The following is a 137171-nucleotide window of genomic DNA, read 5'->3' on the forward strand; positions in this document are numbered from 1 at the left end:
CCTGGGAAAGCCAGAGGGTCCTGCCCCCCAACTCCACAGTCAGACGTGACTCTCAGCCAGCCAGTAAAACAGAGGTTTATTAGATGACAGGAACATGGTCTAAAACAGAGCTTGCAGGTGCAGAGAACAGGACCCCTCAGCTGGGTCCATTTTGGGGGGCAGTGAGCCAGACAACCACGTCTGTCCTTCACTCCATGTCCCAGCCAGCCCCCAACTGACACTCCCTCCAGCCCCTCCTCCTCTGGGCTTTGTCCCTTTCCCGGGCCAGGAGGTCACAGGATTCCTTTGTTCTCCAACCCTTTAGCTCTCACCTTGCAGGGGGGAAGGGCCCAGGCCATCAGTTGCCAGGAAACAGGGTGTCGGCCATTCTCTGTGTCCAGACCCCTGCACACACCTGCCCTCTAGGGCTCTGCAATCATCATACACCCTTATCCCACCCCCTAGATACTTAAGAACTGCCTAGGGGAAACTGAGGCACCCCCACACTATTCAGAGGAAACATTAAGAACAGTCCCACTTCGTCACAATGCTCAAATAAATTGGTTAGTCTCTAAGGTGCCACAAGTCCTCCTGTTCTCTTTGCGAATACAGACTAACACGGCTGCTCCTCTGAAACCTTTCTTACCTTGGTTATGCTGAGTGCCAGAGTGCTCTATTGATGAATTCTTCTATCATGTCCTTGAAGTCCAGTGTCTTGCAAATGTCACTATCTATGGACACTGCAGCCCATCCTCCCAAAAGTTCTGAGACTTGGTAGACCTCAAATAAGTTTTTATTAACTTAAGCTTTGAAAAGCTTCTTTCTGCAGGTGCCCCAGGGATTGGAGCTGTGAGAAACACGCCTACAGCAATACACGTGTTTGGGTTCACCGTGGACAAACCACTTCTGAAAACCCAGTCCCAAGTGCATCCACAGGCGTCAGCAAAACACAAGACAGACTCTGGGTTCAAAAGCTAACTAGATCAGTTCATGGAGGACAAGTCCATCAATGGCTACTAGCCAAGATGGTCAGGGATCCAACCCCAACCTCTTATCTTGCCTTCTCTCTCTCACACTCATACCCCCCTTGTTTACTCCGTCTCATCATAATACAATAACAAGAGGACATCCAACTCAGCTGAAAGGCAATGCATATATTGAATTGAAAGGCAACTTTCAGGCTCCCCCTGGGGCAAGGCCCTCCCTGCTGTAGTGATCTCGACTGGAGCTTTGGAGCCTGGCAGTCCCTCCCGTAAATAATACCAATCCTTACGGAGTCGGTTAGGCTTTCCAATCAAAGAGCATCATACCAACTGTGCACCTAATTGTAAACAGGTACCTGCAACCATAAAGCAGAAAGGCGAGAGCTCACCCAGCAGGGAATACACCATCTCTAAGGAACAGAGTAGGGGCGAGGGCCAATCGGTCTTGGCTAGGGAATGTACCATCTCTGTAGGGAACACAGTGTATGTGTCTAAGGACGTCAACCATGAGGCATCCTCTCTTATTCTGTTTACTTTACATCTGTAGAATCACTTTGAGCATGCAAAGGGCCATATAAATGCCAAGTATCCCATAACCTCACCATAGTTAGTCTGCTCTGCATCAGTCAAAATAGCCTTGAAAATAGAGACTGGATCTGATGTCCCCCTGCAGGGTTCACAGTTTGGGTTGCTACAGCACTGAGGCATGGGATAAGGGGGAAGGCCCTCTCATGGATCAGTGGCTGGTTAAAAGATGGGGAACAAAGGGTAGGAATCAATGGTCAGTTTTCACAGTGGAGAGAGGTAAATAGTGGGGTCCTCCAAGGATCTGTACTAGGGCCAGTGCTGTTCAACATATTCAGAAATGATCTGGGAAAAGGGGTAAACAGTGAAGTGGCAAAGTGTGCAGATGATACAAAATTACTCAAGATAGTTAAGTCCAAAGCAGACTGCGAAGAGCTACAAAGGGATCTCACAAAACGGGGTGACAGGGCAACAAAATGGCAGATGAAATTCAATGTTGATAAATGCAAAGTAATGCACATTGGAAAACATCATCCCAACATTACATATAAAATGATGGGGTCTAAATTAGCTGTTACCACTCAAGAGAGAGATCCTGGAGTTATTGTGGAGAGTTCTCTGACAACACCTGCTCAATGTGCAGCGGCCATCAAGAAGCGAACAGAATGTTAGGAACCGTTAGGAAGGGACAGATAAGAAGACAGAAAATATCATAATCCCACTGTATAAACCCATGGTATGTCCACACCTTGAATATTACATGCAGTTCTTGTCCCTCCGTCTCAAAAAAGATATATTAGAATTGGGAAAACAGAAGGGCAACAAAAACGATGAGGGCTCTGGAACAGCTTCCACTCATGGAGGGATTAAAAACACTGGGATTGTTCAATTCAGAAAAGAGACAACTAAGGGGGGATATGATCGAGGTCTATCAATCCATGACTGGTGTGGGGAAAGCGAAGAGGGAAGTGTTATTTACCCCTTGACATGACACAAGAACCAAGGGTCATCCAATGACATTAATAGGTACCAGGTTTAAAACAAACATAAGGAAGTATTTCTCCACACAACGCACAATCAGCCTGTGGAACTCATTGCCAGGGCAAGTTGTGAAGGTCCTTTATCTAAGGTCCCCATTGGCCCAGTCAGTCCTTCCACATGAGCTGGGCTGGAATTGGTTCCTGCAAATCCCAAGCGTTCCCCAGGGACTCCTAGAACATTCTAGTTCTAGATTTGAGCTCAGCTCAGACTTGTGTCCCTGTGCATGGCAGTCACTAGAGGTGAGGTCAGGGAAGGAAGATGGAGAAAACAAGGGCTGCTATTTTCCTTTGTGTTTTTCTTTCAAGTTTTGGTATTTTTAGTCTTTCACCAACCATCTATGCAGTTACAGATAGGTGGCAATGCTGACGAGACAACTTGAAATGCCTTTGATCCAAGCAGGCAAATTCTCTTGTCTCATACAAAGACATCTTACTCAGTCAGGACTCTGCCTGTTTCCCACAGATTGATAAAAAGTAACCAGCATTCTGTCCTTTCTTTCACTTAATGGACATGTCCCATCTGACACTTATTATCCTTACCCTCAAACAGAGACAGCCCTCCTATCGGAAAACCCTTTGGGCGCTTTACAGAAAACGTTCGCCACTCCTGACAAACTGCCTCTGGGGCAGGCACCTGTTCTCTTGACTATAAAGTCACTTCTGTTATCACCGTCTGTTTGTACCATGGTACCGCCTAGAGCCTCCCTCAGCCAAGATCTCTGACTAGGTATTATACAAACACACAGTAGGAGACAGTCCATCCTCCAAAGAGCTTAAAGCATACCTACACCCAGAGATGAAAGTAAGCCGGGACTGGCTTTCCCAGACGGCAATTTAAAGCCCATGGGTAGTGGCGGTGAGGCTCTGGCGGGGATTTAAAGGGCCCCAGGGCTCCAGCCACCGCTATTGCCCTGGCCCTTTAAATCCTGCCGGAGCCCTGCTGCCTGAGCCCTGGGGTAGTGATGGCGGGGCTCTGGAGGGGATTTAAAGGGCTCAAGGCGGTAGCTGCGGCTGGAGCCTCCCAGCCACCACTGCAGCTGGTAGCTCGGGGGTGATTTAAAGGCCCCTGGCTCCCAGCCACCACTACGGCAGCTGGAGCCCTGGGCCCTTTAAATCCAGATTTAAAGGCCCCAGGGATTTAAGGCCCTTCCTCTTCCAGTTAAGGCCACACCTCTTCCGGTTGGAGGCCACGCCCCCTGCTCAGGACTCGGGCATACCGATAAGTCCTCTAACTTACTTTCACCCCTGCCTACACGAGACAGACAGCGTGTGGAAGAAAGGAGGATTCTGCTCATTTTGCAGGTGTAGATCTGAACCCAGAGAGATTAAGTGGTTTACGCAGGGTATCACAGGACACCTGGCAAAGCCAGGAACTGCCTCTGAATCTCCTGAGCACACAAACCGGCCTCGAGCCTCACTCTGTCCTTTTATTATTGAATGTGTTATTTTGCGTCTATTGCTTTGTCTGCAGGCCCATTATGTACACTTCAAAAAAAGCACCACATCCCACATCTTTGCAAAGCCGAAGTCAGCTTTGACATTAGAAAATTGGAAGCCTGTTGCAGTCAAGCTACATGAACGTTGTGTCCAAGTCCTGTTGGAAAGTACCTTCAGGTACGTCTACGCAGCGAGCAGCAGCCATGGCAAAGAGTCTCAGGACCCAGGCTGACAGTCTCGGGCTTGGGGGGCTGGTACTACAGTGCTAAAAATAGCTGTGTAGACATGGCTCAGGCTGGAACTTGGGTGCTGAAGCCTGGTGGGCTGTGTGATGTACCCCTCACAGCGCATCAGCCCTGGGAATGCAGTGTCCAAGCGAGAGAGCAGGAAAGTGCAGAACACAACATGCTAAGGAACTGCTACAAACTGAGCTGGGTTGAGTGAGGTAGAGAGAGTTTTGTAACTTGTAAAACCATACTATAAATATGGCTAGTTTAAATGCTTATTTCCAAAATAGACCTTCTTTGTAAGGTGAATATGCTGTGAGATAAGCGTTGCTTCTCAGAGGGTGTGCATGCTCCTTTCATAGGCTCCTGCTTTTTCTTTAGTTAATACATTTGGCTAAGATCAATTATTTGGTCTCTTGAACATTTTTAAGAATGAGCCATGACTATAGTCAAACAATCGGCTGTACCTTTTAATCAATAATTGGCAAGCCAGGGGCATTAGCCAAGCATTAGTCAAACCAACTTGGCATGAGGTCTGTTGCCCAATTCAGCAGTTATTGATTATTAATCATTTCTAGTTAATTCAGATTCAAAGAGCTGGGGGATTGCAGGGCTCTGGTCCCAGAATCAGACACGGCAGAATCCAAGGTAGCGAGTTCAAGGTCTGGCTGGGAGCCCTGCTGCGCACAACAATGACACACTGAGGGAAAGCAAAGCTTTAGCCACTTGCATTAGCAGGATTAACAGCAGCTCCAAATCCCAGGGGTACAGCAGTCAGACAAAGCTCCTGTGCCCTCCTGTGCCAGTCAGTGCATATACCCCCACCCTTCTTTGGTGGTAGAGACAAAGCACCTACTCTGTCCCTGGCATGCCAGGCAAGTCGGATGGTCTAGATCCTCCCTTTGCATGGTGTTCTGGCCTATCATAGGGCCTAGGGGTTGTCATTCAAATGCCCAGGCCTCCCTTGATCATGTCTAACTTCCTCACCCTTTACTGTTGGGGTGTCCTTATCCTGCAGGTTAGTACTTTAATGCTCTTACCTTATCATATGCATCAATTTGCTGCCAAGGCAAGTTCGTGGTTAAGCATCTGCCAACGGTTCTGCCCTATAATATCCAAGCCTCGTATCAGTTCAGTGTGCCTGTGGTTACTACTTGGCATCATTGTGTCCCAGGTCCCCAAAACTCAAGGTAACTGTGAGGCCATTGGTCTGTGCCAAAACTCATGGGCCTCGAAGCCTTACACAGCTGCTCAGGCTTAAGCCTTGCAGGAGACAGGCCTGTAGGTCCCTGCTCAGTAAAATGAAACGTTAAAGCTAGTGCGTTGGGCTACAGGTCGTGACCTGCTCGTTTGGATTCATTCGGGAGAGTAATCTCATGGAGGTTGGACACTGGGGGTCATGGGTCCAAAGTACCCTGGCAGCAGGCTAGCCTAGGGGGTTGGGCTGGAGGGGCACCCTGAAAATTGAAGGGCCCAGGAACAGTTAACTGCAGCCACAGGATGACCTCAGCAGATCACTCAGCATCTAGGACGGGGAGAGGAGTTGAAAGAAGAGGGTCAGGTTTTTCAGGGACAGGCAGCAGAACCCGGATAAAGCCCAGAAGGCCTGGTGCCCAGCCCCCACTGGTCCAACCCACTGAAACCCACTCCCCTCCCAGAGCCAGTAACAGAACCTTTGTTCTCCAATGTTCTTCAACCCTCCCCTTTCCGGTCTCGCTGGGTTTGCTGAACAAAGTGCTTCCGGCCTCCCCGCCCGTGAAATGCCTCACAGAGCGTCAGGTCATCTCCCCGGGCTCCTGCCTCCCTCTCCCACCCTGCTTCCTCCTTGCTTCTGGCCTCCCCGCCCGTGAAATGCCTCACAGAGCGTCAGGTCATCTCCCCGGGCTCCTGCCTCCCTCTCCCACCCTGCTTCCTCCTTGCTTCTGGCCTCCCCGCCCGTGAAATGCCTCACAGAGCGTCAGGTCATCTCCCCGGGCTCCTGCCTCCCTCTCCCACCCTGCTTCCTCCTTGCTTCTGGCCTCCCCGCCCGTGAAATGTTCATCCTGCGTGTGGTTATTGCAAAACCCGCCGCAGAAAGAGACAGAGCAAGTGGGGAAAAAAGAGACCAGCCGGGGGCCCAGGGTAAGAACTGCCCTTTACAGATGGGTGATGTTACCCCTGCAGCACTGCAAGAGCTGGAGACACTCCCCACTTTCCTGAAGACGTGGTTGCCAAGCAACAAAAATGCTAAGTCTGCTTCTGACCCTAGCCACTAACTAAGGTGAAACACGGGTTTTTCCTGCCCTAAGCTAAAGGCCACACAGAGCCATGGACGCGGCCTTGGGTTAATTTAATTAACACAACCAAGGGGGCAAATACCTTAATAGGGATTTTAATCAATTCGTGCTAAATAAAAAAGGTTAAAAAAACCTGCCTAATTAAATGTTTAATGATTTTGTTTAGCTTTTTTTGTTTTCTAAAATGCAGTGCCTTACTGCCTTTACGATCTTACTGCCTTATCTTGCATAGGTGGGAAATACAATTTTGGCACCATTCATCTTTAATGGCAAGTGTGTCCTGTACGCCACGTTGCCTGTGTCACAGGACTATTGTAATTTTACTTTTTTTGTTGTGATAAATATCAATTTTGCCCTCACAGTTATTAAAAGTGTTATTAACATGAGTGGCAGCAGCATGATTTTAAGATGATGATGGGGCCATAGGCAGCATAACACCAATTTAATTATTTCTGAAAAGCTCTAAAAGTCTTGGTTATAAACATATGTAGATGTATTTCTGCCTCAGTGAAGAATTCAGTTGCAAACACAGAAGTTTTATTTGTAATGAAAAGCTTTTTGTTCAAAGGAAACAAAAAAACTGTAGGGGAAACCTGAACATCAGTGGAAAAGTAATTAACAAAACCATAATTTAGTTTAGATTTTTATAAAACCTTGTTTATACCTTTATTAAATATAAAAATATAGTTGTAAGTATGTTATGGACAAAGTGTTTAAACATTGAACCATCTGGTTATGCTGCCGAACGTTGAAGCCAATCAAACAAATTTCACTAGCACAAGGAAATGTCATAGAAGTTTATTACTCTCAAAGGATTGACATGAACCTGCATTTAAACTTCACTTTGCTTTACCTCTTGTACTATCTTTTTGTGCTATGCTACAAAATGTATTGGTCGTTCAGGTTCATGCTTTAGACTACGTAACTGTGTAAGTGTTACCACTGACAAACAAACTCGAAAAGACTTGGGTAAAACTTCTGTTGCTGATGCTACAGCTGTGGGGAGCAATGCCTTTGCTCAGCATGGAGGGGGGTAACCAGTGGTGTCCCCCAGGCATCTGTATTGTGACCAATCCTTTTCAACTTACTCATAAATGATCTGGAGAAAGAGGGAAACAGTGAGGTGGCAAAGTTGCCAGATGATCCTGAACTGCTCAAGATAGTCAAGACCAGAGCAGACTGTGAAGAACTTCAAAAAGATCTCACAAAACTAAGTGATTGGGCAACAGAATGGCAAATGAAATGTAATGTGGATAAATGTAAAGTAATGCACATTGGAAAAAATAACCCCAACTATACATACAATATGGTGGGGGCTAATTTAGCTACAACTAATCAGGAGAAAGATCTCGGCCTCATCGTGGACAGTTCTCTGAAGACGTCCATGCAATGTGCAGTGGCAGTCAAAAAAGCAAACGGGATGTTAGGAATCATTAAAAAAGGGATCGAGAATAAGACAGAGAATATCTTATTGCCCTTATATAAATCCATGGTACGCCCACATCTTGAATACTGCGTACAGATGTGGTCCCCTCATCTCAAAAAAGATATACTGGCATTAGAAAAGGTTCAGAGAAGGGCAACTAAAATGATGAGGGGTTTGGAACGGGTCCCATTGAGGAGCGATTAGAGAGGCTAGGACTTTTCACCTTGGAAAAGAGGAGACTAAGGGGGGAGATGACAGAGGTCTATAAACTCATGAGTGGTGTGAAGAAAGTGAATAAGGAAAAGTTATTTACTTGTTCCCATAATATAAGAACTAGGGGCCACCAAATGAAATTAATGGGGAGCAGGTTTCAAATAAATAAAAGGAAGTTCTTCACTCAGCGCACAGTCAACCTGTGGAACTCCTTGCCTGAGGAGGTTGTGACGGCTAGGACTATAACAGGGTTTAAAAGAGAACTGGATAAATTCATGGAGGTTAAGGCCATTAATGGCTATTAGCCAGGATGGGTAAGGAATGGTGTCCCTAGCCTCTGTTTGTCAGAGGGAAGAGATGGATGGCAGGAGAGAGATCACTGATCATTACCTGTTAGGTTCACTCCCTCTGGGGCACCTGGTACTGGCCAATGTTGGCAGGCAGGACACTGGGCTGGATGGATCTTTGGTCTGAGCCAGTCGGGCCGTTCTTATGGTCTTATGTTCTCACAGAAGATTGTGAGCACCTGTAGTCAAGCACCAGAACAGCTATTATGGAAAATAAGTAATGAACATGTTAAGGAAGTAAAAATGAATGTCTTAATGCATAAACTGCAAAAGCCTCTTGAACAGGCACGTTGGTGCTAAAGAACTGAGAAATTTGAAACAAAAAGCAAAAATGTATTTTAAAAAGGAACACAAGAAAAATAATTAAAGATGAAAAGACTTGGTTGTGCTTCTGTCAGATGCTGTACTGCAGTATAACGTGTCTCACAGATGGCTTGGTCCCCATCACGCTGTGAACAAACTGAGCTCATCTGTGTATAAATTCAGGTTACTGGAAACAAAAAACACGTGGAGAAGTCCATTGTGTTAACCACCTGAAGCTGTTTAAGGCTGCGTCCCCAGGCTGGAGGCACCAGAATAGATCCGTGCACAGCAAAGAAACACGTGGGTGTTGGAAAAAGAAAAGATAAAACTCTTTATAAACACCAGACTGGTCAACTACACTTCAACCTCCTGTATATGGCCAACTGAGCAGATATTACAATTGGCAATACAGACCACTAGCCAGGCCAGCTCTAACTGTTATTTAAACTGTATATTATTGAGCACAGTGAGTTTATGCATATACCTGTGGTTTTAAATCTCTCTTTGGAATATGGCTAAATTTGTTTTTGTGTGAAAGCAAAGGTATTGTAGTGTGTGTCTTTGTTAATATAGCAACACTGTATCAGGGAGGTACATGAGACTCAGTGGCTGGGCTAGAGACTATCCACTGTCTGGTGTCTTTTGAACCAGGAGACTCCAACATTTAGATGGAATTAGCGGTCACGTGTCAGGATTATTTGGCTCGGGAATCATAGAATCATAGAATAACAGAGTTGGAAGGGACCTCTGGAGGCCATCTAGTCCAACCCCCTGCTCAAAGCAGGACCAATCCCAACTAAACCATCCCAGCCAGGGCTTTATCAAGCCTGACCTTAAAAACTTCTAAGGAAGGGGATTCCACCACCTCCCTAGGTAACGCATTCCAGTGTTTCACCACCCTCCTAGTGAAAAAGTTTTTCCTAATATCCAACCTAAACCTTCCCCCCTGCAACTTGAGACCATTACTCCTTGTCCTGTCATCTGCTATCACTGAGAATAGTCTAGATCCATCCTCTTTGGATCCACCTTTCAGGTAGTTAAAAGCAGCTATCAAATCCCCCCTCATTCTTCTCTTCCGTAGACTAAACATCCCCAGTTCCCCCAGCCTCTCCTCATACCTCATGTCTTCCAGTCCCCCAATCATTTTTGTTGCCCTTCGCTGGACTGTCTCCAATTTTTTCACATCCTTCTTGTAGTGTGGGGCCCAAAACTGGACACAGTACTCCAGATGAGGCCTCACCAATGTCAAATAGAGGGGGACGATCACGTCCCTCGATCTGCTGGCAATGCCCCTACATATACGCCCCAAAATGCCATTGGCCTTCTTGGCAACAAGGGCACACTGTTGACTCATATCCAGCTACTCGTCCACTGTCACCCCTAGGTCCTTTTCTGCAGAACTGCTGCCGAGCCATTCGGTCCCTAGTCTGTAGCGGTGCATGGGATTCTTCCGTCCTAAGTGCAGGACCCTGCACTTATCCTTATTGAACCTCATCAGATTTCTTTTGGCCCAATCCTCCAATTTGTCTAGGTCCCTCTGTATCCTATCCCTACCCTCCACCGTATCTACCTCTCCTCCCAGTTTAGTGTCATCCGCAAACTTGCTGAGGGTGCAATCCACACTAGATCATTAATGAAGATATTGAACAAAACCGGCCCCAGAACCGATCCTTGGGGCACTCTGCTAGATACTGGCTGCCAACTAGACATGGAGCCATTGATCACTACCTGTTGAGCCCGACAATCTAGCCAGCTTTCTACCCACCTTGTGGTGCATCCATCCAGCCCATACTTCTTTAACTTGCTGACAAGAATACTGTGGGAGACCGTGTCAAAAGCTTTGCTAAAGTCAAGGAACAACACGTCCACTGCTTTCTCTCATCCACAGAACCAGTTATCTCATCATAGAAGGCGATTAGATTAGTCAGGCATGACTTGCCCTTGGTGAATCCATGCTGACTGTTCCTGATCACTTTCCTCTCGTGTAAGTGTTTCAGAATTGATTCCTTGAGGACCTGCTCCATGATTTTTCCGGGCACTGGGGTGAGGCTGACTGGCCTGTAGTTCCCAGGATCCTCCTTCTTCCCTTTTTTAAAGATGGGCACTACATTAGCCTTTTTCCAATCTTCTGGGACTTCCCCCGATCGCCATGAGTTTTCAAAGATAATGTCTATTTGCGATAGGGCTGGTATGGAAAATCTAAAAAGACACTATTTTTATTTGAGCATAAACTTTCGTGAGCTACAGCTCACTTCATCGGATGTATGCATGCATCCAATGAAGTGAGCTGTAGCTCACGAAAGCTTATGCTCAAATAAATTGGTTGGTCTCTAAGGTGCCACAAGTACTCCTTTTCTTTTTGCGGATACAGACTAACACGGCTGCTCCTCTGAAAACTCACTATTTTGAGCATCAGGCAGCAGAAACCATCTCTATAATTCATGACATTGAAGGCCTAGCTACTGGAGAATGGTGCACAGTGTATGATATCCATAACGTTGTTACACTATTTAACTAAAACACAAGGAAAACTTAATGAATTAATCACAGAAAATAATAAGAAAGGAAAGAAAATTGTGCAGGTAGAGAAATTACTTGCTCTGCTTGTGAGCGTTATGTTAACTACAACAATTAGCTCATTATGGAATAGCAGAAAAAGGAAGCTGCCTGCTCTTATTAATGATAAGCAATTAGCTAAATGGCCTAGTCCACAGCGTATAACAAAGGTGGTTGTAAACTGGCAATGCATTAACTCATGTAAACCAATTCCACTTCGCACAACGTTATCATTTGGGGCCAGTGGCCCTGCATCCTAATTGAGATACATGTTATTCAAAACAATCCTGCTTGGTGTTAGACACAATGTATGTTCCCTTTATGGTCTCTTTACCCACACTAAAAGAACAGGAGGACTTGTGGCACCTTAGAGACTAACAAATTTATTTGAGCATGAGCTTTCGTGGGCTACAGCTCACTTCATCCTGACACTGCACCAGCTGATAAGTTGGCTACCGTCCATTCGGTAGGTCACCTGGAAGACAGCATCGATAAGGAACGTATCACTCAGCAACACAAACCTGAAGGGCACCACGCTTGGCTTGTTGTTCAGGATGCCAATATGTACGTAAACGCGATGGGTTTGGCGTCGAGCCCCCAGTGTATGGCCATGTGGGCCTGGACCAATATAATGAGAAAGGAAAGTTAAGGGCTCCTGCCCTGTGAAATTTACCAACCAGCAACAACCATTAGTCTGGGTGACCTGCCGTGTCACAGGTTCACTCACCAGCATGGCGCCCCCGGCTGGTTATCTCGGGGGATTAGCTCGGCTAGCCGGCGTGCCCTCTCCTGGTGGTACCTTGCCCATCGTCGTCACCACCTGCAGATCCGCCTCTGTCCAAGTACTGCAGCATCCTCTTCCTGACTCGGCCCGCCAGCCGTGTCACTGTCGTGGTTTTCCCCCTTTCGGGGAGGGGGGGAGTATTTCCCAGTCCAGTCACTTCCCCAGTGGCGAGTGGGAGGGACCCAGGCCTGCCCACTACTCCGGGTCCCAGCCCAGAGACTCTGTAGCTAGCATCCTCCTGCTGCACCTCAAATTCCTCTTACTGCTGCTATGTATCCCTGGCCACGTCCCCATGGCCCCAGCAGCCGGCCAGGTGCTCCTCCCGCTCCCCACCATCAGTTACTCAGTCCAAGGCGCGCAGGTCTCTCCCCCTGCTAGAGACACAGTCCTCACTCCTTGAGCTCCTGGCAGCAAAATGAACCGGCAGCTCTTTTTATAGAGGCCCCGACTGGCTGCTCCTCACAGCCTCTCTCGGGTCGGTTGCTCCCTTCACAGCCTCCCTAGGCTGCTTCCTTGCCAGTGTGGGGTCCCCCATCACACGTAACAATTAATTATAAGAAATGTATGCATGGAGACCTCACTTGTGGTGTCACTACTCCAAAGCTCTGTTTTACCCCTCACGGTCATAACCTGGTGGGTCCCGTTATACTAATGCCTGTCCCAGTGTAAGGAGTAATCGTTTTACCTGTATTCATTCTCTATTGCTGATAAAGCAGTTTGCTAAAACAGCCCACGTCTATGACACTCATGGGATTAATACACTCTCTGTGCGGGTGCGTGCTCTCCCCAGTTCTGTCCGCCCAGGTCAGTATCCCACAACCGTCTGCAAAGCAGAAGTCAGCGTTGGCACTGGGAAACTGGAAGACTCTCAGTGCCCAGTACATGAATGTGGTGTCCACGTACGGGGAGGGAGGACTTCCACGACTCATCAATCCTGGGAACATAGTATTCAAAAGAGAGAGAAGAAAAGTACAGAACAAAACAACAAGTGAAGGGTCTGTTACAAAGTGGTGGGTTGGATTTTAGTGACGGAGAGACAGTTTTATAACTTATAAAACCTTATTATAAATATAACTAGTTTAAATGCATATTTCCGAAGCACACCCGTGTGAGGTGACTATGCTACGAGGTACGAACTGCTCCTGGAAGTGGGGGTATGTAGGTCTCCTTTTCGTATTGTACAGTTTTGTCTTTGGCTAAGTTCCGTTATTTGCTCTCTTGAACATTTTTAAGAATGAATCATGAGTGTAGTCAAACAATTGGCTATGCCTTTAGTCAACAGTAGTATCTCTTTGAGAATTACACAAAGGACAAACGCTGAACCCCTCGGTCAGATTTCCCAGCAGGTTCTTTGTATGGAAGGCCTTTGAGGAGCACAGCTAAACAGATGAGGTGCCTTCTTCACCTGCTGCATACCTCAGGACAGTGCTTAATTTGTGCCAGGGCTTGCCAGGGCTGAGCCTTGGCACCTCTGGGCCTGGCGGGTCAGAGCCCCGGCACCTCTGGGCTTGCCGCGTCAGTCATGTATGTAAACTAATTGTTCGAGCCCTGGCCCCTCTTTCATTACACGCTAAGCACTGCATCAGGAACTTGTTCACACCACTCGCTGCGGCTGGAACAGCCTCCCACCTAGGTGCTGGAGCTAGGGGGGCTGGGGGTGCTTGAAGCAGTAACACCAACCCAAATACATGTCTTCCGCCTTCAGCACCCCCACTATCAAATTCTTCTGGCACCACTCGCCTCCCAGTTAACGTCCGCCAAGCTCCTTTTCTCCTTTCCTTCCTTCCCTGGGGCGCGCCAGCCTGAACTCCCCTGACCGGTACAAGGCCTGAGACTGTACACACAGGCCTGGCTTCACTACCCCCAAGGCAAAGGAAGGGCCCATCGCCTTCTTGAGCCTCGTTCAATTCCCATTTGGGCCTGAGCGGATACGCACTTTGGGATCTGGCCCAGGGGCACTGTTGGCACTTTCGCACTAAACTGATGAAGAGCAGCAAAGAATTAAAGCATCAAAGCGAAGCCGATCTGTGCCTTGCGAACACACCAGTGCCCAGGGATCTCAGGAACGTCGCGTGGCAGGGAGGGCTGCTGGGAGGTACCGAAGGCTGTGACCAGCTACGCCCCCAGCATCAGATTTCACACACCAGGGAAAGCTGATCAGCTGGGGCAAAATTTTCAGTAACTCCTGACTTAAGAGCCTGAGTCCATGGACTTTCAATCTGACTGCAGCTCCCACATGCCTAAGGCTTTTGGGGGCTGGAACCTGCTACCTGCACGGATTTTCAGAGCGCTACTCAGAGGGTGCGCCAGTGTGGGGAGGCCTGGCTTGCTTTGCCAGGGCAGGGATGGGAAGAGAAGTTCACAGCTTGGCCCGCAAGTTATTTTATAACCTATCTGGTTCCCCTAGAGACGGAAATACTCCAGCTAAGTTCAGCACAAAGGGTCGTGGTACAAGTGTGAGTTTGCTGTAATTTCCATAGAGATGAAGGCTTGGCACTTTGGGTGGTTCTGAAATTCAGAAAAAACCAGGCAGCCTCTCTCACCACTGGCTTTGTTGCATCGCCTTGTCTAGCCTGTGCGGTAGGACTGGTCACAAGACGCTTCCGACCACAGGGTACCACACTGGCAGGAGGAGGGAGGGATTCGTACTTAGGAAGACGACGAACTCAAAATGTTGCTGGGCCTAGCACAGTGCGTGTCGAAAGTGGGACAGCTTCCGCTACTGCCTCTCCTGAGCCCTCCTTCCTGGCCTGCAGCCCCTCGCGCTGTTCCAGGCCTGTCCCGCAACGCACCTTGACCGCTCGACCCACCCGATTGTGCCAGGCTGTGTGTTGGTTTAGACATATGGAAAAACAGCCACTAAGAGTAAACTGAAACCTCCAGACTCATTCCACTTGGACTGAAACAAAAATGGACCCAGCTCGCCAAACTCCCTCACCTACTCCCCCCCCGGCAGAAGCTGCCTTTGTTTGCCGAGAATAGGAGCACTGGTGTAAAGCCCTTCTTCCAAGTCAGAGGCATACTGTGACCCTCTGGCCTTGGCAAGCTGCCAGTACATTTTGCGGGCTGCTGGAGTATTGCTTAATGACTAATTAGGAGCTTCCCCGTTGATGCCTCATTCTAGCACATCAATGGTTTCTATGGCAACTTCAGAAGCAGCTGCAGGAGTGACTTACCCAGGTATCACAAAGAGCCTGTTCCCCACCTCCTGGGGGATTCCTCCAGAGAGTGAAGGAGAGGGACCAGGCGCCATGTCAGGCAAGGACCTTTCCCTGGGATTTCAATCACTAGCATTGAGGCGGACACAGGACAGGCGAGAGGTGATGAGACAACAGTGAGAGCCCTTCACTCTCTCCAACCCTTTTCATCTGGGGATCTGAAAGCACTTTGCAAACTCTTCATCCATTCTGAGGCTAGAGGGAACCACTGTGACCAGCTGGTCTGAGCTCATCATTTCTGGCCGAGCTACAGCAGATCCAGTAGAAAGATATTTGTGTGGGGGGGTGGAGGGTGAGAAAACCTGGATTTGTGCTGGAAATGGCCCACCTGTTGATCACTTTAGATAAGCTATTATCAGCAGGACAGTGGGGTGGGAGGAGGTATTGTTTCATATTCTCTGTGTGTATATAAAATCTGCTGCAGTTTCCACGGTATACATCTGATGAAGTGAGCTGTAGCTCACGAAAGCTCATGCTCAAATAAATTGGTTAGTCTCTAAGGTGCCACAAGTACTCCTTTTCTTTTTGCGAATACAAACTAACACGGCTGTTCCTCTGAAACCAGTAGAAAGACAGCGTCTCCATGGAAAGACCCCCAAGGATGGAGAATCCACCCCCTCCCAAGGAAAGCTGTTCCAATGCTTAATTACCAGCACTTCCATTGTGCCTTATTTCTAGACTGAATTTGTCTAGCTACAGCTTCCAACTACTGGACCTTCTTATGCCTTTCTCTCCTAGATTGACCAGCTGCTTACTGTCATCTCTCTCTTCTGGCTTTGTCTGCCTGTTCTCCAGCTCTGCAGGGGACATAGAGCACCCCCCAGCACACTGGAAAGTCAGCACCTGAGCATGGGGTGGGAGACCAAGGCGATGGTGCTTGGACGCCGAAGAGCTGACAGGTGCACACGAGACGGCCTGGAGGGTCAGAAGTGCAGTTAGCCCAGGGACGAACGTTTAAGCACATTCATACCACTATGGCTGCGTCCACACTAGGGGCAACTGTCCCGGTATCAGCCCTACGGGCCAGGTCAAAGCGACACCCCTTTGAGCATAGCCACGTCCTCAGGCTGCCTCAGAGAAAGCAGAGCAGCCTGGCCATCGACCCTGCACGAGACCGAGGGCTGCTGAGTGCTGTGTAGCTGGTCAACCAGCCCGTCGGCCGGGGAAGTGCGTCCTGCCTCGCACAGGAACACCAGGAGCTGCAGGGGTGATATTTGCTCTGGTGACACCCCCAGGTGTTGTGCTCTCGACTCTCCTGGGCCCCTCGTCTTTTGTCTCTACAGATGTGATCAAACTCCGTTCAGGTCACCACGGTCCATGTGCGTCTGGCTCAGTGCAGGCCCTGGGGACAGCTCAGAGCGTCTGGCAAGGCTCAGCGCAGGATAGCCAGGGGCGAGCGGAGGCGGACGTGCTTCGGCCAAGCTAGCTGAGTACCGGACTCAGCAAATGGGGGTCAGTCTGGACTGAGGGGGGGTCAGCAGAGCTGTGTCTGGGCTGGGGCCCCAGGGTGGCATAGCCAGGGTGGGCTGCACAGCTGAAGTGCACAGTGTGATCTGGAGTGCAGGCCATGGCCGTGCAAGTCCTAGCCAGGGCCGTGAGTCTGTCTGTCCTAAGACTCAAACCCAGCCCTTCCATGTCTCAGAAAAGGGCACAAGAGGCGGTGCGGGGGCAGAGGGGTCAGTGTCTAATGCAGGGGGGTCCACGTCTAATGACACAGCGTTGCACTATTGTTCTGGGAGAAGCTGTGCTCACTGGCACTGCAGGAATCAGCTCAAATAGCTAGAAACAAATTGCTAATATTCGCTCAGGTGCAGGAAGGTTAAATTCCCGCCCATGCGACAAACCTTCCTCTGCAAGCAGGAAAGCAGCTGGGCGAAGGCAGGATTTTTTCCATTCTCTCCTGGGATGGGAGGAGAGCAGATTGCAGAAGAGGAAGAGAGCGGGGTTTACTGCAAACCCTTAGAAAACAGCACCCAGACCAGGAGCAGCTGGGCAGGGACAGAACTGCAACTGCCCACACTACCTGCAGGGGGCACTCACACCTCCCCAGGCTCTTCCCTCTCGAGTGCCGGGACATTGGTTTGGGAGCAGCCCGTGGCCCTATGCCTGGGGGAGCATGGAATGGGCTCGAGCCGATGTCCTCACTGTGTGGGGGAAAGTCAGCCAGATAAAGTGCCTCGTGGCAGAGGGAGACACGCAGCCGTGCAGGGGAGAGGGCAGCTGCCCCACTGGGACCAGCCCGTGGTGGGGTGAGGCTGAAGAAATTAGTGGCTCTGGGGTTCCCCTCACTCACCTGGGGATTTCCACACCAGTTTCACATTAGCTGCAAGCAGAAGCATGCTGTGATGTTACACCCCATATTCTTTATGGAAATATGGTTACGATACGGTCTGGCTAAGATCTACTCTCTGCAAGATGGCTCCTGTGCGGCGTCATTGGAAAGGGGATGATTTACAGAACGTGTTCTCCAATGTGCATGCCTGTATCACTGCTGTACCTGAAGCTGGGAACATGGACCACATCTCCGTATTTCAAATGGGCTACGCTGGATGAGGCCGAACAATGTTAGTGCCTTATGGAGGAAAGGCACACAAGCAAAAGGATCACCCCAGGAACTGTGTGTAAAATAGAAACTTCTCAGAGATAGCTCGACACAAGGGGAACTGCTTGACCCAGATCACAGAAAAAAGCTTTCCAGCACATGGGGGAAGGATATAAAAGAGGGACCATGACAACATGAGGGGGCTTCACTCTCCTTACAACAACACACCTGAAAACACCCGAGGAACAAAGACTGAACTGTGGGAAGTGCTGGTCCCAGGCAAAGAGCTTGAGCCTGTATATGAAAACCTGGGAAAGCCAAGGCAGCCTGGGCCATAAGACTCCGCCAGCCTGTTTATCGCTCAGGGTGGGAATTTGTTAATTTGTACCCTGCCTGTCGAGTGCGTTAAGGTCAGTCTGCAGCTTTTGTTTCATTTGCTCCGTGATCAGCTTTGTTCTGTTTGCTTACCCCCCGTTACTGCTTAACAGCTGCCTTTTACAGTTAATATATTTCTTTTGTTTATTATTAAACCTAGTTTCTGTCATTTCTAACAGGGGAGTAAGAAGTGTGCACACCTCTCCCCACATTGAGGGAGGGGGCGAATTTCATAATAGATCTGTGGGTCTGCCCTCCAAGGGAGGTGGACATCTGATGCTGGAGCAAGTCCCGGAAGCTGAGTCTTCCCAGAGCTGATCTGCGGCTGGGTGGGGCCCTGCCTGTGTGCTGGAGGAGGTTTTAATCACCGGGCTCAGCAAGACAGGCTAAAGAGGGCCCAGGCCGGCAGAACAGGTAGACTCAGTGGTATCTCAGCACATCAGGGGGCTTCCCAAGGGGTCCAACCCGTCATACACGTCACCAGCAGCTTTCCAGGAACATGCAGCCCCGCAGGAGTCAGGTGGCTGCCTACTAGCCTGTGCTGTTTAGCCTCAAAAACAAAGGCCCTGCCTTACCATCCAAACACCAGCACTGCAACTCTTGGTATGAAAACCTCGTGCTGCAGGCCACCCACTTGCTGGGCACCATGGCCAGGACCAGGGGGCTGGCCTGGTGCCCCAGCTCCAGCAGTGGACAGGGGTGCCACTCCTTTCCGGGGGCGGCCCGATGTCCCGGGGGAGGCTTCGCAGCAGGCACGCTCAGACGGTGCCTGTATCATTTTTGTATCTGAAGTTATAATTATTGGCTCTATACCTGGATTTCAAATGTTGGCCCGTGGGGTACCGCCCACAAGGTAGCACCCAGCACGTCTCGGAGGGACTGTTCAAATTAAGTAGCTCATCAAGAAACACTTGGCTGACAACGGACCAGGGGAGACGCCCATCTGCACTGCGTGGACTGTCACGTAAACTGCTGTCTGGAGTGCAGTTAATGGCTTCCTGCAGTGATTGAGCAAAATGGGGCATAAACATGTGACTTGCCCATGTGACCCCAAACACCATCTTGGTGCTGTAATTTTCCACAGTAGGAACAATGGGTTTCCCTCCACATGGCAAAAGCTATAAAAGGCCCTGGAAACCCCTCCACTTTGTCTTCAGTCCTGCTTCTTACCTCTGGAGGAACTTTGCTACAAACTGAAGCTCTGAACCAAGGACTGAAAGACCCATTCCGGCTGGGGATGTTCTCCAGAGACTTGATTTGAACCTGCCGTTTATTCCATCACTGCAACAAGCCTGAACCAAGAACTTTGCCATTGTATGTAATTGATTCCTTTAACCAATTTTAACTCTCACCTTCCTTCCTATAAATAAACCTTGAGATACTAAAGGATTGGCATCAGCGTGATTTTTGGGTAAGATGTAAGTTATATATTGACCTGGGTATGTGGCAGATCCTTTGGGATCAGGAGAAGCTTTTATTTGATGAGACTGGTTGTAAAGAATCACTCATCTTAAAATCCAGTTTTTAGTGGTAATACAAGGACTGGGATGCCTAAGGAAACTGCTTTTATAACTTCTTGTTAGCCAGTGTGGTGAAACAGAAGTTTACTTTTGTGGTTGGTTTGGTATATCCTATGGGAGATTAGCCACCAGTCCAGGGTGTCTCTGCCCCATTACTCAGCAGTTCATCCTGAATTTGGCACCCTCCGTTGTGACTCACTGAGGTCCGGTCAGAGGTGGCGTTTGGCGTTTGTTGTAATTCACCATCAGGAATGTGCCAGCTGAGATTCACAGCACCCATAAGGGCTGAGTGACACTGACGTACTTGGTACTGCTTAGGCCAGATGGCGTTTCTGAACTGCCTGTTCCTTGTGGTGGAATCTCAGGGCCTGGTCCCCTCTCAGTAACGGTCTCAAACCTCCTTGGAGCAGGGGAGAACGGACGCCCCTTCACTCTCACTGAGGGCTTGACCCTGAGTGGCTTCCAGGGGCGCCTCCAGGAACAAGCAGAGGCACTTTGCCCTGCGAACTCCGGCACTGTCAGATCAAGCAGCAGGAGAGACCTTGATGGACACGGCTTTACCAAGAGTCACATTCCACTTGTTTCATTTATTTGAGGGGCTACAGCACCTCCTAGGCACTGAGCTACAGGGCACCATATGTGCTACATGGGACACAGACCAGGGCTACAACAATACAGCACTCCCTGCTCTCCTCTGGCCTCCCGCGAGTCACCGGTGCTCCTCACTGCGCAGCCATAAGACACATCTGCACAAAGACAGCACAGACATTCACACTGGACAACAGGCAGCTCAAACCAGCTCCCCCACCCAGGGGCTGGCTCTCCTCCCAAGAGACTGCTGAGGGGCAGACAGATGAACCCTGGAGCTCCATGAACAAGGCGGTGGCTGTCCTGCAGGCTGCCCCCACCCCTGAAGTGCAGTGTTCGCAACAGGACCTGACACCGGAGAGCCAGCTTTGGATTCCCCAGGATCGCGAAGTCCCTTCAGCTACTCTGGGGCGCCACCCCATCCCCTGGCATTGACACTCCTTCCAGACTCCTCTGCGGCTTGCCCTGCCCTGGTTCTCTCCTGTCCCCCAAGCACAGACTGACTGCTCCCATCTCTGAGCTACACTAGAAAACTAATTTCAGCTTCTGAAAGCCTAACGAGCAAAAGACGACGTCACTGCTTTGGTGCCCCGAGTCAGTAACTACGAGCTACACACCAGCTCCAAAGAGTTTGCTCTGCATGGCGCCCGTCGCCAGCTTCAGGCACTTTGCCCTCAGCTCTGTTGGTGGGATCCTTCTGCCGGGGGCTCCCTTCAGGCCCCTTCCCGCAGGCAGAGAGCCTCGACTGCGCCGCTGGGGCCCTGCGCCACCCCTCCGATCACAAACAGCAGGCTTGGGGCCTGGTAGCTGGAGCAGGAGCAACGACCAGTGGGCATGGGGGGCAGCAGCTCCCACTTCTTCCTTGGTATGCTAAATCCTTCCACTGAGCCCAGGGGGAATGACTGGTTCCCTGCAAGAGATGAGACATTAAACCATCAATGGGCAGCAACAGAGGAGAGAGCCCTGGGTGTGGGTCAGTCACAGGTTAAGAGACACCAGTGGGACATGACTGTGAAAAAGGCAAGCCTCAGCTGTGAAGACAGAGAAGTCTGAGTGCCGTTGGGCAAGGCACAGGCTAGCCCTCCGCTGGGATGCTGTGTGCAGCTCTGGGCACCTGCGGTCAGGAAAGAGGAACTTAAACTGGATCCGGTGCAGAAGAATGGGGAGCATCTCATGAGAGGAGACAGGGACAGCTTAGCTTTTTGGCCCAGCAGTGAGAAGACCGAGAGGGGAGCTCAGAGCTAGAGACCCACCAGGGAGGACATAGAGCTATTAAAGCTCAAGGACAAAGTTGGCCCAAGAACCAAGGGGACAAACTGGCCAGGAATATGTCAGGGTGGTCACTGGAAGGCTATATCCATTAGAGGGGGCGGCTTTGGGACAGCCACCCAGTTGGAGTGGTAGATACGCTGGAGGGTAGGGATAGGATACAGAGGGACCTAGACAAATCGGAGGATTGGGCCAAAAGAAATCTGATGAGGTTCAACAAGGAGAAGTGCAGGGTCCTGCACTTAGGACGGAAGAATCCCATGCACTGCTACAGACTAGGGACCAAGTGGCTCAGCAGCAGTTCGGCAGAAAAGGACCTAGGGGTTACAGTGGACGAGAAGCTGGGTATGAGTCAACAGTGTGCCCTTGTTGCCAAGAAGGCCAATGACATTTTGGGATGTATACGTAGGAGCACTGCCAGCAGATCGAGGGACGTGATCGTTCCCCTCTATTTGACACTGGTGAGGCCTCATCTGGAGTACTGTGTCCAGTTTTGGGCCCCACACTACAAGAAGGATGTGGAAAAACTGGAAAGAGTCCAGCGGAGGGCAACAAAAACGATTCGGGGACTGGAACACATGACTTATGAAGAGAGGCTGAGGGAACTGGGATTGTTTAGTCTGCGGAAGAGAAGAATGAGGGGGGATTTGATAGCTGCTTTCAACTACCTGAAAGGGGGTTCCAGAGAGGATGGTTCTAGACTGTTCTCAATGGTATCAGATGACAGAACGGGGAGTAATGGTCTCAAGTTGCAGTGGGGGAGGTATAGGTTGGATATTAGGAAAAACTTTTTCACTAGGAGGGTGGTGAAACACTGGAATGCGTTACCTAGGGAGGTGGTGGAATCTCCTTCCTTAGATATTTTTAAGGTCAGGCTTGACAAAGCCCTGGCTGGGATGAGTTAATTGGGGACTGGTCCTGCTTTGAGCAGGGGGTTGGACTAGATACCTCCTGAGGTCCCTTCCAACCCTGATATTCTATGAAACAACGTAACTAGTTTTAAGAGATAACTGGACACATTTGCGTGAGATTGTCTGACAGGGCGGCTTGGGATGTGAGGGCAGGGATCAGAGCCCTGCGGGTCCCTACCAGTTCATGTTCCATGTTCTTAAAATTGAATGCCACAGCTGGTCCCTGCCCGCGCCATCCCCTCAGCCATCGCCACAGGGCCGAGGGATCGCTCTGTACCGCGGGCCCCCCGCACCATCCCCTCAGCCATCCCCACAGGGCCGAGGGATCGCGCTGTGCCGCGGGCCCCCCGCACCATCCCCTCAGCCATCGCCACAGGGCCGAGGGATCGCGCTGTACCGCGGGCCCCCCGCACCATCCCCTCAGCCATCGCCACAGGGCCGAGGGATCGCGCTGTACCGCGGGCCCCCCGCACCATCCCTTCAGCCATCCCCACAGAGCCGAGGGATCGCGCTGTACCGCGGGCCCCCCGCACCATCCCCTCAGCCATCGCCACAGGGCCGAGGGATCGCGCTGTACCGCGGGCCCCCCGCACCATCCCCTCAGCCATCGCCACAGGGCCGAGGGATCGCGCTGTACCGCGGGCCCCCCGCACCATCCCTTCAGCCATCCCCACAGAGCCGAGGGATCGCGCTGTACCGCGGGCCCCCCGCACCATCCCCTCAGCCATCGCCACAGGGCCGAGGGATCGCGCTGTACCGCGGGCCCCCCGCACCATCCCCTCAGCCATCGCCACAGGGCCGAGGGATCGCGCTGTACCGCGGGCCCCCCGCACCATCCCCTCAGCCATCGCCACAGGGCCGAGGGATCGCGCTGTACCGCGGGCCCCCCGCACCATCCCCACAGCCATCCCCACAGGGCCGAGGGATCGCGCTGTACCGCGGGCCCCCCGCACCATCCCTTCAGCCATCGCCACAGGGCCGAGGGATCGCACTGTACCGCGGGCCCCCCGCACCATCCCCTCAGCCATCACCACAGGGCCGAGGGATCGCGCTGAAACCGCGGGCCCCCCGCACCATCCCCTCAGCCATCCCCACAGGGCCGAGGGATCGCGCTGTACCGCGGGCCCCCCGCACCATCCCCTCAGCCATCGCCACAGGGCCGAGGGATCGCGCTGTACCGCGGGCCCCCCGCACCATCCCCTCAGCCATCGCCACAGGGCCGAGGGATCGCGCTGTAGCGCGGGCCCCCCGCACCATCCCCACAGCCATCCCCACAGGGCCGAGGGATCGCGCTGTACCGCGGGCCCCCCGCACCATCCCCTCAGCCATCGCCACAGGGCCGAGGGATCGCGCTGAAACCGCGGGCCCCCCGCACCATCCCCTCAGCCATCCCCACAGGGCCGAGGGATCGCGCTGTACCGCGGGCCCCCCGCACCATCCCCTCAGCCATCGCCACAGGGCCGAGGGATCGCGCTGTACCGCGGGCCCCCCGCACCATCCCCTCAGCCATCGCCACGGGGCCGAGGGATCGCGCTGTACCGCGGGCCCCCCGCACCATCCCCTCAGCCATCGCCACAGGGCCGAGGGATCGCGCTGTACCGCGGGCCCCCCGCACCATCCCCACAGCCATCCCCACAGGGCCGAGGGATCGCGCTGTACCGCGGGCCCCCCGCACCATCCCCACAGCCATCCCCACAGGGCCGAGGGATCGCGCTGTACCGCGGGCCCCCCGCACCATCCCCACAGGGCCGAGGGATCGCGCTGTACCGCGGGCCCCCCGCACCATCCCCACAGCCATCCCCACAGGGCCGAGGGATCGCGCTGTACCGCGGGCCCCCCGCACCATCCCCTCAGCCATCCCCACAGAGCCGAGGGATCGCGCTGTACCGCGGGCCCCCCGCACCATCCCTTCAGCCATCGCCACAGGGCCGAGGGATCGCGCTGTACCGCGGGCCCCCCGCACCATCCCCTCAGCCATCGCCACAGGGCCGAGGGATCGCGCTGAAACCGCGGGCCCCCCGCACCATCCCCTCAGCCATCCCCACAGGGCCGAGGGATCGCGCTGTACCGCGGGCCCCCCGCACCATCCCCTCAGCCATCGCCACAGGGCCGAGGGATCGCGCTGTACCGCGGGCCCCCCGCACCATCCACTCCATGAACACCTTAGGACTCTGAGGATGTGCGCTATCACAGGGCCTTGCCCCCAACTCCCCGTCCGCCAGCATTGTGGGACTGAGATCGCGGGAGGACAGAGGTCTGGCAGGGAGCTCTGCAGATGAGCACAGAGGGCAGAGTTAAGGTGGTGTATTTCCTGAGGTGAATTCTGTCCCTTACACAGCGTTCACACTAGTGCTTTGCACAGCTGCGAGAGGGGCACAAGAGGAGACTGCGACGAAGTACTGCTCCCCACCGTGCCCGTCACTCTCACACGCTGTGCGGGGTGCTGAGCTGTGAACAAGTGGGAGATGAAAAGCTTTCACAAGCTGCCTGTAGATCCGAGTCCCGCCGCGCTGCTGCCCGTCTCCCAGCCCCCACACTGCGCGGGTAACTAACCCGGCACAAAAGAGCCAGGAATGGAACCAAATCGATTTTTCTGTCCATTTGCAGAGCTCATTGTTCCCACTGAATAGGAATGGCTCTGGCTGTGCCACACATCACAGAGCAGGAGAATCAGAGAATCCGAGACTATCAGGGCTGGAAGGAACCTCAGGAGGTATCTAGTCCAACCCTCTGCTCAAAGCAGGACCAATCCCCAATTAATCATCCCAGCCAGGGCTTTGTCAAGCCTGACCTTAAAAACCTCAAAAGGAAGGAGATTCCACCCCCTCCCTAGGTAACGCATTCCAGTGTTTCACCACCCTCCTAATGAAAAAGTTTTTCCTAATATCCAACCTAAACCTCCCCCACTGCAACTTGAGACCATTACTCCTTGTCCTGTCATCTGCTACCACTGAGAATAGTCTAGATCCATCCTCTTTGGAACCCCCTTTCAGGTAGTTGAAAGCAGCTATCAAATCCCCCCTCATTCTTCTCTTCCGCAAACTAAATAATCCCAGTTCCCTCAGTCTCTCTTCATAAATCATGTGTTGCTGGACTCTCTCCAATTTATCCACATCCTTCCTGTAGTGTGGGGCCCAAAACTGGATACAGTACTCCAGATGAGGCCTCACCAATGTCGAATAGAGGGGAACGATCACGTCCCTCGATCTGCTGGCAATGCCCCTACTTATACACCCCAAAATGCCATTCTTGGCAACAAGGGCACACTGTTGACTCTGTGACGATGTGACTCAGCAGGGAGGGGGGAGTGTTGACCTGGGAATGTGCCCTGGGGATGGGAGACCTGAGAGCCTGTCACCTGAGCCAGGAGGGGGAGGGGGAGGTAACACCTCTGCCCAGGAATGTGAACAGAGGCTGCAGCAGGGAACATGCTGGGTGAGTTGAGTGGGCAGTTTGGGGCTGGGGAGAGGAACGCAGGGAACCCCAGGGCTGGGGTCTAAGCTCCCTGCTCCCCCAGAAGGACGTGATTGAGGGGTCCTGGTTGTACCCACAAGCTCTGTTGTGGACTGTGGTCCTGTTGTCCAATAAACCTTCTGTTTTACTGGCTGGCTGAGAGTCTCAGTGGATCCCAGGAAGAGGGGTGCAGGGCCTGGACTCCCCCACACTCCGTGACAACTGGTGGCAGCGGTGGGATCTACTGCACCCCGTGAACAGTGCTTCCTGCAGTAAGTGACTGGGGAACAGTAAAACGAAGGGGAATTGACGGGGACCAGGCGTGCTGAAGATTCAGAGAGAGACGGTTTCGGGGGGCGGTTAACCCCTGGGAATGTGTGACCAGAGAGAAAGACTTTTGCAGTAACAGGGTCCCCCGGGGGATTGCAGCGAGCGGTCCCAGGGGCGGAGGAGTCTGCAGCTCGACCCTGGCAAAGAGGTGGTGACCTCAAGAAGGACTGGCACACTAAGGGCTTTTCCTGGAAACCGTGGAAAGCTGCCCGGCCTGCGAGTGGCCAGCAGGGAGATGTACGCTAAACGCCTTAAGAGCGACCTGGTGGAGCTGTGCAGGCAGAGGGGGCTGCGCATCGGGAGGTCCACCAAGGAACAGCTGATTGCCCAGTTGGAGGAGAGGGATTGCTTGGATGACCCGATCCCTGTCCCTGAGGGGAGCCGCCCGGCAGACGCAGCGTGGGCCCCGGGGCCTGACCGGGCTGGGAGGGGTCAGACTGCTGCCGAGGACATCCCGAGACCCTTCCTACCTATGTCTGGGGGAGGGGTTGGGGGAAGCCCAGCGAATACCGAGGGCACCCTGACCCCAGCACCCAGCAGGGGATCCTCCCGGCGGAGCTCCCCATCCCTGGAGCGGAGGCGGCTGGAATGGGAGAGGGAGATGAAAATGAGGGAGCTGGAGGATCATGAAAAACAACGTCAACATGAGGAGAAACAACGTCAACATGAGCAGGAGGAGAAGGAGAAACAACGTCAACATGAGCAGGAGGAGAAGGAGAGGGAGCTTAGACCCCAGCCCTGGGGTTCCCTGTGTTCCTCTCCCCAGCCCCAAACTGCCCACTCAACTCACCCAGCATGTTCCCTGCTGCAGCCTCTGTTCACATTCCTGGGCAGAGGTGTTACCTCCCCCTCCCCCTCCTGGCTCAGGCGACAGGCTCTCAGGTCTCCCATCCCCAGGGCACATTCCCAGGTCAACACTCCCCCCTCCCTGCTGAGTCACATCATCACATCCTCATATCCAGCTTCTCGTCCACTGTCACCCCTAGGTCCTTTTCTGCAGAACTGCTGCCTAGCCATTCGGTCTCTAGTCTGTAGCAGTGCATTGGATTCTTCCGTCCTAAGTGCAGGACTCTGCACTTGTCCTTGTTGAACCTCATCAGATTTCTTTTGGCCCAATCCTCCAATTTGTCTAGGGCCCTCTGTAGCCTATCCCTACCCTCCAGCGTATCTACCTCTCCTCCTAGTTTAGTATCATCCGCAAATTTGCTGAGAGTGCAATCCACACCATCCTCCAGATCATTTATGAAGATATTGAACAAAACCGGCCCCAGGACCGACTCTTGGGGCACTCCGTTTGATACCGGCTGCCAACTAGCCATGGAGCCATTGATCACTACCCGTTGAGCCAGACGATCTAGCCAGCTTTCTATACACCTTATAGTCATCGCAGGACACTACAAGGCACCTGGGCTGCCCACAAAGAGCAGCTCTGCCCTGTGTCTGCTGCAGCACGTTGTAGAAATTCAGCTGTTTGCTTTCCCCAAGTTAACAGACCCTTGCTGGGAGAGCCAGGGAGCACCCATCTGCCCCACACCAGCGCGCTCCTCCCCTGCCCTGTTCCAGTTCTCCGAGCCGAGAGGGGCAGGGACCAGGAACAACTAGGTGTTCCTCCTAGACACAGGCCTGCAGAGAGTAGCTGAACAGTGCCCCTATCCAACTATGCTGCTGTATCCCCCCTACACCAGGCACTCCCTGGAGAGCGGGAACAGCGCCCTCCCACGAACAGCAGCCCACGATAGCTGCAGCCAGCATCTGCCAGTGATTTCACTTTGCTGGAAAGGCAAAGCCTGCCTTCCTCAGCTGGCACCCAGCACTCAGCTCCAGGCTGCTGACTGCTCACCAGCCAGGTAAAGTCTCCTCAGAGATCCGGAGCTCAGCATCCCCATCGGACAATGCTGTGGCTCCGAGGCACCATCCCAACCAGCCAGCCCAGCTGCGGGAGACATGCCGGTGTACTTCTGCGCTGGCCTCGCATCCCGTTACAGAGTGTGGGGGAGTCAGGGCCCTGCACCCCCCACGTGTTGCGATTTACTGCGACTTTTAGCCAGCCAGCAAAACGGAAGGTTTATTGGACAACAGGAACACAGTTTAAATTAGAGCTTGTAGGTACAGACAACAGGAGCCCCTCAATTAGGTCCATCAGGGGTGGGGGGGGCAGGGAGCTAAGACCCCAGTCCTGGGGCTCCTTCTGTTTCTCCAGTCCACTTCCAAACTCAAAACCCCCTCCAGCCGACTCCCCCAGCCCCCCCCCCCCCCCCCCGGCTCCTCCTCCAGCCTTTGTCCAGCTTCCTGGTGAAAAGGTGTCACCACACCCCCAACCCCCCTCCTGGGCTCAGGTATTGTTCCTCCAGCGAAGCCACCCCCTGCGATCCCATCCCCCATGCAGACAGTCCCAGTAAACCCCCCCCGCCACATTCCCAAGTCAGTCCTCCCCACTTCCTGCTTCGTGACACATCCCACATGGGGCGCTGCTGCCTGCAGGGCTCCCCCCATGTCTCCATCCCTGTCTAACTTTCCCCAGGCCTGGCCCACCCCGGGGAGGTGAATAATCAGGACAGCACAGCTGGCGGTGTGGCGCTCCCTTGGCCCTGCAGCAGCTTCGGATCCAGCGGGCATGTGCCTTCCTGGAGGTCACCACAGCTGGGCACAGAAGTGAGGGGAACACCTCGATGGATGCCACACCGTGAGCGGGTGCCAGCTAGTGAGACCTAATAAGGCACCAACGTTTATACAGAAGCAAAAGTCGGGCCCCGTCCCTGCTCTTCCTCACCCTCCCCAACTGGGGATCTGGCCCATCTCCAGTCTGACTGCACGGGGGGCCAGAATGGCCAGGGAGGGGCCCCTGAGGGAACCCTGCCCATGGGTAGCACGACGACAAGATGATCCCAGTGCCTCCAATAGAGGCTGGTGGAGCAGGGGCTGCGGGGGGGAACAAGGCCTGGAGCCAGAGGAGAGACTGGGACCCAGGATTCACAGTGCTCTCAGCCCCGCAGAGAAACCCCTCGAACTCGGTGCCCTGTGGCAGGAGGAAGGGGAAGGGCCAGCCACTCAGCTCCACTGACAGAGCAGTGTGTGCGAGATGGCACGGCCCCTGACATGGACCTGGGAGGGGCAGGTCTGTCTCACAGCTCCCTCCCCGAGAGGCTGCCACTTGGCTCAGCCCTGCCAGTGGCTACACCCTCCAGCAAGTCCCGAGCACAAGCATGACCCCCCCCCGTCCCTCCCACCACGTTACCGAGGCCTCCGGCCACCACCACTCGCCCGCCGAGGCAGCCTGCCACAAAGTCAGCTCTCTTCTCCCGCATGCGCACGGCGCGGCCCAGCTTGCTCCAGGCCCCTGCAGGAAAGAGGCAGGTCAGGCTCGTCCTGCTGCAGCGGGTGGGAGAAGAGCCTCACTGGGTGCTGGGCACCTTCCCCTCTGCCGGCCCTTCCCCGCGCGCCTCCCTGATGGGTCTGAAAGCAGGGATGGAGCCGGGCCAGACGCCTCCGGAGACTCGCCCGTGGTAACTCTGCGCACAGGAGTGGGACCTCCGCCCCCTCCCCAGGCATGAGACAGCTGGGGCAGGGCCCCCACGCTGCTACCAGGGGAGAGAGCAGCCAGGCGCGAGAGCAGCCAGGCGCATAGACGGGGACAGGGTGGGAGTGGAGGACGGGCTTTGGGAGGGGATTTCCACCTGCCGTTCCTGCCTCCCGGCCCAGGGCAGTGCCTCAGCCGTGGGGCCAGAGGCAGAGGTTCAAAGCCCCAAAATCCAGGAGTTGGAGCCAGGCTCCTTCTGCACCCCGCCCCGGGTCACAGGACATGTACAGAACAAGGAAGCTAAGCGCAGAGCTGGGTCGGAGGGACCCTCCAACTCTCTGGGTACCCGGCTAGGGGCACCTCTCTCTGCACCCCAGCTGGCCAGGCACACGGGGCGCCCATGCTGCACAAGATCCTCATGCCAGCTCACCCTGCTCCGGCTCAAACATCTCCACCGTGTTGACAAAGTGGGGCCGGGAGTAGAAGTTGTGGGGTCCCGGTTGCTGCAGGCCCCCGAGGCTGAAGAAGCAGCCGTCGGCCATGGCGCAGCTGGCAAAGGCCCGCCGGCTGGGGATGCTGGGATAGCGTGTCCAGCTCCTTGTCTCCAGGTCGAAGGCCTCGAAGGCAGTGACAGGCAGCTTGCCCTGCCTCCCGCCTGTGGGGGGAGGAGATGCTGAGAGGGGTCTGGGCTGCCAAGGCCTTCACCCCCACCCCCACATCGCCCTGTCACAAGGGATGGGGGTCAACACCAGGCTGCATGTGCTCTGCAGAGCATGGGCTGTGGATTGTGCCCAGTGGGGGGGCGGGGCGGGGGGCAGGTCTCTGCGGGACATCCTGGGCACCCAGAGCCAGAATCTGGAAAGAGATTCGCCAGGCTCATTTGCATGTTTATTAAAGGTTATTAATGTTTCTGCAGCAGAGCAGCCAAGAGCCAAGCTGGCTTCTGGGGCACGGGGGCTGTGAACAAAGAGACGCCCCACAGGCAGGGCCCGGCGAAGCCCTGGGATGAGGAGAGATTTTGCCCCAGTCCAGTTGGGAGTCTGGAGCTGTACCACTCCCCTGCAGCTGCTCCAGCCCCAGCCTCTCCCAGCAGGGGGCGCTGTGGGGGCAGAGCAGGGCACAAGCTGTGGGGGGCTCCCAGCAGGGAGCGCTGTGGGGGCAGAGCAGGGCGCTAGCTGTGGGGGGCTCCCAGCAGGGAGCGCTGTGGGGACGGGGCAGGGTGCTGGCTGCGGGAGGCTCCCAGCAGGAGGCGCTGTGGGCAGCGGGGCAGGACCCAGGCTGGGGGGGGCACTCTGGGGGGGAAGGGCAGGGTGCTAGCTGTGGGGGGCTCCCAGCAGGGGGCGCTGTGGGGGCAGGGCAGGGCGCTAGCTGTGGGGGGCTCCCAGCAGGGGGCGCTGTGGGCAGCGGGGCAGGACACAGGCTGTGGCGGGCTCCCAGCAGGGGAAATGCTGCACCCATGCACCCTCCATCTCACCCACTGTCCCCATGCCAGACGGTGCCACTTACCCAGGAGGAAGATCTTGTTGCCCTGCAGGAAGGCAGATGCCCCATAGCAGGGGGTGGGCATGGAGGGCAGAAGCTGCCAGTGGGCGGTCGCTGGCTCATAGACCCGCACTAGTGCCTGAGGAGAGGTGTCTGCGCCCATGCCCCCAAGAGCATAGACCAAACCAGCTGCAAGAGAGGAGGGGACATGATGGGGGGAAAGCAAGGACCGGGTAGGGGCAAAAGAGTGGGGGATGGTTGGGGCGTGAGAGAGCGGGGGAGCCGGCAGGGGTTGGGGGGAGCCGGCGGGGAGCTGGCGCGGTTGGGGGGCTGTGAGAGAGCAGGGGAGCCAGCAGGGGATGGGGGAGCCAGCGGAGGATGGGGGGGCCGTCAGAGAGCGGGGGAGCCGGCGGGGAGCTGGTGGGGGATGGGGGTGAGCGGCCGACTGAGGAGCCCTGGCTCACTGAGCTCTGCTGCCCACGTCCCCCCAGAGTGCTGGGCCTGGCGGAGCCACGCAGCCCCAGCCACCAGCAGTGGGGCACGGTTCAGAGCCCAGGACCCGGTGGGGCAGCTCCAACCAGGAGCACAGGAGGCAGCTCTTGTGCCCGTGGCAGGGGGGCACGATGGCACAGGACGGCCAGGGGCAGCAAACCCACGAATCCACGGCAGGCCTTAAACCGGGGAGGAAGGGGGACAGCACAGGGGGACAGGGTCAGTGCAGGGGGAGGAGGACGCAGGGGGGGAGGGTTGGGGCCTGGGGGAAGGATGGGGTCAGTGGGGGGAGGGCGCAGGGGGACAGGGTCGGTGCCGGGGGGGAGGACGCAGGGGGGGAGGATGGGGTCAGTGGGGGGAGGATGCAGGGGGACAGGGTCGGTGCCGGGGGGGAAGGGATGGGGGTCGGGGGGGACGGCACAGGGCAGGAGGGTCGGTGCCGGGGGGGGGGGATGGGGTCAGCGGGGGGAGGGCGCAGGGCAGGAGGGTCGGTGTCGGGGGGGGATGGGTGTCAGTGGGGGGACGGCACAGGGCGGGAGGGTCGGCGCCGGGTGGGGGATGGGGTCAGCGGGGGGAGGGCACAGGGCAGGAGGGTCGGTGCCGGGGGGGAGGATGGGGTCAGCGGGGGGAGGGCGCAGGGGGACAGGGTCGGTGCCGGGGGTGATGGGGTCAGCGGGGGGAGGGCACAGGGCAGGAGGGTCGGTGCCGGGGGGGAGGATGGGGTCAGCGGGGGGAGGGCGCAGGGGGACAGGGTCGGTGCCGGGGGGGAGGACGCAGGGGGGGAGGATGGGGTCAGTGGGGGGAGGGTGCAGGGGGACAGGGTCGGTGCCGGGGGGGATGGGGTCAGTGGGGGGGGGGGGGTCGTGCCGGGTGGGGAAAGGGTGGCTGGTGCAGGGGCCGGGGCCGGCACAGTGGGGAGCCCGCCTGTGGGGTGGGAGCTGCAGTCCCCCTGAATTCCCCTCACCCCATGTCCCGGACCCTGGCTCTGGCCTGTCCCAGGGCACTGATGGGGCGAGTGCCCCACGCCTCCCCCCACCCTCCAGCGCCCGGGCCTGCAGCGGGGGCCCCTGCCAGCCCCGGGGATGGCACCGCACGGGGCGGGCAGCGGGCTGGGCCCTGGCACCTGCAGCCTGGCTGGTTCCCGCCCGGCCCCAGCACCCGCTCCCCCGGACACACTGAAAATAGCCCAGACCCGGGGCCTGGCAGCTAATTATACTCCCTGGCGCGTCTCCCTGGAGACGCCATGGCAACCCAGCCATCTGCCCGAAGGCTGCTTCCCCCGCCCTGCTCTGGCTGCCATGCGAAGCCACAGCGGGCAGGGCCCAGGGAGCAGGGGCTGCAGGCCTGCCCCACAGGCCCCAGCCAACAGCCTCTCCTCACCCCCGAGGTCCCTGGGGTGCCCCAGGCAAGCAGCTCAGGAGAAGCCACCACCCCTCGGAGGGGCTCAGCCTACGTTTGGAGGGTGCCCCATTGCTGCAGACCCTCACGCCCGCCCCTGGCTGGGCCAGTCCCCAGCGGCGGGGAGGGGCAGCCCAGCCAGGCAAAGGGCCGTGCCCCAGGTCACATGGAGGGGCTGCCAGTCTGGGCCAGGCTCCCTCTGGACGCTGCCCTGGCAGCGGGGCCAGCTGGAAAATGCCGGGCAGCTCTCATCAGCTAAGAGCAGGAACATGCAGCAGCCCAGACTCTGGGGCCACCTCGGGCTCCAGGACCCGCCTGTGCCCCCCCCGCTCAGCCCCGACTGCCCGGGGAGAGCACCCTCCCCCCCCCCCCCCGGGGGCCAGCCCCGACTGCCTGGGGAGAGCACCCCCAACAATTTGCCAACATGGCTTTCTCAGTTAGCCACAGAGAGGAGCCAGCCTGGCCTGGGGCTGTGCGTGGCAGGATCAGGGGATCGCCTACTGCAATCCACACAGGGGGGAACCGGTGTCGGCAGCACTGACTGAGCTGGGTCAGGCTGGAAACTTCCACAAGGAAAGCAGCCTCCCCCTTGTCTGTTGGGTGCGGGTCCGACCCCCAGCACCGAGTTAGGCTTGGCTTGTGTCAGCGTTGTACTGGCCATGCCGAGCTCTGGGGCAGCAGCTGCATGAGGCTGGGGGAACAGGGGGAGATGGTGCTGAACTGAAAGCCCAAGACTACACCCCTCACTGCACTTGTGACCTGAGCCCCCCACAAGTCAGCAACTTTACAGCATGTGCACCTGGCAAACCCCATTCTGCCCGCTTCACGCAACCACAACCCCCGCCAGCCGGAGCGCCGGCTCCCCCCTCCATGGGATGAGCCCCGTGGTCAGGCTCCGAGAGAGGATGGGGGGGCAGAGAGACTACGGGGGGGCGCATCTGTGCAGCGAGATGATGGCGGGGGCCGGGGGGCATCTGCAGCACACGCGCGCTCTCTCTCGGGCCCTGCCGAGGCCGCTCCTGGCATGTCCCGTCCAGGGCCCGCAGCAATGGGCCTCCGGGAGAAGCCCAGCCAGAGGGAACCCGCCGAGCCCAAAGACTCTGCCCAAGCCTGCTGCATGCACTGTGGGGTGCCTCGGCGGCGGGGGATCGGCCAGGGCACCCTTGGGAGTGCCGCTCCCACCCTTAGCCCCAGATCCTAGGAAAGCCCAGGATTCAGGCCTGGGACCTTTGGCAGCATCTACTGGGCTAAGGGCCCAGCCGCTCGCAACCACATGCCCTGGCTGCTTTGCTCACCCGGTGCCCGTGAGGGCAGCTCTGTAACCCCACCTCTTGCTGCCCTGCCCAGGCAAAGGCACAGGGGGCTGCAGCGGGGCGGAGGGCCCTGCACGCAGGAAGGGAGCTGCTCCTGGCATGCACACATCACCACAGGGATCCTGGTGGAGGCCAAGCACCCCGGCACGTGGGGTCAGGTAGCACCACTGCCACGAGAACGGCCTGACACCGGCTCCCTTCCGGGGGCACAGGCCTGCTGGTTCCCATCTGTGCCACTGGGCCAGAGGTGAGCATGGACACTGCCCTATCCCAGGGCTCTCGCAGCAGGCCGGGGCCTCCCTGACCACCCATCTTTTGGGGACAGGCTCCCCAGGATGCTCTGCATAGCACAGCCCCCCCTAGGTCTGTGTGACGGGCGGGCTCAGGGTGCAGGCCTGGGGAGCAGGTACGGACACCCCTGCTTCCAGCACCCAGAACAGACACCTGTCTGGCACGCACCGACCCAGCGTGGCTCTGTGACCCCTGCCTTGGCCCAGCCACATGCTGAGCCGCCCGCCACACCCCAGCGGTTCAGAGCTGCAGCTCTGCCTGCCGCACCCACCGCGGTGGGGCCACGGCCCCCTGCCCTTCAGGCCTGCAGCCGGGGATGGGAATGAGGCCGAAGCAGTGGGAGGGGAGAGCCAGGAGCCCGGGGTGGGCAGGAGGGCAGAGGCAAATGCCCAAGGCTCCAGGGGAAAGGGTAGGGGCCTGGGTGCCCAGAAGCAGTTAAGGGGCATTTTCATTCAAATAGGCAGTGACATACGCCCGCCCAGCTCACCTCTCTCGATGGCAGAGACGCCCATGGATGGCTGGGCCAGGGCCGCCGCCTTCTCCCACTTGCCCTCATCTGTGTTGAAGACTTCGACGGAGGCCAGGGGGCTCTGTCTGGAATCCATGCCCCCCATCACCAGGACCTGCTTCCCCACGGCCACAGCAGCCGCCCCGGCCCGGGGTGTGAGGAGTGGAGGGAGCACCGTCCACTTCTGGGAAAGCACATCCAGCATCTCCACGGTGTCCAGGGGCAGCCCCGCCTGGCCACAGCCCCCCGCCACGAAGAGGTGCCCGTCCTGGTACGCAGGGCTGCAGTACACCCGGCAGGTGGGCATGGGAGGGAAGACCTCCCAGAAGAAAGACCTGGCAGTGGCGGCTGCCATAGCGGGAACCGGCATGGTACCTCAGGGGGGAGCCATTGCAGCACCTCTCACCGAGGCTCCCCCTCCCAGCGGGGCATCCTCAGGGCTCTGCTCTGGGCAGACAGCTCCACCCACAGCCAACAGCTGCAGCAATGCTCCTGTGAGGGCAATTCCACCTCAAGCCCTGTGGGAGGGGGCCCAGGCCGGTAGTGCCCGGCGGCCACTGGCTCCGGTGGGACGGATCCCCAGGGCGGGGAGAGGTCGATTCCCACTCAGAGCCGCTAGCATCGTCTTACAGTAACAGGCAGGACACACCCCAGACTCAGCCGCTCGCGGGTCAGTTTCCCTGGCCCAGCCAGACAGGTGCAGCGGTTCTGGAGCAGGGCTCTGCTGTGGCAGCTGGACACTCCTGCCTGGTGCGTGGTTTGTGCCTCAGGTCTGGCCCTGCTCAGACTGGAGTTTCTGCAGCTCCTCTTCCCTCCACCAGCTCCTGCCTGAAGGGGGAGAAGGCACGTGAGGGGGCCAGGCTCTGGACCATCCGCTGCAGAAAATGCATCTGGTAGAGGCGGGGAGCAGAGAGGCGATCCGACAACGCTGGCACAAACAGCTCTCTGAGCAGCTGCCTGCCAGGCCCAGCCAGGGCCGGGAGTCCCAGCTGCCTTTGCCCCCTGGGAACCCCCAGAGCCTGGAAGTTTGGGCAGGAGCAAGTTCAGAGGAAGCAAGCTGACCTAGGGAGAGAGCACAAGCCAGACACTGGAGCAGGACTCTGGGTGTCTCCAGAGGACCTGACCCCAGCCCAGACAGTGCCCTGGAATTGTGAGGAAACTGAGGCAGGGAACAGCATGTCGGGTTTATGCAGAGCTCTGCATTTCTCACAGGACTCAGGAAAGAGTCTGTGCAAAGCGTGTGTTTAATGCTGCACCTGCCACATGGCCCTTGAAGCGTTAGCTTGCCACAGGGACTGCATGTTGGAGTCAGCCCTGGCTCCAGGGACTGGGCAGGGACGGCATGGGGTAAACTCTCAGCACAGGGCACTACACAGAGGATCCGCCCCAGGAGGGGGATGCAGGACCCAAGACAGGAAGTGCCTGGGCCTCTGTTCAGACTCCGGATGTTTCAAACTCCTGGGGAGCCAGCAGCTGGATTCCCCCACAGCAACCTAGTGAGCGGCGGGCGGGTGTCTTGCTCCTTTGGGGAGGTCTCCAGGCCTGCCCCCAGTGCCATCATGAGCCTGTAATGGACACCCAGGCCCCGGTCAGAGACTTGCCACAGCAAGGAGTTCCCAGCTCACTTATCTTCCCCTTGAACAGCTTCATGGCCGAGAGCTGCATCATCCGCAGAGATCCATAAAGTCCGGCAGGCGGGTCCCTGCTGAGGTCTCAGCTCTGGGCTCCCTCCAGTGCACCCGGCGAGGAACCCATGCCTGGGAAGCCAGGCTGCTGCAGGCCGCCGTAGGGAAGATGTCAAAGGGGGATGGAAACAGCAAGGCACCCCCAGCAGCAGAGTCAGCACCTCCCATTGCCAGGGATTGCCCCAAAGCTCCCCCGGCACAGCAACGGCAGCTTGAAACCTGTGCCAGGCTGGGGCAGGCACCTGCTCCCATGGAACACAGCACCTCTCCCCCAGGAGCCCACTGGGCGCTGAGCACAAGGGCTGCCTGCCGCATCCTGCCAGGCAAAGCGGCAGGCGCTAGCTCCTGGAGCCAAGTCAGGGCAGAGCCCAGGCTCCGCAAGAGGCGTGTTCTCATTTCACCCCCCAAGCCCTGGGCCCAGCCGGCCAGAGACACAGCTGCACCCGGGGGCGTCAGAGCCGCGCTGCCAGCCGCACGGGTAACACCGCACTGCCGGGGGCGCCAAATCCCAGCCGGACAGTGCAGCCCACCCAGGTGGCTGGAAAACAACTTCAGCTGCACGGCCCTGGCTGCCCTGGGTGGAGCTGGCCCCGCTTCTCGGGATGCACAGCTGTACGGCCAGGAGACGTGCTGTGAGCACCCAGCCAGGCTCCTGCCATCTGCAGAGCAGGCCAGAGACACCTCCCCGCCCGAGCCTAGTACTAGAGACCCCCACAGCAGCCCCCGCTGCCCCAGGCCAAGCTACAGCCAGAGACCCCCCGCAGCCCCGTCCAGGCCAAGCTACAGCCAGAGACCCCCCCCAGCAGCCCCTCCCAAGCCGAGCTCGAGCCAGAGACACCCCCCCCTCCGCAGCCCCTCCCAGGCCGAGCTCGAGCCAGAGACACCCCCTGTGACGAAGTGGGCCTGTTCTTAATGTTTCCTCTGAATAGTGTGGGGGTGCCTCAGTTTCCCCTATGCAGTTCTTAAGTATCTAGGTGGTGGGGTAAGGGTGTATGATCATTGCAGAGCCCTAGAGGGCAGGTGTGTGCAGGGATCTGGACACAGAGAATGGCCGACACCCTGTTTCCTGGCAACTGATGGCCTGGGCCCTTCCCCCCCTGCAAGGTGAGAGCTGAAGGGTTGGAGAACAAAGGAATCAGGTGACCACCTGGCCCGGGAAAGGAACAAAGCCCAGAGGAGGAGGGGCTGGAGGGGTTTTCAGTTTGGGGCTGGCTGGGACATGGAGTGAAGTGCAGACGTGGTTGTCTGGCTCACTGCCCCCCAGAATGGACCCAGCTGAGGGGTCCCGTTCTCTGCACCTGCAAGCTCTGTTTTAGACCATGTTCCTGTCGTCTAATAAACCTTCTGTTTTACTGGCTGGCTGAGAGTCACGTCTGACTGCGAAGTTGGGGTGCAGGACCCTCTGGCTTCCCCAGGAGCCCCGCCTGAGCGGACTCGCTGGGGGAAAGCGCACGGAGGGGCAGAGGATGCTGAATGCTCCGAGGTCAGACCCAGGAAGGTGGAAGCTGTGTGAGCTGTGTGTCCTGAAGACAGGCTGCTCACAGAAAGGCGACTACCCCAGAGTCCTGACTGACTTCATGGGGAGCAGTTCCAGAGCATCGCCCAGGGACTCCGTGACAACTGGTGGCAGCGGTGGGATGTACTGCACCCCGTGGATGGTGCTTCCTGCAGTAAGTGACTGGGGAGCAGTAACACGAAGGGGGATTGCCGAGGACCAGGCCTGCTGAAGGCTCAGAGAGGAGCGGTTTCGGGGGGCGGTTAACCCCTGGGAGTGTGTGACCAGCGAGAAGGATTGTGCAGTAACAGGGTTCCCCTGGGGACTGCAGCGAGCAGTCCAAGGGGCGGAGGAGTCTGCAGCTCGACCCTGGCAAAGAGGTGGTGACCTCGAGAAGGGCTGGCACACTAGGGGTTCTCCCTGGAAACCGTGGGGAGCTGAGAGCACACGGGCCTGTGAGTCCACAACAACTTGGGAGGAGCGGAGTGATGGCCTGTCACCGTCTCCTTAAGAAGGACATTGTAACCCTGTGCAGAAAGAGAGGGTTGAGCGTTGGAAAGTTCACCAAAGCAGAGTTAATCGTGCAGCTGGAGGAGGATGATCGCTCTAAGGAACAGATTCCTGACCCCAACTGGGGCTATAGCAGGATCTGGGAGCAGCTGGAGCGGGAGCCAGGCATCGCCAAGACTCCTGTCCCCGACCAGACGGGGGTCTTCACGATCGGGTTCCCCATCGGGGGATCGAGATGGACGGGATTGGAGCGGAGTCTGAGAGAGCAAGAGGACCGTGGGAGACAGCAAGAGCCCGAGAAAGAGCTGCAGAAGCAGCAGCAGGATGAACTGGAGGTGGTGGGGCGGAGAGGCCGAGGGGACCTCCCCGGGGTGAGTGGGGATAGATCCCGGGGGGCCAGTTCCGCAGGGAACCTCGAGACTAAATTGCTGCCCCTAGTTAAGGGGGGGGGTGTGGATGCCCACCTCACTGCCTTTGAGCAGGCTGGAGATCTGAACCAGGGGGACCCTGCGGAAAACCCCGGTGTCTAGCTCCCTTGCTGGGTCCCAAGGCCACAGACTCCATCAGCCAGATGGGTGGGGAGGTGGACAGGCTCCCACTCCTGACCCCAACCTATATGTCTGTGTGGAGTTCCCTGGGGTCAGGCCCCTCGGACCTCCAGTGGGAGCGGAAGGGGATGGTCAATGGGGAGACATTCCTGGGGTGGCGAGATCCTGGGACAGAGAGAACTGGTGTCAGACCCTGGGTGGTGCAGCCTCAGAGGCTGAGGGCCTGTGTGAGCTGGGTGAGGGTCCCAGGGACGAAGCCCCTCGCCCTGCCTATGGCCCAGATCCCTGTGCAGACCCAGGAGGGGTGGGGCTGGCTGGCCGTTGGGGTGCCCCAGGACACCAGCTGCGAGACCCTGTTGTGGGGTGACTGTGTCTCTTTGGGACAGGATCCAGGCCCTGCTCCTGTAACTGCCGAGGGTTTGAATTTGAATCCAGGGAACCAATCGGTGGAGAGGGAAATGGTCAGTGAAAATGCAGATGACCTGGCTGGCAGCAGGGAGGAGCCGCTAGGCTCAGGCTACCTGCCTGCCTGTAACCAGACCCCTGGGACTCGGTGGGACAGAGAGATGCTCCCTGCCCCCTTGCACACCAGACTGGGGACTCTCGCTGGCTCTGATGCAGTGAGGAAAGCAGTGGCCTGCCCCCACTGGGACAGCAAGGGCAGTGCTGAGCACAGTGGGAGCTGAGACCCCAGCTGAGTGGGGGGAGACACAGGCAGGGCAGGGGATCTGTGGGGAGTGGCAAGGTGCTTGGTAAGGGAAGTTTGGATGAGCCTAGGCAGCCTTGTGAGCTGATGGCTGTGTCCAGTCAGCAGGGTGGGAAGGCGAGGAGAGTGGAAGATGAGAGTCCCTGGACCTTACCTGTTAGCTGGGTGGAGAATTGGGACAGTGAAGGAAATGGGTCTCTGTCTGTCAGGGGTATTGACTTGCCTATGGAGGGAGCTACCCTGATCTCCAAGCAGTTGTCTGTGACCAGCCTTGTGTGCTGGGACAAAGGGAATGAGATCCCAACCTGTGTGTCTGGTAAAGGAGAAAGTGTGTCCGGCTCTTCTTGGTCTGTGGAGCAGACAGAAGGGGCCTTTCAGCCTGTGATGGTTGAGGGTCATGCAGTTGTCTCAGAGCTGGTTCTGGATTCAGCTAAAGCCCAGGAAGGGAAGGGTCCTAAGTTTCTGTCTGCTCGGGAGAATGGCCCTGTAACTAGGTCGCATCCAGTTAGGGTCTATGTAAAATCCCCGAGACCAGACAATTCTGGTGCTTGTATTTTGCCTGTTGCTAGTGTGTTGTTGGAAAGGGTGTAGCAACTCTGTCTAATCAGGGTGAGATCCTAGCCAGGGCACAAGGAGAGCAGGAAGGTGATGTGATTGTGGAACCTACTGAGGGTGTGGAAACCTGTAGCAAGAAGGAAAAGATTCCTGAACTTGTGTGTGGCAAAGGGAAGGAGAATGCTTCTAACCTTTTATCTAGGAAGTCTGTAAGTTTGCATGAAAGGGGATTGTGTAGGAATCCGCCTGATGGGCCAGAGGTGATTCTGGATGTAAGGGAGACCCAGAAAGAGTCTGTAGTTGCTCAGGAAAGTGTTCCCCTAGAGCAAGCCCTAGGTAAAGAGGGTAAGAGCAGAATTTCTGGGAGGGGGTGAATTGTTGCATAGAAAAGCCCTCGGGAAAGGAATCCTCATGGAGTCTTTGCAAGCAGTTTACTGCCACTGAAGGGTGTGAAAGTGATTTAATCAAGAAAGTTTCAGTTCCTAACAGCCAGAAATTTTCTGTTGTGAATGGATCCACTGACTTTCCTGTTGAAAGATCCAGTGTGGAGAGCTTTGAGAAGGTCTCAGATGGAGTGAAAGCTATTAAGAAAGGTATACCGTCCTATAACCAAGTGGCTGTGTTTGGCCAGCTTGTTGGGGAGACAAGGTTGTTGGGAAAGGGATGTCTCCATGCTAGTTCTGTAAGTGAACAGTATGTGGCCCAGGTCAAGATGGGGGCCCTTAACCAAGAGAGCCCGAATTGCAGCCCTCCAGACTGGAGCTCTGGGAGAAAACCCAATCCCAGTTTGACCCCCTGGGGTTTTGGGGTGGCCAAAGGGCATGGGCTGCAGAAACCTTCCCACATGCAGCCTGCTAGTGCTATCGACCACCCCCGACCTAAGGGAGGGCGTGAAACTGGAAGGGCCTGGTGTAACTCCTACCAAGGAACGGGAGAGATGCTGGGGCATCCATGGGAACATTGGTGGCTTCAAACTTCCCCAGGTCACCGGGTAAAGTGACCCCGCTCAGTTCGATCTCGAAGGGGGGAGAGATGTGACGAAGTGGGCCTGTTCTTAATGTTTCCTCTGAATAGTGTGGGGGTGCCTCAGTTTCCCCTATGCAGTTCTTAAGTATCTAGGTGGTGGGGTAAGGGTGTATGATCATTGCAGAGCCCTAGAGGGCAGGTGTGTGCAGGGATCTGGACACAGAGAATGGCCGACACCCTGTTTCCTGGCAACTGATGGCCTGGGCCCTTCCCCCCCTGCAAGGTGAGAGCTGAAGGGTTGGAGAACAAAGGAATCAGGTGACCACCTGGCCCGGGAAAGGAACAAAGCCCAGAGGAGGAGGGGCTGGAGGGGTTTTCAGTTTGGGGCTGGCTGGGACATGGAGTGAAGTGCAGACGTGGTTGTCTGGCTCACTGCCCCCCAGAATGGACCCAGCTGAGGGGTCCCGTTCTCTGCACCTGCAAGCTCTGTTTTAGACCATGTTCCTGTCGTCTAATAAACCTTCTGTTTTACTGGCTGGCTGAGAGTCCCGTCTGACTGCGAAGTTGGGGTGCAGGACCCTCTGGCTTCCCCAGGAGCCCCGCCTGAGCGGACTCGCTGGGGGAAAGCGCACGGAGGGGCAGAGGATGCTGAATGCTCCGAGGTCAGACCCAGGAAGGTGGAAGCTGTGTGAGCTGTGTGTCCTGAAGACAGGCTGCTCACAGAAAGGCGACTACCCCAGAGTCCTGACTGACTTCATGGGGAGCAGTTCCAGAGCATCGCCCAGGGACTCCGTGACACCCCCCCCTCCGCAGCCCCTCCCAGGCCGAGCTTAAGCCAGAGACACACCCCCCCCCGCAGCCCCGTCCAGGCCAAGCTACAGCCAGAGACACCCCCCCCAGCAGCCCCTCCCAAGCCGAGCTCGAGCCAGAGACACCCCCCCCCCTCCGCAGCCCCTCCCAGGCCGAGCTCGAGCCAGAGACACCCCCCCCTCCAGCAGCCCCTCCCAGGCCGAGCTCAAGCCAGAGACACCCCCCCCTCCAGCAGCCCCTCCCAGGCCGAGCTCGAGCCAGAGACACCCCAGCCCCAGGCTCTGACCCAGCTGACAGGCGTGGGATGGGCAGTTGGGGGCGGAACCAGGCCGCTGACCATGCACTGAGCGCGCGGGGGCTCAGCCAGCTTCCGACCCGGTACTTGGTGCCCCCCTGGGCTCCCTGCTCCGCCGGGCGGGGGCTGCATCTTCCCATTCCCCGCGTGCGCTGCCCTCCGCGGGGCACAGCCAACGGGCCGCGCTGCACCAGGCCCTGGGATCGCCCGCCACGGCTCGGACCCGCTCGCAGCTCCTGGGCTGAGCCCTGCAGGGCGCTGGGGGGGTGGGGGGCAGGGCGCGGGGTAGCAGGGGCTGGGGCAGGGGGCTGGAGAGGGGGCCGGGGCGGGGCAGAGACCCCCCCCAGCAGCTAGTGGGCAGGGCACTGGGTGGGGGGCAGGGCGCGCACACCCCAGACGGGGTGATCTGAACCGAAGCCCAGGCCCGCCCTGGGGCCGCCACCCGCGGGGGAGCCCGCCCGGCCCGTGGGAGCCGCTCAGAGCAGCTGGCTCCGGCCAAGCCCCCGGGACCCGCGTCCTGCCCAGCCGGCCCCGCTGCGGAGCGGTTCGCACCGCCGGGCGCCTCGGGCTCCCTCTGGCTCACGGCACCGGCGGGGCCGGGGCAGAAACTTTCCCGGAGTCCGCAGCCCGGGGGCGGGGACGGTGTCCTGGCAGCCCGGGGGAGGCGGGGGGGGGACCCCGGGAGCTGGGGAGGGGACGCGCAGGAGGGTCCCGGCAGCCCGAGGGGGGACGCCCGAGGACCTGGGGGGGGACGCGCGGGGGGGTGTCCCGGCAGCCCGAGGGGGGACGCCCGAGGACCTGGGGGGGGGGACGCGCGGGGGGGGTGTCCCGGCAGCCCGAGGGGGGACCCCGGGAGCTGGGGGGGGGACGCGCAGGAGGGTCCCGGCAGCCCGAGGGGGGACGCCCGAGGACCTGGGGGGGGACGCGCGGGGGGGTGTCCCGGCAGCCCGAGGGGGGACGCCCGAGGACCTGGGGGGGGGACGCGCGGGGGGGGTGTCCCGGCAGCCCGAGGGGGGACCCCGGGAGCTGGGGGGGGACGCGCAGGAGGGTCCCGGCAGCCCGAGGGGGGACGCCCGAGGACCTGGGGGGGGGGACGCGCGGGGGGGGTGTCCCGGCAGCCCGGAGGGGCTGGGGGTCCCGGGGCGGGGAGCAGCGGTCCGGCCCGGCTGCACACGAAGCGGCCCCGCGGACCGGCGCAGGGAGACTCTCACCTCCGGGGCGCGGGTCCGCCGCGGCTGTCCTGGGCTCGGCTCCGGCTCCGGCTCCCCGCGCGGCGCGGCGCGGCTGAGCGCCGGGAAACACCCCGCGCCTTAACCCTGCCCGCGCCGGGCGCTGCGCCGAGCTCCGGAGCCGCGGCCGAATGCGGGGGCGCAGCCCGCGGCCGGCGCGGCCCATCCAGCCCCTGCGGGGAGACTAGACGCGCCTCGGACGCTCGCCCGCTGCTCCCCCCGCGGCCACGGCAGCCGCCAGCCGCGCCAACCCGGGTGAAGTGAGGGCGGGGGCTGGCCCCGGGCTGGAGAGGCCCCCGCTGCTGGGACAGACACTGACCCTCTCATCCTGCCCCCGCTGAACAGCTGGAGGCTTGGGGGGGGGCAGGCTGGGCAGCCCCCCTTCATCGCCCCAGGAAACAGCAGTCCCTGACACCCCCCCACACACACACATCTGGCTGGGGTGCCCCCCCTTGTCTCCCCAGGAAACAGCAGTCCCTGACACCCCCCACACACACCTGGCTGGGGTGCCCCCCGTCCTCGCCCCAGGAGCCAGCAATCCCTGACACCCGCCCCCCCAAGAGCCAGCAATCCCCCCCAGGAACCAACAATCCCTGACACCCCCCCACACACACACACACCTGGCTGGGGTGCCCCCCCTCGTCCCCCCAGGAGCCAGCAATCCCTGACACCCGCCCCCCCAAGAGCCAGCAATCCCCCCCAGGAAACAGCAATCCCTGACACCCCCCCCCCACACACACACACACACCTGGCTGGGGTGCCCCCCCTCGTCCCCCCAGGAAACAGCAATCCCTGACACCCCCCCACACACACCTGGCTGGGGTGCCCCCCCTTGTCCCCCCAGAAAACAGCAATCCCTGACACCCCCCACACACACCTGGCTGGGGTGCCCCCCCTCGTCCCCCCAGGAGCCAGCAATCCCTGACACCCGCCCCCCCAAGAGCCAGCAATCCCCCCCAGGAACCAACAATCCCTGACACCCCCCCACACACACACACACACACCTGGCTGGGGCGCTGAGACTCACCTCAGCAGGGCCATGCTGGGTCAGACCAGTGGTCCGTCTGGGCCAGTGTCCTGGCTCTGGCATGGCCAGGTGCTGTAGAGGGAATGAACAGAACGGGGCAGTTATCGAATGATCCATTCTGTCGCCCATGCCCAGCTTCTGGCAGTTGGAGGCTTAGGGACACCCAGGGCACGGGCTTGTGTCCCTGCCCATCCTGGCTAACAGCCATTGGTGGACCGTGTAATGAGGCTGGTTCTGGCAGGACCCAACGGAGAGTGCCAATTCAGGACAAACTGCTCAAAGCAGGGCAGTTACAGCCCAGGGCTGGGGTTTCTGTGCCCACCAAGGCAAACCAAACCAGCCAAACAGAGCAGACTTTAGTCTCACCCCACTGGCTAACCCCAAGTCACACGAGCAATTCCCTTAGACACTCCAGTTTCCCAGTATCCCCACCAGGGCCACTCGTTATGGGGACAGATGGTTGTGAAAACCAATACCCCAGTAAAAGAAAAACAGTTCTCTCGATCCCAAAGGACCAAGCCCCAGACCCCGGTCAATACACAAATCAGATCTTACCCACAGATCACGCTGCTGCCGATCCTTTGGAGTCTAAAATCTAAAGGTTTGTTCATAAACGGAAAAGACAGAGACGAGAGCTAGAACGGGTTCAATGGAATCAATGACGTCCAGTGACGGCCAAGTTCTTGGGTCAGGCTTGCAGCAGCGATGGAATAAACGGCAGGTTCCAATCCAGTCTCTGGAGAACATCCCCAGCTGGGATGGGTCTTTCAGTCCTTGGGTCAAAGCTTCAGGGTCGCCAAGTCCCTCCAGAGGCCAGAAGCAGGACTGAAGACCAGCTGGAGGAGCTGCAGCAGCTTTTGAAAGTCTCTTGCCGTGTGGTCTCTGCTTTCTGTGTCCCAAGGACAAGCTGCCCATCCATGGCCTGGAAACACCTCAGAGTTCGGTCCCTAGGCAGGTCCCTGCACGCCTGGCCGAGTCCCCAGGCGCGTCTGCCTTCTCTCACTGGGTCAGTTGTGTCGCTGATGGTCCCTAATGGGCCGTCCAGCAGGCTAGGCAGAGCTGACCCCAACGTGTCTGGGGTGTCCCCCAGAAGCAGAGCACAGGTTTGAAATACAGACAGGACAGAGCCAATATTCATAACTTTAACTACAAAACGATAGACGCACACAGACAGCATCATCCTAACCAGCAAACCAGCACCTTGTCTGAGACACCTTAGTTGACCCCCTTTATACAAGATTTAGTGCCACTACGGGACCTGGGTTGCAACGATGTTCTATATGGTCCCAGTTCAAGTCAATAACATCACCGACCCATCCTCCAGAACTGATCTAGTTGGTTTTTTGAACCCAGTTACACTTTTGGCCTTCGCACCCCCTGGCCTGGAGACTGTGGCGCCCTCCGCAGACTGGCTGGGCGGGCGGTGTGCGAAGAAGCACTGCCTTGTGTTTGTTTCAACCTGCTGCCTATGTCATTGGGTGACCCCTGGTTGGAGTGTTTTGGGCAGGGGTCAATTCAGGGGTGGCCTGGGACTCCTGCACTGGGGAGGCTGGGCGTGAGTGCCAGCAGAAGCCCCCTGGAAGTGGGAGGGGGGCCTGTGGCACCGGGACCATGGCCCTGCCCCACCCCCAGGCCTGTTCCTGCTCAGCCTCCTCCAGCAAGACCTCCCCCACGCTCCACCCCCAGGCCCCCCTCCCCTCCCCTCCCCTCCCCCACCGCTTTCTCCTCTCCACCTCCAAGCCCTCTGGCCCACCCCCTCCACCTCCTCATCTGAGGCGCTCCGGCTCACCCCTCCACCCCCTCCTCCAGGACCCCCGCCCCCACAGCTCCTCGGCAGGCAGGGGGCCTCGGAGGAGGGGGCAAGGGGCTCTTGGGGGAAGAGGGCAGGAAGGGGAGCTGTACAGGCAGGGCCAGGGGGAAGATGACGAGTGGGAGCAGGGCAGCATAGCCTCCCCTGGCCTCTTGTAGCCACTGCCCAGGGGTAAATGACACGTCCTCATTCACATCTCCTCACCCGTCCTGGTTGTGCAGCCCTCGAGCCTACGCCCCCTGCGTCATCTCTTTCCAAGCTAACAGTGCCAGTCTTTGTACTCTCCCCTCAGACGGAGCTTGTTCCGTTCCCCACTCAGCACTATTCCAGTTCCAATAGCTCTTTTCTGAGATGGGGCGACTACATCTGCAGGCAGTGTTCAAGATGTGGGCGTACCATGGGTTTATACAGAGGCAACATGATATTTTCTGTCTTCTCTCTCTATTGTAATAGTTTCTCTGTTCGCTTTTCTGAGCTGCTGCACATTGAGCGGATGATTTCAGAGAACTATGCACAAGGACTCCAAGCTCTCTCTCGGGTGATCACAGCTCATTTAGACCCCATCATTTTGTATGTATAGTCAGATCCGACTTGGACATTTTGCACGGCTAAGGGACTCGCTCCTAGAGGCAAGCTGCACTGATCTTATGCACCGAATTTCGAAAGGGGTGGATACTTTTGCAACCACCCGTAGCATACTTATGCAAACTGATCCACCATCCAGCACTATGCTGTACCTTGGGGCCCACAGAGCTAGGGAGCGTGCTCTCTGGGCTGCTGCTAGCATGACCCCTTTCTCCTTGGTACAGGGCCCCTAGTGGAAGGATGCTAGGCCACACGCACACTCCCCCACCCCACCCTGGGACCTGGTAACCTTTCCCCTGTAACCCTCAGCTCTGATTCCTCCAGATCCCGTTCCACCCCAAGACCTGAGACCTCTAAGCAGCTGACTCCCTGTCCCCAACACCCTCTTTCCTGCCTTCACTTCCCTCCTAATTGCCACCCCCTAGTACGTCCACACTGGAGCTGCTGGTACACTTTCCAGCTCTAGGAGACATACCAGCACTAGCTCTGCTCAAGCTAGTGTCTTAAAAACACAGCGGTTGCCGCGGGCTGGTGTCAGGCCCTGAGTACAATCCTGGCTGAACCCCGCGGGAAGTGCTGGGCCAGCGGGCCATGCTGGCCGCTCCAGGCACGCTGCCATTTTTAGCACACACACAAGGCATAACTAGCATTGCTGGGAGTTACCCGCCTGCGTCGACACACCCTTAGACGGTCATAGGGATCGTAAAGGAGAAGCCAGGACAAAGACCAGGGCTGATCTTGGGATTCCTGTTTCCGCCTAGGACTCGAGGGGTAAAGCCGGTACAGTGCTCACCTGCATGCCCCTAGGACCCGCCGGCCAGCCCACTCAGGTTAACAGATGGGCTCGTGGGGTAGCCACACAGAAGCTTGAAGGTTGGTGCAGGGAGGTTACAAGAGAGCAGCATGCTCACTGGAAGCAGCGCAAGCCGCAAATGCTACAGCGAAGGGTGCCTTTCCCCTAGAAGGCCCTGGGTTCAAGTTGCTTATAACTCTGCTAAACTTTTACCATTTGGGCTGAAATGCCCCACACCAGGCTTCTGCCTCAGGCGGAATGTTTGTTTCAGTAAATATATTAACTAGCAGGAGGTTAGAAAACAGCAGGGTTTGCCCCGTTAAAAACCCTTCCACCTCTTTCAGGGGAGTTCTAGCGGGAGGGGTAATAAGATGTCTGGACTTCACTGTCCAAAGGACAGAAATATTACACACCAGTAGTTAACCTGGAGTCGGTTCTGACTAGCTCCAGGTGCGAAGCAGCCCCCGCAATGCTAACCCCATAGACAGATTCCCCAGGACCACAGGCAGTCTGTAAATTGAACTGCTGCTTCTTCCAGGTGCGCACTGCCTGGCCCCAGCTGTGGGATCAGCTCTGTGCCACACTCATGCCGAGGAATCACTGCGGACTCTGAGCTCGACTTGGACCTGGCCCGGCAGCCCCCCAGCAGTTGCAGGCACCATGACAGGTTCCCTCTGGTGGAGATGGCCATCAGTCTGTTCCAGGGCCTTGAGAAGCACCGAGTGTTTTTACCCTCGCACAAATCTGGGCTGTGACAGCAGCAGCTAGGAAGAGCCCAGACTGGAACTCTTGGATTCCCGTGTAAGGTGCAGCTGGACGCACTGAGGTGTGAGGAGGTCCCGGGGCCTCCCCGGAGACAAGCGTTGCCAGCTATCAGGCAGCGTTGGCAACACGACTGCCCTACATGGGACACAAACCAGGAGCACTGTCAGCTCCCCGCGGGGTGAGCTGGACTACACCAGTCTTCTCGAGCTGTCAAAGCTCCGGCTAGCCGATACTGGAGATGCTCGTCCTTCAGCCTAGGGGTCTGCCCAGCTGCCACACTGAGCTACGAGCGAGCAATACGGCTGCTGGAAGCTAGATCGAGTCCCAAAAGTAGGTCTCTCCGGGGCTAGACCTAGGCTTGGACAAACTGTATTTTATAATCTATAGATAATGTCACTGGGTATTTTAAGGAGTTTTTACCCATTTAGATTGTCCCCATTGCAGGAGATTATGGAGGAGGGCAGACAGGAATTAATGCCAGTAGACTTTGAGATTCACAAAGGTAAAGCTTTATAACCATTACAACAGTGTCAACAGCCCATCAAAATACAAAGTAAACAGCTTTAGATCAAATTAAGTTCTCAAGCAGCAGTGTCCTGACTCCGCCGGACCATCATCGACAGATAGATATGAACTGATGGGAAAATCTGTCCATAAGAATTGGTTTATCGCCATTTACCAATACAGTCGGGTCCTGCCAAGCCTAGCTACCCCTCGGGTTTGTGTGGGGAGAGGTCTCTGCCAACAGAACCTACACTTTGCCCTTGCGATGGCGCTGCAGGGTCTCACCAATTGCCTGGCTGTGCTAGCAGCCAAGGCATCCGGGTGCGCAGCTAGACTTTGGCTCTCAGGAAGGCAAGGCTATTGTTCGAGCCTTTGACGCTTCGGTTCACTTTCATCCCCGCACAAAGGTGGGGCCTCTGGATCTCTGATACAACACTCCACAAAGACAACTGCTCTTCTGCCAGAGACCCTGCTTACCAGTGTAACCTGGCATGCCCTTTCATCGGGTTATATTGGATGCAGCTGTGGGGCTGGGCATGGATGCCCTGCTTCCATTTTAACACAATGGGCACTAGAGACATTCTGGCTCAGGGCATTCAAGGTGGTTTACCGCAAAGAAAGGTAGAGCATGCCCTCAGGGCTTTCCTATGCCCCCTCCAATGGCCCAGATGGGGGCCTGGGACACTCACCTTGAGTTCCGTCTTCTCCAAAGTCTGACTCTGCAGGAGGTGGGGCCCTGCCCCAGCGTGCTGAAGCCGAGTGCTCCTTGGGCAGTGTTTACACTCCACAGAACAGTGCTCCACCACCACACCATGGATTCTGGATTGCAGGGCCACTGCAGCTCATGAGCCCAGAGGAGGGAACATGCAGAAGGCATCCTGAACTCACCCACTGGAAAATATCCTTCATCAACACCCTCTAATGGGCACCGAGCTGGATGGGGTTTTGTAACCAGATTTTTAATCTGACTAAGATCAAGTGTAACTTTTCCCATGACTCTAAAGAGCACTTCACAAGCGTGAGTGAGCTTGACTAGCATTTCTAACAGGGATGTAACAGAGAATCTCTCACCACATCCCCCTTCAGCCCCAGGAGCAGCTGTAGCTCCAAGTGGAACAGCACACACACGGTTTTACTCTGGCCTCTGCATCTCCTCAGAGGTGTTGTCTTTGCCAGACCAGCTGGAGGGGCTTTGCACGGTTCTGTGCCGAAGCAGATTGGAACACAGGTTCCACACAAGTGGTGGAGCACAGGGGAGCAGTCAGAGCCGGGGAATAGCAGACGCACCCAAGATCACCCAGCAGGTCAGAGACAGGACTAGAATGAAGGTCACCAAGTCCCCATCCAGTGCCCTGTCACCGTCTTCATCTCCGCATCAAAGTCTTATTAGCAACATTCCCGTAAGCGGCGCTGCTCCCTCTGCACCGGGGATGGGGGGGAGAGAATGGGGACCCAAGGGGCAGGAGTCTCCCTTCAGAAGCGACGGAGAGCATTACCCCGTTACTTGTAGGCCTGCTGTGAGCTGCCCCGCAGCCAGGTCTGAGTGAAGAGAGCCCTGCTGTCCAGGGGTGACGTTACAGGCACACTGGTATTCCAACGAAATACGCCTGTACAATGCGAGACACGTCGCGCAATAAGGAAAACACGGTAGGGGATTATGACGACTATTTGTACTGCGGCACAGCTAGAGCGCCAACCCCACTGTACAGACAGAACAGAGAGATGGTCCCTTCCACACAGAGCCACGGTGGATCCGACACCCATCACCCACAGGAGCACTGCCCCAGCCAGACATCTCGAGAGGCACGATCAAAAACCCCAAACCCCACCAAGAGTGGAGGAAGTGCTGCTGTGACGGGCGCGGCTGGAAGCGGCTGCCTCCTGCAGGGCATCAGGCAGACACCTGCGTTTCTGAAGGGTGTCTGGAGCTTCCTGCCTCCAGCTCAGAAGCACACGCCAGGCTGGAAGAAGGGGAGGCCAGCTAAAAGCAAGTGCATTGGTTCCACTGGGATGTGGGTGGGATGGGGTCAGGGGCCCAGTCTAGGAATCAAACTGCAGACAGCTGCAAACTGGGAGCAGCCCACAGGGGAACTGGCCAAGGCCCTCACATCCCACCCTGAGCTGCTAGGTCCGGAGTGACTTCACTCTGCGTCACACAGCTGGCTCTCGGCACTGGCCAGGTAGCGCTCATAGTTCTCCTCGCATCTTCTCACGCAGCGGAGGAAATAGCTCTCATCAGCAATGGCCTCCAGGAGATTGGTCTGCACCAGGCAGACATCATACAGCTCTGAGGTGGGAGCCAGCCTGGTGCAGCTGCCTCCTCTCTCTGAAAACACCTGCAAGGGGGAAAAGAGAAGAAGGGATGGTGAAGCTGAGGCTTTTACTCCATCCCTGAGCAGTGGCACGTGTGAGGGGCCGGAGAACAGCAGGACAGGAGGTGCCAGGGCCACCCTCTGCACAAGTGCACTGCCAGGAGATGAAGAGCAGATGTCCTGGAGAGGGTTGGTTTGTTAAGTCGGGTTCTTTCAATCCTCCTCTCCACTTGTAAGGTGAAGTGCGTGGATCTGCTCCAGAGCTGGGAGGGTGGCAGAGGCAGAAAGCTGCCACCCCTCCTCCGTTATGGTATCAACAAGAGATCAGGTTTCTCCACCCCCCTTTCCTGCCTCCCTCCCCACCGCTCTGCACCAGTCTCCCACGGCAGGAACTGGCTACCCAAACCACAAAGCTGAGCCGTTCCCAAGGGAGGGCGAAGCACAAAACATAGCTAGAAGAAAGCTGTACTTCAGAGTAGTTACACCAGGAAAGTGCGGCCAAGAACAGCCCCTCCTTTAGCTGATCAGGCTGCTGCATGGCCCCAGCCCCCGAGTGCCTGAGTAGCTCACAGCCCCTAGTGGATTTACCATCCCAGCACCATGACATGGATCAGGCTTTTCAGGACCACTGGGGCCCAGGCACAGAGAGGGTAAGCGACTGGACCCCGGTCGCACAGGAAGGCTGTTCCCCACACGCACAACTGGGCTCCCTGGCTGTCTGAGGTATAGCTGGTGCTTTCACCGACAGAAACAAGTTCTTACTTCAGGGGGCATCGCAGGGCTGGTACAGTTAGCGGAGAGCAAGCTGGAGTCTAGTCTGACTCCCGCATCAGCAGCCAGCAGAGTGCTGACAACAGAATGCCCAGCCGAGCCTGTGGCTAGAACGCCCTCTCTCTGACCCACAGACCAACAAGCCTGTCTGGAGTCAGAGAACGGGCAGCTGCCTGAGTCATCTCTACAGCATTGCTCTTAAAAAAAAATGGGGCCTCGGTTCTGGGTGGCGAAGGGACAGGTTCCCTGCAGGCAAATGGGGCTCAAGCGGACATTCAGCAAATGAGTTGGGTGAACCTGGCTTCCTGGCAGCGGACAATCAGGGAGAAGCTGCCTGCAGGCAGGAGACTCCTGCTCCACTAAGTGCCTTCAACATTGTTTATCTGAAAACAACCTCCTCCGGCTAAGGGCTCTCCTGGGGCCAATAACAGTCCGTATCACGAACAAGACAGCAAATAGTCAAGAGAGACTTTCATGCTGGTGAAAAGTCCAATTAACCTTTTTTGCCCTGCCGCCCCTCTGCTGCTAGCCCCTCCCAACGGTCTGCCACGCTCCCTCCCACACCACCTCAGCAAAGGAGACAGGCTCCTCTGCTGTGCTGGGAAGGACAGGCTGCTATTCGAACCCAAACAGTGCCACAATAGCGAGTGACAGGCCAGGCACATTCCTGTCTCTATAAATATTCTTTGCGCTCCAGTGTGAAAACTGCCCTTTAAATCCAGCAGCGTGAACGAGCTTCAGCCTCGCTCAGAGGGAGGCTGGCTGGCAACTGGGTCCCAGCAGGGAGTAAGAGTTACTCATGCCAGCGGAGAACAGAGATTGTCATGCAGCAAGTGCAGGAAAAAACACTTCCTGTTTCGTGCCAACAAATGAGTTCATTCTAATCTTCAGCAGATGCACGGATTGTTCCCTCCGAGTCCAGCCTCCTGGCCCCCAGTTCCACCCTGCTGCACTCCTTGGGGACTGTCTAGGGCAGAGGAGTCCAACAAACCACCCTCTCCAGCAAGGGGGCCTGGCAATCCCCGCCAGGGGCCTGAAAGCCCAGTGCAAGGCAGGGCTGAGTACCTGGGGACAAATGATGGTGTTTGAATCGTCCAGTCGAATGTTGTCATCGATGCAGATGTGGTGCACACTAGAGTCGTATGGGTCAATCCAAAGGGGCTTCCCACCCTGGGAGGAGAACTGATTTCTGGCCCACCTGAAATACAGCAAGTGGGAAAACAGGTGCCCCTCAGGGAGCTGACTCCCTGCAACACAGAGCCTGGACCCAGTCAGACTGTCTTCAGGGGCTCAAGACAATCCAAACCCGGGAGACTTTGAGTGGGTTTGGATAACATCTTCCCCTGCAGTGACAGGAAATGGGGCAAGGAGGAAATAGTTGTTCTCTCTCTCAAGCTCTGGGGCAAGCCATCAGGGATTCTGCCCTCACTCCTAGCCAGGGTGAGTCACCAATTGGAGGGAGTTCAGAGACAAGCAAGAGGGACAGGAGGAAATGGGCTTACAAGGAAAGAAGCTAGCTCTGTCCGACTTGGCTAAATAAAGATTGTGCCACAGGCAGCCAGGACAGCAGACCAGCCGACCCGTGGGCATGAGCCCCAGGGAGCAAGGGGAATTCCTGAGGGTAACACATGGGGGCTGACTCACTAGGATGAGACGCGGGCTGGCAGGGAGAGTGGAACTATGCAAGGAGTGGGAAAGAAGCTCAAGTCACGTCCCAGGCCCCGCTTAGGTCTCACCAGTCAAAGTGGTCTTGGAAGCCACCCAAGCCTTGCAGGGAGCTGAAACAGCTATACAGCTTCCTCCCATCGTCCCTGGTGGAAATGTGCTCCGGACCCCGGCTCAGCACCACCTCGTGCCGACTGCAGCGTATTCGGCCCGCAGTCAGCTCCACCGGGAGCTGCAATGTCATTGGGAGAAGACAGGATGGACGGTTTGCAACACAGATAACACAGTGACAACCGCTACCTCCCCAAACAGCCTCCAGTGCCAGAGGCGGCATGAGCAGCACGTTACAGGGAAGGGCAGTTCTCCACAGGGGAGCGAGACATTTGGAACAATCAAAGCCTGAAGAGTTCACCCCCCAGGGGCAATGGAAGCAGATGGGCTGCTCGCTGCGTCTGTCAGACTCTCTGACAGAATCCAGCCTCCAGCTTGGAAATCAGCTGTATGCGAAGGACCATTTCTGTAAGTTGGTTAACTTCCCACAGCACACAGGTGTGTGCGCCCCACAACTCAGGAGTATGCACAGGCTCCACAGAACAGCTGGTTTGACCCCTGGGATTTTTAGTCCCACTCACTGCTCTGGGAGGGCGACATCACCAGCTATGCTCCAACCAGAAGGTTCCCCTGGCCATACCAGAGGGCACAGGAATCTCTTTACCGAACCTGGCCCACGCAGCCAGGTGACCGCCTCCCTCACAGAGACTCCGTGGGGAGCACAAGCACATGGAAATTCACAAGCCTGAGGAGGGATTTGTATAGTGCTCACTTGCTCCCACACTCTCCAGGTAAAAGGCTCTTCTGAGAAGCTGTGCAAATTGCTGCTACCCAAAGGTCAGCATTTTAATAAGGCAGCAGCTCGAGTGGGAGTCTGGTTTATGGAGTACGGGGCTGCCTGGAAAGGCAGCTCAGAGTATGTTCAAAGAAGCTACTGCAGGGAAAAAGAATCCATAAAGATCTCAGCCCTCTGCTTCCGGGGAGGCCCTCCAAGGTGCACCCACCGAGAGGTCTCGCAGGGCAGGGAACTGGGGGTGCTGCCCCTCCAAGGCACAGTGCACTGCATGGAGAATGCGGGGGAGGTCTGTGCCAAAGGTCCTGAAGATGACAGCAAAGCGCCTCCCCTCCTGGTGCAGCGTCTCCAGGAGACGGAAGAAGGCAGGCAGGATCAAGTGATAGTGCTTGGCATGCTCGCCTCTGACAGAGAACACGTCGTGCGGCTGGCCCTGCCACTCCAGGAGCTGCAAGCAGCGTGCGTGCAGACTTCTGAAACGCCGCCCCACCGCCGTGTCAGGGAACGTCGCATCGCGGCCATACTGAGAACAGAAATTGACAGCGCCGGGGCAGGGAGGCAGCAAAGAGGGGGAGTCGCTCAGCCACTGCCACTCACCTGAAACAGACAGCAACAGAAGAGTTGGGACAACCCCCCTAAGAGGGGGCATTTCACGCCCACTGCTCTCATGCACAGTGCTAGAGAAAGCCATGCCCTGCAACACAGGCGAGCTACGTGGCTGAGGGAGAAACGGGAGGTCTGAGACTTTACTGACAGCAGCCCCTCCCCTCTGAAGGGAGATGGGGAGAGGAAGGGAAATCCATTTCCCATAACTATTCCGTTCTCAGCTCCTCCACCAGTAAAGGCCCAGCCCTACCCTGTAGGAACCAGCTCTACTCAAATACAGTCACCCCCATACACGGATCCATTCTCTCTGCTGCTGGGGTGCGAGACCAACAGTGCCCAGCAAGGAGGCACAGAGGTCAATCAATGTGTGACTCAAATTATAACTCACCAAGCGCCTGTCCCCTTGACTGAGTCTTCGCCAAGCACTGCTCTTCCCTTTGCCAAGTTCCCTCTCCAACCACCACCCGATCTCATTCGGCAGCCCCCTCCTCACACCGCATCACTTGGCCCTTCTGCGACTTCCTGGGCACCAGCACTAGCTACTTCGCTGCTGTCTTCTGCCCTGTCCCCCCTTTCCTTTCTTCCATTGAGATGGCTCTTGGTTCTCTCCATGTTTCATTCTCCCCCCACCTCTTCTGCTCCTCTCTCCCATCTCTCCTCCCTGCTGACCCTCAGCCCTCTCTCTCCTCCAACATCCGCTTCCTCCACTCCTGCCTTGTGCAGCGAAACATCTCTGGCAGAAATCCTGTCACCTGGCTAAATTCCTCTATTGTAAGTAAAAAGAAAAGGAGGACTTGTGGCACCTTAGAGACTAACCAATTTATTTGAGCATAAGCTTTCGTGAGCTACAGCTCACTTCATCGGATGCATACTGTGGAAACTGCATCCGATGAAGTGAGCTGTAGCTCACGAAAGCTCATGCTCAAATAAATTGGTTAGTCTCTAAGGTGCCACAAGTCCTCCTTTTCTTTTTGCGAATACAGACTAACACGGCTGTTACTCTGAAATCTATTATAAGTGTGATCTCTCTTCTACCATCTTCCTGGCTAAACAGCTCCACTTCTCCAACTTTACTGCATCCCATGCACGCAATCCCAGCGGCCTTTTCACCACCTTTGACTCACCTCAAACCCTCCTCCATTTCTCTCTCTACACCGACCTTGTCAACTTCTTCCCAGAGAAAACAGACTGATGAGAGGACGGTCCTTCTCCCCTCAGCTAGCTTTCCCTTCCCACCACTGTATCTCCTTCTCCCATCACAGATGCAAACAAGAAGCAATGGGCTTAAATTGCAGCAAGGGAGGTTTAGGTTGGACATTAGGAAAAACTTCCTACCTGTCAGGGTGGTTAAGCACTGAAATAAATTGCCCAGGGAGGTTGTGGAATCTCCATCACTGGAGATTTTTAAGAGCAGGTGAGACAAACACCTGTCAGGGATGGTCTAGAAGATAATCCTTGGTCCTACTATGAGTGCAGGGGACTGGACTAGATACCTCTCGAGGTCCCTTCCAGTCCTATGATTTTTCATCTGCTCTCCTCCTCTAACCCCATAACTTGCCCCAGCGACCCATCCCCATCCTTAAACCCTCCTTTACTCTTTTCCTCAACCTCTCACTTGCACCCCTCATAGTACAAGCATGCTCGTCTCTCCCATCATTAAAAACCTAACCCTGGACTCCCCCTTGCCTCTCTAACTACTGCCCCATCTCCTTCCTTCCTTCCTCCTGTTTGCCAGAAGCCGGGAATGGGCAACAGGAGATGAATCACTTGATGATTCCCTGTTTTGTTCACTTCCTCTGGGGCACCGGGCATTGGCCACTGTCAGCAGACAGGACACTGGGCTGGATGGACCTTTGGTCTGACCCAGTCTGGCCGTTCTTATGTTCTTCACTCTACACTCATTGAACATACTGTCTACAATTGCTATCGCTCTAATCCCATCCTCGACCCCCTGCAGTCCAGCTTCTGCCTCTTGTATTCCATGGAAACTGCTCATGCCAAGGTCTCTAATGTCCTCTCCCTAGCCCAGAGGTGGACAAACTACAGCCCACGGGCCACATCCGGCCCACAGGACCCTCCTGCCTGGCCCCTGAGCTCCTGGCCGAGGAGGCTAGTCCCCAGCCCCTCCCCTGCTGTTCCCCCTCCCCCGCAGCCTCCGCTCACTGTGCCACCAGCGCAATACTCCGGGCGGCCAGACCCGGTCTCCGTGCTGCGCGGCCCGGCGGCCGGACCCTGTGCTGCATGGTGCGTGGCCCAGCCACTGGTACTCCAGGCAGCGCGGTAAGGGGACGGGGGGGTTGGATAGAGGGCAGGGGAGTTCGGGGGGTGGTCAGGGAGCAGGAGTGTGGATATGGTCGGGGTGATCAGAGGGCGGGGAACAGGGGGGTTGAATGGGGGTAGGGATCCCAGGGGGCAGTCAGGAAGGAAAGCAGGCGGCAGTCAGGGGACAGGGAGTGGGAGGGGGGTGGATAGAGCAGGGGTCCCAAGGGGGGAGCTGTCAGGGAACAGGGAGGGTTGGATGGGGCAGGAGTCCCGGGGGGCCCGTCAGGGGGCGAGAAGCAGGAGGGGTCGGATAGAGGGCGGGGGCTGGGCCACACCTGGCTGTTTTGGGAGGCACAGCCTCCCCTAACCGGCCCTCCATACAATTTCCAAAACCCGATGCGGCCCTCAGGCCAAAAAGTTTGCCCGCCCCTGGCCTAGCCACACTTCAGAGCCAGGACTCCAGCCTCATCCTCCTGGTTAGCTGCTGTTGGCACCACTCACCATGGTCTTCTTCAAACCTTGTGCTCCCTCAGCTCCCAGGTCTCCGCCCCCAAGTTCTCCTCCTATCTCTTTAATGGTTACATCAGTGCCTCCGGGGGGGTCCTCCTCTCCCCTCCAGCTTTCTGTTAGGGTTCTGTCCTTGGTCCCCTTCTCTTCTTCCTCTGTACCTTATCTCGAGCTAATCTCGTGTGCAAAACCAAATTCAACTCCCATTTCTGTGCTGAGTCACAAGACCTACTGCACACCCCTCTCCTGTCAAAATGACAATCTCTACCTGTCTCTGACCTCTCTTCAGGGATATCTTGCACACAGCTCAAGATCAACATGGCAACATGGCTCAAATAAAGCTCTTAATCTTCTCCCCCAAACTCTCCCTGCTCTCTCGTTTTTCAGTCATGTGGACAAGACACTCGTCTTTGACTTGGACCTCTCCCTAGCTCCTCACCTCCAGGCTCTGTTTACACCTTGCTGCATTTTTTTGCATCCTATCCATCCACACAGCTCAAACTCTCCTCCAATCTCTCATCTCAATTTCTGCACCATCCTGCTCTCTAGCCTTGGAAAATGCAATCTTGCCCTGCTCACATCCATTCATAATGTTGATGCAAAGAATTTTCCTAATATGTTGCTTTGACCATGTCACTTCTTCACCCCCCTTTGCACTCCTCCTCTGGCTCCTCTTTCTCTATCTCATCAAACATAAGCCATGTGCCTTCGCTTACAAGTCCCTTCATGGCCTACCCCCACCCTACCTCGTTGAAAAGGAGGGATTTGGGCCTGTGTTATACAGGCGTTCAGACGAGAGGACCATAGCGGTCCCTTCAGACTATGGAGTGCAGGAAATGTGACTGTCCTCTCTAGTTCATTATTAAGAGGCTGACTCCGGTCCCGATCAGTCCATGCTGCCAGCCTCCGTTGCCCCTTCTGACATTTTCAAACAAGCACCCGTGTGCTTTCTCCAAGACCCCCTCACGCTGGGGCAGCGCTCCCCTCCACACCTACAAAGCTTCCTCCTCCAAAACCCTCCTTCACCATCGCTCCCAGAAAGGCCTGGACAAGGGTCAGGCAGCTGGTGGGCTGAGCCCCGGCCTGGCACGCTGCCCCACCCCCCTCACTGAGCTGAGCCCCGGCCGGGCACCAACCCGACCCACCCCCCCCTCGTTGAGCCCCGGCCTGGCACCGACCCACCCCCCTACCCCCCCGCTGAGCCCCGGCCTGGCACCGACCCGACCCACCCCCGCCCCCCGCTGAGCCCCGGCCTGGCACCGACCCACCCCCCCCGCTGAGCCCCGGCCTGGCACCGACCCACCCCCCCCCTCGCTGAGCCCCGGCCTGGCACCGACCCGACCCCCTACCCCCCCGCTAAGCCCCGGCCTGGCACCGACCCACCCCCCCCGCTGAGCCCCGGCCTGGCACCGACCCGACCCACCCCCGCCCCCCGCTGAGCCCCGGCCTGGCACCGACCCACCCCCCCCCCTCGCTGAGCCCCGGCCTGGCACCGACCCGACCCACCCCCCTACCCCCCCGCTGAGCCCCGGCCTGGCACCGACCCGACCCACCCCCGCCCCCCGCTGAGCCCCGGCCTGGCACCGACCCACCCCCCCCCTCGCTGAGCCCCGGCCTGGCACCGACCCGACCCACCCCCCTACCCCCCCGCTGAGCCCCGGCCTGGCACCGACCCGACCCACCCCCGCCCCCCGCTGAGCCCCGGCCTGGCACCGACCCGACCCACCCCCGCCCCCCGCTGAGCCCCGGCCTGGCACCGACCCACCCCCCCCGCTGAGCCCCGGCCTGGCACCGACCCACTCCCCTACCCCCCGCTGAGCCCCGGCCTGGCCCCGACCCACCCCCGCCCCCCGCTGAGCCCCGGCCTGGCACCGACCCACCCCCCTACCCCCCCGCTGAGCCCCGGCCTGGCACCGACCCGACCCACCCCCGCCCCCCGCTGAGCCCCGGCCTGGCACCGACCCACCCCCCCCCTCCTCGCTGAGCCCCGGCCTGGCACCGACCCGACCCACCCCCGCCCCCCGCTGAGCCCCGGCCTGGCACCGACCCACCCCCCCCGCTGAGCCCCGGCCTGGCACCGACCCACCCCCCTACCCCCCCGCTGAGCCCCGGCCGGGCACCGACCCGACCCCCTACCCCCCCGCTGAGCCCCGGCCGGGCACCGACCCGACCCCCCCGCTGAGCCCCGGCCGGGCACCGACCCGACCCCCCCGCTGAGCCCCGGCCGGGCACCGACCCGACCCCCCCGCTGAGCCCCGGCCTGGCACCGACCCACCCCCCCCTCGCCGGGCCCCGCCCGAGCAGCCCGAAGGCGCCGGCCCCTCACCCCGCGGGCCGGGCGCGCCCCAGGCCGCGCCGCCCAGGAAGCCGGTCAGCGCCGCGCCGGGGCCCTGGCCCGCGGCCGAGTCCAGCACCGCCAGCGTGTTGTTCACGTCCACGTGCAGCACCAGCTTCCGGCGGCCGGGGCGGCCCCGCCGGGCAGCGCGCGCCGCGCTCATGGGCCGGCCGTTCCCCGGCAACCGCCCAGCGGCGCCCGCGCCCGCTTCCGCTTCCGCCTCCGCGCCGGCTACCATAGAGAGCCCGGGCGCCGTTTCCGGCCGCCGCCTAGACTGTCCCCGCTCGTCTGCACTGGGTGCTGCCACGTGCAGCGCCCCCTGCGGGCCCTCCGCGGCCTCCTTTCACTCGCCTCCGAAATCGCTGGGGGCGGAGCCGCCCCGCCCAGCGCCCCGCCCCCAGCCCCCCAGGCACCGCCCCCTGCCCCCCAGGCACCGCCCCCTGCCCCCCCAGGCTGCCCCGGGGCTGGGGTGGGGGGACAGCGAGGGGGACTCCCCCCAGCCCTCTCCCATGGGCAGCAGCAAGCTCTGAGGGAGGGGTCCCCCTGGCCCCCCCAGGCTGCTGCTCAGGAGTCGCCTGCCGGGGTGGGGGGCCGCCCTGCGCCCCCTCCCCGCCTCCCTCTGCAGGGGCTGCCGCCCAGGGCCCGGGGCGGGCAGGGACGCCCGGGGGAGGAGACGCTTGGTGGGGGGGCCGCGAAGGAGAGACCCGGCCCTGAACGTTGGCGGAGCCCCCCGGGCCCTGAATTTGCTGGAGCCCGGGCACCGCGGACCGTGCAACTCGCCGCCCCGGTCCAGGGGGCCGCCCAGGCACTGCCGAGAGCTCACCTCGGGGGGCCTCCCGCGGCACAGGCCGTGACACCGCGCCCAGCCTCCGGTCCCCGGCGGGGATCCGGGTGAGCTGAGCCCCGGCTCGGACTCTGACCCGAGCTAGCAGGGCCGTCCCGAGCCCTTTGGGTGCCCTACACAGCCCCCCGGGCCTCCCCGCGCCCCAGGGCCTGGGGGGCAGGAGCTGTGGGGGGGCACTTTGGGGGCCCCAGAGTGGCCCGGGAGATTAGCTGGGGGGTGGGAGCAGCCTGCTCCGCTTCCCCCAGCCCAGCCCCGGCCCCAGCCCCAGCCCCAGTCCCCCCGCACTCGGGAAGCGGAGCAGCCTAGCTCCAGCCCGCTCCGCTCCGCTCCCCGCGGCTGCCAGGGAGTGCGAGGTTGCTGGGGGAAGAGGTGGGCTGGGGGTGGAGTGGCGGGGAGGGGAAGAGGTGGGACGGAGAGAGTTGTCCGGGGCCCTGGGATGGCCCTGCCCCTTGCAGTAGGTGCAGCGGGCGAGAGGGCCAGCCAGGGGATAGGGCTGGTCACGGGGCTGGTTCCCCACATTTCATGGGGCCCTACGCAGCTGCGTCTGCCTACGGGCGGCCCTGCTTGCTAGTGAGCCCAGATGTCTCAGACCACAAATGTCTCTGCTACTCTCAGCCCCAGGTCTGACCTTGGCGCTGGCTGCCCTAGTCGGGATCCTGGCATCTGGGGTCCCCGGTGCTGGGTGCTGCCACACGCCAGCCTTTGCCCAGAAAGCTTTCGCCCCAAGCACACTCCAACGCCACCCCAAAGCGCGGGCAGTCGCCTCCTGCCCCAGCTGGGGGAAGGGCTGGTTCTGGCTGGGTCAAGAGGCAGTGCCCAGAGGGAAGGGGCCTGGAGCTGGCCCAGGCAGGGCTGGCTGCTCAGCGGGTTCCATGGTCATAGAATCATAGAATCATAGAATATAAGGGTTGGAAGGGACCCCAGAAGGTCATCTAGTCCAACCCCCTGCTCAAAGCAGGACCAATTCCCAGTTAAATCATCCCAGCCAGGGCTTTGTCAAGCCTGACCTTAAAAACCTCTAAGGAAGGAGATTCTACCACCTCCCTAGGTAACGCATTCCAGTGTTTCACCACCCTCTTAGTGAAAAAGTTTTTCCTAATATCCAATCTAAACCTCCCCCACTGCAACTTGAGACCATTACTCCTCGTTCTGTCATCTGCTACCATTGAGAACAGTCTAGAGCCATCCTCTTTGGAACCCCCTTTCAGGTAGTTGAAAGCAGCTATCAAATCCCCCCTCATTCTTCTCTTCTGCAGGCTAAACAATCCCAGCTCCCTCAGCCTCTCCTCATAACTCATATGTTCCAGACCCCTAACCATTTTTGTTGCCCTTCGCTGGACTCTCTCCAATTTATCCACATCCTTCTTGAAGTGTGGGGCCCAAAACTGGACACAGTACTCCAGATGAGGCCTCACCAATGTCGAATAGAGGGGAACGATCACGTCCCTCGATCTGCTCGCTATGCCCCTACTTATACATCCCAAAATGCCATTGGCCTTCTTGGCAACAAGGGCACACTGCTGACTCATATCCAGATTCTCGTCCACTGTCACCCCTAGGTCCTTTTCCGCAGAACTGCTGCCTAGCCATTCGGCCCCTAGTCTGTAGCTGTGCATTGGGTTCTTCCGTCCTAAGTGCAGGACCCTGCACTTATCCTTATTGAACCTCATCAGATTTCTTTTGGCCCAATCCTCCAATTTGTCTAGGTCCTTCTGTATCCTATCCCTCCCCTCCAGCGTATCTACCACTCCTCCCAGTTTAGTATCATCCGCAAATTTGCTGAGAGTGCAATCCACACCATCCTCCAGATCATTTATGAAGATATTGAACAAAACCGGCCTCAGGACCGACCCTTGGGGCACTCCACTTGATACCGGCTGCCAACTAGCCATGGAGCCATTGATCACTACCCGTTGAGCCCGACAATCTAGCCAGCTTTCTACCCACCTTGTAGTGCATTCATCCAGTCCATACTTCCTTAACTTGCTGACAAGAATACTGTGGGAGACCGTGTCAAAAGCTTTGCTAAAGTCAAGAAACAATACATCCACTGCTTTCCCTTCATCTACAGAACCAGTAATCTCATCATAGAAGGCGATTAGATTAGTCAGGCATGACCTTCCCTTGGTGAATCCATGCTGGCTGTTCCTGATCACTTTCCTCTCATGCAAGTGCTTCAGGATTGATTCTTTGAGGACCTGCTCCATGATTTTTCCAGGGACTGAAGTGAGGCTGACTGGCCTGTAGTTCCCAGGATCCTCCTTCTTCCCTTTTTTAAAGATTGGCACTACATTAGCCTTTTTCCAGTCATCCGGGACTTCCCCGGTTCGCCACGAGTTTTCAAAGATAATGGCCAATGGCTCTGCAATCACAGCCGCCAGTTCCTTCAGCACTCTCGGATGCAACTCGTCCGGCCCCATGGACTTGTGCACGTCCAGCTTTTCTAAAAAGTCCCTAACCACCTCTATCTCCACAGAGGGCTGGCCATCTCTTCCCCATTTTGTGATGCCCAGCGTAGCAGTCTGGGAGCTGACCTTGTTAGTGAAAACAGAGGCAAAAAAAGCATTGAGTACATTAGCTTTTTCCACATCCTCTGTCACTAGTTTGCCTCCCTCATTCAGTAAGGGGCCCACACATTCCTTGGCTTTCTTCTTGTTGCCAACATACCTGAAGAAACCCTTCTTGTTACTCTTGACATCTCTGGCTAGCTGCAGCTCCAGGTGCGATTTGGCCCTCCTGATATCATTCCTACATGCCCTAGCAATATTTTTATACTCTTCCCTGGTCATATGTCCAACCTTCCACTTCTTGTAAGCTTCTTTTTTATGTTTAAGATCCGCTAAGATTTCACCATTAAGCCAAGCTGGTCGCCTGCCATATTTACTATTCTTACGACTCATCGGGATGGTTTGTCCCTGTAACCTCAACAGGGATTCCTTGAAATACAGCCAGCTCTCCTGGACTCCTTTCCCCTTCAAGTTAGTCCCCCAGGGGATCCTGGCCATCCGTTCCCTGAGGGAGTCGAAGTCTGCTTTCCTGAAGTCCAGGGTCCGTATCCTGCTGCTTACCTTTCTTCCCTGTGTCAGGATCCTGAACTCAACCAACTCATGGTCACTGCCCCCCAGATTCCCATCCACTTTTGCTTCCCCCACTAATTCTACCCGGTTTGTGAGCAGCAGGTCAAGAAAAGCGCCCCCCCTAGTTGGCTCCTCGAGCACTTGCGCCAGGAAATTGTCCCCTACGTTTTCCAAAAACTTCCTGGATTGTCTATGCACCGCTGTATTGCTCTCCCAGCAGATATCAGGAAAATTAAAGTCACCCATGAGAATCAGGGCATGCGATCCAGTAGCTTCCGTGAGCTGCCGGAAGAAAGCCTCATCTACCTCATCCCCCTGGTCCGGTGGTCTATAGCAGACTCCCACCACTACATCACTCTTGTTGCACACACTTCTAAACTTAATCCAGAGACACTCAGGTTTTTCTGCAGTTTCGTACCGGAGCTCTGAGCAGTCATACTGCTCCCTTACATACAGTGCTACTCCCCCACCTTTTCTGCCCTGCCTGTCCTTCCTGAACAGTTTATAACCATCCATGACAGTACTCCAGTCATGTGAGTTATCCCACCAAGTCTCTGTTATTCCGATCACGTCATAGTTCCTTGACATCACCAGGACCTCCAGTTCTCCCTGCTTGTTTCCAAGGCTTTGTGCATTTGTATATAAGCACTTGAGATAACCTGTTGATCGCCCCTCATTCCCAGTATGAGGCAGGAGCCCTCCCCTCACAGACATTCCTGCCTGTGCTTCCTCCCGGTATCCCGCTTTCCCACTTACCTCAGGGCTTTGGTCTCCTTCCGCCGGTGAACCTAGTTTAAAGCCCTCCTCACTAGGTTAGCCAGCCTGCTCGCGAAGATGCTCTTCCCTCTCTTCGTTAAGTGGAGCCCGTCTCTGCCTAGCACTCCTCCTTCTTGGAACACCATCCCATGGTCGAAGAATCCAAAGCCTTCTCTCCGACACCACCTGCGTAGCCATTCGTTGACTTCCACGATTCGACGCTCCCTACCTAGGCCTTTTCCTTCCACGGGGAGGATGGACGAGAACACCACTTGCGCCTCCAACTCCTTTATCCTTCTTCCTAGAGCCACATAGTCCGCAGTGATCCGCTCAAGGTCATTCTTGGCATTCTTGGTCCATCAGTCAGAGATTAAAAGGATGTGGTAGACCACTGAGTCCAGGCCTGGGAAGGGCAGGAGAGAGCCCCCACCCCGTCCCATAGCCCTATCACTGCTGATCCGAGCCAAGGAAGTGGCACTATTCGTGTTTAGGTGCCGTGGGTCTCTGGCAGCCCTGGGTCGTTCTGGGGTCCAGGCCCACTGTGGCTCCTTGTCTCCTGCTCTGGTTCTGACACTTGGCACTTGGTTTTGTTTCTGGCTTTCCCAGGGTGGCTCTTGGGTGTGGCTCGGCATGTGCAGTGCAGACCCACGTTTCCCTTCCCTTTCCCCCGTGGGATTGCCCACTTTTCCCTCTCTGCCTGGGGAGTGCAGGGCAGGCCGCCTCAGGAGCCCGCACCCAAAAACAGGGGCCGCTTTTGGAGTGTCACGGATTGAATGAGATCTGTGACTCTTGTTCCTCCTTCCTGCAGGATCCCGTGGGAAAAGGGCAACTGTGGACCTGACCAGACCCGTGTGCAGCTGAGAAGGCCTGGTTCACAGCAATGCCTGAAGCCTCTTGGGCTGCAGGGCCCTCCCAGAGACACTCACCAGATGGTCTGTCCTGGGGCAGGCCAGGCCCCGACACAGGTCTGGCAGCGAGAGGGAGCCATGCAGCTTCAGGGGCAGGTGCCGGGTCCAAGTCTCTCCTCGCCCCGGGAGCAACACTCAGCTCCAGGCTCTGTGCCATGGAGGAGGCGGCAGGTGGCCAGCCCACAGAGTGGCATCCAGGAGACAGCCTGAGGTTGTGATGAAGTGGGGATTTTCCCTGGTTTGCTGTATGTAATTCTTACTGTTGAGCCTAGGTGACTTTTACTGTTTTGCATGAATACTGTGTGTGCCTCAGTTTCCCTGTGTGCTGCACCAATACCTCGGGGGTGGGAACAGGGGCGTGTGACTTTGGCTGAGATCTCTGGGGCAGGTGAGGCGGCGCCAGCTGCCTGCACCTATGCTATGACCAGTGCCCTTCGGAACCTGAGACCCAGGTGAGGGATGTGACCAGGTGACATTGTGCCTGGGAAGCAAGACAAAGAGAAGGAGGAAGAGCAATGGGGGGGTCAGAGTTCGGGTCGCTGGAAGCTGGCAGTCTGCTTGGGGAGATGGAGGGGGGAGTCCAGGGCGTCTGGCCCAGGGTTCCCCCAAGATGGACTTGACTGAAAGTCACTTATTTTCTGTGCTAACAAGCTCTGCTGTACACTGTGTTCCTGTCGACGAATAAACCTTCTGTTTCCCCGGCTGGCGGAGAGTCACGTCTGACTGCGGAGTTCGGGGGCAGGACCCTCTGGCTTCCCCAGGAGCCCTGCCCGGGCGGACTCGCTGCGGGAAGCGCATGGGGAGGAAGGGGATGCTGAATACTCCGAGGTCAGACCCAGGAAGGTCGAAGCTGTGGAAGCTTCTTGCCCTGGTGACAATATGCACACAGAGAGGAGGCTCCCCCAGAGTCCTGCCTGGCTTCATACGGCGCAGTTCCAGAGCATCGCCCGGGGACTCCGTGACACCTGGTGGTAGAGGTGGGATAAACTGCACCCTGTGGACAGAGCATCCTGCAGTAAGTGACTGGGGAGCAGTAAAGCGAAGGGGGAGTAGCGAGAGACGGGCGTGCTGAAGGCTCAGAGAGGTGCGGTTCCAGGAGGCGGAGGGGCCTATGGCTTACCCCTGAGAGAGAGTGGACCCCCTAGAAGGGCTGTCACACTGAAGCGGTTCCTCCCAGGGACCGTGGGGAGCAGAGAGAGCACAGGCCTGTGAGTCCATGACCACGTGGGAACAGCGGGGAGATGGCCTATAACCACCCCCTTAAGAAGGACATTGTAGAGCTGTGCAGAGAGAGGGGGCTGCGCATTGGAAAGCTCACCAAGGCACAGCTGATTGCTCAGTTGGAAGAGGAGGATCGCTCTAAGGAACCAGTTCCTGACCCAGCTGGTGGTGTGAGAGAGGCTGGGAGCAGCCAGGCAGCCCCAGGGCCCACACTGGTTCCTCACTCAGCTGGGGAACGAGAGAGGTGTGGACTCCTATACAAGGGAGTCCCTCTGGCCATGGCCCCTCTGATGTGGGACAGTTGGCTGGGGGGCCTCCTGCCCCGCCATGGCCATTAGACTAGAATAAAGGTGTGACGTTATGTGTATAATATAATATCTCATTGACAGGTGACACAGGGCCAGAAAGAGTTAATGACCTCCCAGACTGACCTGACCCGGGGCCCAACTTTAGAGACTGCTTAGGAAGAGATGGAAAGGAGGAGAGCTGTGAACTGCAGCCCGCACTGCTAGAGAGAGAAGGGGAGATGCTGGCTCAGGGCTTGTGATGTCAGCAAACGAGTCTTGTCTATTGCCACGGCTTTGATTCAAAGATCAAAACAGGAGTGTGAAGACCTAGGAAGACACTGGAGGGCAACAGTGTTGTTGTCTCTCTGTCTCCGGGAAGGTTGGGGTAACCTGTATCTGAACCGTTTAATGATAAATTACCCTGGGCTAATTGCCAGGATGTTTGGGAGAAGGAAGGTTGAGCCTATTGTCTTCTCAGGCCAAGAGGCTGCTGGAAATGTATAAAAGCCCTGGGACACGATCCTCCTTCATCTCAGATCGGCTTTGGGTTTCAAGAAGGGGAAACCCTGAGCCATAAGGATTGAGATCCCCAGTCACTGACTGGAGTCACCCTGAACATGGACATTGGACTGTAACCTCTGGGCTGTTTCTAAAAGGACGTTTGGCCACTACAGACTCACCATCTCTGCTCGGTATCGTGACCTCAAGAACTGAACTCAGGTCGCTCTGTAGACTGATCTCTCTACCAACTCTCTCTCCCTTTTCTTTTTGAATAAACTGTAGTTTAATTAACGAGAATTGGCTATCAGTGCGTATTTGGGGTAAGATCTAAGTTATCATCGGACCTGGGTCTGGGGCCTGATCCTTTGGGATTGGGGGAACCTGCTCTCTTATATGATGAGAGAAGATCTTCAGTAATCATCGTCGTATCTGACGTGTGTCCGGAGGGAGGCCTGGGGCGGGCACTGCGTTGTGTGGACGTCTGAGTACCCAGGGAGGTGATACGGAGGCTGGTTTGGTAACTCTGAGGAGTGGCATATCCACCGGCGTTTGGGGTTTGTCTGCCCCGCTCTGTCTGCAGTTCCCCCTGATTCAGTGACCTCAGCTGGCTCCCATGGGCAGCACCGTCACCACAGGCCCTCCCGACGCTGCTCTGGCTGTACTGGGGGACGCTGCACCGTGTCCCCGGGCCGCGCTCAGCCGAGCCTGGGACACCTGGGTCTGCTGGCGGAGCAGGTGGGAGTGAAGGTCCCTGTGGCAGTGTAGAGCGTCTGGGCTAATGGCTCCCTGTGCCCTTGGCTGCCGCGCGTGCTGCCCGGCTCACTGCTCCAGAGAGCCCCCAATGGGAACAGCAAACTAGGCTCTCTCTTTGCCTCAGTCTCTGCCATGCAGGGCCCGCAATCCCCGGTGGGGGCTGGGTAAATCACAGTCCTGACCCTGGGGCCGCCAGCCATCCCTGGCAATAGCCGTCTGCACTAATATCTCACTGCATGGCCCCAGGGCTGGCCAGGGTCGGCAGGTGCCATGCTCCCCTGGCTCTGGTCAGTATGTGCCGTCTCTCCGCTTCCCCGTACATGCTGGCCCTGGCTAGGAGCTCTGCCCTGGCCCGTTAGTGCGGAGGGCAGAGATGAATGGGAAGCAGCACCGATCCCAGCCAGCAGCTGAGCACGTCGGGGGAGCTAGCCGGGCCCCAGCCTGGACAGGCCCTGCTCTGAAGAATCGCCAGGGAGCTGCGCCAGGCACAGGCCTGCCCCTAGCTGAAGGGCTGCGTAGATCAGTGGGTTCTCGTGCATCCCCTCCAGGAATGTGACACAAGGGTGCAGTTGGGGTCAATGTTCAGGAGCTCTGTGCTCGGTTCCTGTGTTGTGTAGCCATGAGACCTCAGGAGCAACCAAGACAGCTGCTCGGTGGAGTGGAGGCCATGGAGCCCCTGAGGAAGAAGCCCTGCGGAAACTGGGTCTGCTGAAGAGAAACCAAAGCTTTCCAAACAGGCCCAGGCCACCGGTGAGCTGGCATGCGAAGCAGAGCAGGCCGAGTGTGTGTGTACCGTGGATGCTGTAGGACAGGCCCTCCCTCCCTCAGATCTGATCACCAGGCAGCTTGAAGGAAACTTGCACTCAGCAAACTGAGATCTGAAAACACTGACGCTCTCGCATGTCAGCCACCAAACGGTCTCCTGCTGCCCTCTCCTGGAGACTCCTCTCCTGCGTGGGGCCAGAGACAGCCTGCGACCCTGGGTACATCCCCCCAGCCCGCAGCATGAGCCTCCTACCCCCCCCACGGCAGAGCCTGAGCCGCAGCCTCAAAGTGCTGTCTGCGCAGCTGGGTTCAGAGCACTAGCCCCAGCCCTGCAGATCCAAGTCTGGGCCAGGGCTGGGAGCCCGGAGGAACTGCCACAAGCCATGTGGCCAAGGGCAGGCCCCCTCACAGACCCAGAGCCAGCTCTGTGCCCCGCATCAGGGCTGAGACGGCGCTGAAGCAAGGCTCATTTCACGGCTCCTCAAAGCTGTTATACCAATAAAATAAAAACCAGCAGGATCTTATTAAAGGGGATAAGACAAAATGTCACATTTATTGTGACTACAAACAGAATCATGGGAGGCAGTCAGTTCTAGCTATAACATTTCATTCAGTTTCACATTCATTCACAGGTTCCTTCATACACACACAGGTTCTGCAGCTGCTGTATAGTTACCAGTCCTGAATGGAGCTTGAGTTCGTGGTGAGGGTTCGTAGCTTGTGGCGGTGAACTGGCCAGGAAAGCCAGGCACAAGGAAGGGCTGGGTCTCTGTTGGGCGTGCACCGACGCCCTTCCATGTTGGCAGCAGAACGTGACCCTCCAAAGTCTTCCATCTCCCCCATCCTTTTTGTAGGCTTCAGTTTGAATCCAGAGTCTCCAGGTCTTGCTGTGTCAGGCTGCCTCTGGGTCCGGTGTGAGCGAACACCCGTCAATCGCAGACGTGACTTTCAGCCTGGGACCTGGCTCTGATGTTTCTTCAGTTGTACTTTTGTTCTTTTCTTTTGAGGGTGGACTCCTCTTACTTTGTCAGGGCTGTTGTCTGCATCTTCAGCCCTTGGTGTTTACACTTTATTTCATCAGGACAGGCTGGGGCTGGAGGTTGATTCCATCATCCATCCATCCCTCATTCCCACATCGAAACTACATGAATCAGATTACAGCAGGGTTTAGCAAAAATGAAGGTTGCAGCAAGCTTTTACAAAACGGAGTGAGCATTTTACAATGGAGTTTGGGTTACACCATGGCCACGTGTAAGGAACGGCAAACAGGGAGCAGAAGTTCCAGTGTTGAAGCAGTGCAAGTTTCAGCGATTTCAGCAGCAATTGGATTGAAAGTGAAACTCAATTAGCCAGTTCTTGGGGTAACCGGTTTTATGAATGAATGTTGTTTCATTCATAAAACTTTGCTTATGAAGTTATATTAATAAAGTGAACAATTAAAAACAATGTCATTGATCAGTTCTACAAAGCTTCCCATTGTGCTTCGAACTAGGTCTGTCATTTCCACCAGAGCAGCTCAGCCCTGCAGCCCAGCGAGGTTCTCTCCCTGAGTATCTCTCGCTAATCGGCCTGCATTGAAAGGCTCGAAGGCAGGATCACCCTTTGAAAGCCGGAGCTGCTGTACGTCTCCCAGCTGCAATACCCCTCACCTCTGGGACTGGGAATGCCAGCACTGAGACCTGTAAAGACACTGCACCCTGTGGAAGATCTGTATAGAAACCAGCATGTGGCCCCCTTTGGAGCAGGCCCGGATGGTTCCTGGACAGGAGACGCTCTGACTGTACCGGGAATAGCATGACAGGACATGGGCAGAAAACAGCTGGATTTCCAGGGCACGTCAGCCTTGCTTTCATGGATGTCGAAATGATCAGATAGACCCAAGAATAAATGTGCAGTGTCTCTGGTACTGGGCCATGCATCTGTCGGTGCCCACATCCTCGGGGGCAGGGCACAAAGCGCAGCCCCACAAGCTGGAGCTGCAAAGTTTGCTTTAAGAAACCTTTGCGTCCGTCCAGCTGGAATTGGCAAGTGCCAGGCAGGTGTCGTGCCAGAAGTCAGAGCAGCTTTCAGGCCCCCGGGGCAGTGACAGGAGCTGAAGACACCCAGACAGTGTGAAAGTAGAATGAATTATATTGAAATTATAATTCATTAAAGAAATGCATCTGGTGGGTTTGTTGAAATATAGTTGTCAGGAAGAGAAACATTAAGGAGTGTGAGACAATGGGTCCTCAAACTAATTAACTTAGAGCTCCTACTGAGCTAGGAGATTGGTAAACGTTAGTATGCAAATAAGATATGTATGTATATTTGTCAGTTTCTGCTTCCTTTTGTCTCTTATGTTAAATTGGCTTTGGCTTATCTGTATAAATAAGTTAGCTTGAGCTTCTGCAGAGGGCTCACATATGTGGGTGCATTGGCAAAGCACTTTGCTAATAAACAGAGTGGTCTGACAAATTCTGTGAGCCTTGAATCTGACTTTGACATTACCAAAAGAAAAGAAATTATAAGCATGCAGTCTAAACTCTCCACCTTATTAGACTGGGCAACATCTAGATTAAGCAGCTTTTCTCACCCCACTGGATCTTGCAGTCCTTAATATACAGGTTTGTCCCTTAAACCTGGACCAGTCCCCTCTGCTGGAGTCTTCAGTCTTCTGAGAGTCTTGGTTGCTTGCAGCATAAGTGGGGGAAGGAGAAAGGCCAGGCATGGGCCCCTGTGTTCTGTTTTATACCCTCAGTCCCATGTGCTTGGAGAACACAAGTCCAGGCAGGTCTCTGGTGACCAGATGAACCGAAGAAAATATTGGGACACATGGGGGAAGAGGGGGAAAAAAAAAGGCAGCCGGAGTTGACGAAGCAAAAAACAAAACCCACCGGAGCGGCCGAAGCCGCAAGATCGGGACAAATGGCATCCCGACCGATGCAGGACAAAGACCTACAAATCGGCACAGACGTCTGGTCACCCTAAGGCAAGTCTGGGGGCATTGCTGAGTCTCCAGGCAAGGCTGAGCAATCCCCCTGGTGGGGCCTCACGCAGGTGAGTCACTGCATTGTAGCTCCCTGGCTGGACAAGGGCTGATGATGTCTGCTCCGCACCCTCCCGGGTGTTGGTACCTCCCTTGTCATTGTTTGTGCAGGGCGAGTATCTGGGTGCCTCCCAAACCCACAGTGTATTTTAGTGAAAACCATACAACACAATTCTTATATTTTCACAGGCACTGGTGATGTGCATCTATGGATAGGAAAACGACTTTCAGCAAATCATAACCCTCCCCCCGATACCTCTCACGGCCTGCTTTATGCGCAAGGTCACAACTCTAGATCAGTGAGGGATATGGGGGCTACAGGGCGCTCCCACAAGGTACAGAATGTCACAAAAGCGACCACTTCTGGATCCCTGGTGACAAAATGCACCTGCATCAATATAGATCTTTTCCCTTTTTGGGGGGGCTGGATCATGGCCTGAGGATAGCCATGGCAACCCAGGAAACACGTCACTGACCCCAGTAATGGCTGTATGGGGCCTGACAGAGACCTGCACTCATTTTCTGCTTTTGCCATATGTCCCAAGTCAGTTCGGCAGCGTTCCTGCACTTCGGGCCGGATGTTTGGCCAAGACGGGATTTCCTCAATCTCTCCGGTTCTCTCTGCGGTCCCAGGGGGCAGCGAACGGGCAGTCGAGCAGCAGTGACACCCGGGGCTTTGAGGGCACTATTAGTTCTCTGTTGGGTTCCCCTGGACACCTGTTTTTCCCAACTAGGATGTCCCTGTCCCTTCTATCCAGGGCTTCCCCCTGTTCTGTCTCTGGGCCTCACCAAGGATGTCCTCAGTCCCTTCTGCTGTCCAAGGAGGCAGTTGCACTTTGCTCAGCTGCAAACTCCGCCTCACTTCTGCCCACTGAGAGCTCCTCAGGTAAGGGCGCTGCCGCCTCGTCCCACTCCCTGGAGTCTCTCAGTACTCTCTGCTAATGAGGGGGCCGAGATCCCCCCTCGCCCTCTAAAGGGTTTAGTCTGGGAACCTGGGGCCATTCAGCACTATTTCACCTCAGTCCCTGGAAAAATCATGGAGCAAGTCCTCAAGGAATCAGTTCTGAAGCACTTAGATGAGAGGAAAGTGATCAGGAACAGTCAGCATGGATTCACCAAAGGCAAGTCATGCCTGACTAATCTAATCGCCTTCTATGACGAGCTAACCGGTTCTGTGGATGAAGGGAAAGCAGTGGATGTGTTGTTCCTTGACTTTAGCAAAGTTTTTGACACGGTCTCCCACAGTTTTCTTGCCAGCAAGTTAAAGAAGTATGGGATGGATGAATGGACGATAAGGTGGATAGAAAGTTGGCTAGATTGTCGGGCTCAACGTGTAGTGATCAATGGCTCCATGGCTAGTTGGCAGCCGCTATCAAGTGGAGTGCCCCAAGGGTCGGTCCTGGGGCCAGTTTTGTTCAATATCTTCATTAATGATCTGGAGGATGGTGTGGATTGCACCCTCAGCAAGTTTGCAGATGACACTAAACTGGGAGCAAGAGGTAGATACGCTGGAGGGTAGGGATAGGATACAGAGGGACCTAGACAAATTGGAGGATTGGGCCAAAAGAAATCTGATGAGGTTCAACAAGGACAAGTGCAGAGTCCTGCACTTAGGACGGAAGAATCCCATGCACCGCTACAGACTAGGGACCGAATGGCTAGGCAGCAGTTCTGCAGAAAAGGACCTAGGGGTGACAGTGGACGAGAAGCTGGATATGAGTCAACAGTGTGCCCTTATAGCCAAGAAGGCCAATGGCATTTTGGGATGTATAAGTAGGGGCATAGCGAGCAGATCGAGGGACATGATCGTCCCCCTCTATTCGACATTGGTGAGGCCTCATCTGGAGTACTGTATCCAGTTTTGGGCCCCCACTACAAGAAGGATGTGGAAAAATTGGAAAGCGTCCAGCAGAGGACAACAAAAATGGTTAGGGGACTGGAACACATGACTTATGAGGAGAGGCTGAGGGAACTGGGATTGTTTAGTCTGCGGAAGAGAAGAATGAGGGGGGACTTGATAGCTGCTTTCAACTACCTGAAAGGGGGTTCCAAAGAGGATGGTTCTAGACTGTTCTCAGTGGTGGAAGAGGACAGGATAAGGAGTAATGGTCTCAAGTTGCAGTGGGGGAGGTTTAGGTTGGATATTGGGAAAAACTTTTTCACTAAGAGGGTGGTGAAACACTGGAATGCGTTACCTAGGGAGGTGGTGGAATCTCCTTCCTTAGAGGTTTTTAAGGCCTGGCTTGACAAAGCCCTGGCTGGGATGATTTAGTTGGGGGTTGGTCCTGCTTTGAGCAGGGCGTTGGACTAGGTGACCTTCTGGGGTCCCTTCCAACCCTGATAGTCTGTGATTCTATGATTTCCAGGCCGAGGCAGTGATCTCAGATCATTCCCCAGCAATAGAGGTTATTGGGAACTCTCACCTTCAGAGGACCTTTTAAGCCTTCCCACTCTAGCTCTGAGTCAGCTGAAGCACCGGGTACCTCCCGATACCCCAGCATGGAGTGCCGGGGTCACATGATGCACAGAGGTATTGTCCTCATGTTTGTCACATGCCAAACCAAGTCCCGGTTCCTGTGCCTTATCCTGCAGCCTAGCCAAGACGGGTGATACTGACGTGGGGCCTGGCTGCTGCTAGGAAGGGTTTTCTAGCTCTGGGGAGTTGGTATTTATGCTAATTTAATATTTTTTCTAAACAGCTTGCCATATGCACAGTGACTTGGAGTTACATGGTGTCCTGGGATTCACCCACCAGCGTGGCACCTCCTGCTGGTTGTCTCGGGGGATTAGCTCAGGACCTGGAGCCTGCAAATCCCAGCAGCCAGCCAGGAGCTCTCTCGAGCGCCCCCGGTCTCCGCTGCTCTGTCTAAGGTGCTGCCCTCTTGCAGCCTGCTAGGACCCCACTCTTCTCTCCTTGGGATCCCTGCACCAGCTGGGCCTGCTCCGCCCTGCCCCTGCAGCTCCCTTTTCTACCAGCCTGCCAGGTCCTGATTGGCTGCTCTGTTCAGCCTCTCTCCGATTGGCTGCTCCTTGCACAGACTCCCTAGGCTGCTTTTAACCCTTTGCTTTCCAGAGCGGGGTGAACACCCCATCACCCATGGTTATTCCATTGATCATATAGGAACAGTTATTTCTTAAGGGAGGAGTAGCTTTGGGGCGTGCAGAACTGACTATTCAGTTGGACAGTGGAACTAAAAGGGATGCAGAAACTGGTTTTTGGAATGTGAAATAAACCAAAGAGAGAGGCAGAAGTTTCCACCAGTAGGACAAGGACTTGTGACAGACAAGAGACCCAAAAGCTCACTGAGATTTGAGAATGACAGCGGTGAACTTGTGGAGACTGCCAATAACTCAAGTGGAGGGGCTGGTGTTCCAGTTTGTTTCTAGGGATGCTGGGGAGACGCTGCATTTACCAGGGGGTGTATAGCACTCGGAGGGGAATGTCAGAGGTCATTTACCTGGGCCCAGGCCCTTCCTGCGCTGAGCTGCTGTGGGAATGAAAGGGGACAGCGCTGGCTACACAGCAGAGTGCTGTGTGCTCTGGAAGCACCGAGCAGCAATGAGGCTGGGGTGCGATGGCCAAGTTTAATAAGATTCCAGATGTAAAATGTCCCTGTCTGGGAATGTAACATGAGCACCTGACAAGTGTTCTCCTGGCAGCAGGTGTAGAGATCCCCAGGGCTCTGTGGGATGTGCAATGACTCCTCAGTGCAGGAGCGAAAGAGATGTGGAGGCTTCAATGATTGTTTTGTCTCCCTGGGAATCCCTCGGCCTGGAGCCAGGATGCCCTCTCGTGGGCATGGCTGCATCAGGGCGTCCAGGTGACTAGCTGTGCCCCCGAGCTGTGGGCTCTCAGGCCAGCCCTCATGTCCTGGGGAGGGGGAGATCCCAGATCAGGCCGTCACCGTTAGGGCTAGGACATGAGGAGTTGCTCTGCCCAGCTGTAGAAAGGCTGGGGCCTAGGCCTCTCTGCCCCAGAGAATGGGGCAAGTGGGAGTTTTCTGTAAGACGCTGGCGAATCCTGCGTGCGCTCAGCTCCCCTCCGCGCTTTGCGTTTGCTGGCATCGCGGCTGCTCGTAGAACAGCGCAGGGAGCAGGAAACCTGCCCATGCCTTGCAGCCTGGGACTGGCTGAAACCATCCCCAATCAGCAGAGGGTCCAGCGAGACCAAGAGACGCCGTGAGCACCTGGCAGGGGCCGTGTGAACTGAGCTGGGGAGGGAAGGCGCCAGGTGACCGGAAGAGGGCTGGCCTTTGGAGGGGCACAGGAGCTGTCAGCAGAGGTGGCAAGTGGGAGCAGGGGAGCCCCTCACAGCTTAGCTGATGGCGCTGGCGTGGCCAGGGTTGGCTGTGGCATAACCCCTGGCTCTCTGGGCTGGCCAAGGACAGTCAGGTTCCGTAGCCAGGCAACTGAGCCATGCTCCCTTCCTCTGAGAAGGCTCCTGCGTCGGCATGGGCACTCCTGGGAGCATCTCTCCTGGCAGGGCCCAAGTGGGAGGAGAAGTCTGGCTCAGCTGGATTCCCCGCAGGGAGCTGTGGAGAGATACAGGGGTCGCGGGGGCCGACAGCCAGTCTCAGAGCCTGGGAGGGTGGGGTCCTTGGGGCTGGCCCACTAGCAGGGTCACTCCCCAGAGACAGGCTACAGGCTGGAACCCAGCCCAGACTCTGCCAGAGGATCTTTGTCCTTAGGCGTGGCTAGGAATCCAGGAGTCAGCACTCAGGTCCTTTGTGATGGACGTGCTGGCTTTGATGGTGGAGCTGGAGAGCCCGGAGCCTGCCATGGGTCATGGGTGAGCATTAGGGCTCCATAGTGCATTGGCATTGCCCACCTGCCCGGGAGGTGAGGATGGTCACTCATTTACGTGGTCCCTCCTGTGCTCCTGACAGGCCAAGGGCAGCGTGGCCGCTAGCCAGGCTCGGCGCTCTGGAGACTTGACGCTGTCAGTGAGTGGTGCGGGAGCCTGTGTTACCACCTCAGCAGAAGAGGAGGAAGATCCAGAGCCCCGCTCGCTGGCTGCCCGGGCTGTAGTCAGCCCCTGGAGCTGGGTGACTTTGCTGCACCAAGCAGACGATGTGGCAGCAGTAGCCGTTTCAGCAGCGGTGGCAGACGCGGGATGAGGACAAGGAAGAAGAGGAGGACGCCCAGCCACTGCCAAAAGAGCAGCCGTTTCTGAGCTCGGGAACCCGGCGTTGACTGGTGGGAAAGGATCGCTCTGCAGACCTGCAGTGCCCAACAGTATTCTTGTCAGCAAGTTAAGGAAGTATGGGCTGGATGAATGCACTACAAGGTGGGTAGAAAGCTGGCTAGATTGTCGGGCTCAACGGGTAGTGATCAATGGCTCCATATCTAGTTGGCAGCCGGTATCAAGTGGAGTACCCCAAGGGTCGGTCCTGGGGCCGGTTTTGTTCAATATCTTCATAAATGATCTGGAGGATGGTGTGGATTGCACCCTCAGCAAGTTTGCGGATGATACTAAACTGGGAGGAGTGGTAGATACGCTGGAGGGGAGGGATAGGATACAGAAAGACCTAGACAAATTGGAGGATTGGGCCAAAAGAAATCTGATGAGGTTCAATAAGGATAAGTGCAGGGTCCTGCACTTAGGACGGAAGAACCCAATGCACAGCTACAGACTAGGGACCGAATGGCTAGGCAGCAGTTCTGCGGAAAAGGACCTAGGGGTGACAGTGGACGAGAAGCTGGATATGAGTCAGCAGTGTGCCCTTGTTGCCAAGAAGGCCAATGGCATTTTGGGATGTATAAGTAGGGGCATAGCGAGCAGATCAAGGGACGTGATCGTTCCCCTCTATTCGACATTGGTGAGGCCTCATCTGGAGTACTGTGTCCAGTTTTGGGCCCCACACTTCAAGAAGGATGTGGATAAATTGGAGAGAGTCCAGCGAAGGGCAACAAAAATGATTAGGGGACTGGAACACATGAGTTATGAGGAGAGGCTGAGGGAGCTGGGATTGTTTAGCCTGCAGAAGAGAAGAATGAGGGGGGATTTGATAGCTGCTTTCAACTACCTGAAAGGGGGTTCCAAAGAGGATGGCTCTAGACTGTTCTCAATGGTAGCAGATGACAGAACGAGGAGTAATGGTCTCAAGTTGCAGTGGGGGAGGTTTAGATTGGATATTAGGAAAAACTTTTTCACTAAGAGGGTGGTGAAACACTGGAATGCGTTACCTAGGGAGGTGGTAGAATCTCCTTCCTTAGAGGTTTTTAAGGTCAGGCTTGACAAAGCCCTGGCTGGGATGATTTAACTGGGAATTGGTCCTGCTTTGAGCAGGGGGTTGGACTAGATGACCTTCTGGGGTCCCTTCCAACCCTGATATTCTATGATTCTATGATTCTAACAGCGGCGCGAGAATTTCAGGGTGGTGAAGGCAACCTTTCTGGAGCTCTGTGCTGAGCTAGCCACGGCGCTGCGGCAGCAGTGAGCTGACACACACTGCCTCGGATCCGCAAAGAAGAGAGTCACATTTGCCACCTGGGAATTGGCACCTGAGTGCTACCAGTCTATAGCCAATCAACTGGGCCTGGGGAGATCAGTGGTTGGGGCTGTTATTATACCGGTGTGTGATGCCATGGAAAAGGTACAGTCGCGCTGGGTTGTGAAAGGTACAGTCGCGCTGGGTTGTGAAGGTACAGTCGCGCTGGGCTGTGAAAGGTACAGTCGCACTGGGCTGTGAAAGGTACAGTCGCGCTGGGCTGTGAAAGGTACTGTCGCGCTGGGCTGTGAAAGGTACTGTCGCGCTGGGCTGTGAAAGGTACAGTCGCGCTGGGTTGTGAAGGTACAGTCGCGCTGGGCTGTGAAAGGTACAGTCGCGCTGGGCTGTGAAAGGTACAGTCGCGCTGGGTTGTGAAGGTACAGTCACGTTGGGTTGTGAAGGTACAGTCACGTTGGGCTGTGAAAGGTACTGTCGCGCTGGGCTGTGAAAGGTACTGTCGCGCTGGGCTGTGAAAGGTACAGTCACACTGGGTTGTGACAAGTACTGTCGCACTGGATTGTGAAGGTACAGTCACGTTGGACTGTGAAAGGTACAGTCGCACTGGACTGTGAAAGGTACCGTCGCGCTGGGTTACAAAGCTTGGTAATGCTCAGGAAATCATTAATGGGTTTGCCCACATGGGGTTCCCAAACTGTATTGGGGAAGGTCATAGAATCATAGACTATCAGGGCTGGAAGAGACCTCAGGAGATCATCTAGTCCAACCCCCTGCTCAAAGCAGGACCAACCCCAACTAAATCATCCCAGCAGGGCTTTGTCAAGCCTGACCTTAAAAACCTCAAAGGAAGGAGATTCAGCCACCTCCCTAGGTAACCTATTCCAGTGCTTTACCACCCTCCCAGTGAAATAGGGTTTCCTAATATCCAACCTAAACCTCCCCCACTGCAACTTGAGACCATTCCTCCTTGTTCTGTCATCTGCTACCACTGAGAACAGTCTAGAGCCATCCTCTTTGGAACCCCCCTTCAGGCAGTTGAAGGCTACTATCAAATCCCCCCTCACAGTTGATGGGACCCATGTCCCTATCCTTTACCCACCACCAGCACCCAGGAGCAGAACTTATCAACAGCAAGAAGTATTTCTCCAGGGTGCCTCAAGCCATGACTGCCAGGTGGTCGGGAAGGGACCAGCAGAACTCAGTTCTCTTTAGATTGATGAAGAAAGGACTGTTTGGCCCCAGGACATTAATGGAGCGGAGGTTGGGCAGGTTATTCTGGGAGTCCCAGTTATCCTCTGATGCCCTGGCTAGTGAAGCCAATCACAGCCTGCTCAGACAGAAGGAAGGACTGTTTTAACTATCCCCATAGCAGTTGCAGCATGGCGGTTGAGTGTGCACATGGCTGTTTGAAAGGCAGCTGGCACGGTTTATGGAGCAGATTGGAAGCGGCAGGGAAAAAAATGTTACAACCATTAGAAGTGCGTGTTGCATTTTGCACAATATTTGTGCGAGCACGGGGGGAAGCCTTAGCACAGGATGGGAGGCTGGGGTGCAGGACTTGCTCCGAGGCCTCTGCTGGAGAACATAAGCACCAGTGGGATGCTGTTGGACGCCTACTGACCATATTTTGGGTCTCATGCCAGAACATGTTAGGCCCCGGGGGTGGTGTTGGGTATCACAGGGGGAGGGGTGATGTTTAACATTCCCTGTGTGCTTTGGTCAAAGTCTAGGAATTATTTCAGCTTTATTGCAAGAGTTTTCTGTGTGCCATGGAGCCCTGGTTCAGAACAGACATACTGTGAATGGTTTTACTAGGGAAGAACAATAAAAAATCACTAATAAAGTTTTAATGAAACCAATGGAAAAAATAAAGTCTTTGTATTTGGAAAGACATTTAACTGACTACGCCTCTGAAGGGACCAGCTACACACAAACCTTTCACTGCTGCAGCCAGGCAAACAAAGCTCCAAGTGCGACCATAAGAACATTTCAAATACCACAATTTGGTGAGGGGGTGATGCGCAAAGGCAAGTGCACCCCTGGCCTCTGGCTCTTCTTGCCTGCGTGGGGCTGAGTCCCTCGGCTCAGGGGCATTGCAGGGCTACAAAGAGCTGCACTCCCAGGTGCACGGGTTCTCAGCGCTGGAGGTGGGATCTGAGAGGTGAATGGGAGCAATGCAGTGGGGATGCAGTGGTTAGAAGTTGCTGCTATTCCCAGTAGCCAGCGTTGTCCGGGGCTGAAGGACAGGGCAAGTCCCAAATGCTGGGATGGCAGGGCCTGCTGGCTGAGCAGGATTATGTTTTGCAGGAGGGCGTTCTGGCTCAGGATAGCACCCAAGAGCTGCCTCTGCCTCTTTCCATGCTCTTCTTCACCGTGGTGAGGCTGCTCTTGGCACAGCCATGATCCCCTGGGAGAGCTGCGTTTCTTTCTCCCACTGGGTCCTCATGTTCCGTCTCCACTTCTCTGGCTTTCCTCTGGGACTCCGCCAGGAGGTCTGCAAACATCTCCTCCCAAAGCTTGCTTTTCCACCCCTGAGGTTGGCCAGCCTGTCAGTGGTAGATGGAGGCCTGGCCTGGATGCTCTGGCTCTTGCAGGTGCTGTGGGAGCAGGGGAATATGCCAGTAGCAGGGTGTTGTTCATGTCTGGACAAGGCAGGACCGCTTTTTGATGGGATCCACCAAGGCAAAGACTCCAAGAAGAACCCTGAGGGTTCATCGACAGCTTCTGCGAGTCAGTTTCCCAGCCCAGGTCCCCAGACGTGCACTAGAGGGTCTTGTGCCCTTGCTCTAAAACCAGCCATGTAGCCGGTGTGTTGACATGGGCTGGAGCTCGGGCTCTGAAGCCCCCCGCCACGCTTGAGAGCCCGAGCCACACGCTGTCTACACAGTTCTCTTAGGCGCCCTGGCCTGAGCCCACTCACCCAGTCTGGAGGCCTGGCTGGGAGGCTTGCTGCCATGGGTTGTGTAGATGGCTCCTCGTTTTTCTTTCTCCCAAAGTGCCAGGAAGGTGAGGCTGCAGCATGCCCCCTTGTAGGCCTGCCTGCAGCTCTGGAGGCACGGTCAGCCCCTTCTCCTCGTACTTACTCCTCCCCAGGCCTCTTGCCGTTTAATTCTCATCCCACACGTGCATACAGCACAGTCCTGAGTAACGCCAGCCCCGCAGCTGCACCCGGCAAGTCTCGCCCGGTGCCCAGTAACTAGGGATCCAGCCTTGATCTGATGACTGGAGAGAGACTCCAGCACGTCCCTTAGGAATGTGTTGTAGAGGGCACATGTCACAGAGTCCCTGGGCCATGCTCTGGAACGGCTCCCTACGAAGCCAGGCAGGACTCTGGGGCAGTCTCCTCTCTGGGAGCAGCCTGTCTCCAGGGCAAGAAGCTTCCCCAGCTTCCACCTTCCTGGGTCTGACCTCGGAGCAATCAGCATCGTCTGCCCCTCCTGGCACTTCCCACAGTCAGTCCACCCAGGCGGGGTCCTGGGGAAGCCAGAGGGTCCTTCCCCCCAACTCCGCAGTCAGACGTGACTCTCAGCCAGCCAGTAAAACCAAGGTTATTAGATGACAGGAACATGGTCTAACACAGAGCTTGTAGGTGCAGAGAACAGGACCCCTCAGCCGGGTCCATTTTGGGGGGCAGTGAGCCAGACAACCACGGCTGCACTTCACTCCATGTCCCAGCCAGCCCCAAACTCTCTCAGGGGTGAAACTCTCTCCCGCCCCTCCTCCTCTGGGCTTTGTCCCTTTCCCGGGCCAGGAGGTCACCGGATCCCTTTGTTCTCCAACCCTTCAGCTCTCACCTTGCAGGGGGGAAGGGCCCAGGCCATCAGCTGCCTGGAGACAGAGTGTCGGCCATTTATGTACCCTGGCCCTTTGCTCTGCAACAATTACACCCCCTTATCCCACCACCAAGAGACTTAAGAAATGCCTAGAGGAAACTGAGGCATCCCTACAGTATTCAGAGGAAACATTAAGAACAGTCCCACTTCGTCACAGCACAATATTAGAGTGGTCATTTCACCAGTGCTACAGAGAGAGAGATCCCCTCCCTTCTCCATTCAGCATCCCCCCGAGTATACACCGAAGGCCTGAGCTAGTTAGGGTAGCCAACTTTCTGATTGCACAAAACTGAACACCCTTGTCAGGTCCCCTGCCGTGCCCCGAGGCCCCGCCCCTCCTCCAAGGCCCGCCCCCACTCACTCCATCCCCCCTCCCTCCATCACTCGCTCTCCCACACCCTCACTCACTAGCTCATTTTCACCAGGTTTGGTCAGGGGGTTGGGGTGCAGGAGGGGGTGTGGGCTCCAGCTAGGGGTGTGGACTCTGGGGTGGGGCTGGAGATGAGGAGTTTGAGGTGTAGGAGGGGGCTCTGGGCTGGGGCTGAGGGGTTCAGAGTGTGGGAGGGGGCTCCAGGCTGGGGCAGGAGGTTGGGGTGTGGGAGGGGTTATGAGCTCTGGGGTGGGGACATAAATGAGGGGTTCAGAGTGCGGAAGGGGGCTCCAGGCTGGGGCCGAGGAGTTCAGAGTGTGGGAGGGGGCAGGAGGTTGGGGTGTGGGAGGGGTTATGAGCTCTGGGGTGGGGACATAAATGAGGGGTTCAGAGTGTGGGAGGGGGCTCCGGGCTGGGGCAAGGTGTTGGGGGCAGGAGGGGGTCTGAGCTCTGGGCGGGAGTTTGGGTGTGGAAAGGGGCTCAGGGCTGGGGCAGGGGGTTGGGGTGTGGGGTGGGGTTTGGGGTGTGGGACGAGGTTTGGGGTGCAGGCTCCAGGCAGGGCTTACCTCAGACAGCTCCCGTAAGCATCTGGCATGGCCCTTTGGCTCCTAGGGGTAGGGGCTCTGCGCACTGCCCCCATCTGCAGGTGCTACCCCCGCAGCTCCCATTGGCTATGGTTCCTGGCCAATGGGAGCTGCGGAGCTGGCACCTTGGGCAGGGGCAGCACGTGGAGCCCCCCATGGCCACGCCTCTGCCTAGGAGCCGGAGAAACTTGCGAGCTGCTTCCGGGAGCCATGTGGAGCTGGCCACTGTGGCCAAACAAACTTTTAGTGCCCCGGTCCATTGTGCTGATGAGAGCTACCAGAGTCCCTGTTCGACTTGGCACTCCTGTTGAAAACCGGACACCTGGCAAGGCAACCTTCACGCTAGCCAAGCCACAGCATCACTCTGGAATCGCATGTTCAGTGGGATTTCTACCGTCACCACTGCATTCCAGGACGTAGTCCCCCATACTTTAGGTAGGGTTGCAAGAGGGTGGCTCACCATCGGGGCATCCCCTCTAGCCAGCTGAGGTGTTGCAGGGCCTTCCTGTCAGTAATCTCCTCCACATGTCATTTAGGCTTGCAGTCTTCCATAGAATCAGAACAATGGTGGGTTAAAGGGATCTCAACAGGTCGTCAAGTGCAGCCCCCACACTGGGGCAGGGCCAAGTAACCCTGGACCATCCCTGGCGGGGGTTTGTCCAACCCGTGCTCAAAACCCTTCAGTGACAGGGATCCCACAGCCTCCCCTGGAAGCCTATTGCAGAGCTTAGCTCCCCTCAGAGGAAAAAAGGGTTTCCGAATATCTACCCGAGATCTCCCTGGCTGCAGATTGAGCCCATCACTTCGTGTCCTGCCTTCCGTGGACATGGAGAACAATTGATCCCCGGCCTCTTCGCAGACGTGAAGACTGTTCTCAGGTGCCCCTCAGTCTTTAGTCTCTCCAGGTTGACAGGTCCTGGTTTTAAACCTTTCCTCACAGGGCCGGTTTTCTAAACCTTTTGCTGTTTTTGTTGCTGTCCTCTGGACTCTCCAGTTTGTCCACATCTGCCCAATGGTGCGGCCCCTACCCAGTTATTCCCCATTTTGTAGTTGTGCTTTTGACTTTTTTTCCTTCTTAAGTGTAGCACTTTGCACTTGTCTTTATTGAATCTCATCTTGTTGAATTCAGACCAATTCTCCATGTTCCCAAGGTCAGTTTGAATTCTAATCGTTTCCTCTAAAGTGCTTGCAACCCCTCCCAGCTTGGTGTCACCTGCCGATTTTATAAGCGCATTTCCACTCCATTATCCAAGTCATTAATGAAAACATTGAGTAGTACTGGACCCAGGCCTGACCCCAGGTGGACCCACTAAATACATCCTCCCAGACTGACAGCAAACCACTGAGAACTGGTTGTGCACCCACTGTGACGCAGCAGGGAGGCGGGAGCGTTGACCTGGGAGTGTTGGAGGGGAGTTTTACTGGGACTGTCTGCCTGGGGGAGGGGAGACGTCCCTTGGGGGAAGATACCTGAGCATGTAACATGAGAGCCAGGAGGGGGGTCGGGGCCAGGTGACACCTTCTGCCCAGGAAGCTGGACAAAGGCTGGAGGAGGAACCAGTGGGACGGCTGGAGGGGATTTCAGTTTGGAGCTGGCTGGGGAAACACAGGGAGCCCCAGGACTGGGGTCTAAGCTCCCTGCCCCTCAGAAGGACTTGACTGAGGGGTCCTGGTTGTACCTACAAACTCTGTTTGGGACTGTGTTCCTGTCGCCCAATAAACCTTCTGTTTTATTGGCTGGCTGAGAGTCACAGTGAATAGCAGGAAGTGGGGGTGCAGAGCCCTGACTCCCCCACACTCCTTGACACCCACCTTATAGTAATTTCATCTTGGCCACATTTCCTTAGTTTGCTTATGAGAATGTCCTGGGGGACCATGTCAAAAACCTCATTAAAATCAGGCTATATCATGTCTACAGCTTCCCCATCCACTAGGCCAGTAACCCTGTCCAAGAAGGAAATTATGTTGGTTTAGCATGATTTGTTCTTGACAAAACCACGCTGCCTGTACCTTATAACTCTATTGTCCCAGGGTCTCACAAATTGGTTGTTTAATCATTTGTTCCAGGATCTTTCCAGGTATCAAAGTTAGGCTGACTGGTCTATAATTCCCCAGGTCCCCCTTGTTCCCCATTTTTAAAGACAGGTACTATGTCTGCCCTTCTCCAGTTCTCTAAGACCTTTCCCGTCCTCCAGGAGTTCTCAGAGATAATCGCTAACAGTTCTGAGATTGTTCAGCTACTTCCTTAAGTCCCCTCAAGTTAATTTCATCAGACCCTGCTGACACAAATACATCTAACTCCTCTAAATATGCTTTCACCTGTTCCTTCCCTCTTGTTAATATTATTGTGTTGATATCTGGTCACCATTAACCTCCATCTCTTCTTATGACTTGGTCCTGTCTGCCACCAGGCCATCCAGCCAGCCTTCTCTCCTGAGGGAGAGTCAGAAATTTGCTCTCCTTCCCAGTCAGGCCCCACCAGTACTTGGAGTCCACCAGCTCTCATGAACCCTTAGCCCCTCTCTCGGGATCATTTGTCACTCTGGAGAGAGAGATTTTTCTTCAATTTTTTCCCCAAACGGGCAAGTTGTGAGCACCCTATTTCATACTGCGTGGGACGCACACGTCGGACTCCCATGCTAACAGCTGCATTTCAGGAGTTTCCTTAAGCGCTTAGCTCCATTATTTCTTACCAGTAGAAGAACTTAACCCCAGCCCAGCCCTTCCTGCCGCACCTACAAACCAGCATCAGTCCACTTCTTTCTCAGCGGAATACGTCACATTGTTATACAGACAAAACTGCACAGGATCATTTCAGGGGACAAGACAAGATGTCACGTTTATTATAATAACACAATTTGATTTAAGACCAATAACTAATATCTAATACCTACACACACACACACACACACACATCAAATGTTCTGCAGCTGCTGTATAGTTACCAGTCCTGAATGGAGCTTGAGTTCGTGGCGAGGGTTCGTAGCTTGTGGCGGTGAACTGGCCAGGAAAGCCAGGCACAAGGAAGGGCTGGGTCTCTGTTGGGCGTGCACCGATGCCCTTCCATGATGGCAGCAGAATGTGACCCTCCAAAGTCTTCCATCTGCCCCATCCTTTTTGTAGGCTTTAGTATGAATCCAGAGTCTCCAGGTCTTGCTGTGTCAGGCTGCCTCTGGGTCCGGTGTGAGCGAACACCCGTCAATTGCAGACATGACTTTCAGCCTGGGATCTGGCTTTGATGTTTCTTTAGTTGTACTTTTGTTCTTTTCTTTTGAGGGTGGACTCCTCTTGCTTTGTCAGGGCTGTTGTTTGCATCTTCAGCCCTTGGTGTTTACACTTTATTTCATCAGGACAGGCTGATTGATTCCATCATCCATCCATTCCTCATTCCCACATGGAAACTACACTAATCAGATTACAAGAGGGTTTAGCAAAAACGGAGTGAGCATTTTAAAATGGAGTTTGGGTTACACCATGGACATGGGTAAGGAACGGCAAACAGGGAGCAGAAGTTCCAATGCTGAAACCGTGCAAGTTTCAGCGATTTCAGCAGCAATTGGATTGAAAGTGAAACTCAATTAGCCAGTTCTTGGGGTACCTGGTTTTATGAATGAATGTTGGAAACCCTATTTCACTGGAATGCGTTACCTAGGGAGGTGGTGGAATTTCCATCCTTAGATGCACGCATCCGATGAAGTGAGCCGTAGCTCACGAAAGCTTATTCTCAAATAAATTTGTTAGTCTCTAAGGTGCCACAAGTCCTCCTTTTCTTTTTCCATCCTTAGATGTTTTTAAGGCCCGGCTTGACAAAGCCCTGGCTGGGATGATTTAGTTGGGGTTGGTCTTGCTTTGAGCAGGGGGTTGGACTAGATGACCTCCTGAGGTCCCTTCCCACCCTGATATTCTATGATTCTATGAAAGGTAATGGGGGCTTTATGTGGGGGTCAGAGAGGTTTTAAGGGGGCCATGAGATGGTTGGTGAAGGAGCGGGGGGATGTTAATGGTCTCTCCAAGGGAGTGTTGGTCGGGGCCATTGGGAAATGCTTGGGGCTGGGGGGTGATGAGTATTTGCTAAGGGATTTTAGGGAGTGTTGAGAGGCCAAGTGGAAGGTACTGGGGGGACCTGGTAGGGGGGAGTTCCTGGGGGCTGGTGAGGCACCTAGGGAGGACTCCTGGGAGCGTCCGTGGAGGTGCAGGAGGAACCTGGTAGGGAACTCCCTGGGGGTCATGGCAGAGTGGGAACTGATGGGGGTTCAATGTGGGGGTTTGGGTCAATGGAGAATTAAGGGGCCTATTGTGGGTCACTGGCAGGGTTATGAGGCCCTACTGAGGTGTTAGTGAGGAACCTGGAGAGAGTGCTGGGGGTTTGGGGGGGGTCAGGAGGATTCACGGGGGCTAGGGGGTGGGATCACTGAGGGGGTGGGGGGTAATGTGGTGAGGGAGTCTGGAGGGTCATGGGGTGAAGGGGTCTGGGGTGTCAGTGGGGGTGTCTGGGGGTGGGATCAAGGGGTTCATGGCTGGTGGAGTCTGGGGGGGTCAGTGAGAGGTCAGGGGTGTTCACTGGCATGGGGGACTCATGGGCTCAACGGCTTAATTGGGGTTAGGAGGGGGAGGTTGGGGGTCAGTGGGAAGGGCTTGGAGGTCTGGGGGTGGGGGTCAGGTGGGTCATGGGATGAGGGGGCCTGGGCGGTCAGGGGGAGGAGACCTGCGGGGTTTATGGGTGGGAGGCAAGGGGGTTGGGGGGTCAGTGAGAGGAGACTGGGGGGTCTGGAGTGGAGGGTTTGGGGGTGAGGGGGGGCTGGGGGGTCAATGGGAAACCTGGGGAGTTCATGGGTGGGGGGAGGGGGGAGGAGTCTGGGGCATCAGTGGGAGGAGACTGGGGAGCCGGGGGGGTCTGGGGGCAGGGTCTGGGGGGCTCAGTGGGAGGAGACTGGGGGGCTGGGGGTGTCTGGGGCCGGGGGTTCATGGGGGGTCTGGGGGCGACAGTGGGAGGGGACCAGGGGGTTCATGGGGGGTCCGGGGGTGAGGTCTGGGGGGGTCAGTGGGAGGGGACTGGGGGCCGGGGGGTTCATGGGGGGTCTGGGGGTGAGGTCTGGGGGGTTCATGGGGGGTCTGGGGGCGACAGTGGGAGGGGACCAGGGGGTTCATGGGGGGTCTGGGGGTGAGGTCTGGGGGGGTCAGTGGGAGGGGACTGGGGGCCGGGGGGTTCATGGGGGGTCTGGGGGCAACAGTGGGAGGGGACCAGGGGGTTCATGGGGGGTCTGGGGGTGAGGTCTGGGGGGGTCAGTGGGAGGGGACTGGGGGCCGGGGGGTTCATGGGGGGTCTGGGGGCGAGGTCTGGGGGGGTCAGTGGGAGGGGACTGGGGGCCGGGGGGTTCATGGGGGGTCTGGGGGTGAGGTCTGGGGGGGTCAGTGGGAGGGGACTGGGGGCCGGGGGGTTCATGGGGGGGCTGGGGGCGAGGTCTGGGGGGGTCAGTGGGAGGGGACTGGGGGCCGGGGGGTTCATGGGGGGGCTGGGGGCGAGGTCTGGGGGGGTCAGTGGGAGGGGACTGGGGGCCGAGGGGTTCATGGGGGGTCTGGGGGCGAGGTCTGGGGGGGTCAGTGGGAGGGGACTGGGGGCCGGGGGGTTCATGGGGGGTCTGGGGGTGAGGTCTGGGGGGTTCATGGGGGGTCTGGGGGCGAGGTCTGGGGGGGTCAGTGGGAGGGGACTGGGGGCCGGGGGGTTCATGGGGGGTCTGGGGGTGAGGTCTGGGGGGTTCATGGGGGGTCTGGGGGCGAGGTCTGGGGGGGTCAGTGGGAGGGGACTGGGGGCCGAGGGGTTCATGGGGGGTCTGGGGGCGAGGTCTGGGGGGGTCAGTGGGAGGGGACTGGGGGCCGGGGGGTTCATGGGGGGGCTGGGGGCGGGGTCTGGGGGTCAGTGGGAGGAGTCAGGGGCTCGGGGGGGCGAGGCGCGGGCCGGGCCGGGGGCCGGAAGCGGAAGCGGGCGGCACTTCCGGCGCGCGGCGGCAGCCATGTTGGAGCGGCGGCGGCGCAGCGGCGGGTTCGGGCTCCGCGGCGGCCGGTAGGTTGGGCCGGGGCCGGGCGGGGGCGCTGCCGGGCTCCGCGCTGCCGCCCGCCGGGACCAGCCCGCCCCGCCCCGTCCCGAGCCGCCCCAGCTCTGCCCCGCCCCCAGCTCTGCCCCATTGCCCCGCCCCCAGCTCTGCCCCATTGCCCCGCCCCCAGCTCTGCCCCATTGCCCCGCCCCCTGCCCCGCCCCCAGCTCTGCCCCATTGCCCTGCCCCCAGCTCTGCCCCATTGCCCCGCCCCCTGCCCCGCCCCCAGCTCTGCCCCATTGCCCCGCCCCCTGCCCCGCCCCCAGCTCTGCCCCATCGCCCCGCCCCCTGCCCCTCCCCCAGCTCTGCCCCATTGCCCTGCCCCATTTCCCCCTCACTCTGCCCCGCCCCCCTGCCCCATATCCCACCCCGCTGCCCCACCCGGTCCCCACTCTGCCCGGCCCTCTGCCCCCGACCCTTCCGTCTGCCCCACTGCCCGGCCCCCCTGCCCCATGGCCCTGGTCCTCGGCCCTGCCCCCAGCTCTTCTGCCAGCCCCAGCCTGCTCCTCTCTTGGCCCTGCCCCCCCCCGGTCCTCCTGCCCCACCAGCCTGTCCCGCTGCCCAGCCCCCCAGCTCCTCCTGCCCCACGGCCTGGCCCACTGCTCAGTCCTGCCCCATCGTCTCCTATTTGCCCTGTCCTGGGGGCCTCCATCCTCACCCTGTCTCCCAGAGTGACCTGTTCTCCTCAGCATCTGTCTTCTGCCTTATATTCCCGAGAGACGCTCAGGCCCCTCCTCCACAGCGGTGGGCCCCCTTCCCTCAGAGGGCTCCCCATCCACCCTGTCCCCCAGGCTCACTGATGCAGTCAGTACTTGCCCCCCATGTTGTTCGTGACCCATACTCGTGCATTACAAGAACCAGAGAGTTGGCTCTGGGCCTGTGGTGAGACGGGGCGTTGGGTAGGGGTGGGAAGGATGCAGTAGCCGGGGAGGTCATTTGTGGGGAACAGGGAGCTAGGAGTGACGACCTTTCTCTTGGGCAGATGGGCCAGCTTTAAAACCTCCTGTGACACATGTTGTCTGCACCAAACACAGCCTGGTACAAGCATCGTTCCTGAGTCACGTAGTGCTGAGTGGGGGGGGCAGGAGTGTCACCAGGGGTCAGGAGCGGTTCTGGGTTCGGGCAGCTCTGGGTGGCTTTTCCTCTGGGGATACTGTCACATGCTGTTGATCCTCTTAATAATGCGAATAATTTCAAGTAGTCATAAAAAGTAGCAACAAGGCCATGAAAGAAACACATAGCGGTTCAGTGCATCTGTGACCCGCCCTGTGCTGCATACGCCCTCAGGTCAATGAGACTTTATTGGCACAACAAACTCTCCAAGTATTGCCAAAGGGTAGGAGAGTCAGAGCCTTCCAGAATCTGTTTTGGGCAGGTGTGACCTGCCCGCTGTGGGGTGTGCGCCCCACTGGAGAGCTAATCCCCTCTGCCCGCTTGTCATTATGTTCATTAATGGGTTGGTACATAGTGCCAGGCCATCCCCATCCTCTGGCTCCTCTCTCCCCAGGTCGGGCAGTTTTTCCGCATTGCTCTTTGAACAGACGTCTCTTCTGCTGCTGGATAATTGGTGGAGAGATTTTTCTCACATTTCATTGTACTCTAGACACTGAGGAGAAAGTGAATCTGTCCCACTGGCTGCACAGTCTCTTCTCTCTGGGTTCAGACTGTGCTTTGTAACAGCCAGTCTCCCCCGCCTGGAGCCTGCCTTAGCTGTGAACGCTTCACTGCAGAGTGAGTGTTGCCGGGATCTGCCGGAGCTCACTTGGCTGCTGTTTTTCATTTGTCCTTCCCAGTGGCTTGGGTGCTGATGATGTTTTAGGGACTGATTAGCTTCTTGAGCACAGTTTGGGTTCTGGATGGGAATGTGCTTCAGTGGCTGGGATACTGAGCCCAGGAAGCGCTGTTATGTTGCAGTGGATTCTCAGCCACTAGGTAGTCGATGGGTAGGCTGGGTGGAATGGGGCTGCCATGCCTAAACCCCATCTCTCTAACCTGGCTCCTGGCTACTCAAAAAGTGATGCAAATGGCTCAGTTTGAGAAGGTAGAGTCATGCAGACAATTCCTTTCACCCCCAAGCCCTGGGAGATGGCTGCTAGTTGGTGTCTGTGTAGGATGTGCTGATTAGGAATGTGCACTTCACCCTAGGAGGGAAAGTATGCAGAGCTGAGCTTTTAATGAGCATGAAATGGCAGGAGAAGCCAAGGGCAAAGAATGGCCTTGCCATAGGGAGGTTTTCAGTTGGTTTCTTTCTGTGCAGATTGTGTCTTTAAATATACCCCCTTTATGGCCTTCAGCCACATGACACAGCCTTTCTAAGAAATCTCTGCTTGCCTCTTCCAAATATCATTGGAGTTTTGAGGAGTTAACTCCTTTCCACTGATCACTCTTGCAGAATGCCAGGTTATTCACTCTGCAGAATCCTCTTTGTTCTGGAATCGTCACACGTTTTGAAGGTGTCTGAACCTGTCTCCAGGGTTTGTCTTGTTAATACTTTAAATTGCCTCTTTGTGTTTGGAGGCCTTATGTTGATGGCCAAGAGCTATTCTGGTTACTCGAGGAGTATGGATCTTTTGGGTCATTTCTCTATAGAATCATAGATTCGCCATCCCAGCGGATGCACGTGGCATCACTTGATTTATTGAGGGCATCATCTGGCATGTGGGTGAACAAACTTGGGGTTCAGCAAGAGACTGTGCTGTTGATTAGACGAGATATCATTTACATTGTATAAGTCAGTCACTTCTTAAACTTTACTTTTTATTAACATAAATATATATTAAAGTAAGAACACCTCCTGGTCTGTTTCTGTATTAAAATGGCATTTCAAAAATCCACAGTAAGGTGTGCTGGCCATCTTTGTTCTTGGTGCAGGTTCCAATTCCCAGATGACGATTGAATATTCTGCACCTTTTTCAAAACATGTTAGTGATTTTGCATCCCTCCACTGGCTCCCCATTCTCTGTCCTACCAAACACAAGCTACTTGCCTTCATGGCCTATCTCCTCCCTCCCTATCTTCTTTCATTTACTATCAGGATGTCGACCTCCATCTCCCATTGGCCCGTGAGGTCAGCCTCCATTGCCTACACATGCTTTCTCTGCGCTGCCCCTCATGCTTGGGAGGAGCTCCCTGTAACACCCCCTCTCCCCTCCCCAAGCTATTTCATTATCCACCTTCAAACCCCTCCTTAACCTCTCCTTGGCCACGAGACCTACACACAAATGGACTGCGGTTTGGCTGTTGATTTGCGGAGACCACTGCTGATCATGCTGACCCATATTGTCTCACTGTTCCCTTGTGCTCCTTGTCTGTCTAGATCCTTCGGCTGGGTCTCATTTTATAGTTGGATTAGAAGCTTTTTGGGGCAGGGCCCATCTCTGTGGTCCATGACTAGGGCTCCCAGGTGCTCTGGTAATAAAAATAATGATTCTGGAAGGGGGTTGCGGATGTGAGAATACCTGTGGAATCTATCTGAGGTGGTAGTCTTTGAAGGGAATGTTTGAGAACACTGAATTCCACTTTCTTACTGGTTCGAGAGGTGTCTCAGCAGCTACAGGTTTTACCAACTCTTCACTTTTTACCGCATTTGTCAGCCTTTAATTGCCATTTCCAGCATAGAATCAGCCTGTTGCGTCCGTGTTGGCTTCAGCCTGCTGGCCTAGTGTCACATGACTTTAGTTACCTTCCAGTTCCAGCACAGTGTTCTGCCATGATGGCTCCTTTCTGGGGGTGTGTCCTGTACTCAGCTGTTATCTCCGTTCCCCCAGGGTAGGTAGCTGAGTGCTGCTAAAGGTAATATCAGGGCTGGCCGTCAGCCCCATGTGCGCAAGCCTCCAGTGGGTTAGATTTCCTACCTCATAGCTGGGTTTCTGTTGTGGTTTCTTGCCTCAGTGAAAAGCACTTTTGTATCGTCTTTGCGGAGTGAGCATCCTTGGATGAACAACGGTTTGTGTGACAGCAAATTGCAGACGACTGTATAAACAGGGGAATAGTAGGAAGTAGGAGGAGGGAGGGAGGTCACACTGCCTTTGTCTGTGGCACTAGTGAGAGCACTACTGGAATAGGATCCAATTCTGGTGTCCGTACTTCAGAAAGGTTGTTGAAAAACTGGAGCAGAGAATGGTCAGAGGGTTGGAAGAAACATGGCTTATAGTGAGAGACTTAAGTAGCTCAGTCTCTTTAGCTTACTGAAGAAGATGCTGAGATGGCTTGATCCTGGTCTGTAAGCGCCGAGGCAGGGAGAAGATTTCTGTAGCAGAGAGCCCTTTGATGTAGCTGACAAAGAGCAGAGTGAGCCAGTGGCTGCAGGTTGAAGTGTGAGACTGAAGATAAGGTGCACGTGTTTAATCATTGGAACAGCTGCCCTAGCAAGTGTGGTGGGTTCTCCGTCACTTGAAATCGTCACACCGAGCATGGCTGGTTTTCTAAAAGAGATGTGGCAGTTAATCCCAAATGATTAGTCTGGACGCGTGAATCCCTTGGTGAGGTTCTCTGGCCTGGGTTACGCAGGGGGTCAGACTAGATGGTCACTGGCATCTGGAGGGTTCTCCGTAGCCTTCCCTTAGAGGCATGGAGATTGGTGTTTGGGTTGCGCTAACTGTCTTCTCTTTCTCTTTGAGGTGTCCAGCGTTGGTTTTCAAGGAATTTGGACCTATTGGAAGCTCCTACTACCCTAATGCCATGAATATTGAGGTGAACAATGTGGAAGAAAAAGCTGTCCACTCTTGGTCAAGAATCTCTTCTGCAGGACAGAAAGCCCTGGAGGAAGCCCTCCGAGTCTTCAACCCCATGTCCAAGGACCTTTCAGACACCGAGACCCAGCTGGTGGCCTTTCTCCAAGGCCTCAAGGAGGAAGGCCACCAGCCCACAATCTTAAGGAGCAAGGATGTGTATGGGTACAGCTCCTGCACGGCGGCTACTCCCAGCCAGACACTCGAGAGCACACAAGACAGTTCAAGCACCGGCGCTGCTGTCTCTGACTGTAAAGCTCCGGTTAGAAGCCCTGCAGCGACAGCAGAGATTCCTGGGACACTTGCGGGGGTTTCAGTCCGCTCTCCTGACGTCCGCACCAAGCCTGTCTCAAAAGGTAGTTCCACAAACCTGCTGCTGAACTCATTGAAAGAGACACGGTCAGGCACATCGAAGGCCTCAGCAATGGGCTTCCCAGCTAATATGTACCCTGACGTGTATCCAGCCATGAGACTCTCTGTCGTTCTAGAAGCCTTGGTCCCACTGAAAGCCACAGCATCCTGTTTGGAGTCCAAATTCAAACCAGGGCATCTTGGAATCTCCCCCTCGGACCTGAAGCTCCTCAAGGCATCGGGTGCCTCGAGGCAGAACGCTAAGCTACCCTCGGGGCAGTTAGACCCCAAAGGCTATAAACACGTAGTTAAGAAAGCGCCAGAATCTCCCGCTCTAGCTGTAACACTTCTGAAGGGAACTAAAGGTGGGGTGCTAAAGGAGAGTAATGCTTGCAAAGCATCTGGAATCCTGAATGGCAGGATTACAGGTAGCTCATCTCAGTGTTGCAGTGGGGGGTCACAGTCCAAGGCCTTTAAAAATAAAGCCAAGGAAGTTCCAGTGGGGAGAACTGAATGGAAAGACAGCAGTAGTCAGGAACCTGTTGGGCAGAAAAGGAAAAGAGCCGAGGAGGCGAAAGAAGCACCACAGAAGAAGAAGAAAAATGCCATGAATAAACCTGAACTAGGTCAGAGCACTTTGAACCTGCTGAGATCCCGGGCCATTAAGGTGGACAGCTCGTCATCAGACGATGAAGTGAGGCGGAGAGCACAGAAGATCCTTAGGGTTAACCTGTCCCCTGTGATCAAAATTCAGCCATTGTCCCCCTCTCACAATGTCCCCTGAGTTCCTTCCTTCCTTTTGTCACTTTTCTCTTAAATGCATAAGTGTGAACCAGCTGCCAGGCTGTGGAAATATGTAAGAGCCACTTCCATTCTCTAGTGTCCGGCAACAGTATCACACCCGGTACCTGCAGACTTTGGGCAGCTTGCTCCACGGCTGTTGCTGGCTGCCTGGTGACATTCTGCAGAGTTGGACTGCACGAGTACAAACCCATGTTTAGAAATACAGGACAATGACTCCCAGCCCCTGTGGTGAGCTGAGCGAAGCCAGGTGCTAGCGTTCTGTGCTGTGCTTTTCTGAACGTGGTGGAGCGTACGTCTGTGCAGTGGGGAGCGCGTGACTTTCTCATGACGTTCATGCACTGTGATATTTTGTTCTTTTTCAAGCTGTACATTTATTGGTTTTATTTTGATCAAATTTTATAACTTTATTATATATCTATATATCTATACACACACAATGCCCTGGCACTGTCTGAAGACACATTTCCTCCGCCCCTCTGGATTTTGGTTCCATACCTTTTTTTTTTACCTGCCCGTCAGTCAGTTTTTTGTCGAAAGGTGCCAGGGTTTCTTTCCCATCATCAGTGTTGTTACCCGTCTGTTCTGGGCTCTCTTGAGAAGCTCAGAAGCAGGCAGAATTATAGCCACACATTTGTCTCTGGAAACACCATGCCGGATGGAGACTTACCAGCTCGTAGATGAGTTTAGGTCTATCCTGTTCAGATGACCTCTTCAAAGAAAATGGAAAGTAGGGGAGGGCTGATTGGGCTGTTAGCGCTGAGTCTGTCTGACGGCTTTCTGGGTGCCGCCCACCTTTCGCTATTAGCAGAAACGCTAAACGCTTCCTGCGGGTTTGCTTCCAAAGAGCACCACGGGAAAGGTGCTGTTATGCCCTGTTTGTTAACTTAAAAAATGAATTTGTGGCTGGTTGTCGACCCAAGATCTGGGGCTGCCAATCCACGGATACTTGTTATTTCCTGGCCAGACTGTCACCACTTGCGTGCTGCTGAACATTGCAGTGACCTTCGGGTTTGGTCGAGAACTCGCCCACTGTGATTCTGAATGTATCGAGTGTTTGCTAACGTTCTGCTGGCTCCAGTGGAATGGGTATGGATGAGAACCAGAGCGCAGCAGCAGCAGGTTCATAAAACGAGTTTCCAGCAATTTTTTTAACATTTCAAGAGAATACAGTATTAGTTTCTGGGGAGTGGTTTGCGCGGGGTTAAGCCACTGTATATTTATTTCTCATCCTGGATTTCAGATTTGCCAGCTCTTCTGGGATTTTAGGGTGGTGATCTGCTGCAGGGTATAAAATCTTTCTCTGCATAGAGTCTCCGTGCTTAGTTCTGTGTTCAGGGGAGCATGAGAAAACAAGGGGTAGGTGCCTCCTTCCCTCCTCACTGGGAGAGTCTGGCAGGTACGGGCTGGGAATATGCTAATCGCACTTGCTGTTGCATTGCTGGGTGTGATCTGAGGGCAGAGCCTTCACTGGTTACTGTTGGTTCTACGTTTTGCTGTTGGAAGCGGACTGCCAATTGCATGTGAACTATTGTAAAATTCCAGCTGTCAGTGCTGGAGGGGGTGTGACCATCGCCCTGCACAGAGAGACAGCCTTCGTCATCTCGCACTTGACGAGCAGGGCGTCTTGATCCAGAGACCATAAAAACTGAAAGGGACATTCTCCCCCCTTCTCCGGAGGAGAGTTGATCCAAAGTGCTGAGGCTGTTTGTGGGAGGTCCCCACCTCTCGCTCCTGGGAATGTGTCTCCTCTCCTCCAGGAGGCCCTGGGTTGTTAACACAAGCAGGCCAGAAGGTCGCACCTTTCTTGCCTGCAGGGACAAGCTGGGCATCCAGTGAGGGAGCAGCATGTTAAGCCGTAGTGACAGGCCGCAGCAGGGGGTGTCAGAGATGCTCCTCTGCCTGCAGCACCAACTGGACGCTGGGGCCTGATTTCCCTTTCCCTTGTGCCAGTGAAATCAGGCTTTTCCAGCTCCCCCAGCCTTTTGCCAGCTGATGCCTAGAGCACCTTCCGGGAGGTTGGGATGGGTGGGCTTTGGGGGCTCCCATGTGCTGCGTGTTACCGTGGATTCAGCCACCCCAGGCCATCGAGTGCAGTGTCCCACCTGGCGTAGCAGCTCAAACCGCTGGCTGGCTCCGCTGATCTGCTCTTCCACTTCGCACGGCGGCTCATAGCTGTTGCTTCCTTGGAAAGCCAGCACCTGGGAATTTGTGGAGCACCCTCCCAGCCCCACAGCAGTCACTCTGTCGTGAGTTGCTAGCTGCTAATGCCATTGCTGGCCAGGTGCTCACTCCACCGTAGTGCGTGCCCTTCAGTGGCTGCCCCGGGTTGGCTATAGGATGGAAATGTTTCCTTTTCACTCTTTGTTTTCACAGTCCTTGTGTTTCAATTTTGCAAAGTGTTCCCATTGCAGGAGTGGCACTGGGTGAGCAGGGGCTGTTTGATCACTTACCAGACCTGGCTCGTCTTTCCCATTTCCCTCCCTTCCCTCTGCTCAGCTCCTTCCCCATTTTTCAAGCAGGCTGAGAAATAACCTGCCCTCCAGTGAATCTTCCCAGTCTTGAGTGGGCTCTGGGTCGCTGCCTTACCCAGTGCTTCATTCCTCCTTTTCTCTCCTCTCTAAAGACAGGTTTCAGAGGAGCAGCCGTGTTAGTCTGTATCCGCAAAAAGGAAAGGAGGACTTGTGGCACCTTAGAGATAACCCATTTATTTGAGCATAAGCTTTCGTGAGCTACAGCTCACTGTCCACTGAGTGCCTCCGTTGCAGTGAGCTGCAGCCCACGGAAGCTGATGCTCAGATAAATGGGTTGGTCGCTACGTTGCCACAAGGCCTCCTGTTCTCTGCTCTAAAGGCACTGAAGGGTTATTTCCTGTTTTAGCCTTAGATTCGCTCACCATGCAGATTAGGAACCTGCGGAGGTGAGTTCAGCTCCCATTGAAGCCAATGAGAAATGCACCTGCTTATACCCAGGGCTGAATCCAGGCCTAGGTCCTCTCTCTATAGGTGAGCAGCTGTGTGTTACCCCCTGCAGCACTCTGCTGCCTGCCTCCCCACATCACTCAGCTCCCGAAATCTTTGCCATGTCCCTGAGGCAGCTCATGCTTCTCTCCCACACTGCGACTGCGCACGTCAAACGGGGCTTGTTGCCTCCACACTCCTGGGCCTCCCCGCTCGTCGCTTCAGAGTTCCTACAGTGTGTGGAAAAGGGGGTCCGCCCAGGTTCCTGGGAGAGCTGGAGGTCGCTGTGGCTCTCCGCTTGGTTCGTGTGCCACTAGTCGGTTGTGTGTGTCAGCGATAGGCACTGAAATACGTTCTTCCTGCCCAGAATCCAGCAGGGCAGGTGTCTGAGCTCGCGAGGGTCTTCGTGGGCAGAGATGGCAGTGCAGTGGAGTGTTCAGGGGCTTGGTCCAGTGCAGGTGGGGAGTGCAGATACCCCACTCGCCAACCCCTTCCCTTCATTGTTTCAAGGGGGGGTGCAGACAGAATGCAGCTCCATGCCACGGGTTGTTACTGTGATAGCCCCTGGAGACCTGTCTGCACGGAGCCCCCTTGTGAGGGTGCTGCCCAGACAGTGCTGGACTTGAGAGTATGGGCTCTTCCTTCCCACCACCGCCCAGGAGAGGAGGCATGGCCTTTTACAGCTTTGTTGTGTGCCCTTAGGCCTGGGGATAATCCTTTCCTGCCCATAGGGGCTGGGTTGGCACAGAGGTGTAAGGGCCTGTAGGATCGTTCTTACTGATTGATTGGCATTTCGGGCAGACCCGAAATGTGTACGCAGCCAGGGAGCTGGGGTGGCCACAGGGTCATATCTGGAACCGAGCCAGTAAATGCAGAATGCGTTGCCCTGCAGAGCTCGGCACAGGTTGTTTTCAGTCTGTTTTGTATAGGTCCTCCAAGTGCCTAGTCTGGCGGTACTGTTCCTGGGTACCGGCAAAGCCGTGTGCTCAGCACTGCTTGTTCTGTGTGGATTAATGCTACCAGTGTTCTCATGAGGGCTGCAGAGGGCTGTCCGTAACCACGTTCCGGGGGTCATTTCCTCTCTGACTTACCTGCCAGCCAGGAGTCAGAGTTCGTGTTTCACCCACCTGAGTTGGCTGCACCAGTCACAAGTGACCCAGGACAGGGGCCCCTGCGCTTCCTTCTTTGTGGTAGGTGTTAGCGAGGCCATCAGTTCTTGCAGGGAAAGCAGCTACCTGAGCATGTGTCTGCGCAGGTCAGTGAAGGAGGGGCGGGGGTCTGATTTTCAGACGTTTGGTTGAAAATCTGCTGTTAATGAGCAGAAATTTTAAGGCAAAGGTGTGTTGTGACCAGGCTGCATCTTCCTGCCTCTAGTTCCAAGGAGAGGAATTTCTCCTTTGCTCCCTCTCTGCAAACCATGTTGTATGGTGTCGCTGGCAGAGACCCGCTGTGTGCTCCACCCCAGAGGTGGCTGCAGGAGTGACCCTGGTATGTAATCTCTAGAGCACTTTGCTGTGCAAAACGAAGGGATGATTTTGTAACTATTTCAATTGTGTAGCCCACCCTGTAGCGTGCCGTGTCCTGACCCTGTTGGTGGCTGGAGGGGAGGCGTCCGTGGAGTGGTGGTTAGTGGCTGAGCACTAGCAGAGTGCATGTAAATGGCCGTTGTCTGAACGCTTCTCAGAACAGGCCCTTGATGAAGGTGACGCTTCAGGCTGGATTGATCTGTCTTTGCCCTACATTCCAGGATGTACCAGCTCGGCTCCTGACACCCCGCTCAGTGCCTCGCTCTCCCTGGAGAGATCTCGCCTTGGTACAAATCCAGACTGTTACATGCATTTGTTTGGCTGGGTTTCTGGTTCTTCCTGGTGGGCTCGAGGGGGATGGTTGGCAAACACCTCTTCTGTTGGTCTGGTTTACCTCAGTGACAGCATTGGCTTTGTGGCACAGCTGCTGGCTGCCGTTCTGTGCCCAGAGCGAAGTAAATCGTGGCCCCGGGGAAATGAGCATGTGTGCACCCCAGAGAAGGCAGAGGGGAAAGCAGCATGGGCAGGAGGTACCGGTCAGTGTTAGCTGCCTGATGTAAACAGAGCTAAGCAGTGCTGTGGCGGGGCTCTTCCTCCCGAGCGTTCTCCAGCACTTCCTCCTGGGTGGCGGAGACTGCACCTTCAGTCACAAACAGTGCTCGAGAGGCGTCTCCCCGGCCCAGCCTGAGGGTGGGAACGGGCACTTGGGGAGACCCTTTGCATATTTATCTGAGCATAGAAGTAAGCAGCATTGTAGGCCCTTCGCTTCAGGGTGTGAGGGTCTGATCCAGCAGCTGTGCTGGCCCGGGGAGCTGCAAGTTTGAAATCTAGTCAGTGGGAGTCCTGTGCCAAGTGTGGTTTCCCATAACAGGCTCCTGCTTTAGTGTTTTCGCTCCCCAGTGGGTGTATGAAAACCCTCACGAACCGGGCCAGCCGCTGCCTGGATGCCGAGTGCAGGGCCATGCACACAGTCCATGCCTGGGGAAAGAGGAAAATGTTTTCTTCTCCCCTCTCTGTAGCACTGGGGGGGGACTCTCCATTCACCAGCACAAGCCTTATTTCCTGGAGAAGTGAGTGTGTTCATTGTGCAGGATTTAAAGTGATGCTGATGTCTGCGACCCCTGTGGTCTGGGGGAGATGCCTTCCAGCAGCTAGAGACTATGCCCTATGGCAGATTGTCCCCTACCCCACTGTTCCTCTTCCCTTTGGGTGCCGCCGTGTCTCTTGCTGAGCTGTGCTGGACGGGTCCGAGGGGCCGTGACTGCTGGCGAGGGAGAGGAGCACGGTGCACCGGGCCGGCTTGGAGAAGGGGCTGAGTGCTGTGCCCCTAGGAGGTGCTCAGCCTTGCTGGGAGGGCAAAGCACCAACCTCTGGGTCTGTGTGTGTAACAGCAGCTTACAAAGCCGGCGCCCTGGCCCTGAGCTCTGCTGGGGCAGTGCCCGGTGCTGCCGAGGGGGAGGAGCTGGGATTAAGGGAAACCCAAGAAGCTGGCTGTGTGTGGCTGGCAGGCCTGTTTGGCTTCTGTACATGGCGTGTGCTTCTGGGGGATTGAGCTCAGCGAAGGCTGTGGAGCACCAGAGAGCTCTCAGATGCGTAGCCCTTTCCAGACAGTTTTCCCTTGAGTGGATCGGGCCTTGTGGATTCTGGGCTGTGCCGTGGAGGGGCGGCTGGGGGCATTGCTCAGGTTTGGGTTCCGTCCTCCCTCGCTTTGCAGCGGCAGGGGGGCTGATGTGACTCTTGTCTCTGCAGCGCTCGTGGCCCAGAGCCCTGCCCGGGCGGTGCCGATCCTTCCGATCGACAGCATGAGAAAGAGGAGCGCATCTCGTCCGAGCATGAGCATCCAAAGGAAGTTCCCCGAAGGCGGTAATTAGCCCTTGCCCTGAGGAGTCCCTCAAAGGCCTTATTATCCCCAAGCCTATCCCTCTTGTGGTGTCTTAATGATCCCGTTCAGTTCCTGTAGCAGCGCACAGGTCTCCACGGAGGGCGTCTGGGGCCTTCCCGGGGCAAAGCCGGGTGCGCAGTGCTGCAGTGACAGAGAAGGCGCCGTACAGCCACAGCCTTGCTCCGAACCACCTCTCCCGACCCCAGGGGCACAGACGGGAATACAGAGCACTGGGAAATACGCCTCCTGCCACAGCTCGCAAGGGATGCCAGTTGGCACCTGGAGTTTACCAAGCGGTGCAGTTAGTGTCGTGTCTGGAGAGACGCTGGCATCCCCTCTGCCTGTAGTGTCCTGCTGCAGCATTTCCGATGGGCGCTATTCACAGAGCCGTGGGATAGCGGGACACGGGGAGACTGCTGCCTGTGAGCTGGGAACTGTTCTTCATTGCCCAGCAGCCTTGGGAGAGAACTGGTCTCCTTCCGTTGCTGCAGCGTGACTAGCCTGCTTCTGCTTGGACTGGAGCCACCAGCTTTGCCATGGATCTTCTCTTTGGGTGTGAATTCAACAGCCCTGTACCAGCAGAGTGCTAGTCCCCAGAGCGAGCGGGCCTTTTCCTGCCAGCGGGTTTTGTCCCGGGCCTGCCGCCCCTGCTGTCAGCTTGGGAGCGGGATCGTCTGCAGGAGGGACCCCAAGTGCTGCTTATGTTGTGAATCTGAAACAACTGGCCCCCTTGTGCCGGGAGTGAACTTTCTACCCTTTGGTGTGTGTGTGGAGTGTTTCTGCCGCGCGGTCAGTGGTTTGCTGGGCTCGCTGTGTATCTTCGGAAGGCTGTTCAGTGAAGGGCAGTGGTCGTGTTGTCCCACTCTTATGAGGCAACTGGCCAGAACCAAACTGTCTCTTTTTCTTAAATGAAGTGAACTTTTTGTTATGAAATACGAGCAGGCGATCTGGCCCTGCCGTCCTTCAGTAAAATGGTGCTTCAGAACCCAGCCAGCTGCGTCCGGCTCCTCTTTGGGCCCTTCCTTGCCCTTGGCCAGGCTGCTGCTGTTGGTGGTAATGACTAACACATTGTCAGGTGAACGGGGCAGAGCCTCGGGTGTGATTGGCTGCTGCACGGGGCTTGATTCTCTAACACTCAGCATTACGAGCCCTGCTCCCCTTGGCACCGTGTAGCAGCGTCAGCCAGTCCAACACCATGCACCCAAAGAAACGCAGCATCTTGTCCTGGCCTCACCAACAGCTCATTGACTTTTCTCTCTCTTGCAGCGACCATGAAGGCCCGAGGTGCCTGGCCGGGCAGGCCCAGGTGTCCAGGATGTACTGTCCAGGAATTACTCTGCAAGGGAAATGTTCACAGTGATGTGTTACAATGTCACTGTCCTGCCAGGAAACCAGGAGTGGCCAGGTGCAGGAGCCAGGGAAGGACGCTAGGGCTTCCAGTATTCCCCCTTCCTGACAGTTAGGACGCTGCTCCCCAGGGCAGGAGCTGGGAGGGGCTGTGCCATACGGGGCTTGTCTGTATGCCTTCCTCCATCTGTTCAGCTTCCTGCACTGGGCGCCGGCTCTGCCTCTGCCATCACAGCCCACCTCTAAAAGGGGTTGGGGGAGGTGCTCCCCCTTGGCTTCCCTGGGAGCAGCGGGGTTGGAACTCTCGAGCCATGGTCCCGGGTGGCTCTGTTACCTCTGTGCTGTGGCTGAGGAAGGCAGCAGTCCCACCCCTGCACAGTACCTTGCCTTTGTCAGCACTGAATTTCATCTGCCATTCTCTTGCCTGGCCACCTAGCAGAAGGGGGCCCAGCTCCTGACTGGTGCAGAGGACTGAATTTTCGAAGATGGAGGCCCTGGCTGGTGTTAGGGTGACCAGACAGCAAGCGTAAAAAATCGGGTTGGGGGGGTATTAGGAGTCTATATAAGAAAAAGATCCAAAAATCGGGACTGTCCCTATAAAATTGGGACATCTGGTCACCCTAGCTGGTGTAGACATGCCCGTTCCCGAGCCTGTACATTTGTTGGATAGTACGTGCAAAGCCAGGAACCAGCTGCATGTGAACAGCGAGGTGATGGGTATTTGGGGGGGTTCCCCGGTTGCATGTGCAGTCCTGGCTGTGCTTTCACCTGCCCCTCGTCCTGCTCCTGGGCCTTTGCTCGGAGCGAAACTGCCCTGTTCCTCTGCTCGCTCCCCAGGAGAACTGCAGGGTGGATGCAGGATTGTCAGACTCCGAGGTAAAAGCCAGGGGCAATCCAGCCCTACTTGTGGCCCTTGGTGGACCTGGGAGTCCAGGTGTGCTTTCCCTGAGCTGGGATGGGAGCTGTTACCATGAAGTCCTCCAAGGACCTCAAAATGGGGGCAGTCTGGGGTTTCTGGACCTGCAGCATTTGGGTTTCTGCATGAGAAGCCCCATTATGTCCTGGTTCATCTCCCTTCCCTTGTCCTCCTGGACTCCTGGGCCCTTCCCCCTCTGCTCTTTCCTTCTCCAGACTCAAGCCCTTTGGTCCTGATCTGCTGCAGCACTGGCCTGGGGAATGGAGCAGGGTCCTCCTAAGCCCTCTCTGCAGGCTGCAATAGCAGCAGCTGCTGATAAAACAGCCAGGTGTGGCCTTGGATTTACACTCCCACCAGAAAGGGAAAGAAACCACCGCTCCCCTCCCGCATTCCCAGGAGCACTTTTCCCCAGGCCAGCTGCCCATCACTGCTCTGCAGCCGCCCTTACCCCTGGGTCACACACGCAACCCAGCTGCACTGGTGTCAGCAAACGGAGCAGGGTGGGAAAGGGTCCCACCACAGAGGAAGAAATAAGGCAGCTCTCCCTGGAGACTTGCGGGCGAGGACTGCAGAGCATTTCCCTGAGCTCTGGATGAAACGTAGGAAGGAGGGTTATCCCTGTGCACATAAACTGCTCTGTGTCCCCCAGCCCCCAGGGAATGGAAAGCAGAGAGCAGCTCCCCTGGTTGTATCTAGCTCTTCCCGATCCCTGGGTCTTGTGTCCGTGGGGATGGGCCGGGTGCCATGTTTTTACTCTTCTGCTAGCTGGTGCCAGCAGCCGCAAAAGCCAGGTTCAGTGTGCAGGGGTTCCTCTTAGCAACACACACCAGCAAAAGCTCGAGCCCCTGCCCCGTACGGTGGGTTCCACCGTCCCCAGGCAGCTTGGGGAGACCCCACCCTCTCTCGCATGCACTGAGCCTGTGGAGAACCAGAGAAGTTTTATTAAAAGGGAACAAACCCAGCATCAATTTGGCAAACTGCAACAGCTCAAAAGCACGTGGCCAGAAGTAACATCCGCCCCCACACTGAGTGCCTTGGGCTGTGTCCTCTGCCTCAGTTTCCCACCTGGCAGTGTGACAGTCCAGCAGACGAAAGTCCCTTTAACGTGGCAAGCCGCTGCCCCCCACTCACAGTTGGTGGTGCAAAGTCAGCCAAGGCCCAGAATTCAGGGGTGCGTCACAGCAGGTCACCTCCCACCCCTAACCGGGGGATGAGCAATGCCACACGCTCTCACTGCCTGCAGCCCTGCGGTTTCACCACGGAGCCCAGGCCGTAGCCATTTCACTGGGGAGTGGGGACCCTGCAGCTAGCACAGACCCTGCGTTCATCTTTCAATGCAACGCTGTCCCCTCTGCAGCTCTCCAGCTCAGCCCCCGAACCTCTCAATGGAGTCTGACCAGCTCAGCCTTTAAACAGAGGGCGGGAGGGTCAATGAGCAACTAGGACTTGTTAAGCAGCATCATGTCACCAGGTGGGAGCCCCCCCGACCCCTTTGGTCTGGGCTGCTGTTCCGGGGGCCTCACGAAACGCCACTCAGACCCTGCTTCCAGCTGTCGGTGCCTGCACACGCTGAGCCGGGAGCCGGGGCCTTCCCCTTCAGCACGCTTCGCTGGTGGACTGCCGAGGAGTCTCAAGTAGGTCCTGGCTTGTGGCATAGCTGCCCCCCCCTTGGCAGGGGGTCTGTTTCAGGCTCCTCTAAGGTACCCTGGTGGGCTGGGGGGGGGCTCCAGTCAGCGTGGCTCCAGATCACTGGTGACCCCCCGGAGAGCTTCCCCAGACAGGGGGCCCGTGCTGGGCAGTGCCCGGCCTGCTGGGGCCCCATCCTGGCAGGCCTGGTAGCAATGCTGGCAATCATCCCTGCCTGTTGCGGTGCTGGGCAGCCCGGATTCCCGGGAGCCCTGGCCTGGCCTGGTGGGGCTGGGGCCCTGGCCACCGGGGGAGCTGGGCCCAGCCGGACCTGCGGCCGGTCAGCATAGAAAAGGAGCAAGGCACCCGCTGGCTGGCAGAGCTGCCGGGGCAGGGGTAGGAGGTGGAACTTGTTCCCGGGAGCATGTGGCTGAAATGAAGCCGAAGGCTGAGCACAGAGGCCTGCCTGGCTCTGGGGTGTCCCGCGTCCCCCCGTCCTGGGCTGGGGACGGGCTGGCAGCCCAGAACCAGCCCTCCCGCCCACAGCGGTCCCTGCTCCAGACAGCCAACAGGGGTCAGCGTGAGCCTGGGCTATGGCTCTGCAGCCCCATTTCTCTGCCCCCCGCAGTGTCCCCCCAGCAAGCCCTGGCCGTACGGGGCTCTGAGGAGCCGGCTGGTGGGGGCCTGGCCGCAGCCCAGGGTCAGCAAGAGGGGCTGGACCCACAGTGTGTCCTTATTACCTCCCCGCCATGTGGGGTCAGCCCAGCCCCCCTTCCCTCCCTGACCCCAACGCTCCTGGCCAGTGCCCTGCCCACCCCCTGGTGCCCACCCCCTGGTGCCCACCAGCCCCCTGCCCCGCAGGCTCTGCTGCCCAGTCATCCGGGCGGGAGGAGATGGTGGTGCCATGGCAACCCTTGCACAACAGGCCGGCACCGCGGGGCCTGCAGGTGAGATGCGCCCAGTGACTGCGAGCCAGGGCCCGGGGGCCACCAGGACCTCGCCATGGGGGGGGCTGGCTCTCCCCACTCCCCAGCAGAGCCTGGGTCCCTGTGTGCTGAGGTGCAGCTCAGAATCCAGGGGAGATGGGGGGCTGAGTGCTGGGGTGAGGCGGGGGGCAGGGAGCCGTGACTGTGATGGGGATGGGGTGGGGCCCAGTGAAGGGGGGGAACCATGGCAAAGGGTTTAGCTCCCCATGTCACGGAGTCCCTGGGCAATGCTCTGGAACTGCTCCCCATGAAGCCAGGCAGGACTCTGGGGCAGTCTCCTTTCTGGGAGCAGCCTGTCTGCAGGACACACAGCTCACCCGGCTCCACCTTCCTGGGTCTGACCTCGAAGCATTCAGCCTCCTCTGCCCCTCCGTGCGCTTCCCCCAGCGAGTCCGCCCAGACGGGGCTCCTGGGGAAGCCAGAGGGTCCTGCCCCCCAGCTCCGCAGTCAGACGTGACTCTCAGCCAGCCAGTAAAACAGAGTTTATTAGACGACAGGAACATGGTCTAAAACAGAGCTTGTAGGTGCAGAGAACGGGACCCCTCAGCTGGGTCCATTTTGGGGGGCAGTGAGCCAGACAACCACGTCTGCCCTTCACTCCATGTCCCAGCCAGCCCCAAACTGAAACTCTCCAGCCCCTCCTCCCCTGGGCTTTGTCCCTTTCCTGGGCCAGGAGGTCACCGGATTCCTTTGTTCTCCAACCCTTTAGCTCTCACCTCGCAGGGGAGAAGGGCCCAGGCCATCAGTTGCCAGGAAACAGGGTGTCGGCCATTCTCTGTGTCCAGACCCCTGCACACACCTGCCCTCTAGGGCACTGCAATGATCATACACCCTTACTCCACCCCCAAGATACTTAAGAACTGCCTAGGGGAAACTGAGGCACCCCCACACTATTCAGAGGAAACATTAAGAACAGTTCCACTTCGTCATACCCCATCCGGGGGTCTCCTCTGCTCCTCGCCCCTCCCCCTCTGTTCTAGTGGAGTCCCAGTGGTGGGATGTGACAAAGTGGGGCTGTTCTTAATGTTTCCTCTGAATAGTGTGGGGGTGCCTCAGTTTCCCCTAGGCAGTTCTTAAGTATCTAGGTGGTGGGATGGGGGTGTATTATCATTGCAGAGCCCTAGAGGGCAGGTGTGTGCAGGGGTCTGGACACAGAGAATGGCCAACACCCTGTTTCCTGGCACCTGATGGCCTGGGCCCTTCCCCCCTGCGAGGTGAGAGCTAAAGGGTTGGAGAACAAAGGAATCCGGTGACCTCCTGGCCTGGGAAAGGAACAAAGCCCAGAGGAGGAGGGGCTGGAGGGAGTTTCACTTTGGGGCTGGCCGGGACATGGAGTGAAGGGCAGACGTGGTTGTCTGGCTCACTGCCCCCCAAAATGGACCCAGCTGAGGGGTCCTGTTCTCTGCACCTACAAGCTCTGTTTTAGACCATGTTCCTGTCATCTAATAAACCTTCTGTTTTCCTGGCTGGCGGAGAGTCACGTCTGTCTGCGGAGTTGGGGGGCAGGACCCTCTGGCTTCCCCAGGAGCCCCGCATGAGTGGACTCGCTGTGGGAAGCGCACGGAGGGGCAGAGGAGGGTGAATGCTCCGAGGTCAGACCCAGGAAGGTGGAAGCTGGGTGAGCTGTGTGTCCTGCAGACAGGCTGCTCCCAGAGAGGAGACTCCCCCAGAGTCCTGCCTCGCTTCGTGGGGAGCAGTTCCAGAGCATCGCCCGGGGACTCCGTGACACGGGGGCACCAGGTGTCCGGCCCCATGGAGGCAGCACCCAGCAGCCAAGCCCCCTGCAAGGGGAGCAAGAGCCAGAGGCTGCAGGGGATCGAGGAGGAGCCCCTGGCCAGCCCCCCGCCGGACTATCGGCAGTACCTGTACAGGTGAGCGAAGGAGGGGAGCCCCTCCCCAGGGGAGCCCTGCAGGCGTTGGCAGAGTGGGCTGGGCTCACCCCATGGAACAACCAGCCCAGTGCGGCCCCAGAGGAGATGCCAGGTGCCCTGGCAGGGCCGGCACCATGGCTGCTTGGGCACTCGTGGGCACCAGCCGGGCAGGGACGTGGTGGGCTGGAGCCTGAGTGGGGTGGGCCAGATCCTGGGTGGATTCCGGGTGGGTTAGGTCCTGAATAGGGTGGGCCATGGCAAACTGGGTGGATCCTGGGCCTGGGCGGGGGGTGGCACATACCCATCCTGGGTGGGGGCAGGCAGGACGAAGGGGGTGTGACGAAGTGGGACTGTTCTTAATGTTTCCTCTGAATAGTGTGGGGGTGCCTCAGTTTCCCCTAGGCAGTTCTTAAGTATCTAGGCCCTGGTCTACACTAGGACTTTAGATCGAATTTAGCAGCGTTAAATCGATTTAAACCTGCACCCGTCCACACAATGAAGCCCTTTATTTCGACTTAAAGGGCTCTTAAAATCGATTTCCTTACTCCACCCCTGACAAGTGGATTAGCGCTTAAATCGACGTTGCCGGCTCGAATTTGGGGTACTGTGGACACAATTCGATGGTATTGGCCTCCGGGAGCTATCCCAGAGTGCTCCATTCTGACCGCTCTGGACAGCGCTCTCAACTCAGATGCACTGGCCAGGTAGACAGGAAAAGAACCGCAAACTTTTGAATCTCATTTCCTGTTTGGCCAGCGTGGCAAGCTGCAGGTGACCATGCAGAGCTCATCAGCAGAGGTGACCATGATGGAGTCCCAGAATCGCAAAAGAGCTCCAGCATGGACTGAACGGGAGGTACGGGATCTGATCGCTGTTTGGGGAGAGGAATCCGTGCTATCAGAACTCCGTTCCAGTTTTCGAAATGCCAAAACCTTTCTGAAAATCTCCCAGGGCATGAAGGACAGAGGCCATAACAGGGACCCGAAGCAGTGCCGCGTGAAACTGAAGGAGCTGAGGCAAGCCTACCAGAAAACCAGAGAGGCGAACGGCCGCTCTGGGTCAGAGCCCCAAACATGCCGCTTCTATGATGAGCTGCATGCCATTTTAGGGGGTTCAGCCACCACTACCCCAGCCGTGTTGTTTGACTCCTTCAATGGAGATGGAGGCAATACAGAAGTAGGTTTTGGGGACGAAGAAGATGATGATGAGGAGGTTGTAGATAGCTCACAGCAAGCAAGCGGAGAAACCGGTTTTCCCGACAGCCAGGAACTGTTTCTCACCCTAGACCTGGAGCCAGTACCCCCCGAACCCACCCAAGGCTGCCTCCTGGACTCAGCAGGTGGAGAAGGGACCTCTGGTGAGTGTACCTTTTAAAATGCTATACATGGTTTAAAAGCAAGCATGTGAAAGGATTACTTTGCCCTGGCATTTGCGGTTCTGCCTTTGCAAAAGGTTTCTGGGGAGGGCAGCCTTATTTCGTCCTTCATGGTAGGACACTTTACCACTCCAGGCCAGCAACACGTACTGGGGAATCACTGTAGAACAAAGCATTGCAGTGTATGTTTGCTGGCATTCAACCAAAATCCGTTCACGCGGTGGGAGGAGGCAAAATGCGACCTTGTAACGAAAGCACATGTGCTATGTATGTAATGTTAACTTTCAAGGTTTACCCTGAAAGAGTGTAGCCACTGTTTTATAAAATGTGTCTTTTTAAATACCGCTGTCCCTTTTTTTTTCTCCACCAGCTGCATGTGTTTCAATGATCACAGGATCTTCTCCTTCCCAGAGGCTAGTGAAGCTTAGAAAGAAAAAAAAACGCACTCGCGATGAAATGTTCTCCGAGCTCATGCTGTCCTCCCACACTGACAGAGCACAGACGAATGCGTGGAGGCAAATAATGTCAGAGTGCAGGAAAGCACAAAATGACCGGGAGGAGAGGTGGAGGGCTGAAGAGAGTAAGTGGCGGGCTGAAGAGAGTAAGTGGCGGGCTGAAGACAGGGCTGAAGCTCAAAGGTGGCGGCAGCGTGATGAGAGGAGGCAGGATTCAATGCTGAGGCTGCTGCAGGACCAAACCAGTATGCTCCAGTGTATGGTTGAGCTGCAGCAAAGGCAGCTGGAGCACAGACTGCCACTGCAGCCCCTCTGTAACCAACCGCCCTCCTCCCCAAGTTCCATAGCCTCCACACCCAGACGCCCAAGAACACGGTGGGGAGGCCTCCGGCCAACCAGCCATTCCCCCACAGAGGATTGCCCAAAAAAAAGAAGGCTGTCATTCAATAAATTTTAAAGTTGTAAACTTTTAAAGTGCTGTGCTTAAAGTGCTGTGTGGCATTTTCCTTCCCTCCTCCACCACCCCTCCTGGGATACCTTGGTAGTCATCCCCCTATTTGTGTGATGAATGAATAACGAATGCATGACTGTGAAGCAGCAATGACTTTATTGGCTCTGCAAGCAATGATTAAAGGGAGGAGGGGAGGGTGGTTAGCTTACAGGGAAGTAGAGTGAACCAAGGGGCGGGGGGGTTCATCAAGGAGAAACAAACAGAACTTTCACACTGTAGCCTGGCCAGTCATGAAACTGTTTTTCAAAGCTTCTCTGATGCGTACCGCGCCCTCCTGTGCTCTTCTAACCGCCCTGGTGTCTGGCTGCGCGTAACCAGCAGCCAGGCGATTTGCCTCAACCTCCCACCCCGCCATAAACGTCTCCCCCTTACTCTCACAGATATTGTGGAGCACACAGCAAGCAGTAATAACAGTGGGAATATTGGTTTCGCTGAGGTCTAAGCGAGTCAATAAACTGCGCCAGCGCGCCTTTAAACGTCCAAATGCACATTCTACCACCATTCTGCACTTGCTCAGCCTGTAGTTGAACAGCTCCTGACCACTGTCCAGGCTGCCTGTGTACGGCTTCATGAGCCATGGCATTAAGGGGTAGGCTGGGTCCCCAAGGATACATATAGGCATTTCAACATCCCCAACAGTTATTTTCTGGTCTGGGAATAAAGTCCCTTCCTGCAGCTTTTGAAACAGACCAGAGTTCCTGAAGATGCGAGCGTCATGTACCTTTCCTGGCCATCCCACGTTGATGTTGGTGAAACGTCCCTTGTGATCCACCAGAGCTTGCAGCACTATCGAAAAGTACCCCTTGCGGTTTATGTACTCGGCGGCTTGGTGCTCCGGTGCCAAGATAGGGATATGGGTTCCGTCTATAGCCCCACCACAGTTAGGGAATCCCATTGCAGCAAAGCCATCCACTATGACCTGCACATTTCCCAGGGTCACTACCCTTGATATCAGCAGATCTTTGATTGCGTGGGCTACTTGCATCACAGCAGCCCCCACAGTAGATTTGCCCACTCCAAATTGATTCCCAACTGACCGGTAGCTGTCTGGCGTTGCAAGCTTCCACAGGGCTATCGCCACTCGCTTCTCAACTGTGAGGGCTGCTCTCATCTTGGTATTCATGCGCTTCAGGGCAGGGGAAAGCAAGTCACAAAGTTCCATGAAAGTGCCCTTACGCATGCGAAAGTTTCGTAGCCACTGGGAATCGTCCCAGACCTGCAACACTATGCGGTCCCACCAGTCTGTGCTTGTTTCCCGAGCCCAGAATCGGCGTTCCACAGCATGAACCTGCCCCATTAGCACCATGATGCATGCATTGTCAGGGCCCATGCTTTCAGAGAAATCTGTGTCCATGTCCTGATCACTCACGGGACCGCGCTGACGTCGCCTCCTCGCCCGGTATCGCGTTGCCATGTTCTGGTGCTGCATATACTGCTGAATAATGCGTGTGGTGGTTAATGTGCTCCTAATTGCCAAAGTGAGCTGAGCGGGCTCCATGCTTGCCGTGGTATGGCGTCCGCACAGAAAAAAGGCGCGGAACGATTGTCTGCCGTTGCTCTGACGGAGGGAGGGGCGACTGACGACACGGCTTACAGGGTTGGCTTCAGGGAGCTAAAATCAACAAAGGGGGTGCCTGTACATCAAGGAGTATTTCAGGCAGGACTGCACGGAGGGTTCCAATAAGAAATGGTGCACCTAAGTTATCGTTGTTATTGGAACAAGGAGGTTAGCCTGGCCTCTGATTGATACATGGCTAGATTTACCTCGCTGCACCTTCTCTGTGAGTGACTGCAGTGTGACCTAGAGGAATGAGTCCCCTAGACAGGGGAGGAGGCAAATGAGTACAAAACAAATCTGGTCTATTTCTTGTTTTGACCCACTCCATCTATCTTTTACATCTTTGGCTGGCAGCAGACGGTGCAGAAGGACTGCATGCCATCCACATCTCATGGCTGCTCGGCAGAAGATGGTACAGTACGCCTGCTAGCCATCCCCATCTCTTGCCTGCCTGGCAGAAGATGGTGCAATACGACTGCTAGCAATCCTCATCTCTTGCCTGCCTGGCAGAAGATGGTACAGTACGACTGCTAGCAGTCCGTATCGCCTGCCTGCTCACCATAAGACGGTTCAATAGGACTGACTGCAGGACTAAAGAGAATGACCTGGTCAAGTCACTCCAAATGTAGTCCCTGCGCCCATGTCTGCCCAGGCGCTCCCAGCCGACGCGGCCAGGAGCACCTCGGACACGATGAGGACGACTACCAGTCGTATTGCACCGTCTGCTGCCAGAAGGCAAGGGGTTACTGCTACTGTGCAGCAAAGCCGTACCGCGTCTGCCAGCACCCAGGAGACATAGGGTGACGGTTACCTGAGCGGGCTCCATGCTTGCTGTGGTATGGCGTCTGCACAGGTAACTCAGGAAAAAAGGCGCGAAATGATTGTCTGCCCTTGCTTTCACGGGGGGAGGGAGGGAACGGGAGGCTGACGATATGTACCCAGAACCACCCGCGACAATGTTTTAGCCCCATCAGGCATTGGGATCTCAACCCAGAATTCCAATGGGCAGCGGAGACTGCGGGAACTGTGGGATAGCTACCCACAGTGCAACGCTCCGGAAGTCGACGCTTGCCTCGGTACTGTGGAAGCGCTCCGCCGAGTTAATGCACTTAATGCACTTAGAGCATTTTCTGTGGGGACACACACACTCGAATTTATAAAACCGATTTCTAAAAAACCGACTTCTATAAATTCGACCTTATTCCGTAGTGTAGACATACCCTAGGTGGTGGGGTAAGGGTGTATGATCATTGCAGTGCCCTAGAGGGCATGTGTGTGCAGGAGTCTGGACACAGAGAATGGCCGACACCCTGTTTCCTGGCAACTGATGGCCTGGGCCCTTCCCCCCTGCAAGGTGAGAGCTGAAGGGTTGGAGAACAAAGGAATCAGGTGACCTCCTGGCCCGGGAAAGGAACAAAGCCCAGAGGAGGAGGGGCTGGAGGGGTTTTTCAGTTTGGGGCTGGCTGGGACATGGAGTGAAGTGCAGACGTGGTTGTCTGGCTCACTGCCCCCCAGAATGGACCCAGCTGAGGGGTCCCGTTCTCTGCACCTGCAAGCTCTGTTTTAGACCATGTTCCTGTCGTCTAATAAACCTTCTGTTTTACTGGCTGGCTGAGAGTCCCGTCTGACTGCGAAGTTGGGGTGCAGGACCCTCTGGCTTCCCCAGGAGCACCGCCTGAGCGGACTCGCTGTGGGAAGCGCACGGAGAGGCAGAGGATGCTGAATGCTCCGAGGTCAGACCCAGGAAGGTGGAAGCTGTGTGAGCTGTGTGTCCTGAAGACAGGCTGCTCACAGAAAGGCGACTGCCCCAGAGTCCTGACTGGCTTCATGGGGAGCAGTTCCAGAGCATCGCCCAGGAACTCCGTGACAACTGGTGGCAGCGGTGGGATCTACTGCACCCCGTGGATGGCGCTTCCTGCAGTAAGTGACTGGGGAGCAGTAACACGAAGGGGGATTGCCGAGGACCAGGCCTGCTGAAGGCTCAGAGAGGAGCGGTTTCGGGGGGCGGTTAACCCCTGGGAGTGTGTGACCAGCGAGAAGTACTGTGCAGTAATGGGGTCCCCCTGGGGACTGCAGTGAGCAGTCTCAGGGGCGGAGGAGTCTGCAGCTCGACCCTGGCAAAGAGGTGGTGACCTTGAGAAGGGCTGGCACACTAGGGGTTCTCCCTGGAAACCGTGGGGAGCTGAGAACACACGGGCCTGTGAGTCCACAACAACTTGGGAGGAGCGGAGTGATGGCCTGTCACCGTCTCCTTAAGAAGGACATTGTAACCCTGTGCAGAAAGAGAGGGTTGAGCATTGGAAAGTTCACCAAAGCAGAGTTAATCGTGCAGCTGGAGGAGGATGACCGCTCTAAGGAACAGATTCCTGACCCCAACTGGGGCTATAGCAGGATCTGGGAGCAGCTGAAGCGGGAGCCAGGCATCGCCAAGACTCCTGTCCCCGACCAGACGAGGGTCTTCATGATCGGGTTCCCCATCGGGGGATCGAGACGGACGGGATTGGAGCTGAGTCTGAGAGAGCAAGAGGACCGTGGGAGACAGCGAGAGCCCGAGAAAGAGCTGCAGAAGCAGCAGCAGCATGAACTGGCGGTGGTGGGGCGGAGAGGCCTAGGGGACCTCCCCCGGGTGAGTGGGGATAGATCCCGGGGGGCCAGTTCCGCAGGGAACCTCGAGACTAAATTGCTGCCCCTGGTTAAGGAGGGGGGGGGTGTGGATGCCCACCTCACTGCCTTTGAGCAGGCTGGCGATTTGAACCAAGGGGACCCTGCGGAAAAGCCCCGGTGTCTAGCTCCCTTGCTGGGTCCCAAGGCCATAGACTCCGTCAGCCAGGTGGTTGGGGATGTGGACAGGCTCCCACTCCTGACCCCAACCTATATGTCTGTGTGGAGTTTCCTGGGGCCAGGCCCCCCGGACCTCCAGTGGGAGTAGAAGGTGATGGTCAATGGGGAGACATTCTTGGGGTGGCCAAAGGGCATGGGCTGCATAAACCTTCCCACATGCGGCCTGCGAGTGCTATCGACCACCCCTGACCTAAGGGAGGGCGTGAAACTGGAAGGGCCTGGTGTAACTCCTACCAAGGAATGGGAGAGATGCTGGGGCATCCATGGGAACGTTGGTGGCTTCGAACTTCCCCAGGTCACCGGCTAAAGTGACCCCGCTCAGTTCGATCTCGAAGGGGGGAGAGATGTGACGAAGTGGGACTGTTCTTAATGTTTCCTCTGAATAGTGTGGGGGTGCCTCAGTTTCCCCTAGGCAGTTCTTAAGTATCTAGGTGGTGGGGTAAGGGTGTATGATCATTGCAGTGCCCTAGAGGGCATGTGTGTGCAGGAGTCTGGACACAGAGAATGGCCGACACCCTGTTTCCTGGCAACTGATGGCCTGGGCCCTTCCCCCCCTGCAAGGTGAGAGCTGAAGGGTTGGAGAACAAAGGAATCAGGTGACCTCCTGGCCCGGGAAAGGAACAAAGCCCAGAGGAGGAGGGGCTGGAGGGGTTTTTCAGTTTGGGGCTGGCTGGGACATGGAGTGAAGTGCAGACGTGGTTGTCTGGCTCACTGCCCCCCAGAATGGACCCAGCTGAGGGGTCCCGTTCTCTGCACCTGCAAGCTCTGTTTTAGACCATGTTCCTGTCGTCTAATAAACCTTCTGTTTTACTGGCTGGCTGAGAGTCCCGTCTGACTGCGAAGTTGGGGTGCAGGACCCTCTGGCTTCCCCAGGAGCACCGCCTGAGCGGACTCGCTGTGGGAAGCGCACGGAGAGGCAGAGGATGCTGAATGCTCCGAGGTCAGACCCAGGAAGGTGGAAGCTGTGTGAGCTGTGTGTCCTGAAGACAGGCTGCTCACAGAAAGGCGACTGCCCCAGAGTCCTGACTGGCTTCATGGGGAGCAGTTCCAGAGCATCGCCCAGGAACTCCGTGACAGGGGGTGGGCCAGGCAAGGTGCTGGGCTGCGTGCTGTGACCTGCTTCCTTCCCCGCAGCCTTCTGGGCCCTGAAAGAGCCGAATACTTCCTGAGCCCGCCAGCCCTGGAGCGGTGCAGGAGCCCCGGGGAGCAGGGCCTGCTGGAGGCAGTGGGAGGTAAGGTGCCCAGCCCCAGCCCCCTGGCCCCAGGAGCCAGCACTTACGGCCCTGGCTGCAGATCCTGAGCCCCGTGGCCTGGGCTGGCCGCACAGGCTGATCTGCTCATGCCACTGCCTTGGGGCCTGTCCATTTCCCAGCCTCACGGGCCTGTCCCGGGCCCTGCCCATTGGCCAGGTTGGCTCCAGCCATTGGGCCATGGCTGGCTGGATAAATAGTAGCAGCCCTGCGGCCCCCAGCCAAGGGTGAGCGCGGGCCCTGGGCTTGGGGCTGGCCAGGGCTGGGCACCAGGCCCTGCCTGGGACACTTGGCCTGGACGTGCCCCTTCCCCCAGGGGCCAGTGCCGGCGGCAGAGGCCGGGGCGGGGCGGGCGCTCTCCGAGCAGGTGAGGGGGCCCCTGGGCTGGGGCACAGATTGTCCCTGCGCATGGGATTGCCATGGGTGAGAGCTGGCTTTGCCCCGATTCCTACCCCACAAAGGTGGTCCCCCCCCCCCGGCGGGTCTGTGAGAGCCACTCTGTCCCTGGCAGGGCACCAAGGCTGTATGGGCTGGGGACCCCCATGCCCCTCCTGCCATAAAAGGGGACCCCCTCGCCTCCCCCACCTTGTTACATGAAGGCACCCCCTGCCCCCTCCCCCACCATGCGAGCTCTCCCGCACCGTGTGTGGGTGCCGTGGCTGGGTGTTGTGCTCTGTCTCTCCCCACTCCCCCATGGCACTGCCCCCTGCAGGTGCCCGGGCTGGGAGGCGCCGCTCTCACACCCAGGATGCAGCGGGTGGCCCGGTGGAGTCGGCAGCTGCACGTGATGCACCGGCTGAGGGAGCTGCACCGGGATGCAACCAGCCTGCTGCTGGCCAGGGAGCCGCTCACCGACCTCAATGACAGCCAGAGGGTCCAGGGGCCGGCCCGTTATCTGCACCGGGCTCTCCAGGGAGGTGTGTGGCTGGGGGTGGTGGAATGAGGGCAGTGGGCTCTCGGCCGTGGGCGCGTGCCCAGCATCGTTGGCACGTGGGCGGGGCCGGCTTGCTGGTGCAGAGCTTAGCATTTACTCCTGGGCAATACATCCCGTCTGATGTACACAAACCTGCCGCCCCTGGCTGTGGGTACTGTGCCCCTCCCGACTCGCCGGCTGGGCCTGGCCCCCTGTCAGGGACGCCCCCCTGGCTGCGGGTACTGTGCCCCTCCTGACTCGCCGGCTGGGCCTGGCCCCCTGTCAGGGACACCCCCCTGGCTGTGGGTACTGTGCCCCTCCCGACTCGCCGGCTGGGCCTGGCCCCCTGTCAGGGACGCCCCCCTGGCTGCGGGTACTGTGCCCCTCCCGACTCGCCGGCTGGGCCTGGCCCCCTGTCAGGGACACCCCCCTGGCTGTGGGTACTGTGCCCCTCCCGACTCGCCGGCTGGGCCTGGCCCCCTGTCAGGGACGCCCCCCTGGCTGTGGGTACTGTGCCCCTCCCGACTCGCCGGCTGGGCCTGGGCCCTTGTCAGGGACGCCCCCCTGGCTGCGGGTACTGTGCCCCTCCCGACTCGCCGGCTGGGCCTGGGCCCTTGTCAGGGACGCCCCCCTGGCTGCGGGTACCAGGCCCCTCCCGACTCGCCGGCTGGGCCAGGCCCCCTGTCAGGGACACCCCCCTGGCTGCGGGTACTGTGCCCCTCCCGACTCGCCGGCTGGGCCTGGCCCCCTGTCAGGGACACCCCCCTGGCTGTGGGTACTGTGCCCCTCCCGACTCGCCGGCTGGGCCTGGCCCCCTGTCAGGGACGCCCCCCTGGCTGCGGGTACTGTGCCCCTCCTGACTCGCCGGCTGGGCCTGGCCCCCTGTCAGGGACACCCCCCTGGCTGTGGGTACTGTGCCCCTCCCGACTCGCCGGCTGGGCCTGGCCCCCTGTCAGGGACGCCCCCCTGGCTGTGGGTACTGTGCCCCTCCCGACTCGCCGGCTGGGCCTGGGCCCTTGTCAGGGACGCCCCCCTGGCTGCGGGTACTGTGCCCCTCCCGACTCGCCGGCTGGGCCTGGGCCCTTGTCAGGGACGCCCCCCTGGCTGCGGGTACCAGGCCCCTCCCGACTCGCCGGCTGGGCCAGGCCCCCTGTCAGGGACACCCCCCTGGCTGCGGGTACTGTGCCCCTCCCGACTCGCCGGCTGGGCCTGGCCCCCTGTCAGGGACACCCCCCTGGCTGCGGGTACCAGGCCCCTCCCGACTTGCCGGCTGGGCCTGGCCCCCTGTCAGGGACACCCCCCTGGCTGTGGGTACTGTGCCCCTCCCGACTCGCCGGCTGGGCCTGGCCCCCTCTCAGGGACGCCCCCCTGGCTGGGGTACCAGGCCCCTCCCGACTCGCCGGCTGGGCCTGGCCCCCTCTCAGGGACGCCCCCCTGGCTGGGGTACCAGGCCCCTCCCGACTCGCCGGCTGGGCCTGGCCCCCTGTCAGGGACACCCCCCTGGCTGTGGGTACTGTGCCCCTCCCGACTCGCCGGCTGGGCCTGGCCCCCTGTCAGGGACACCCCCCTGGCTGTGGGTACTGTGCCCCTCCCAACTCGCCGGCTGGGCCTGGCCCCCTGTCAGGGACGCCCCCCTGGCTGGGGTACCAGGTCCCTCCCGATTCGCCGGCTGGGCCTGGCCCCCTGTCAGGGACACCCCCCTGGCTGCGGGTACCAGGCCCCTCCCGACTCGCCGGCTGGGCCTGGCCCCCTGTCAGGGACGCCCCCCTGGCTGTGGGTACTGTGCCCCTCCCGACTCGCCGGCTGGGCCTGGCCCCCTCTCAGGGACGCCCCCCTGGCTGGGGTACTGTGCCCCTCCCGACTCGCCAGCTGGGCCTGGCCCCCTGTCAGGGACACCCCCCTGGCTGTGGGTACTGTGCCCCTCCCGACTCGCCGGCTGGGCCTGGCCCCCTGTCAGGGACGCCCCCCTGGCTGTGGGTACTGTGCCCCTCCCGACTCGCCGGCTGGGCCTGGCCCCCTGTCAGGGACGCCCCCCTGGCTGTGGGTACTGTGCCCCTCCCGACTCGCCGGCTGGGCCTGGCCCCCTGTCAGGGACGCCCCCCTGGCTGGGGTACCAGGCCCCTCCCGACTCGCCGGCTGGGCCTGGCCCCCTGTCAGGGACACCCCCCTGGCTGGGGTACCAGGCCCCTCCCGACTCGCCGGCTAGGCCCGGTGATGGCGTCGGCTTGCTGGTGTTCTCCATAGGGAGCTGTGGCTCCTTGCCAATCTCAGGGCGTCTGCACGTGGCTGGCAGCTCAGAGCTGGGCACAGGGTCACTGTGCCCCATTGGGAAGGGAATACTTGCGACGGCCTTGCTGAGCGTCTGCCGGCGTCTGCCGGGAGCGCTCCCCCGGAGAGCCGGGCCATGCCCAGCAGGGGCCGGCCCGACACCGAGGGAGGGGCTCGCTGCAGGACCAAAGGCAGCACCATTCATGGTGCCAGAGAGCGGGTAGGGGCTGGGGGCTGCCTGCAGGCAGCCAAAGTGGGGTGTGCCGGGCCCGAGCCTTGGGCAGCGGTGCCCGCCCCCTGCGCTGCGTGACTCTCGGGGCCGTCTGACACCAAACGCCCGGCGGCTCCGGGCCGGAGCCAGGCAGCTCGGCACTGACTGGCACCAACAGTCGCGTGTCAGGCTGGCCGACGGGCGGCTCCAAGCAGGAGACATGGTCCAAGTGCTGTACGTGGGGACAGCCCTGGGGGCCCTGCGCAGGCAGAGCCGGGCACTCCTTGGCACGCAGCACGGCCCCAGCCCCAGGGCCTGCCTGCCGCCCGTGCTTCCCCGCCCGCTGCAGCCGCAGCCTGAGGTCCCCGTCCCTCCCCATGGCTGCAGGGCCAGCTGGGGCCGGGCCAGGCCTGGGCAGGGCAGGGCTGGGCAGGCCGGGGCAGGCGCTCCTGCAGGCACCAGGCCTCATGCCCTCCCATGCTGCCCTTCCCTCGCAGCGAGGAGCAGGGCTGGCAGCTCAGGGTGCGGGGGCTCACTCCCCTGGCCCAGCTCCAGCTTGGCCTCTCCCCTGTGTGCAGGGCTGGGAGAGCCGCTGTACCTGGCCTCCCGCTCACCTTGGCTGAGCCGCTGGGCCCGCCCCACCTGGCACCGGTGGTGGGAGGAGGAGCCTGGGGGAGGGAAGCTTTGCAGGAACAAACAGCCCAGCCCTGAGCAGAGCTGAGCTCGTAGGCGGCGGGTGGCAGGCCACGGCCGGGGGTGCCGGACGGGCGTGTGCCCACCTGGCCAAGCGCCACCCCCTCCAGGGACACCGAGCAGCTGCGGCCGTACAGGTACCAGCCCTGGCTCTGCATGCTGCCTTCGCGCCCTTCCCTGGCCTGGCGGCACCAGCCCAGCCCCCTGCCTGGCTCGCTCTCGCTGCGTGGGCAGAGCCGTGGTGCCCTGCACTGGGCGGGGCGGGCTCCTGCAGCAGCACCCGTGTTCGGGGTGGGAAGGGCTGATCGTCTCCCTGGGGCAGGGCTGGCCACTCTCACCCACTGGAGACCCTCTGAGTGGGGCGTGAACCCTGTGTCCTGCCATGTCCCAGGCGGGCAGCCTCCATGGGTTAGTCGGGCCTGGCCCCGGCCAGTGCCAACAATAGTGTGCTGTGTGACACAGCTGCCCCACTCCCGCCCAGAGGTGGCAGCTTTGCGGTGAGGGGGGAAGTGGCGTTTGGCCTGGAGGCCGGGCAGTGCTGCGGGGGTGGGAGGCCTGGAGGTGCACAGAGCTCGCTGGAAGGGCAGAGAGCTGTGGGCATGGTGCCCTGTGCACTGGCAGACGATAGCCGGGGAAGGGTGATGGCCCCTGCCCAGGGCTGCTGTGACGGGCCTGTGGGTGTGTCCCCTGCCATGTGGTGTCCCGCCCTGGCCAGTGCAGACGTGGGAGGAGCTCTGGGAGCTCTGCTCACAGGTGGGGTGGAACAGAGCCATTGGGGCTCACAGCCTTTCTGGGGTGGGCCTGGGACCCTGGGCTGCTATTCCCTGGGGGGTGACCGTGCCCCTGGGGCGGCGCTGCTGGGCCTGGGGCCCCGGCTGGAGGCTCAGCACATGCCCTGGTGCACAGGCCACGCGGTGCCTGGCCTGGGCCAGCGTCCATGGGGCTGACCCATGTCCAGGAGGAAGTTCGACAGCTGGGTGCGGGGCAGGGGCAAACCTCTCAGGCACGGGGGTTAGGCCTCTCTGCCCTGGCCAGCGCCCTGCAGCAGGAGGGACCAGCCATGTGGGGGGAGCTCTGGGGGCGACAAGAGGGTCCCTGAGCCAGGCTTTGGGCCGGGGGAGGCCGCTTCTGCTCCCGCGCGGGGGCAGAGCTGACGCTGGGACAATGGATGGGTCTGGCTAGCTGGAGTCCTGCAGGCTGCCGGGCTGGGCCCCATCTCTGAGCCCCACAGAGATCCCTGAGGCTGCCCACCAGGCCATGCCGCGGGGCAGGGGACAGGGCCCTAAAGCAGCAGGGGGCCCGAGTTGTGGTGGGGTCCCTGTGTGGTGCCCTCTAAGGCAGCCCCTCCTGGGAGTCAAACTCAGGCTGTCCCCTCCTGCAAAGCCCCGCCCCTTGCCACCAGGACCTGGGCTCACCTGGGTCCTTGCCGGCCCCTGGGGCTGAGCTGCTCTCCAGAGATCTGGTGACCAGCTGGCCACTTGCCTCCCAGTCCCCTGGGCTCAGTGGCCTGCCATGCCAAGGGAGCTGGGGATGTGTGGCTCCTGGAGTGCCAGCGTGGATGCCCCCGGGAATGGAGCTGGCTCCCTCCCTGCCCAGCCTCCCTGGGCGCGGGGGACATTGGCTGTTTGCACCCTGCCCTCTCCCCGGCCTGGCCCAGCGGCTGCAGGGAGGCTGGTGGCAGCAGCTGTGGGACGCGCAGCCCTGCTGCTCTCCCGGGAGAGCCTGGTGCAAGACACAACATGCACATTCCTGCCTGGCTGGGGCCAGCACCCTGGGAACGCGGGCGCCAGGCCTGCTGGGCGCAGGGCTTGGTCTGCTCCTTTCTTCCTGGCCGTGGCGCGGCTTCAGCTAGCTCTGCTCCCATGCTTTGTGGCTTGAGGCCAGCGGGGGGCAAGGAGTGGGCCCTCTCCCCCCCAGCGCGGCAGGAAGCGGCACTAGGTGGCCATTTGTCACAGCCCCTTTGCCCAGAGTGGCAGGGGGGAGCCAGACCTGGCCCCTCAGCTGGTCTCTGCGGAAAGCTCGGGTGCCCGCCTGCCCAAGCGCGCCCTGTGCCCCAGGAGGTGGCGAGATGGGAGCAGCTCCCTCGGTTCACGCCCAGCGGGGCGACCGGTTTGACTTTAACTCTAGCCCCGTGTGAGCCGGGAGTCTGGCCCTGGCCGGCTCAGGCCCAGAGGCCCCGGCGAGCCCCGGCTGGCCTGCGTGCACTGCCGAGCAGAAAGAATCGGCTGTGACATTCCCGTAGCCTGGAGACCGTTAGTCCCTTTCACAGCCCCAGCCCCGATTTGAATAAGAATCGCTCTGTCCCGGCCTCCCTGCCCTGGGAGAGGAGCTGGGTTAGTTTTACCCATCGCTCCCCTTGTTTGCCAGGTTGTTTTTGTGCTCCGAGTTCTCACGCTGCCCGCCCAGGGCTCGGGGACTCGCAGGAGCAGGAGGGGCGCTCTCGGGGGCCGCCTCCGCCCCAGCCGGCCGCCAGCTCCCCCTCCCCCAGCCCATAGTGGTGAGTGGCTGCCAGGGCCGCGGGCTGCACCGCTCAAACGTGAGTACCGGGGCGGCTCTGGGGTGAGCGGGAGGGGGCTGCCCGCGGAGCCTGCTGCCCTAAGGTGCCCGGCCCAGGCAGCGACATTAATGCTCAAGCTGCCTGGATTTCTCCTGCAGCCCCAGAGCCCTGTGCCCGGCGGGGGGTAAGTTGGCAGGAGGGTGCCCAGGGGCAGCAAGAGGGTCCAGGAGCCAGGGCCGAGGCGGAGCAGGCTGAGGGGAATGGGCTTGCCCAGTACCCCCCAGCCAGTCGGGGCAGTGCTAGGAAGAGAACCCAGGTGTCCTGAATCCCTGTCTCGATGCTCCGAGCTGGGCTGGCTGCTCTGCATCTCGACCCCAGGTTAGCATGGTTGCATCCCACATGGCGCTGGCGGGGGGACACTGCCCCCCGGGGCAGTTTGCCCTCATGAGAGCTGGCCCTGCCCCAGGGCACTAGCAGACAGCCTTGTCCTGGACCACATGCATCAGTTCTGAGACATGGGACCCCTCAGCCATGGGCAGCTCCAGCCTGCCCCCCGATCCCGCAGCTCCACAGAGCCGGAGGGGGGCAGCAGGGTAAAGCCAGGCAAGGGGAGGGGAGGGACCACACGTGCTGTTTTGGGGGTAGCTGAGCAGTGCCTGACTTCTGGGGCAGTCAGCCCTATGGGTGCCCTGGGTCTGCTGACCAAGGCCCAGCCCCGGCATCGGGCATTAGCAGTGCCAGGGAGCCCTGGCACCTCTCACCTGCAGGACTGGCAGGAAGGAGTCATGGGCCATGCCCTGAAACCTTCTGCATAGGGAAGAGGAAGCCCTGTCCCACCCCGCTTCCCATCACCCCCAGTCTCTTTCCCCTCCCCCCCAACCCCTCTCCCCTTTGCACCCTGGGCCCACGGCTCACCGCAGATCTGACCTCCACCCCACGGTCCCCTCGCCCAGCCCAGTCTGACGTAACTCTCTCGCCTCGCTCTCCCCAGGCCGGACCATCGGTGCCCATGGAGCTGCTGGTCGCTCTCCTGCTGCTGGGTAAGTCCCCGCACACATTCGGCCCTGGGCATATTCTCCCCTCCCAGGGCAAGTGGGCTGCACTGTACTCAGATCCCGGGGGATGCACACACATATTCCTGGGGTGCCCGGCGCGGGCGGGTCGGGGGCAGGGTGCCCTGAGGGCGGGTGCCCGGCGCGGGCGGGTCGGGGGCAGTGTGCCCCAAGGGCGGGTGCCCGGCGCGGGCGGGTCGGGGGCAGGGTGCCCTGAGGGCGGGCGCCCGGCGCGGGCAGGTCTGGGGCAGGGTGCCCCGAGGGCGGGCGCCCGGCGTGGGAGGGTCGGGGACAGGGTGCCCTGGAGTGCCCGTGTGCTCTGGGCCTGTGCAGCGAGTGCGGGGGACGCGCTCCCCGGGACAGTCCGAGCCCTTGGCAGCATCCCCCGGGTAGAGCTCAGCCGTCCCGTGGCAAAGGGCCCCTGAGGCTGAGCCGTAAATCCCCAGACGTCCTGGCTCCACTGAGCCCTGGGAGCGGAATTAGGGCAGCACCGGAGCACAGCTCACCGCTCACAGCTCCCGGGACAGGCACGGCCAGGGCTGCCCCGAGCCACCCTCCCCCAGCCCTGCGCCTGCTTCCTCTCCCCTGCAGAGCGCTGGGCCAGGGTGGGGGCCACTGGCGGGCAGACGTGGCTGCTGGTTTGAGACGGATCAGAGGGCAATGCAAAGGGGCCTGGGCGGACACCCTGCCCCCCCTCACTGACTCCTCCCCCTGCCCCCCAACTCTCTGCCCTGGTGGTGGGGACTCCCCAGGTCAAGCCCAGGTGCGGAATGTGTGGAGTTTGTCCCTGGCCCCTCCCTGGGCACGGCCCCTCCCTGGGCACAGCCTCACTGGTTAATCATTGGCAGGGGCTGGGCAGAGTCGGGGAGGGCCAGGCTGGGGGGACAGAGTCGGGGCAGAGCAGTCCCGGGGGGGGGTGGGTAGAGTCAGGAAGGACCAGGCTGGGGGGGCAGAGTTGCGGCAGAGCAGTCGGGGGGGGGGGCAGGGTCGGGAAGGACCAGGCTGGGGGGGCAGAGTTGGGGCAGAGCAGGCTGGGGGGACAGAGTCAGGGCAGAGCAGTCCCGGGGCGGGGCAGGGTCGGGAAGGACTGGGCTGGGGGGGGCAGAGTTGGGGCAGAGCAGTCCCGGGGCAGGGGGCAGAGTCAGGAAGGACCAGGCTGGGGGGGCAAAGTCAGGGCAGAGCAGTCCGGGGGGGGGGGGGCAGGGTCGGGAAGGACCAGGCTGGGGGGGCAGAGTTGGGGCAGAGCAGTCCCGGGGCAGGGGGCAGAGTCAGGAAGGACCAGGCTGGGGGGGCAAAGTCGGGGCAGAGCAGTCCTGGGGGGGGCAGGGTCGGGAAGGACTGGGCTGGGGGGGGCAGAGTTGGGGCAGAGCAGTCCCGGGGCAGGGGGCAGAGTCAGGAAGGACCAGGCTGGGGGGGCAAAGTCAGGGCAGAGCAGTCCTGGGGGGGGGGGCAGGGGCAGGAAGGACCAGGCTGGGGGGGCAGAGTCACGTGGACCAGACAAAGGCCCTTGCTCCCCCAGTCACGGGGCTGCCACGCGGGGGCTTTCCGGGTCGCGGTGTTTCCGTGCTGGGTCAGCGGGTCTGGGACCCAGTGCTGGGCGCGGGGGAGACCCCGGGTGGGCGGGGAGGGGTGTGCCTGGGGGTCCCGTGCAGGGGAAGGGGCATATGTGGGGGAGAGGTACCCACAGGGGGTGCGAGGGGCAGTGGTGGTGAGGGGCTGGAGGGGTCCAGCTGACGGGCTCCCTGGCAGCAGATGTTGAGGGGTTCCTGTCATGGTGGGAAATGGAAAAGTCACAGATCCCCCCCGGCCCGCCTCAACCCGCACTGGCTCCGCGCTGCCCCCTCCCTGCCCCAAGGCCCTCACTGGATCTGCCCCCGCCCTGGGGCCTTCGGTGGATCTTCCCCGACCCTGGAGCCCTTGCTGACTCCGCTCCCTCCTGCCCCGGGGCCCTCACTGGTGGGTCCCTGGCCAGGTGTCACGGAGTCCCCGGGCGATGCTCTGGAACTGCTCCCCACGAAGCCAGTCAGGACTCTGGGGAAGTCTCCTCTCTGGGAGCAGCCTGTCTGCAGGACACGCACCTCACCTGGCTTCCCCCTTCCTGGGTCTGACCCCGGAGCATTCAGCCTCCTCTGCCCCTCCCTGCGCTTCCCACAGCCAGTCCGCCCAGGCGGGGTCCTGGGGAAGCCAGAGGGTCCTGCCCCCCAGCTCCACAGTCAGACGTGACTCTCAGCCAGCCAGTAACACAGAAGGTTTATTAGACGACAGGAACATGGTCTAACACAGAGCTTGTAGGTGCAGAGAACGGGACCCCTCAGCTGGGTCCATTTTGGGGGGCAGTGAGCCAGACAACCCCGTCTGCCCTTCACTCCATGTCCCAGCCAGCCCCAAACTGAAACTCTCCAGCCCCTCCTCCTCTGGGCTTTGTTCCTTTCCTGGGCCAGGAGGTCACCGGATTCCTTTGTTCTCCGACCCTTTAGCTCTCACCTTGCAGGGGGGGAAGGGCCCAGGCCATCAGTTGCCAGGAAACAGGGTGTCGGCCATTCTCTGTGTCCAGACCCCTGCACACACCTGCCCTCTAGGGCTCTGCAGTGATCATACACCCTTACCCCACCCCCTAGATACTTAGGAACTGCATAGGGGAAACTGAGGCACCCCCCACACTATTCAGAGGAAACATTAAGAACAGTCCCACTTCGTCACACCAGGTTTCCTCTTGGGGCCAGTGCAGCAGAGTCCCTGGGTGCCAGGATGCCCCCTCTCAGCCGGGACCTCCCTTTGCCTCTCTCCAGTCCAGGTGCCTGGTGCGGCGAGCCAGGAAGAGCCAGGCTGCTCCGCGGGGAGTTGCCACCCGGCCACTGGGAACCTGCTTGTGGGGCGGGCCCAGAACCTGAGCGCCACGTCCACCTGTGGGCTGCAGGGGCCCCAGGAGTACTGCATCGTCAGCCACCTGCAGGTACCCGACCAGCCCCCAAAGGCTGCTCGGTGCAGAGCCCCCAGCCCGCCGGGTGCTGTGCGGCTCCCGGCCCAACACGCTCTCTGCGTGCGGTGTGAACAGCTGCCCCTGCCACCCCCCCATGCGGCCACGCGCTCCCCGTTAGCACTGCCTGGGCACCCAGGGGGAGGCCCCTCTGCCCACAGCCCCCACTGGCTGGAGCCAGGCCCCTCCCATCCAGGGCAACCAGGGGAGCCTGGCCCTAAGCCCTGCGCTCTCACCGGCACCCACCGGCCGGTCCTCAGGCCTCTGGTGAGCCTGGCCAAGGGAGACGCGGGACTCAGTCCCCTGTGCCCAGCCCCAAACACTCAGCCCCAGCCGGGCTGGCAGAGCCTGCGGGCAAGCCAGGGTCAGCGCGTGTGTGTGAGAGTCCGTCTGTCCGCCTGGATCCATGTGTGTGTGAGAGTCCGTCTGTCCGGCTCTGCACGTGCGTGTGAGTCCGTCTGTCCGCCTGGATCCGTGTGTGTGTGAGAGTCCGTCTGTCCGGCTCTGCACGTGCGTGTGAGTCCGTCTGTCCGCCTGGATCCGTGTGTGTGTGAGAGTCCGTCTGTCCGCCTGGATTGGTGATTGTGTCCGTCCATCCGTCTGTGCACGTAGGTACTGTGCATGTCTGGATGGGTGTGTCCGGGGGTGAGTCTGTCTGTCTGTCCCAGGGCTGAAGAGACTGGGTCTGTCGCAGGTGGGGAGCAGAGGCAGCTCCAGTGCCCCGGTCTGTCCGTCTGTCCCTGCTGGGGGGGCTGCTGGGGGGCAGGGACACCACTGGGACACTCTCTGTGCGGCAGGACTCGGAGAAATGCTTCTCCTGCGACTCCCGGTCCCCGTCTCTGCACACCAGCCACCGCATCCAGAACGTGGTGTACCTCGGCGGCCAGGACGGCCACACGACCTGGTGGCAGTCGGAGAACGGTGAGGGGCCCCGCAAGGCCGTGGAGAGAGGCTCCCCTGCGGTCGGGTGGAGCCCAGACTAGTGGGGAGGGGAAGGAAGGGGTCATGGCCCCTCCCTTGGCCTGCGCTGCCCTGGACCGCAGGAGTCACAGGGGACCCTCAGGGCAGCCTGGGCTGCAGGCCCGGGGACTGTTCCTCGGGAAACCCCAGTGCCAGGACCTCCAGGCTGGGTGAGCGGCGCCCGCAGCCACCGCACCTGCCTCTGCTGGGCCCACAGCTGGAGATGTGAGGGCGGCAAAGGGGCTGGTGCAGGCAGCTGGTGGAGCATTGGGGGTGACACCGTCCTGTCCCGCCTCCCCGGGGGGGCTGGTGCATGGGGGTGACCCAGTCCCATCTCCCCAGGTGGGCTGGTGCATGGGGGTGACCCCGTCTTTTCCCGTCTCCCTGGGAGGGCTGGTGCATGGAGGTGACCCCATCCTTTCCCGTCTCCCTGGGGTGGTGGTGCAGGGGGATGTGTCACGGAGTGAGGGGGAGTCAGGGCCTGGCTCCCCACTTCCTGTGATTCACCATGACTCTCAGCCAGCCAGTAGGACAGAAGGTTTATTAGAGACGACAGGAACACAGTCCAGACCAGAGCTTGTGGGCACAAACAGGACCCCTTAGTCAGGCCCTTCTGGGGGATAGAGAGATTAGACCCCAGCCATATGGCTCCCTCCTCTTCCCCAGCCAACTCACCAAAACTGAACCCCCTCCAGCCGACTCCCCCAGCCTCCCCCCGGCTCCTCCTCCAGCCTTTGTCCAGCTACCCAGGCAGAAGGTATCACCTGGCCCGACCCCCGTCCCAGCTCAGGTTACAGGCTCAGGTATCCTCCCTCAAGGGAAGTCTCCCCTTCCCAATGAAACTCCCCGGCAACATCCCCAGGTCAAATCTGCCCCACTCCCTGCTGCATCACCTGTCCCGTCTCCCCGGGAGGGGCTGGTGCCTGGGGGTGACCCCGTCCCGTCCCATCTTCCCGGTGGGGCTGGTGCCTGGGGGTGACCCCGTCCCGTCTCCCTGAGGGGGCTGGTGCCTGGGGGCGACCCCGTCCCGTCCCATCTTCCCAGGGGGGCTGGTGCCTGGGGGCGACCCCGTCCCGTCCCATCTTCCCAGGGGGGCTGGTGCCTGGGGGCGACCCCGTCCCGTCCCATCTTCCCAGGGGGGCTGGTGCCTGGGGGCGACCCCGTCCTGTCCCATCTTCCCAGGGGGGCTGGTGCCTGGGGGTGATCCTGTCCCGTCTCCGCAGGCGTGGAGCACGTAAGCATCCGCCTGGATCTCGAGGCCAAGTTCCACTTCACCCATCTCATCATGAAATTTAAGGTAACTGGGCCCAGGGCTGGGGGTGGGGACAGCAGGGCCAACCCTGCCCAAGAGCAGCCATCCCACTGGTCCCAGGCCTGGCTGGGCAGCTATGCTGGGGGACACCCAGCTCCCCTCCCCCACGACACCCCACCCCGGGGCATGCTGGAGGCACATGCAGCTCCCCTCCCCCACGACACCCCACCCAGGGGCATGCTGGGGGCACAGGCAGCTCCCTTCCCCCACGACACCCCGCCCCGGGGCATGCTGGGGGACACCCAGCTCCCCTCCCCCACGACACCCCGCCCCGGGGCATGCTGGGGGGCACCCATCTCCCCCATGTCTCTCCCCACAGACCTTCCGCCCGGCGGCCATGCTGATCGAGCGCTCGGCGGATTTCGGCCGCACCTGGAAGGTTTATCGCTACTTCGCCTACAACTGCTCCCAGCTGTTCCCGGCCGTGGCTGTGCAGGCTTCGGGCCGTGTGGACGAGGTGTTGTGTGAGCAGCGCTACTCCGAGATTGAGCCCTCCAGCCACGGCGAGGTGGGGAAGCTGGGGCAGGCAGGGGCTGTGGGGTCTCACGCTGCCCCTTGCCTGTCACCCTGGGCACGGGGGCTGGGGCAGGGCCCATGGGAAGGACCTGGGGACGAACTCTGCCCCTCACTTGTTGCCCTGGGGAATGGGGACGTTGGGGCAGGCCGGGGCAGAGGGGTCTCTGGGGTCACACGCTGCCTGTAACGATGCTGCCCGTGGGAGCCAGCTGAGGTCACTGAATCAGGGTGAACTGCAGACAGAGCGGGGCAGACAAACCCCAAACGCCGGTGGATATGCCACTCCTCAGAGTTACCAAACCAGCCTCCGTATCACCTCCCTGGGTACTCAGACGTCCACACAACGCAGTGCCCCTAAAGTGCCCGCCCCAGGCCTCCCTCCGGACACACGTCAGATACGACGATGATTACTGAAGATCTTCTCTCATCATATAAGAGAGCAGGTTCCCCCAATCCCAAAGGATCAGGCCCCAGACCCAGGTCCGATGATAACTTAGATCTTACCCCAAATACGCACTGATAGCCAATTCTCGTTAATTAAACTACAGTTTATTCAAAAAGAAAAGGGAGAGAGAGTTGGTAGAGAGATCAGTCTACAGAGCGACCTGAGTTCAGTTCTTGAGGTCACGATACCGAGCAGAGATGGTGAGTCTGTAGTGGCCAAACGTCCTTTTAGAAACAGCCCAGAGGTTACAGTCCAATGTCCATGTTCAGGGTGACTCCAGTCAGTGACTGGGGATCTCAATCCTTATGGCTCAGGGTTTCCCCTTCTTGAAACCCAAAGCCGATCTGAGATGAAGGAGGATCGTGTCCCAGGGCTTTTATACATTTCCAGCAGCCTCTTGGCCTGAGAAGACAATAGGCTCAACCTTCCTTCTCCCAAACATCCTGGCAATTAGCCCAGGGTAATTTATCATTAAACGGTTCAGATACAGGTTACCCCAACCTTCCCGGAGACAGAGAGACAACAACACTGTTGCCCTCCAGTGTCTTCCTAGATCTTCACACTCCTGTTTTGATCTTTGAATCAAAGCCGTGGCAATAGACAAGACTCGTTTGCTGACATCACAAGCCCTGAGCCAGCATCTCCCCTTCTCTCTCTAGCAGTGCGGGCTGCAGTTCACAGCTCTCCTCCTTTCCATCTCTTCCTAAGCAGTCTCTAAAGTTGGGCCCCGGGTCAGGTCAGTCTGGGAGGTCATTAACTCTTTCTGGCCCTGTGTCACCTGTCAATGAGATATGATATCACACTCCTAAGGTCACCCTGCCCCTCACCTGTCACCCTGGGGCATGTTCAGGGGCTGGGGGTGGGCTGGGGCTGGGGGAGCTCTGGGGTCTCATGCTGCCCCTCGCCTGTCGTCCAGGTGATTTTCAAGGTCCTGGACCCGTCCATCCCAGTGGAGGATCCGTACAGCCCAGCCATCCAGGGTAGGAGCACGAGGCGGGGGGATTAGCCGGGAGGACGGGCCTTGATCCCTGCCCTAGAGCTTGCAGTCCTGGGGCGCCGGGCTCAGAGCTGCGGGCGGCGCCGTGGGGCGCCGGGCTCAGAGCTGCGGGCGGCGCCGTGGGCAGGGACGTGCCCATGGCAGGGAAGGCATAGGCAGGCCAGGGGGGTTTGCAGATGGGGTAATGCAGGAGTGGTGACTGGGGACCGTACGCGGGGGCTGAGGAGAGTGGGAGGCATCAGGGCTGTGGGGTGCAGGGGCTGGGAGATTGGGGGCCTGGGGGGATTGGGGGAGGTGGGGCCAGTGCTGAGCTCCCCCTGCCCCCAGATCTGCTGCGCGTCACCAACCTGCGGGTGAACCTGACCAAGCTGCACACGCTGGGCGACAACCTGCTGGACTCGCGGCGGGAGATCCAGGAGAAGTATTACTATGCCCTCTACGAGCTGGTGCTGCGTGGGAGCTGCTTCTGCTACGGCCACGCCTCCGAGTGCGCCCCCGCCCCCGGCGTGCCAGGGGGCGTGGAGGGCATGGTAAGGGGGCAGAGCCCCATGGCGGGGTCGGGGGAGCGGAGGGCATGACAAGGGGCCAGAGCCCCATCCCACAGGGAGTGGGGTGGGGAGGGCGCAGTAAGGGGGCAGAGCCCACCCCAAGACCTGTCACAAGGCAGCCAGGCCCAGCCAAGCGGGGAGCAGTGGTGGCTGCTGTGCCCTTGATTCCCGGGGCAGCAGGCGGGTGGCAGGGGGTGTGGGGCAGCCCCAGGGGTCCCTGTGCCCCAGCCTTTCCTCCTGCCCAGTGCGGACAAGACCCACTCAGGCCTGGCGTCTGGCCTGCTGTCTGCAGCAGGGCCTGCTAATGGCAGCTGAGGGCCCTGGGCTCGTCCACTGGCCCTGCAGAGCCCGGCGTGAGGGGGCTGAGGCCAGGGCCGTGGGCCACAGCTGACCTGGGCACCGTCCCCGCCTGTCTCCCAGATTCACGGCCATTGCGTGTGCAAACACCACACCACGGGCCTGAACTGCGAGCGGTGCCAGGACTTCTACCAGGACCTGCCCTGGCGCCCTGCCGGGGGCACCGACCCACACGCCTGCCAAGGTGAGAGAGCAGCCGGCCCCCCGGTTCCCCGCCGCTGTGCCCCCCTCCCAGCCGCTTCCCCACAACCGTACCCCCCCACTTCCCCGTGGCTGTGTCCCCCCCGGTATCCCACAGCTGTGCGCCCCCCACTTCCCCACGGCCGTGCCCCCCCGCACTTCCCCATGGCTGTTCCCCCCCCGGTATCCCACAGCTGTGCCCCCCCCGCTTCCCTGTGGCTGTGCGCCCCCCATGGCCGTGCCCCCCCTGTGACGAAGTGGGACTGTTCTTAATGTTTCCTCTGAATAGTGTGGAACTGCCTAGGGGAAACTGAGGCACCCCCACACTATTCAGAGGAAACATTAAGAACAGTCCCACCTGTCTAGGGGAAACTGAGGCACCCCCACACTATTCAGAGGAAACATTAAGAACAGTCCCACTTTGTCACACCCCCCTGCTTCCCCATGGCTGTTCCCCCCCCGGTATCCCACAACTGTGCCCCCCCGCTTCCCTGTGGCTGTGCGCCCCCCATGGCCGTGCCCCCCCCTGCTTCCCCATGGCTGTGTCCCCCCCGGTATCCCACAGCTGTGCCCCCCCCCCGCTTCCCTGTGGCTGTGTCCCCCCATGGCCGTGCCCCCCCCCGCTTCCCCGTGGCTGTTCCCCCCACCTGCTTGTGCGCCTAGTGCAGTGGGTGCGCTGGGGGGCAGTGCCCTGGGTGCGGGTGTGCCCGGGCCGTCGTTCATGGACCCATCTGTTGGCAGGGTGTGACTGTAACCAGCACTCACGCCGGTGCCACTTCGACATGGCCGTGTACCTGGCCACGGGCAATGCCAGCGGGGGCGTCTGTGACGACTGTCAGCACAACACCATGGGCCGCAGCTGCCAGCTCTGCAAACCCTTCTACTACCACAGCCCGCTGGCCGACATCCGGGCCAGCACCGCCTGCGTCCGTGAGTGCCCTGCCGGGCGGGCCCGGGCAGCCTCCAGCGGGCGGGGGCCACCCCCTGGGGTTCTCGGCGCTTTGCTCCCCTTCCTCTGAAGCTAGAGCTGGGGCCGGCTGGGTGCCCGCAGCGCAGAGGGGACATCCTCTCTCTCAGGGTTACCGGCCCGTGCCCGGCCCTGGGTCTCCAGGGGCTCGCCAGGCCCTCGCTAGTCAGATGCTGTCCCCGGGTCTGCTCCCAGCCCATACGGGCCTCCGATGCCATGCCTGTGCCCTCCCCAGGCGCGTGGGAAGGCCAGGGCACTGCACGGCTCCTGGGTTCCCCAGGGCCCAGAGATTGGAGCAGGCTGGGTTCACCTCTGTGCGTAGCGAGGCTGGCCGCTCCCTGCTTTCGAGACCAGGCTGCAGCCCCTGTGACCCTCCGGGAGCTCTGCCCAGCCAGGCCACGGAGCGAGCCCCCGCTTGGACTGTCCCCCTGTGGCGCGGCAGCCGGTGCCGGGTTCCGGTCCTGGATCAGCGGAGACCAGCCTGGCCAGCCCATCTTGGCCTCCTTCCTCGTCTCTCCCGAGTCTCAATGCCAGGGGCTCCCCTGGGTCTTCTCACACTCGCCTGGCACGGCCCCCTCCTTTTCCAGCTGTAGCCTCATGGGCTCCCCCCTCACGAGGACATGTGGGGTCCTTGGGGTTCCCATTGTCTGTTAGGTCCCCCATGCCCTCGCTGCCCCGTGTCTCTCCCCAGCCTGCTGCGTGGCCCACGCCTCGTGGCGCTCAGTGCGGCAGGGCAACGCCTAGGGAAACTGAGGCGCATATCACCCACGTCCCTGCGTTGGTCACGGCCCCGGGATGCGGCCAGGGAGCATGTGAGCCCTTTGGCTGCAGTGCTGTGGGGGGGGGCTCACGCCAAGCCCCAGCCCCTTTGCTGGCAGTCGCACTCCCTGGCCTGGGCATGTGCCCAGGGCTTTGGCTGTGCTGAGACACTCGGCTGCCCTCTCCCTGCCCGGCATGGGCGATCCCATCTGCCCTGGCAGTGCCACCTGCTTTGGGGTCACTGCGGTGCCAGGCCCTGGTGTCCAGGCTGGGCACTGAGCCGGTTCCTGGCGTGCGACTCCTGCTCTCTTCCCCTCTGCTGGCAGCCTGTGACTGTGACCCGGTGGGCTCCCTGGACGGCGGGGTGTGTGACAGCCACACGGACGTGGCGCTGGGCATGATCGCCGGGCAGTGCCGCTGCAAGGAACACGTCCAGGGCGTGCGCTGCGACAGCTGCAAGGAGGCCTTCTACGGGCTGAGCCGCACCAACCCACAGGGCTGCCAGTGTGAGTGTGGGCACGGCCTTGGCACCGCTCGGAGCGAAGCCAGGCAGGGCTCTGGGGCAGTGTCTCCCCTCAGGGCCACGCTCACCAGGCCAAGCAGCCTGCTTGGCTTTGGCACTTCCTGGGTCCGACCTCGGAGCGTTCAGCCCCTTGGTAACCCCGTTCGCTCCCTGCAGTGAGTCCCCCTGGGGAGCCTCACCCCCCCAAAGCGCCCTGCCCCCCACTCTGCAGCCAGCTGTGTCTCCCACCAGCGTGTGACACAGCCGTCGGGAGCTCAGCGTAGAACAGAGCTTGTCAGCCCAGGGAGCAGGCACCTGCAGAAAACCAGCTTGGGGGGACCCGGGGCCTGGTTCCCCCGGACTCCCCCTGAGTCCCAAACAGGAGACCAGGGAGCTGGAGCAATGTGTACGGGGTGGGGGCTGGGGAGGGGCTGAGCCATGGAACCAAACTACAAACCCTGGATATGATGGAGACCATGTCACGCCAGGGGAGGCTGCAGCCCCCCAGTCCCCCTAGTTCCAGCCCCTATGCAGGGGACTGAGGCCTCCCTCACGCCTGTTGCCCCTGCTTGTTCCTTTGTCCCTTTCCTGGGCCAGCAGATCACCCCGGCTGCACCAACACTTCCGGCTGATCCTTGCAGAGGAGGGGGCCTGGCCCTCAGTTGCCAGGCTACAGAGTGTCGGCTGTTCTCTGGAGACTGTCACAGCCACACCTGCCCTCTGGAGGTTGCTGCAGACATCACCCCCCATTGTTCCACCACCCAGATACCTGAGTAACACATAGGGGAAACTGAGGCACACACAGAGCATTCAGAGAAGACAGTAAGACCATGCCCACTTCATCACAGCCACCCAGCCGGGCTGTGCTGCAGGGCCCCGGGGGACATGGCTCCTCGGTGCAGCCGCCAGTGGGCAGGGCCCCACATGCTGTGTGGGACAACCTCATGGGTACCGGGCAGGATCCTGGGAGCCGTGGGCACGGGCCCCACTGGGTAAGCTGCTGTGTCTCTGCCCAGCCTGCAGGTGCGACCCTCGGGGCATCCTCACGGGCAGCCCCCCCTGTGACCACGTCAGTGGAGACTGCTACTGCAAGCGTTTTGTGAGCGGCCGGTACTGCAGCCAGTGCCTGGTGAGTGCCCCTGCCCCCTGCCCGGCCCCGGCCGGACCCCAGGCGGTGCCTAACCCTGCTCTCCCCACAGCCCGAGTTCTGGGGCCTGAGCACCGACGTGGCCGGCTGCCGGCCCTGCGCCTGCGACTTCGGGGGCGCCTACAGCAACAGGTAGGCATGTGCCACGCAGGGGAAGGGCACGGGGCAGCACCACACGTCGGAGGGGGGTACGACGTACGACAGTATTTGGGGCAGTCTCCAGGAGAACCCTGCAGCGTACCAGACCCCCCAGGGGTCTCACACTTCCTCCGGGGGAAGCCACATGGCTTCACCGCTGGGGGGAGGGACATGATGAGCAGCGCCACAGCTGGGGAGAGGGGGTACAGGGTGTCCCGGGGTCCCTGGGTGATGCTCTGGAACTGCTCCCCATGAAGCCAGGCAGGACTCTGGGGGAGTCTCCTCTCTGGGAGTAGCCTGTCTGCAGGACACGCAGCTCACCCGGCTTCCCCCTTCCTGGGTCTGACCTCGGAGCATTCAGCATCCTCTGCCCCTCCGTGCGCTTCCCACAGC

At 58.3% G+C, this 137171-nt stretch overlaps 5 protein-coding genes and 1 long non-coding RNA gene across 15 annotated transcripts in view; 4 read left to right on the top strand and 2 right to left on the bottom strand.

Moving 5' to 3' along the window:
• Positions 1-20318: 20318 nt before the first annotated feature.
• KLHDC8B (kelch domain containing 8B) lies at positions 20319-46253 on the bottom strand. 5 transcript variants are annotated; one of them, XR_012669168.1, is made up of 7 exons: positions 44085-44177; positions 35283-36131; positions 31326-31490; positions 30250-30474; positions 29538-29639; positions 20957-21249; positions 20319-20497 (listed from the first exon to the last, which is right to left on the bottom strand). XR_012669168.1 is itself a non-coding variant. In XM_048856482.2 (7 exons), the coding sequence occupies exons 3-7, from the start codon at positions 35671-35673 to the stop codon at positions 21053-21055; spliced, it is 1080 nt and encodes a 359-aa protein (XP_048712439.1). In that variant the 5' UTR covers positions 35674-36131; positions 45130-45201; positions 45685-46253; the 3' UTR covers positions 20319-21052. The 5 variants fall into 5 exon arrangements, 4 of the variants coding, with proteins under 4 accessions (XP_048712439.1, XP_048712440.1, XP_074986271.1 ...); XM_048856482.2 differs by lacking the exon at positions 44085-44177 and adding exons at positions 45130-45201; positions 45685-46253 and having other exon boundaries at positions 20319-21249; XM_048856483.2 differs by having other exon boundaries at positions 20319-21249.
• Positions 46254-49575: 3322 nt separating this feature from the next.
• LOC125639435 (uncharacterized) lies at positions 49576-61223 on the bottom strand. Its single transcript, XM_048856480.2, has 5 exons — positions 60880-61223; positions 55390-55775; positions 54406-54566; positions 53735-53867; positions 49576-51922 (listed from the first exon to the last, which is right to left on the bottom strand). The coding sequence occupies exons 1-5, from the start codon at positions 61124-61126 to the stop codon at positions 51728-51730; spliced, it is 1122 nt and encodes a 373-aa protein (XP_048712437.2). The 5' UTR covers positions 61127-61223; the 3' UTR covers positions 49576-51727.
• Positions 61224-61629: 406 nt separating this feature from the next.
• Positions 61630-68773, top strand: LOC125639441 (uncharacterized). The gene is made up of 3 exons (XR_007357494.2): positions 61630-61779; positions 66374-67488; positions 68084-68773. It is a non-coding gene; the product is annotated as an uncharacterized LOC125639441 (long non-coding RNA).
• Positions 68774-90253: 21480 nt separating this feature from the next.
• CCDC71 (coiled-coil domain containing 71) lies at positions 90254-103592 on the top strand. Of its 2 annotated transcripts, none has more exons than XM_048856476.2 (2): positions 90254-90322; positions 94973-103592. In XM_048856476.2, the coding sequence occupies exons 1-2, from the start codon at positions 90273-90275 to the stop codon at positions 96216-96218; spliced, it is 1296 nt and encodes a 431-aa protein (XP_048712433.1). In that variant the 5' UTR covers positions 90254-90272; the 3' UTR covers positions 96219-103592. The 2 variants fall into 2 exon arrangements, with proteins under 2 accessions (XP_048712433.1, XP_048712435.1); XM_048856478.2 differs by having other exon boundaries at positions 90265-90322; positions 94981-103592.
• A 5605-nt stretch (positions 103593-109197) lies between these two features.
• The window catches only part of LOC125639428 (laminin subunit beta-2), a 58044-nt gene continuing 30070 nt past the window's right edge, over positions 109198-137171 (top strand). The window contains exons 1-16 of one of the 5 annotated variants that reach the window (XM_075130171.1): positions 109198-109349; positions 117224-117321; positions 118052-118256; positions 123792-123960; positions 124913-124961; positions 127763-127926; positions 128748-128871; positions 130134-130207; positions 130542-130730; positions 132100-132163; positions 132508-132710; positions 133149-133269; positions 134007-134195; positions 135318-135497; positions 136510-136622; positions 136693-136772. In XM_075130171.1, coding sequence (XP_074986272.1) covers positions 124931-124961; positions 127763-127926; positions 128748-128871; positions 130134-130207; positions 130542-130730; positions 132100-132163; positions 132508-132710; positions 133149-133269; positions 134007-134195; positions 135318-135497; positions 136510-136622; positions 136693-136772 — 1532 coding nt within the window. In that variant the 5' untranslated portion in view covers positions 109198-109349; positions 117224-117321; positions 118052-118256; positions 123792-123960; positions 124913-124930. The other 4 variants (XM_048856465.2, XM_048856467.2, XM_048856466.2 and 1 more) reach the window with 4 other exon arrangements.
• On the top strand, positions 109797-118282 carry LOC142072660 (uncharacterized). The gene is made up of 5 exons (XM_075130144.1): positions 109797-110706; positions 111095-111617; positions 117224-117321; positions 117600-117706; positions 118052-118282. Exons 1-5 carry the CDS (start codon positions 110127-110129, stop codon positions 118280-118282), a joined length of 1539 nt encoding a protein of 512 aa, XP_074986245.1. The 5' UTR covers positions 109797-110126.

This window comes from Caretta caretta, chromosome 7 (genome assembly GCF_965140235.1).
Source record: "Caretta caretta isolate rCarCar2 chromosome 7, rCarCar1.hap1, whole genome shotgun sequence".
In the NCBI taxonomy this organism is placed as follows: domain Eukaryota; kingdom Metazoa; phylum Chordata; order Testudines; family Cheloniidae; genus Caretta; species Caretta caretta.

Coding starts and splice junctions, on each gene's coding strand:
- KLHDC8B (XM_048856482.2), bottom strand. CDS start 35,673: ATGCCGGTTCCCGCTATGGCAGCCGCCACTGCCAGGTCTTTCTTCTGG. Junction 31,491..35,282: donor CGTCTCTGCCATCGAGAGAG/GTGAGCTGGGCG, acceptor CCTCTCTTGCAG/CTGGTTTGGTCTATGCTCTT. Junction 30,475..31,325: donor CAACAAGATCTTCCTCCTGG/GTAAGTGGCACC, acceptor CTCCCCCCACAG/GCGGGAGGCAGGGCAAGCTG.
- LOC125639435 (XM_048856480.2), bottom strand. CDS start 61,126: ATGGTAGCCGGCGCGGAGGCGGAAGCGGAAGCGGGCGCGGGCGCCGCT. Junction 54,567..55,389: donor CTGCCCTGCGAGACCTCTCG/GTGGGTGCACCT, acceptor ATGACATTGCAG/CTCCCGGTGGAGCTGACTGC. Junction 51,923..53,734: donor ACACCATCATTTGTCCCCAG/GTACTCAGCCCT, acceptor TCCCCCTTGCAG/GTGTTTTCAGAGAGAGGAGG.
- CCDC71 (XM_048856476.2), top strand. CDS start 90,273: ATGTTGGAGCGGCGGCGGCGCAGCGGCGGGTTCGGGCTCCGCGGCGGC. Junction 90,323..94,972: donor TTCGGGCTCCGCGGCGGCCG/GTAGGTTGGGCC, acceptor TTTCTCTTTGAG/GTGTCCAGCGTTGGTTTTCA.
- LOC142072660 (XM_075130144.1), top strand. CDS start 110,127: ATGCAGAGCTCATCAGCAGAGGTGACCATGATGGAGTCCCAGAATCGC. Junction 111,618..117,223: donor TGCCCAAAAAAAAGAAGGCT/GTCATTCAATAA, acceptor CCTTCCCCGCAG/CCTTCTGGGCCCTGAAAGAG. Junction 117,707..118,051: donor GGCGGGCGCTCTCCGAGCAG/GTGAGGGGGCCC, acceptor TGCCCCCTGCAG/GTGCCCGGGCTGGGAGGCGC.